Source organism: Cupressus sempervirens, chromosome 11 (genome assembly GCF_028749045.1).
Source record: "Cupressus sempervirens isolate cs-2001-9-10 chromosome 11, ASM2874904v1, whole genome shotgun sequence".
Lineage (NCBI taxonomy): Eukaryota > Viridiplantae > Streptophyta > Pinopsida > Cupressales > Cupressaceae > Cupressus > Cupressus sempervirens.
The window spans coordinates 7809105-7953283 of NC_143128.1; the positions used below are offsets into that span (position 1 = coordinate 7809105).

The 144179-nt window shown below is 36.5% G+C and overlaps 1 protein-coding gene across 5 annotated transcripts; it reads right to left on the reverse strand.

Annotated features, from left to right (window-relative positions):
* Positions 1-21952: 21952 nt before the first annotated feature.
* Positions 21953-74169, reverse strand: LOC149527960 (uncharacterized). 5 transcript variants are annotated; one of them, XM_089811909.1, is made up of 7 exons: positions 74092-74169; positions 72281-72423; positions 55891-56030; positions 51440-51510; positions 49392-49604; positions 22727-22937; positions 21953-22485 (listed from the first exon to the last, which is right to left on the reverse strand). In XM_089811909.1, exons 2-7 carry the CDS (start codon positions 72325-72327, stop codon positions 22265-22267), a joined length of 903 nt encoding a protein of 300 aa, XP_089668035.1. In that variant the 5' UTR covers positions 72328-72423; positions 74092-74169; the 3' UTR covers positions 21953-22264. The 5 variants fall into 5 exon arrangements, with proteins under 5 accessions (XP_089668035.1, XP_089668034.1, XP_089668036.1 ...); XM_089811908.1 differs by having other exon boundaries at positions 72281-74012; XM_089811910.1 differs by lacking the exon at positions 74092-74169 and adding an exon at positions 72552-74005.
* Between the last annotated feature and the right edge of the window lie 70010 nt (positions 74170-144179).

Genomic DNA, 144179 nt, shown 5'->3' on the forward strand with positions numbered 1-144179 from the left:
AAATGATAAGGACATAAGATGCGAACTAGATGCCCCGAGCAATAAGTATTTAATGATGTAATCATCCTGCCCCCTCGGGAGTGAAATCGAAAGATGATACACCAGAAATATGATTTGAAGCAGTATATCATGAGATGTAGAAGAAATTTGAGATTCAACAGAATCTAGAAGAGATCAGAATGATCTAAAGAAGATTCAGGGTTGATTTGAAATAATTGCGAAGTCGCAAAGACCAAGTTTGACCAGAAGTTGACCAGATGTAGCCACAATTGACTTGAGTTGACTATTTTCAAAATGAATTTTGAAAATATGGAGAATGTAAAGTTGAAAGGATTCCAAGAATCAAAAAGTATCAGAAAGATTTGGGTTGCACAAGCATTCGATTGTGTTGGTCTCTAAAATTTTAAAATGCATTTTTGAGGCTCTTAGGTGTGTTAGATTTTGAATGTGATCTCGAAAATGGATCCAGAACGGTCCAATTAGCTAGGGGTGTGATTTTTGTGCAAATTTGAGCACTTTGAAAAATTTGGTCAACATCTATATAAGGGCTTGAGGGGTCATTTTCAATTCATTTGTGCTTTTGTCTTGTAGTGATTTTGAGCTCTGATAGAGACATGGCAGTGAACATGAGATATCATCATTTTGAGCACTGCAGACGACACAGTCGGCTAGCAAACTATGGACCACCGGTGAGTCGTTGATTTCTCATCTTCGTACTATTATTTCCACGTATTTTGAGGTCATTTATTGCACGTTGTAGCATGTTTTAGGATTGTTTAATCTTTCTTCACACAAAGATTCAGGGTTGTCTGTTTCTTCGCACGTGGCATGAGGATCTTCACGTGGGAGGCATTTGGTTTCGTGCGAAGAAAGAGATTCTTCGTGCGAGGCGATTCAATTTTTGCACGAAATCCTCTTTTCTCGCGTGGACATTGCTTTCTTTGCGCGAGCAATTCTTTTTTTATGCGAATGCATGATTCTTCGTGTGAAGAAAGAATGTCTTCACGCGAAACTGGTAGAATTTTGCACGAGATTTCATGAATCTCGTGTGAAATTCCATGATAGTTTTGACTTTTGCACTTAAAAATTGGATTTTAGTTCATTTTGATGCTTCGTTTTGACTTGATACTGATCGTTTGTTTGTCATTTTTTTGTTTGTGTATGCAAGAGATCTTTGGAGATGTGTCATTTAGATCACACTATCTGGCATATGGAGAGCTATTACGGAGTCTTGATGACGTAGATCGAGCACACATTTCCTGATTGGGGTTGTCCTCTCTATGCTGAATTCTAGCCATGATGGTGAATCACGGCTTACTCACAGCTTTGGTGGAGCATTTCCATTCGAAAACGAACTCCTTCCACTTGCCGATGGGCGAGATGACCATCACCTCGGAGGACATCTGGAGGATCTTGCAGATTCCCTTTCACGGTGCTTGAGTCATTTATGATACAGTGCCCCGAGTAGGGACAAAGGCATTATCAGTTGTGTTCAGGAGAGAGCTACCGAGGGGTAGGGCCATTAACTAGGATGAGCTCATGCACACATATGGACCGACACACAGGCTGGCATCTATGCTAGCTATATTCCTGAGCTATTTCTTATGTCTTGACAGACGACATAATGGTTTGGAGTGTGAGTGGGGTGCCATGCTCCGCAGGATGGTTGAGGCACCCGAGATTTGGGTGGGGTTAGTGCATGCTAGCTCACCTTTTTCATGAGATGCACGAGGTCATCTTCCATGAGAAGAAGACCATGGCAGTGGAAGTTTATGTTTTGTAGATTTGGGCCTCGGAGCATCTTCCCGTATGTAGGCCAATTTTTGAGGATGCTCGGGAGCCTATGGAGCCCTACATATGCAGATATCAAGGGCATATTACCCAAGCCCACCTGGGTAAGACTAAGCACTGGTGGACACATCTTGATGACCTGGTGTCTGTTGTATGGTGACCTTGGAGAGAGATAGAGGATTGGGATGATGCCCCCAGAGAGCTGCCATGGATGTTTAGTTCTTGACCTCTAGTGGGCAGGACGACATTCGTGATCAAGAGATTTGTTATTTCACGAGTATGGCGGCAATATGGCTGTCTCGAGGACATTTCTTGTGAGTATTGTGCCTATTCTAGGGTGCAAAAGGATATTGAGCGGGGAGGGCCTCCACGGATGGATCTAGGGCGTTCCATGATAGATATCCATAGTCTAACTGTTGTACAGTGGGACTACTTGCCAGAGGTAGTAGATGCAGGGATGACACATGCATATCAGGAATTTTTATCAGCCATCCATTCCCACGCTTCACAGATCCAATAGGGATGGCAGGGCAAGCACAAAGACAGGTGCCCCAGCAGCAACAGGCACAGCCATAGCTGCCAAGTCAGCCACAGATTCTACCATAGGTCTAACATCAGGTACAACAGATGCCTATTCCCCCATGTTAGATGGGATCAGACCCAGGTGCTGGGGGCAGCGGGATAGGGCACAGTAGATGGTGAAGGCAAAGGACAGAGGAGCAGGCCCCTCAGCCAGAGGTGCCACAGCAGTAGGTGCCTCCACACCCATAGGTACCTCCACAGAAGCAGGCACTAGAGATGGTAGGTGAGGACATGCCAAATCAGCTGGCAAGTGGTGTGTAGGACGTGGTGTGGAGGTACCGAGAGTGGGTTCATGTGACCTCCTGATAGTTGGGAGAGTTGCAAATTGCAGTAGCAGTTAGGGATGTGCAACTAGTGGAGAGACAACAGGAGACAGATCGTCAGAGGGAGCGCGCGGAGAAATTTTATGGCTCGCGCGAAGAAGTTTCTGTCTCGTGCGAAGGTCAGTGACAACAACTTAATTTCATGCGAAGAAGTCCATAGGATCGTGCAAAGATGCACAACAACAATTTAATTTTGTGCTAGAAGAAATTGATTTCGCGCAAGGAGAATATAATTTCACGCGAGACCAAAATGATTTCGCGCGAAAAGGTAGACCAGTTTTACAACAGTGACTGATTTTGACAAATTTTTTGATTGTTTCAGTAACCAGGCAAATAAATAGGCACGTAGAACATCAAGCAAGTGATTTCAAGCACGTCTAAAAACAATGAGCAAGGGAAAAAGCAACCTTGCGCATGAATAATCAAGTGACTTAGTTTGTGCTAATCCCTAGGAGAGCTATTTGTGTATGTTTTCAAAAGGTTTTGCAATCACGCATACATCCCTAGAAAATAAAAGTTGGCCTCTCTAAGGTTTTTAGTAATGGCTTGACTCTGCAATTTTTATGACTCACAGGGGTGACCTCCAATCCCTACGCACCGAGGTTTTGACACAATCCAAGAATTTAATCTTCAAGAGCTGCTAGGGAGATCTAACAACCCACAATGAACCATACCCGTGGAGATTTCTTCCATAAGGACATTTATATAGCGGTTCTCACTACCATGGTGAAAATGGCTATTATCGCTTAAGGTTCCATCAATGCAGTTTTCCCTATAGAGGGATTGTCTGCTATGGTTAACCCTCTCTAAAGGTGATCGATTCACAATAGTATACCACAAGGGGACTTAGCTTCCAGATTCAAGGTTTTGACACCTTTTCACCTTTAGCCCAATCAAAATAGACAGATTAATCCAACACGCTAAACCAAGATTATCTCTTAAAGATCTATGATATCATCTCCCAGTGATCTATCAACCTCTCCGGAGAAAGGATGCCTTAATCAATAAGTTGAAGATTCATCTATCTGTGAGATGCTTGAAGTATCCTCCCCACCTACAAGGAATCTGTCTTAGAGAGGAGTTTCACTAGGAACCCACTCCCTCAAGATCCACAAATAGTGTTCATGGGGGCTTAATTACTATGTGTGTACAGATGTCAATTTTTGAAAGCAAATCTATCCAAAAGCAATCAAAGAGCACAAGGTGGTACACTTAACACTTTAACTAATGTGAGGTGAGTCCAAAGATGTGGAACATTTAACCCCTCATACAAGCTAACACGAGTCCACAACTCAGAAACTAGTGAGTTCTAGAAAGCACAAAAGGGTTGCCTAGTGGAGCCTTTAACGCTTCTGTCCTGTAGACCCCTCCCCTTTAACGTGGTGTTGATCTTGCAACCATAGGGTGGAACGAGGGGCCGATGGATTAACGAGTCCAATAACCCAAGATAGCTATCTAAATCTATCACTAGTACCTAAGCCTGCTAAATGAATACTAATGGAGATCACACCCTAGCATCAAATTATGCATGTGTTGTAAAATAAAAATATGGAAAGAAACACACACAAGCTCGACATGAGAGATGTTTGTTTTAGATTCAAATGAAGTGTTATCAGCTGAGGAAGGTTACCTGGTGATTCTTGCAATGCGCTTAGTAGATTTTACCTATTTTTAGTGACTTTATCACACTTGTCCAATTGTCCTGCAAATCGCTGTTATGCTGTTCCAAAAAAATCAGAAAACACAGAAACACTAGAAACCATGAACAGTCAGCAGAAAAACCAGAAAACATGAAAATCAATGCAAAAAATTGCCTCTGTCAGCAGAGTTTCGCGCAAAATTCCTGACAGTCCACGTGAAGAAGTTTTATGGCTCGCACAAAATTATATTTGGCTCGCATGAAGAAACAAGTTTCGCACGAAGTTTCGTGCGCCGAAGAACTTTCTCGCGCGATATAGAAAGAATCTTCGCACGAAGATTCTAGATCCTCATGCAAAAATGAACAGTCTCACACAAAGATTCTTGAATCTATAAGGAATAGTACGAACAAAGAACACAAAAATGATTTTAAAAATGCAGAAAGAGGCTAGAAAAATTGATTTTCGAGCCCCACGGTGGGCGCCAAAAATGTATGCGTGAATATGTGACCTCTGCTAACACACACACTTCAACACAATCATTGTATGCGGATTCATCGTGGAATGAACATTGGATTGTTCATCCGAAAATCAGCCTATAAAGCAACCTGTTGCCTTCTATCTAAAGGGAATTGCTTGTTAGATATCCTTAGATTTTGAGGTGTTAAGCAACTAGACCCTCTAAGAACGAAGGATTTAAAAGAAAATTAATCTATATGATTATGCAGATTAATCTAGAATGAGAAATGCATTCTAATCTAAGAACAAGTAAAGGAAACTAGATTAATCATATGCATATTATGCTAAATGAAATTAAGCTAGAAAATGAATATCTTATGAAAGTAAGGAGCTCAAATGAATGCACAATCCAACAACAATTCGACGCAAATTCTCATTCAACCTCCTCCCAAAATGAAGAGATGAGGGTCTCTTAAATAGACTTTCCTGGAATCCATCAACGGTTGAGATCGATTTCAATCAACAGTTAGGATTAAAGGTGAAGTTCAATCATAAAGGAAGATTCCCAAATTAAAGGGAGTTAACTGATTTAATTCCTTTTTGATCAACAGTGAACTGGAAATTTCCTTTTTTGAATTGAAGAAGGATTTTGGAGAGATATTTAATTTAATAAAATGAGATATGCTCTCATAAATACCTTTTTCATTTAATTAAATAATTCTATTTAATTAATTAGAGACACTTTTCTTATTCAATTAAATAACTTCATTTAATTAATTAGGAATGGCTTCCCATTTAATTAAATAATCTCGTTTAATTAATTAAAATAGGCACATTTATTAAATTAAATAAATTTAATTCCATAGTACATTAGCCTTAGAATATAATATAATTTAATTAAAGTATAAATACTTAATAATTAAATTAAATATTAATCAATAGGTTTAATGTGACTAATATGAGTAGATACTATAGGAATTAAATAATAAGCATGATGAATGCAGATTTAGGTTTTCTGCATCTGACAATTAAGTCAAGTAGCGAGTAGTAGAATAAGAATTTGCCTAGTGACATAGGACTTTAGGATTGGTCAAAAATAGACCAGAATTGGTATCATGGCAATGAGCCAATTTTGGGGTATTACACCTTCAACTCCAAATAAGATCCCACCTCCTGATACTCTTGTTGATTCTACTCATCCATTTCAAGCCATAGATGCTCCTGATTCGGTGTAGCAAGATATACCATGTCTTCCTACTTCAACTTCATGGGATGACTTCCTCCTAGACATTGCAGGGTTGTTCATGGAGTCTCACATTGAATATGTGAGAGATATCATAGATGATATCAATCTTCTCTTTGTTGAGGAGACTTCTTCACTCGTTGCAAGGGCACACTTTGACCCTCAACCACTTGATTATTCTGACATGCTTGTGGATTCTTTACAATAGATGGAGAAGGAATCTTTCACTTATGAGGAGACATTTCAGTCTTTGGAGATTGTGTTCCAGTTTCCTTAGACATCATATCTTCTGAGGATTCTTCCTACTAGTTGGGGAGCATTCTCTACTATACCTATGGCACCATTTCTTCCTACAAGGAGGAACATTATTCAGCTTTCATGGTGTAGCTTCTTGAGTCATCAAGGAGCTTCTATCATGGGTGTAGCTACATCATTGAGGGGAGGCCACATTGGTTCTCTTCCTCCATCTTCCTATACAGATGCTTCATTGTCTTTGGAGCTTGATTCAACATCTTACATGGAAATGCTTCCTTGTTTGCCACCTTCTTGTGGGCATTCACCGAATTGGCTTGTGGCATCTACATTCATCAAGGACTTGTCAACATATGAGTAGACTTTAGAGGCAACATCCACAACATACTACATCTAGATTCCTCTTCGATCTTCCTATCCATAGTGGGAAGCCTACTTGCACCTATATTTGGTGTATCTTCTTCCTAGAGGGAGAAATGTTGTTTGTAGGCACTGGATTCTCTTTTGTCTTCAAGTACTTATCATCTGGAGATCCTTCACTAAGGGGGGGATTTCATTGAGGGATTCTCTATTGTATATGCATGATGTATGTCATAATGGGGGGGTCTTGATTACTCCATCCATTCATGCATCTTTCTTTATTGTACATATCTCTCTTTTTGGAGGAGAGTTTTTCCCATGAGTTTTTCCCTCTTTCTCCATTTTCAAAGAGATTTCATTGCATTTAAGCATTACATTTGTACTTGGGTACCTAACATGGCCTTGTAGCCGAGACCCATTATGCATTTCATAATAGCTTTTGTAAGCTTAAGTGCATTCCCCTAAGTTGCACTTAAGGGAGGGTGTTAGTGTAAATAATTATTATTTACACTTTACTTAAGTTTACTTAGGGTAAATGCATTATTTTATTATTTATTATGTTAGACACCTAAGAGTTTGCGTACTCATATGAGTTGTCATGTTAACAACACAGGAGTAAGCAACTCTAATTTAACACATGGTGTCTACAACATAGGTGTTAGCATCTAATTTAAGCACATGGTATCTACAACATCTCTACATGAGAGACACCTTGTCGTACTTATCCTCTCATTGATGCACGTATATTCATGCAAAATGGAGGATGTGTGCTTAGTTGTCATGCTTATCTCCTAGTTCATTCTAGAGACATTCCTAGATGCATCTTAGAGGCACCTCTAGTGTACTATACAACAATTAGTCAAATCAATTTAATATCATATGGTTATTCTAATCATACTCTATTGGTCTATTTTGTGCTACTTATTGTGCTTCTCGGTCTTAGGTGAATTTTTCCCTAAGGAAAATTCTTACATGGGATCAGAGCTATACCAAATTCTTACAATCTTGTGCAACATTCAAGCACAAAACATGTTTCTATTATGTATAATTTCTTGAGGGATAAAGTCAATGAAAAAGAATTAAGATCAGAGTGTGTATCTACCAAGGAAAAAATTGCTGACATATTTATAAAGCCTTTACTGAATGTTGCATTTGAGTATCTTAGAGATAAGATTGGGGTCATAGCCCCTCCTAATCAGAGCTAGATATATTAGATTTGGCATCTATCTAGTACATTGTTAGAATACTATTCATTGGATTATGTATTGGTGACTACTCCTCTTTGGGAGAAGTCTTATCTTTTGTTGTTTGGTGTTGCAAATTTTGGTATCATCATTTTTTTAGGTAAGTCAAATTCTTTTTAATGTCTTTGGCCCTTTTCCGTCGATGTAAAATGGAGAGAAATTGTGAAAGAATAATTAGGATATACCATTTTGAGAGTTTTTGAAGTTATATATTTAGAGTGATGAGATGGATAAATTCATATTAAAGCATTGATCCATTTTTCACTTCACATGTTGCCATCATTGCCAAAGGGAGAGATTGTTGAGCATGTAAGAGTTTGTTGATTAGGCCTTGATTATGTGTTCTGACATTAGCATTTTTTCATTGATGTCAACATATTTTTGTTGTTGCAAATAATATTTTTTGTTCACTAAGCTCAAATTATTTCAATTGTTCTGATGTTTTATTGAGGATATTTTTCTGCTATTATGATTGGTGTTTTAGATATGTCTATAATTGATTCTAGTCGACCTATAGAGCTTCACATGATAGGTTGAGTGACCTATGATTTGATTTATCAATTGATTGTATTTTTGTATTCCTATGTCTAGTGGTTAAGATTTTTCTTCGGTATCGATTGAATTGATTATTTCAGTTGATACAAAGTTAATGGTACAATTGGAACTTATAATTGTTGCCTCAACTATTGTTATTCATGATTCAAAATTAAACAAACTATCTTTTTTATATGTCAAAGTTTGGTGTGAACTATTATTATTGATCAATACAAAGATGAGTTTTGATTTTGAGTTTGAGATGAAGCGAAGTCTCAAGATGCTACTTGGACTACTGGTGTTCTTAGATCTTGTTAACCATGTTGGTGGTTTACATTGGTCATGGTGATCATGTGCGGTGATTTTCTAGCGTGTTGGTGTTTCTTCATTCAGGTCCTAGCTGACTTGGTGAAGTAATATGTTGTAATTCTTAGCATGATTTTGGTGATGCTTTTGTATTCTCGAGGTTGATGTTTCAGGTCTTATCTAAGTCTTGGTCTAATTGATTTGGATCACTTTGGACTTTGAGCCAGATGTTTATATCATTTGTTCTTATAGGTCTTGATCAACCTTATTCTTAATTCATTGTAATGCACGTAATGAGAAATCATATTTGTAATTGAAATTGTATCATGAGATAGAGGAGAAAAGAACTATTGTAAGTATCCTACAATTGTGGTGGAAATCACATTTCATTACAACTATATTGGCATTGCAGATGTTGTTAGTCAATTCAATTGTATTGCATAATTAGTCTATCTTTGTGAATTGTAATAAGAGATTGATCGGTGAACCCGAATGAGGAAAAAATTGTGAGATCATATTGTGAGTAGTGTTCTCTAGGAAGTGGCCTACAAATGCATACCATTGCCCTTTTTTTTCTCATTTTCTCTTAATTGGGGTAGTACTTTTAATATAGAACATTCATTTTGTGTGTTTGATTCCCACCAGGGTTTACCCTTAACTAGGTTTCCTCAAGAAAAAATATGGTGTTAGGTGTTTTGTGTTGTCGATTTCACATTATTGCTTATCTTTCAGATTGGTAATTGGTTCAAATGGTTGAAGTTTCAATTGTTAGTGTACAAGTGATTCACCCTCCCCCCCGCTCTCAGTTGTGCTTGCCTCCTTCTAGGACTAAAAAATGCATCCAATATGTTTAATATAATTCAAAATCAATGTGCACAAACATTATTTTGCAAAGTACAATTAGCGGGAGTCAAACCAAATTATTTTTGTTCTTACAACTATCACTTCCACATGTGCTAGCACTATTGTACCTTTGCAACAATGATAGCAAGGGAGCAACGATGTTTGCAATATACATACTTTACTAATTTCATTGAACTATATTCTTGAAGTTACATTGGTGATGACTACTTCTCTAGTGTCATGCCCAAAATTTACAGGGAAAAAAAAACACTACAATTTTTTTTTGAAAGATAACCTAGGAATTCTTATAAGAAACTATACATTGTCAATCTAGTTGTCAAAAGATTAGTAGTTCAGGGTAACTAACATGTATGATTATAGGGTTACAAACATACTTATAATCCCTAACCAAAGCTGTCCTTACTAGGTTGGTTGAAAGTTCATCTCAAAGTGACATTGGAAACTAGGGGAGTAGTTTATTGATGCAACATCATAATTAGATGGAAAGAAACTCAACTTCTTGTCAACTCTCAATGTTCGTAATGCATAATACTACATTATACAACTTGCACACTATTGATTCTCCTAGTTTATATGTCATAATTGTCTTCCAATTAAATGGTGCATATGTATTTTCATTTATCTTAAATACAATTTATAAGTAATCTCTAGACACAAAGTTGAAGGGCATCGAGTATAACTAAAAGCTAATTATATCCATTACACACTCTACATATGATATAATATGAGTCAATTATATTTGTAAAATGTGCAAATACTATACATCGTTGAGTAAATTATTTTAATGGATATTTTGTACATCTTTATCAATAATGACATATAGATATATGCATGCTTCTTCATCAAATACATTTCTTGCATATCGTAAATGCAATTAGCATAAGATAAAATTTATATATGAGTATGTTACATGTTACATTCAGAAACTCACCATACACAAAGTAAAAAAAAATTAACAAAAAAAATAAATTAAATTTTTTTAAAAAAAATTTAAAAATAAAATAAAAATATTATATATATATATATATATATATATATATCTAAAATCTTATAGTAATTATATTACTTAGTGTGAAACTAACCAACACATAATAAATGCATAGTCTTACATAAATCATGAATATCATCTAATAATGGTATTTATGTATTTAATAAGTATAACTATACAACATGAGCTACCCTCTTCTAAACCCCACACTACACCCTTACACATCCTATTTTGAATTTATGTTCCTAAATACAAGACAAATTAAGTGAGTAAATTTATACATACAGAATATATATTGCTTTTAAGATAACATTTCTCTTATGTGTAACGTATTATATTAAACTTATGATATGTATCATTATTGTATAAATCAATTGGTATTAACCTATCCACCAATTAAAACAACTATACTACAACTATATGTGTTTGCTAATTATAAAAATAAAGCTAACCTATACTTATTTCTTTATCACAAAGAGTCTACTAACTATTAACTAATACCACCCTCTAAATTATATTACATTAACCTAATTGCTAACTCCGATCACTAATAAATAAACTTACACTATGAACTGACCCTAATCCCCAAACCCCTACCAATTTTAATATGTAACCCTAACCCGTGTGCCTAGTACGTGGGGGAGGGTGATGTGTCGAGGAGTAGTCCTGACACAAAGGCCATTCACACATCGATCCATCTACTTTTTAATTGTTTGTGGGCGTGTGTGTGTGTGTGTGTGTGTGTGTACACACACACACACACACACACACACACACACACACACACACACACACACACAATTTATTTACCTCCCTTTTTCAAAAGACATAAGGTGATGGTTTATATGGCACTAGCTAATTTCAGATTCACGAAAACATAATGAAATTTTCTCAAAAATCATGTTGTTTTCGATCACAAAATATACAGATCATGAAGATCAAATGCTGAAAATTTAAAAAAAATCATTTTATTTTCATTTTTTTGAGATTTAGTCAATGGTGCAATTTGTAGGGAGGATAGTTGTGTCCAGTTTATATGGTGGTTCTACATGTTTTAAGATATTATATTTTTTTTTGAATGATTTTAACATTTTTACACAAGCCCTAGTCACAAGTTCTTTTGAGTTAGCCTCTTTTTCAAACTTGTTAATATTTGGTTTGATACCCCTTATGACCAATATTATTTTTAATTGAATTTTAATTTAGAAGATTTAGAGGCATATTCTTTATGAATATTTTATTGGATTGTATTAGCTGAGACTTATTTTCTCATCTCCCATACAAAAACTATAGAGTTAGATATACATCTACAACTTGTTTCCTCATATGAAGTTTTTACCATGTTATATATTTCTTCTTCTTCCTCCATACAACTATGATATTGTGAATATTAGTAAGGTAGTGGCATGAAGCTACTTTAATATTTCAATGTAGGTATCCACTTAAATGAAGTTATTTTAAATCATTTGAAATAATATACTTACCTCAAGCAATGCAATGAAATATGATCAATGGAACTAATGAATTCCTCATTCTTGTCAAACATGAGACTTAAATGATATTTCTCATTGAATTAATGCATAGTAAAATCCCTTTATATGGTCATTTTTTTGAGAAAACATGATCTAGAATTGGCCCTTGATTCAAATGAGCAAAATGCAGCAATACATGTACATTCCTCAAGTTTCCAAAAGAAATGGCTATCCTTGAAATGAATTCTTTCTCTACTCAACTATGATACAATAATCTTTCCATTTTCATTACATATAATTGCATAACATAGAATTTTACAATGCAATTACATATGATCATATCCCTAATCTCTTCATTCCCTTCATGGAACCAATCTTCACATGATTTACATAAGATAAAAATCTCACTTTTACAATGCAACACACAAAAGACACAAGTGGAGAGTTCAATATTTACAATACATTATACAATGACATGGAGAAATATTTCATCCTTTCAAATACATTACAAATGACATATCCCTTCATTGTTTCACCAACACATGGGTGACACCAAACTTTTTCCTTGGATCCAATGAGCACAAAACCTGCAAATATATCAAATAAAAACAACAAAACATTTCTATAAGGCCACCCACCGAGCTAGGGGAAACAAGGCTCAAACAAGATACGACATACAATCTTGCACATGCTTCAACATCACAATGCAACACTTGAACAATCCCAACCCAAGGTTTTCACAATGGTTCACAAATGAAACCATGAACATAGGGAGAAGGTGTGCTTTTCAAGAGGAGACTTGCCATATCAAACAATATCTGCAATAAGAAATTTCCATGCCCTTTTGAGGCTTTCATAATCCTCCTCCTCTTCACAATAAATTCCCAAACACACTACCATCAACTATAGCTTTCTTGGAACACATACTCCATAAACTTCTTCTCTCCACCATACTTCCCTTATCACTCCCAAAGCAAGATATGAATGATTATGGCATACAATGGAACCCATACTCCAAGGTTCTCAACTACAACAAGAACCATGGAGGCTCACCTCCCATCCTAGGCCTCTATGAGGCCACCCACCGAGCTAGGGGAAACAAGGCTCAAACAAGATACAATGTACAATCTTGCAAATGCATTAACATCACAATGCAACACTTGAACAATCCCAAGCCAAGGTTTTCACAATGGTTCACAAATGAAACCATGAACATTAGTAGAAGGTGTGCTTTTCAAGAGGAGACTTGCCTTATCAAACAATATCTACAATAAGAAATTTACATGCCCTTTTGAGGCTTTCATAATCATCCTTCTCTTCACAATAAATTCCCAAAGATACTAGCATCAACTATAGCTTTCTTGGAACACATACTCCATAAACTTCTTCTCTCCACCATACTTCCCTTATCACTCCCAAAGCAAGATATGAATGATTATGGCATACAATGGAGCCCATACTCTAAGGTTCTCAACTACATTGTCAAGCCCAACTAAGCCCTTCACCTTGAACTTCTCTTCCCTTCCCAAAGGGTGAGTGAAGTCCTCACACCCATAAGGAACATACATAAGAAAATGGAAAACAAAGAGAAGATCAAATGCAACAAACACATTTTCATCTCAACAGAACAATATCACAATCTTCCCACAACATGAATCACCGTTCCAACATTTACATGAATGCTACCTCATAACAGAAGTATCAAAGGAATAAACTCCATGAGCAAGATGAACCAACCTTAGTCCAAGCAAAAAGGCAATGAGAGTTGTTGAAGAGCTCCTTTCCTTCCCTTGGCTTCCAAAACCCTAAGAGTCTCTAAAGTTAGAGTGTGGGTAGAGAACTCACTAGTTTGTCACAAGCCCTCTAAAAAGGCTCACCCACTATCCCACCATCACACTTCTGGAAAAAACATCAAGCCCACTATCTAAGTGAAAGCGCCAAGAAAAATCATGGGGCAACTCCACTCTCGAAATTGTTAAAGAATGTATTGTTTAAAGGGTCTCCCAAGCTAGCTAGGCACTTAAATGTTTAAATTTAGACCCTTTACATGTTATAATATCATGTGGGTGACTTATTTTCACAAAAATAACACTTTGGTACCACATTTAGGCCCTCTAAAATCCCTATCAAGTTTGAATTCGAGTTTCAACATGATGGTAACCCATCCTAACACTCTCCCAAGTGGGTTTACTTAAGTATAAAATGAGGGTTTGATTTAGGTTAAGTGACCTCATGACCAAAACCCTAAGTGATATATCATCTACACATGAACAATTACAAGTGTCAATTGACACATTAAAACAAATTTCATATCACCATGCCATGTCCCTAATTACTTATGCATTTAAATTTATTACACACATGCAACTCACATTTACAAAATAAACACATAACAAAGAGGCTTTGAATCTTCCAAAGATTCGCCTTGGCTATATTGTGTTCACATATGTTTAAACCTTGTTTCCCCATTTAAATTGCATTGTTTAATTTCCTCCAGACTAAACTCGAGCATTAGTAGTCTAATGAAAATAATATAGAAATACATGTATATATGTGCATGAAAAATTAATATTGCATAACTCACGTTAACTAGCATACTCACTTATCACAATTAACTTTCCTTTCTAATTATTTTCATATGAAATATTTAAAACACTAAAATATTAAAATATACATATCACAATAATCTTTGCTTAACATAGTCAAACTAACATTCTAAATAACATCATAAGCCATTTTCTATCGTAGTCGTAAAATACTAAATCTATAACTGTTAAATCATCAAACATGTAAAATAGGTCCTAGTACATATCATGAGCGAAAACCATCAAATGTAAATGTCACAGTTAGAGGAATAATGTAAATCACTAGTATCTTTTCTATTTGATTAAGTATTGTGAAATTGCTAACAGTGTCTCATTATCATTATGAGATAACACATCATAAGGTGTATGTCCTTAAAATCGATTATGATAGGTAATCAAGATACTTGCATAATTATGTCAACTTAGATCCAAATCAATCATCAAATACAACCATTACATCCTAAGCCTTGATTCAATAAGGTCTTGACATATCAACCTAATATGATAGTAACATATCACTTTACGTCCTTAACTTTTTAGTTTTCTATCATATCCATAACATTTAAGGTTTATAATAAGTCACTGGAGAGGGGCCTCACATCTAGGTCAAAGATCAAGATACCAATTTACACATTAGATGACACGATGATTACAAGTTCAAAAGAAGTAGATGAAGATAGATAAGGACCTCAAAAAATCCTAAGTTGAAAGTCATAAGTTGCCTATTTGTACAAGTGATTTATGTCACTCATTCCAAACTAAAGTTACCTTTAGGGTTAAGTTTTGTATAAGGTAAATCCTAACTTGTCTTCATAAAGTTAGTTATCAAAAGAACCACTCATATAGTTACTTGAAGTGATCATGTAGGTAGTAATCCTAAGTGGTTACCCAAACTAGTTATCCTAATTGGTTACAAGTTGGTTATTCTAAGTAGTTACAATTTGGCTATCAAGGAAATCCTATAACTTCAAGGCTTTTGCAATGCACAGGGGGGGTTTTCGCTAAGGGGAAATTATGGAGAAATTTCAAGAGAGAATTTTGGATTTACACTATGTACAAAAGTGTTTTTGAACTTGTATATTTTCAAAGAAATAATGAAGAATGCATTTAGTCATAGGTCTTAAATGTGTTCACTAGTTATTATTACTAATTTTTTGTATGCCAAATTGGAAATCTCTTATGTATTGATGGAAGCCAATGTTTTTTCCAAACTCTATAATTCATTAGACTGAATTCATTCATTTTCTGGTATCTTAATATGAATGTTTTGGAATAGACCATCTCTTTGTATGTCAAGGTTTCTTATCTGTATTTTTCCATCATCACATTTTGTGCTTAAACTCCCTTTGTAATAATAATGCATTCTAAATCTTAAATGGTATTCATATGTCTACTATTGGGATTTCAATTATCTATTTATTTTAGTTTTTCTATGTCTCCTCTTTGTACTTCCAGTTGAGAAGTACACAAAAACTACAAATAATCATATCATACAAGGGAGATGCCCCTTTCAAATACAAAGGAAGATTGCAATTTGATTGTGTGATCTGACAACTAGTCTTGCTCCCACCTTAGCTTCCTCTAGGGACACCTTAGGTCTCCCACTTGACCTAATAGGGTTGCTAATCATCCTAATCTCCTTAGGAACCTAACCATGAGGTCCTAGGCCATTCAACTAATGCACACCAATTGGTAAGGTTAACAACTCTTCAACACTCCAATCAACTCCAATTGCTCAAATGACTCCTCAATGGCTGAATGGTCATCTAGGAAGGAATTTGGGCTTCCTTCAAGATCCACAATCACAATCAAACTTGAAACCCTAATCGAGTTCCAAAAATCAAGCAAGAATTCACACAAATGCTTGTAATAGGGCTACAAGCAATTAGCCCTTATAATGAAGGAAATCAAAGATAACTTGCAAAAGTCCTTAACAAGGGGTTTAAAAAACCAATGACCAAGGCACCCTTTTCAGAGAACTTAGAGATTTTGGTGGTCTAGGGTTCCCAAACTGTCTGTATAGTACGACCACAAAATATGCCTAAAAACAAGGGTTTTCAAGGTTTAACAGGTTGTCTGCAAGGAAACAAGCTTTGTCCACCGTAGTACTTCCACCAGTGCCTTCCATTGAGATTGGAGCTTCATTACACACCCAACTAACATTGACCAAGCTTTGATTGAAGTATCAAGAACATTTGATCTCTCTAAGACCTCTACATTTGACTGTGATCACTAGCCATGCATCTCTGGCTTGCCTAGGGCATCACCATAGAAATGTTTGTTTTGCTTTCCAAGGGCCCTCCTTTGTTGTATAGTATGTACAAGGAGTCATCTCCCAAATCCTAAGAGGCCATATAGATCCTACGGTGGGAGAGGGAGTTATGACTCCATTTTGCTCAATCACTTGGTTTAGAACAATAGGATAACAAAAAACAAAATAATTTATACAAACAACTAAAAATATACAAAACCACAAACCAGAACTATACAAAATCACACATTAAACTCCTCTATCACTTCAAGTAATAACAATTCCCAAGATAATCCATTAAAATGCCAAAATCTTAAAAAGCATAAAATTGTGATAATGAACTGGTTGTTCAGTCTATACACATAGAATCTTCACAAACTTCCAACCCTTCAACAAGGTCGAGGATGACCTTATAAATGCATCCTAAGTCACTCCCTAACTGTTTCAAACAGTTATAAGACTCTAATTGCAAAGTTTCTCAAAAGCAACAAAAAGTTGTCAATGTTGTAAATGACAACATTGACAACTTTTGAGCAACTTTTACATCTTTTGGAGTTTGACCTTCAAACTTGATCCAATGGTTATTAAACTTTGCCAAAGGCCTTAAGTGGATGAAATACAAGTAAGAAAATCCTTGAATCCTCATTTTGGCAATCCTACCCTATTAATAAAAAAGATGCTCCATTTGGCCTCATTGAGCAACTATGAGCAACTTACCCTAAACAACTTCAACTTAGGACTACACTAGCCCTAATATTCACATAGTGGTGTGGCTAGCACCACTACAAGCCAAAATACCCTAGGAGCCCTAGGTTTTTCACAAGCCTACCTAGGTGCCCCTGCACCACTGTGACCTTATTGTAATCTCTCGAACTATTGACACAATTTGACTACTCACATGGAAAAAAAGATCAAATTTGAAGAAGCATTAACAATGACAACTCTATTTACCAACAAGTTTATAAGTGTAGAGTAGCAAACCAAGTTTCTATAGAGGGTTAAGATATAAGAGGACAATACGAAAAGGGATAAATGAATTGGTCATCTTAATAATTCCACTTAATGATGTTCAATAACATGATATTTTCATAAATGTGAAGATTGGTAAATATGCTCAAGTGAATAATGTTAGGTGGGAAAGAATTACAGATCCAATGTTGGGCCAATTTACCATGGGTGTTCTGTAGGCTCTTGAAGAACATCCACAAACCAATAAGGTAAAGTATGGGCGTTCAAGAAGCACTAAGTTAGAGATTAGGCAAAATGAAAGAATATGTAACAATGACTCAAGTGAACCAAAGAAAGGCCCAATATTCTCATATCCACATAGGAGTTGGTACCTACTAGGTTCACATTGTCATGATTCTTGGGTACCAACGTCAGGGTTGATTTCTTACATAATCCATAACAAGCTTTTGATGCATTTTTAAGCCCCAAAAAAAAAGACCAATAATAGAAAGCTTCAAGGGTCAAAGGTTTCTTTAGTTTCAAGCAATACTATCCACAAGATATCTAGAACAATTCTAGTAACATAACCACAATTACATAAGTCGCTATTGGAATTTCCATGTGAAGCACCTAATAGATAACATAATCAATACATAAAACCATCAAATACTAATTTCAAAACTATGAGCTAATACTGCCAAAAACATGGTACACAAATCCCAAGATGAACCTAAAGGTTATAAAACTTGAAAAATATTTCCAATAACCACAAAATCATCATAATCCACTCACTCAATTTGGTGCTCTCTTGTAGTTCATTTTATCTCTTTTGAGATATATTTTATTATGGCATAACTCGGTTGACAAGTGTAACTCCCCTGCATAACTCTTTTGTGATATAGATGTCATTACATTTTTTGTGTAGGAGGCCTGATTTTCAAAGGCCAGAACTCTTGATCCACAAAGTCAATATTGCTCCATTTTTAAAACTTCAAACCTTGAATAGGTCAAAGGATTACAAAGTATTTGGTCTAGATGAGGTCCATTTCGACATTTTTGAGGGCCAAAAATGACATCTAGAGCCTTTATGTGTCTTATAAACCATTTTTTTCTTCTACTTATTTTTAGCATTATAATGGAAGGTTTAAGACGTATTTAGTAATATTATAACCTTAAAATTAAAACTTGTCTTTTGAGGTTCCTTTTTATTAAAAAAGAAATACTAGTGTCTAGTTGAATCCAAAATAAACTCTAAAGAGCCCAAAGGTAGAGCGTTGCCACTTTTTGCATTTCTTTTGTTTAGGTTAATATATGAACATTTTTTAAAACAAATTAGCCATTACTTATACATTATTTTAGAGTATGTGACAAATCTTTGAAATATACATTTGATGTTAGTTAGACTTCTTTAAAGGTAGGTGACCATTGAAGCTTTCTATTATCCTATATTAAATATTTTATTACATATAAAGTTATTACTTTATTCAAAACAATAAATTGAAACATATTTTATTTACATCTAAAGTTTTACAATAATAACTATGTTCCCGAAAGATGAATACATGAGACTTATAGTATCAAGTTAAGTTTTTTTAATAAATGAAATAGTTCACATGTCAACAAAAAATATTGAAAGTTTATATTCTCAAAACATAATACAAACTTCGACCATGTGAACTTTTGCAGGGTGATCTTGTATCCTCCAACCCCTTTTTTGTGAATTGTAATCTTAGTATATTATTTATTAATAGAAAAGGACTATTCATTAAAATAAAAAAAATAAAAAATAAACATAATACAAACAATAAATATTCAATATATGCCCAACATATTAATTATCAATAAAATATTTATAATATAAACATATTTGCACTTGTTGACTTCATGGTAAAGCTAGATATCATTTAGAGTTGGTGAGATAAAAGTCCTCATCATTAAAGTTTCGAACATTAATAGCTAGATATCAATTAGCTATCGGTAACTTAGTGCAAATGACATCAATATTCAAGTCCTCTCTACTAGTAAGGGCAACAAATTTGACTCTATAATTGTTTGCAAATTCCATGTTTGTAATAAAAACATTGCTTCAAAATTTGGACTAATTAAATATTTTAATTAACCAATGTGGTAATAGATGAAAATTTCCTTTGTTTCTTGTATGCTCACATATTTGAGCATATTGCAATGTATGACCTAGTCCTTCACTTTGTTAGGCCATAGGGTCGTGTTTAATTATTTTACCTAGTTTGATTGGTGTGGCCTAATTGGTGATCAGTGTGACCTTTGTCATGTGCTTTTGTCTTTTGTTTCCATCACTAAGAAAAGAGTTTACTAAGAAGGATAATGGGGCCTATTGTAAGATGGGTACTCTCAATTTCTTTGAGAGAAATCAAACCATCGTCTTCTTGAACAATAATCAAACCAATTAGGAGTTGTATAAAGCCAATAAACACATTGAGTAAAGATGCAATTCTGTTGCAACTGATATAATTAAAGTTAAAGATAAGAAAGTGATAATCTATTATCCTAATGAAATAGGAGATGTGTCTAAAAACATGTTCACAATTGCTCAAGTTGACACTTTAGGTATGTGAGCCAACAAGATAATGTTCACGAAGATGGAGATTTTGAGATATGTGGACTAAGTTGCACCATGTAGTGTAATCAAAAGACATGGAGATTTGAAATTTGGCATATGGGGACCAAGTTACACCATGCTAATGTTCCATAGGGATGCGTCAAGCTCGAAAAGCATGAAGTTTCCAAGCCGGGGTTATTTTGGGAATAGGGTGATACCTCCAAAACATTTATCAACCGCACCTCCATCTCTACAACATTTCTCAATCAACCCATAGATGTTTTCCGAACTTTCCGCGTAGCAATAGATGTTGGAGGTCACTTGAATACTACGAAGACTCCCAAACATCCCTTGACTAGGAAAGGGGCTCATAGATTAATATGATTATGAAATAAAAAATTGAAAGTACTGAAAATTCTCATTGCAATGTGTATATTTGATATTTTTAATTTTGACATTTGTTATTTGGATACTACTGCTAGACTCTAATTGTTTTGTTATATATATTACACTTTTGAAAACTAATTTATCAAGTACTAATACTATATTATTATGTGAACACCACATCCCCGACTTTCCCAAACTTAGGCTCCTAGTAGCCTACTCCCTAGAAGACGTTCCCTATTCCCTAAAGGAAACGTCCTTCAACCTAGTGGACCACTGCACTATGTTATACAATCTAAAGACATTAAGCCTTAAACTTTGAAATTTAGGGACTAGGTTGCGTCATGTAATAAAATCCATAGACATTTTGATTTAAATATAGGGCCTAGGTTGCACCACACATTACAATCTGAAAAATAAAGTTCACCATGTGACAGTCTAAGTAGGGAATGTTGAGAATGATGATTAGTTTGAACCAAAAGGAACTATAGTGGTCTAGTGGATTTAAAGGTATATGTCAAATATATAGAAAATGGATCAAACTAAGCACCACAACCATGCATATTCTGCACACAAAAAATTGAGCAACTTGATTGATCCCTAGGCTCTATCTTAGAAATATTTCACAATATATTGTCTACAAGATGGAGGATCTAGAGGATTATCCATTTATATCTGGAAAACAGAAAATATTGTATAAATTATCGAGTCCCGAGTTTTGTCTTAGAAATAAATTTTAAATTATATTGTCTAGAATGGTGCACTCAATGCAATGAAGTTGCTTTTGATGTGTTGATATTACGTTTCGAGATCTCAAACCTCCATCTCTTTATTTGGTTATGCAACTCCAACTCCCTTCTACAATAGATGTCACACCTGTAGCTACCTAATTGGTCAAAATTGTTGAGGACTTCCCACTTTCATTCTTTTTATTCACATGCCATCTACGCAGAGCAGACCTGAACAAGAACGGAACCTTGTTGGACATGAAACTCCAGCAAACTCGGCAGTGAATTATGGTTCCACTGGCCTAGGATACTTCTTTTTAAATTATTTTAATTGATGCAATACGATCCTCTAGTTACAAAATAATTCAGACATTAGAAAAGCAACCATCATCAAATGAAGGCAATGAAAGGTAAGGAAGGAGCTACTGGAAAACTATAAGAACCGTTTATTTAAAATGTAATGGAACCAGTTGATATCATTTCACATTAATTTGTTTAGTCAAAATATGCCCACCCTTCCTTACAGACCACCTGTTCGGACAAATTCAAACTGAATTTGACACAAATCCCTGCCTTTTGACTTTTTTGGGTAAAATTTTCTCAATCATCTCACTCGTCCAGAAACATTTGAAGGATCTATAAATCTCATCATTCATTTTTTATTTAGACAAAATACATCTAGCATGTCATGGGGAAACTTCAATACAATTACAAATAACACAGTTAAGATGCAGATTAAGGCTTTGGGACAGCACTAGGCACAGATTGGTTTGGCTTTTTATTTCTCAATTCTAGTAAACCCTTGTCCTTTAGTTTGGGATCAAACCAGAACTTCTCATTACAATTACGCTCTTTGTATATGACATCAAGTTCTTTTTCTATTCTTCTAGCCACGTTCTTCAAAATTTTGGCCTGTTGACTACCAGGATCAGTTTCCAACTTCAGTTTCTCTTCTTCTGCAACATAGGCACAAGAAAACAACAATTTCATCCAATCTAATGCTCTTTATTTATCCCTGAAAATACTTACTACATTTAGTACAGCTTAAAATAGAAAATGGCCATAGCTTTATCTTTTCCATGAAATTACAAACAGTCGTCAGTTATAAAACATGAGACGCTGAAATTCGATAGAGATCTAATGCAAGGCCAGAACAGGAATACCAGAATAGACCAACATAAAGAAACACATTAATACCTGTCATCATAGGTTTGCAGTCAAGAGGATTTTCCCAAATTTTTTGTTGAGGACCATTGTCATTTCCACTGGGTATCAAACCATTCTCTTCAATCCACTTTTCTTTAATACACTCCAAAAGAGCACGATTGGGCTTGTTCACATGTTGAATTTTTACAAAAAAGCACTTTAATGGTACACGTGCGAAATGAAGCTTCATGCTCAAGTATACCTATATTTCAAAACAATTGCTTGGTTAAATAGCAATAGGTAAAAAACGGTCACTATTTTCTTAATAAAAGAATCATGTGATTGTTACACAGCAAATAAGTATATGCACACAGCAATATTGCAAAGAACTGTTTAGAGAAAACAGTGCTCTATCTGAAAAATAGTTCTGTGATAAACTTGCAAAGGAAGTAAACACACAAAAGGAAATATTATTGCCTTTACTCTGCCTCCATTTCCCATTCTTAGATTGTTCCATTTGTACCCATTCCTACCTTTTCCTCTTTGTTTTTTTTCTTTTATTTTGTAACTGGTATAATTTTTCATCCCTCTTATTGCTTTACTTCCCTCTATAATTTCCACCATTTTCTTTTTTCCACTACCTTTTCCTTTCATTTCTTGCCTTATTATTTTACATTGATTATCATTTTTTCTCATCCTCTTTTACTATTACTTGTCATCTTCTTAATCAGAGTAAGTAGATTCCCACAATCTATGAAAAAAATTGCTATTATTTCTGGATTCGGTTGTCTAACTTTTTCTGCACAATGTTTCGGATCACACTTTGTGATCCATTATGTTGATGAGTAAAACAGAGCAAGCATAATGTTACTCCTTATTTTCTGTTTTACTCATCCTGATGATGGATCACGGAGTGTGATCCGAAATGTTGATGCAAAAAATGTTCCACAATTGAATCCAGAAATAATAGCAATTGAGCTTCTTACTCGTGCCTTCTTTCTTGTGACCTATTTTGACCCATCTTTTCCTCTTCTTTTGTACTTGCCTTTTTTCATCACGTCACGGACTTTCTTTAACCTATCTTTCAACATTTCTTTAAACTATCTTTCAACATTTCTCTGGTCTCCTCCCATCCCTTTTTCTCTCCTTTGTTACATCATCATTAACTTATTATTATTGTTGAATTTATTTTTTGTTATTATAATTATTTTTTATCATCATCATAATTTTATTATTTATCTATTGTTTACCATCTTTTATTACTGTCATGTTCATGTTGAATTTTTTTTAAAAAAATGAGAAAAAAATCAAGAAAGCATATTTTATCTCATTTTTAGAAAGAAAAGAGCTTTTATCTTTGAAAGAAAATTACTAATTTCTTCAAAGGAATCAAGTTGACTATTTCTATATTGAAGAAAGAAATAAAACTGTTTTTTGCTATATTGGTGGTAGTTACCTTTAGAAGGTTTTCTAGTATATATCTATGTTGTCTATAAAGGCAAAATGGGGTAATCGTAAATTGTGAGTTTACAAATTGCAAGAGCAATTATAATAGCAGCAGCTGCGAAGTCTATAATTTTTTTCACTGCACAAGAAGAATACCCGTAACTTGCCCCGTGGATGTTTTCTTGATATTTTGGAAGGTTTTACCACATGAATCAGTCTCTAATGTTATTCTATTATATTCCATTTTATTCTCTTCATTATTTCTTTGCAACTAATTTGTTCCACAATATTTTATCGTTTGGGAATATGCTTCCGCCTCCGCAACAAGTGGTATTACAGAGATTATTTTTTTAGTAGCTATATCAGAATTTGGTGTTGATATTGCAGCATCAAATGGCAAAGGTTTCAAATGTAGAGTTCGAGGTGGAGAAATTTAATGCAAGGAATAGATTTGAGCTATGGAAGCTTATGATGCATGATTATTTAGTGCAACAAGGATTGCACAAGGCATCAGTAGGAAAGTTAAGAAACACATAGATATCTCTCATGAGGATTGGGAAGATCCGGTATTGGTTCTTTTTCTTTCCAATATTGGAGAGAAAACAATAGCAAAATGAGAAGATTTTCATGTTGGATGGGTATTGACATCCCAGTGACATGGAGGATTATGGATTACACTATGGAGTTCTTATGCTAGGTTCATGGTTTCACTCCTTTGTTACACGAAGGCAATGAATGATTAAGTGTTGGTTGCATGACAGGTTTTGCATTTTCGCTGTTTAAAAAAGTTGTGCATATTTGTCAATTTAGACGATAAGAGTAAGTAGATTCCGCAATCCATGAAATCAAGAGGATGTTTTGGTGTCAAGAGCCATGGTGCACTATTGATTGTGTACCAGAGCTTTTTTATAACAAATGTTTACTCCCTAAAGGAGGTGTTTATTTACTAATACTGAATAAACAAAATTATTCACAAAGTAGCACAAAGAACATAATAATTAAAACACAAAAGTTACATAAATAACAATAGCAAAATGATAGACTTTATTTCCATGTAATGTCATAACAACAGTAATCCATTCTTGGTGCCATCCGGTTATATATAAAGTGCTGGATGGTTGATTGAGTATACCAATCGTTGTCAACCTCCTACAAATACCCAAGAACCATCAGTATATTGCCATTCTTAATTAGAACATAAAACATAAGTATTTTTCTCACCTAATAAACTACGACTAACATCATCCCCCACTCCCCCCCCCCCCCCGGAAAAAAAAATAAAAAACTCATGTTTGAGATAACTATAAATATATTGGTTGATGTGTACAAAAGAAAAATATATTTACTGCGAAGAAGAGTAAGGGGAAGCCCTTGGAGTAGTAGAGGATGTGGGATTCAGAAGTTGTTGAAGAAGAAGCCTGAGATCTTGTTCTACTATCATATGCTTCTCTCGTGCTACTTTCAGGAGTCTCAGTGCATCCATCAAATCCTTCCTACTGCTCTCCAGTTTCTGTGAGGTGGCCGCTAGTTATTGCTCATCCCTTGCACGAGCTATCATTCTTATGACAACTCATTCTCCAACTCCCCCACTCTCACCTCCAAGGCTGCCTCTCATTCTAATGCCAAAGTGTGCTCCTCTTCTACCTTCTGTGTTGCCCATGTCATCTGATGTAGCTGAAGGAATGTGTTTCAGATGGTCTACTCTATGCAGTAGAGAGTACTCATCATTCTTGCCTATCCTGCAAGAATGTGAAGCTTACCCCAAGCTTCTAACATCTCTAGAGTCTTAGTCTGCAACCATCCATGGGTTGTGAGATGTTCTATGAACTCTCTAATATTCCTCTCTAAGGAGTCTCTTTGCCACCATGGTGATTGGGCCCATGTCCAACTCCCAAAAGAGGTCTGCCACGTCTCATGTGGCAACTTCCATAGCCTCCAGCTCAGCTATAAATCACTGTGCAGATGCTCTAAATCCATAAATGGAAGCATACCCCCTTAGATGTCTCTAGTGTGCCCCCAATAGCCATTGTCACTTCTTTCTCCGGAAGGGGGTGGTCCTATGCTCAATGCTTCCTCCTACCTAGACCACCTCTGGCTTTGCATGTGGTGGTAATGGCACCTTCTCTCTCTCTCTCTCTCTCTCTCTCTCTCTCTCTCTCTCTCCTGATCAACTTGTTGTCCCATTAATTATGTAGGTGAAGATGGTGATGTAGACACCTAAAAACCTTTAGAAAATAAAGTATTTTTATTTTCTGAAAAAGTCCTGATGACATCATCATTTATTAATTAATTAATTATTTAATTAATTAATTAATTTTTATGCCATTAAATCCCTTTATCTTAATTAAAAATATTTAATTAAGGAATCCCTCCCAAAAATGTTTAAATCTTATTTAAACATTATTTTCTTATTTATTAATGATTTAATTAATAAATTGACCAAAAATCCTAAAATAAATAAAAAATTTATTTTTTGCCCAAAACTTGGCCAATTTTCTTATGACCAATAACCTCTTCCAAAATCTTCTAATCTTTCTTTAATTTCGATTAAAGGCTAATCTCATCATTTCCTACCCCTAACCCCAACTCAAAATATTTAATTAAAATTAAATATTAATCCTCATGTTTATTAAAAAAGTTTTAATAAATATCTCCTCAACCCAAACCCTTGAAATAAATAAAACTTTATTTATTTCCTAAAAATCTAATTTATCCTCACCCTAAGAAATTCTAGACTCTTCTAGAAAGTCTTCATCCTCATCCTAGGAAATTCTAGACTATTCTAGAAAGTCTTTATCCTCATCCAAAATCTAGACTCTTCTAGAAGATGTCTTTAAACCTAATCCTAATCCCCTCCTAACCTTGTCACATTCCCTAAACATGGGTTAAAACTTACTAACCCAAGCCAAAGTTAACAAATATCTCTTCCTTCACCCACCCTCATTAAATGCCATCCACTTGCCTATCCTTAAGCTAATCCTAAACCATCCTAATCCATCCTCTAATCATTTGCACAAGCCTAAGCAAGCTTAGAACCTTCCTAATCAAGCCCAAGTCAAAATTGCTCTCATCACCCTCAAAATATCTCAACCATAAAACTTTATGAAGTCCACTAGGTCATAAATGACTCTTACAAGCCCTTTTATTGCTCTTACAAGTCATTATGAGGGTCTTTATGAAGATTTTATCTCTTGAGCCTCCTTTGTTGACTCATCCTTGCCCTTTCCTCCATCCTCTCACCATGTGACATGTGTCACTCCTTGATTGGCTATAAGGAAGCACAATCCATGTGCTCTCCTCTCATGCAATCTGAGCCTTTCATAAGCTTTTTCCCATCTTTGCATCTTAGCCCTCAATCCCTCAAGCCTCTTGCCTATAAATTGGATCCTTCCCTTTTACAAAATAACACAATCCATGAAGTAAAGTTATAATGCTATTTTGAGAGCCAAATCCATACTAAAGCCATCTATCCACACCAAAAATCCACAATCATCCATTGAAGCCTTTGGAAGCATATTGAGCATACATCCTATCCATTTAGATAAAGCTACTCAACAAGAGAGCTTCTTATTGAGAGAGTCCATTAATGGCTCATATTCTCAATTGAGAGTTCATCTTAGTCTATCTTGAAGTTTATGAATTTTGTTTAGTTTGTAGAAGCTTTATTTAAATTTGGTTTCTATTAGCATACTAACATTACTCATATACATTTTGGCACGCCCGGTGGGACCCCGCATGGGTCATCTTCATTAGCTTTTTTAGTCAAGTTTTGTATGTTATTTGCTGATTTTGGCTAATTTTTCTTGTCTTTGTGATTGGTAGGATTGTATAAATTGGTTTTGTAGGTCCACATGAGCATGAAGAAGACAAAGGAACTCATAGTCTATCTCATAGTATTTGCAGATTTTTCAAGCTTATAGGTGGACAAAGCACTTGAAATTCTTCTTCCTCTTTTTGTCTATATTCTTCTTATTCCATCTACTTCTTCTTCTTCTTCTTGTGGGAGATCTTGGCCATTTTTTTTAAGGAAGCAAAATCATACACATTTCTTTTTAGTGCTTAAAATGAACCCCCAAATCATACTTAAATCCATTGAAAAATTAAAAATTTGCAAAAAAGAAAAAATCTTTTAACAAGTGAAACTAAACCAATCTAATCATTTGCATCCTTGCAACATCAAGGTTTTAGATGCATTCATGCAAAATTAGGAACACTTCATTTTTGAGAATTTAAAAAGAACTTCAAGTTTCCATTTCAAAAGGTTCAAAATCAACACTAAGTGCACACTAAAATCTAAATCAAACTCAAAGCATCAATCAAGGATAAAATGAACCTCATTTGCAAATATGTTAAAGTTCTTTTAAAAATCTCATGAAAACTAAGAGTCCTAAATGGTTGCCAAATTTGTCCTAAAAAGCTTTGTTATTTGTTCCAAACAAATGTCTTGTTGCAAAATCTTGAATTTTTCTTAGGTTTTTCATGCATCAAAACAATCTAGGAATATCATTTTTGGGCTTAAAACATGCAAACTAGAACACAAAATCTTGAATGAAAAGCAAAGTCCAAAGAGTCATTTTCACTTTTGAGTCCAAAAATAATCTTGAATGATCTAAGGTTAAAACAAAGCACTTCAAAGTTCTTAAAACAACACACAAAATCTCAATCTTGAATGCTCAAAAGAAAACACTTGAATGTTTAACCACTTTTCTTTGAATGCATGTTGCTAAAATCACTCTTGAATGCCATGGATTAAAATCAAATTTTCCTTGAATGCACCTTAATCTCGCTCACTTTATTTGGGCATAAAAATTGGACAAATCTTGACGTGGAGGGCCTCCGGGCGCGCGCTTGAAATCGAATCTCACACACCTTTGTTTTGGGTTTAAAATAAACTCACACTCAATCTTGAATGCCTTAAAGAAAAATCAATCGATACTTGACGTGGAGGGCCTCCGGGCGCACGGGTTTACCTTCTTGTTGACCCTAACTCTTCTTCTTGTTCGCATTCTTCGATCAATTTTATTTTTGTCGACGCTTCAAAGTTGGAATAAACATTGTATCTTAAACATGAGTGCTTGCAAAGTCTAGATCAGAAAACTTAAGCATCAGTTGGTAAAAGAACAAGCATGCTTTTTAGCCCAAGATCATCCAAGTCTTCTCTCCCCTTGTTGTCTTTCGAGGCCATCTTGGGTGCATAAGATTAGGATCCAAAATCTTGTCTTAGCCTTTTAGGAGGCCTGCTTGGGGATTTCATCACCCCTTGGGACGACCTCAACTCCAGCGTTCCGGCGGAGTATAAAGATCGAGAGGTGAATCCAAAGACACCTCTCTTGGGATCAAAATTTTGTCACTCGGGCTAAGCCTCAAGGAACTTTATACCCTTGAGAAGTGAAAGAGGAGAAGTGGGTTACCAATCCTCTCGGCTGTGTGACATCTTTTTGGTCTCATCTACGGATTTGGGCCTCACGTACCTTGGGTATATCGAGGACTCCCTAGCTAAACCAAATTTCATCCTTGTAGAAAGCTTCCTAGGATGTTGGTGTGTTTGACGTGCTTGCTCAAAACTTTTGTCTGCTTATTTGTTCATAGCTTTTGAATGAATGTTTGCCAACTTTGGTCAAAATCCCAAAAAAACAAAAATCTCCCAACTCAAGGCATACTTAGCGTAGTCACTGCCTCATCAGAAAATCATCCAAGCTCCCTTGCTGCAACCGAATCTATCTAGTTCCTTGCTTTAGAACAATCCCAAATCCAAAGTCTGTCCAAATCATCCCCCCCAGCCAGCTTGCAACCCAATCCAAAATCATCCAAGCCTTTAAAGAGTTGTTGTTACTCTGCCAGAGTTTGCTATCCAATCAATCCTACCAATCAACCAATCTCACCAAGGTTATCCCTTTGACAGAGCATTGTCTAGGGTAATCTAGCTTTGTCACTTGCATCCCTCATCACCTTGAGCTAAAGGTTGGGATCCACAAGTGGTCAATCTCGTGTCATGCCCATAGGATCATTAGTCTATCCTTAAGTTGACACAATCTCCACCAATCCAGCGCATAGGAAAGCAAAACTCTCACTTTTTGACAACATGCCCTTGAAGTCTTCCATCCACAGGAAAGCCAAAAATCTCCATCCAATCCTCCTTAGGTCTGTCATACAGCTTTGACTCTCCCTAGGAAATCTTTCATCAGCCAATCCAAAATCTGTACTTAACCCAAATCCAACCATGAGCTTCCGTGTTCATCCATACGCAAGACCCCATCCCCATCAAACTCATCATCTGTAATGATCCCATTTTAGCAGTTGACCAAGTGTGTGTGCGTTAGCCTTGTTCTACATGGTCCTGAGGGCTAATGAAGGGTTTAATGGGATTTTGGAGTGTTTTGGCCAAGTCATTTCCAGTTTGGGCCAAAACAACGTTGATTTACTCAATTTCAGGCATACTTACTATTTTTAGTAAGCCGGCAGGACACAGTGCAGGTCAATTTTGGTGATTGGATTCGATACTCCTCGGTGAGAGCTTTCCGATGAGCTATCACTCGCATTATTCGGAGTCCGATTGCTAATACATTTTAATGCTTGAAGTTTTATTAAAGTAACGTCTAATTTAATTGTAAAATATTAAAGTGTTACTTTAATATTTATTTTATGGTGATGTGTACCCAAGGGAGACATAAGGGGTATTTTAATATATGTTTTATATTACACATCTTTTATCCCACATTGCCCATATGAGTTGAGCGGACCCGTGGGAATAGAATAAAAAGAAGCATCTGTGGCTTCATTAGGCAGGTTGAATATGAGAAGAAATTGGTATGTGAGTTGCAGCTCAGTTCTTGGCATTTGAGGACGTCTATCCTCTCTTGTAACATTCTAGACGTCATTCCCTTGGGGTTTGGCCTTTGGAATTCTTTGTTTTTGGCTTCATTATCAGGCAGTTTAATTGCATTTCCGGCTACAGGCAGATTTGGTATTTTGCTCATATCTTCTTCACTACTTGTCCGACGCTTATGCCGCTTTGAGGGAATGGTATTACGAAGGTAGTGGACTGATTGAAGGACAAAGTATTGTAGCAGCAAGTTCGTAAGCATGGGCTGGAGTATTATGACAATATTGCTGAAGTAATTAGTGAGTTGATAAATCTGCCATGTATTTGGTTTTATGAATTCTGAAAATAACATTTTATTAGCAGCAGTTCATTTCCACTTTGCATATTATTGTAGTTCCTTTCTTGTTTATGTTGTATGATACCAATTCCATGCATAAAACACAACAAACAAATAAACGTTTGATTTCCGGAGTTATAAGGGGTTTTAAGAAGTTGAATGCAAACTGTTTGACATAATTCCTTTCAGCAATTTGGTTTAGTCTTTTGGGACACCCAGGGGTGCCCATTACAGTGGTATCAGAGCTATAAGTCCTGCCATCCTGTGGAGATCATATTGATAGCTAGATAAAGATGTATATTAGTCCAGATCAAGATGTGATGTTCAGACAGTTATTAGGTACATTAGAGAAGGGGCAACATATGCAACAAGAGCAGAATAGGCGAATGGATATGATGTTGCAGCTTATGGCTAGACAGATGGGCATCAACATTGATGATTTGTATGTTGCTCCAGAGCAAAAGGTAGTCGATTTCTCAGGTGGGATTGAGACACGTATAGAGCCAGCCAGCTATGATGTTGGTGATATGGGTGCTTTAGCGGAATCAGTAGAAACATGTGTGCAAAGTCAGGAGACCACATATGAAGCTTTGTCGGGAGATGGTGTTGAAGTAATAGTGGGATTAGGAGAACATGAGGATACTGTCATATCAGTAGCCACTTCTGTGTCAGTTGAACCATCCAATGAGGAGTTTAATGGTATAAATGCAGTGGTTGATGTATTCTCTAATGAAGCCACACATGTTGATGATTATGAGTTTTCATCAACTACAAATTTAGTTCAGTTTTCTGTTGCAGCAGTTAATGTTGTTTTTATGTCCATATATTTTGATGCAACAACACCTATTGTTGATATAGTTAGCATGAGTACATATGATTCACCTGCAGTTACATCTTTTTCAATGCATGATGGTGATAATATGCATTCCAGTCCAATATATATTATGTGGATAGATACCGGGAAGAAGACGTTTCATAGATCTTCTATGGAGTTTCCTTATGGTGACATTCTAACTTCATCAGCTCGAGTTTTGAATGCTAGGCTACAGGGGTTGGTCCTGATGATGCAGGTTTGCAGTTGGTTTAACTTCCATATGGATATCACACATTACTTCAATTGGGATCCAGGTGGAGGTTGGCATTCATTATGTTACTTAATTGCTTGAGGACAAGCAATTTCAAGGAGGGCGGATTTGTAATGATCCCATTTTAGCAGTTGACCAAGTGTGTGTGCGTTAGCCTTGTTCTACATGGTCCTGAGGGCTAATGAAGGGTTTAATGGGATCTTGGAGTGTTTTGGCCAAGTCATTTCCAGTTTGGGCCAAAACAACGTTGATTTACTCAGTTTCAGGCATACTTACTATTTTTAGTAAGCCGGCAGGACACAGTGCAGGTCAATTTTGGTGATTGGATTCGATACTCCTCGGTGAGAGCTTTCCGATGAGCTATCACTCGCATTATTCAGAGTCCGATTGCTAATACATTTTAATGCCTGAAGTTTTATTAAAGTAACGTCTAATTTAATTGTAAAATATTAAAGTGTTACTTTAATATTTATTTTATGGTGATGTGTACCCAAGGGAGACATAAGGGGTATTTTAATATATGTTTTATATTACACATCTTTTATCCCACATTGCCCATATGAGTTGAGCGGACCCGTGGGAATAGAATAAAAGGAAGCATCTGTGGCTTCATTAGGCAGGTTGAATATGAGAAGAAATTGGTATGTGAGTTGCAGCTCAGTTCTTGGCATTTGAGGACGTCTATCCTCTCTTGTAACATTCTAGACGTCATTCCCTTGGGGTTTGGCCTTTGGAATTCTTTGTTTTTGGCTTCATTATCAGGCAGTTTAGTTGCATTTCCGGCTACAGGCAGATTTGGTATTTTGCTCATATCTTCTTCACTACTTGTCCGACGCTTATGCCGCTTTGAGGGAATGGTATTACGAAGGTAGTGGACTGATTGAAGGACAAAGTATTGTAGCAGCAAGTTCGTAAGCATGGGCTGGAGTATTATGACAATATTGCTGAAGTAATTAGTGAGTTGATAAATCTGCCATGTATTTGGTTTTATGAATTCTGAAAATAACATTTTATTAGCAGCAGTTCATTTCCACTTTGCATATTATTATAGTTCCTTTCTTGTTTATGTTGTATGATACCAATTCCATGCATAAAACACAACAAACAAATAAACGTTTGATTTCCGGAGTTATAAGGGGTTTTAAGAAGTTGAATGCAAACTGTTTGACATAATTCCTTTCAGCAATTTGGTTTAGTCTTTTGGGACACCCAGGGGTGCCCATTACATCATCAAAGCATGAAGTACCAATCCTATCATGATGTGTTTGGTCGCATTGTCCTTGCTCCCGCCACCTCCTATTCCAATGATAATGAAAATCTTGTTCACTATGACGGGTATATTGAAATCCTTAGAAACATTCCTCCAAGCATCCCCCAAAATCCAAGAGTGATTCCAAACTATCTAGTCATGCCATCAGATATTCCAGCTTCCCCTCCATCACCCCATCAACCAAGCTTCCAATCTTCTACTCCCATCACACTAGCTATTCCTATCAATCCACCTCCACCTTCGACACATGAGTCTCCAAGGAATCTCCTAGAGGAAATACAAGAAAAGTTGCCTCCAACAGTCGATAAGCCATGTCATCTAATCCAACCATGTGAAGTAGTCAGTGATGAAGCTTCCCCATCTATAATATCACCTCCATCTCCCATAGCTATCATCCCCATACCATCCATCAAATTGCTTAAAATCCTTCCACTTCCCGCAAGCATCAAAATCCCACCACCTGTCAAATCCCTCCAAATACTATCCACATCGCCTCCAAGCATTTTCCAAATCTCTCGTAATGACCCTTATGCATCCATCTTCTACTCACCCATCTCCACTATTGAATCTCCCATCTATCCATCCGCTGCCTTTAAAGAATCCATCCCTTCACCTCCTATCGCACCATCCATTCCAAACCAGTCCTATCAAGATCCTGCCCAAAAGCATGTTGACATCCCCCAAAGCATAAATGAAGATATCATCGTACCATGTCTTCCATCCATAGTGCAGTCACCATCTCCTCCATCTCCAAAACCTCGAGCCATATCTCCTCCACTACAAGATATCTTGTCATCCCACCAGCTACATCAAGATCCTATCCTTCCATCTCCCCCGCTCCATGCTTCCATCTTACCACCTATCCAAGCTATTCCACCATCTATAATCTACCCTCTTGGTTCACTTACATTCATCCACAGTGGCCCTCTCTCAGCAGAAGAATTAAGAACAGTATCTCCCCATTGCAATACACTTAATAAATCACTTCTACCATTTTCTGCAAGCAAAAAGTTTCCTCAGCTTGTTCAAATGCTCAATCGATGGCATTATCAAGGTCAAGGTTTAGGACCACAAGAGCAAGGAATCAGAGAGCCTATTATTGCACAAAAAAATCTAGGATTTCATGGTCTTGGATATGTATCCAAAGGCTCACCATCTAAAGGTGTTGGTACACCACACCCCCAAACCAAGCCTATCTCCAAGCCCACCATGCCAGCCTCCCATCACTCCTTCAAGAAATCTTATTTCATCCCCCCTCCACCATCTTTGAAACCCAAAACAACCTACCATATCCCCCCTTCATCCACTAAATCCATTTTGGGTCCCTATGTCCCAAAATCTACCATCCTCCATCCTCCTATCAGCCATCATAAAAATCCTATTCCATCCATTTCTATGCAAGATCAACAAAGGCACATATCAGGGCACATCATCCATCATCATCCCCCTACATGCTCTTTCATATCATCTCCATCTCACAAAGCTTCTCCTAACCATCTTCCCAAAGCTTACCACAACAATGTGAATGCCAACTTCAAAATGCATAAAGCTAAAAATCCACATCCTAGTCAATCATATGTCTATTCTAAAAGACATACTCCAAAAAGGCAAAATCCAATCAAAGAATGCAAAACAATGCAAAAGCCTATGAAAAGAAAATCCAAAACCATGTGGATCCCCAAGAAAAAAGTTGAAACCCAATGCATAATGGCATCCACCATTGCTAATCCCCCATCTAATGACTCATGTCCCCCATCTCCTGACTCCATCTTGGGTGCCTATATCCCCAAGCACGCTTCCACAAATCCTCCATCACGCCTGCATCTACCATCTATCCCCCATATGCTCTTTTCACACTCGTCCCAACATGTGCCAATGTTGCTCTTGCAAGCATCCCCATCTCATGCTCCTTTCCAACCTTTTCATCCCTCCATCTCCTACCATCAATCCCATCTAATCCAATCTATTGCATAAATCACACATCCGGTGTACCAACAACTAGCACCAAAATTGAACATTCCAATAGCCAGTGAAAAATCCCAAAAAAGCCAAAATAGCTGAAGAAAGCCAAAATCATTCCGGCTAAGTCCAAAAGTCAAAAAGTCAAAAAAGAAAAGAAAAATAAAGCGTCCACTAGTGAAAACTTGACAATTCAAGCGCCTTGGACAAGTACCATGATGAAAACTTGGCAAACAAGCGTCATGCGTAATCCCGCCATCCCCAGCTTAGCCTATCACCCTCATGCTTTTGGTCATCTCTTGACATCCAACTCCATCTTCCAATCTATCCACCTATCCTCCATCCTCCAGCTTCCATCTCACACCATCCACTAATCTTATGCAGCTTCAGCCAATCATCTCAGCTATCATCCATCTCCCTAGCCCCTTCAGCTTTTTCCATCCTAGCTTCAATCCTATCACATCCATCATAAGACCTCCTTCCGCATGTTATCTTCTGATTGGGGGCACTATATTCCTTGGAGATCTTGTCTTGTCCATACTCCCTTGTCATTGGTATCTAGCTCTAGGCTATCCTCATGCAAACCCAATGTCATCTCTTTATATCCATCATAATCCTAGCTATCTACCATCCTATCCAGCCATCTCATCGTGCTACTCTAGCTATCCTTGGTCACAAAATCTCTCATCATCATTGGATGCATCCTGCCAAATCCATATCTTTCTCTATCACCCCACCCTTAGCTTTCACATCTTGCACAATATCGAACCATCCCGCTATCCTATCATCCTAAGCTTTTTCCTGCTTGTAACTATCTTGGTCAGCTTCAGCTTGTAAATATCTTGGTCTGTCAGCTTGTACATCCTCTTTAGCTTAGTACCATTGCATCTATCCAACATTCATGTCAGTTCATCCTTGATCAGCATCTTGCACCCATCACACATCTTGGTTAGCTATTCCAACGCATCCATTAGCTAGATTTCCTATCACCAAAGTGTTATCTTTCTTAGTTCAGCTTGCCAGACGCATCACTCATCCAAATCCACCAGCTTCGGTGCTCTCCGATAGGTCCTTGCAGGATATAGCTTTCCTCATGTCTGATCTTGGTCCGTTAGTACCTTGCCCTACCCATCTCGTTGGCAAACGGCTCTCTTTTGGATTTTCACTTTCTTTTGATTTGGGATCTTCCCTTTTGGGTCTTGAAGTATCTTTTCCAAGCAATCTCCTTGTTCCCTCCTCAAGGTTGCCATGATCTTCCATATCATGGTATGCTGCGAATGGGGCAATTAGAGCGTAAGGTCTTAATCAGGTCTTTCATTTGTTTTTCTTTTCTGCTTGTGGGTTCTCCAATGTCGTTTCCACGCTGCTTCCTCTAGGATTCATGTGTGATGTTGGGGCAATCCTTGCATGTTTGTTTTGAGTTAGTTTGTCAATCCTTTGGACGGTTGGTGAAAAGGCCTTGATGTTCTTGGTAACCTTGGCAATTAACCAACAGTCCTATAGCAAATCTAGTGCTCAACTACATGGTGGTACTTCTCTTTGAAGTATCACCCCGCTCAAAAAGCTTCAACGGGTTTCCTTCATCTCCATTATCCCCCATCCATATCCAGCATCCGTCTCTCCTACCCCAGCTGATGCATCAATATCTCTTTGAATCACTCATCACTCTTAGCTTTAGGGATCCACAATCCTAGTCTTAGGGATCCACCAATCCAAATCAACCCACCAAGCCTAATCTTTCGAGATCCACAATCCTAGTCCTAGGGATCTCCAAAACCCATCTTCCGCCAATCTAACTCTTTGAAATCCTGTTGCATCAGCTTTATAATCCCCTCATCCATCTCCCTATCCTGGATTCCTTTCTATAGCGCTCTGCTCCTTCATCCTCCACCTTCCCTAAGGTCTTAAGCTTGCTTCCTCTTGTGCATCTGATTCTCCTTTATCATTCTCCCATAGTGAGAGTTTGAGCTAATTCAGCCCCTTCTCTTTGCCAATCTGAGTCTCCTTGCTCATCTCGGATTCTTGTACTTTTCAAGAAGCCATCGAACCTCACTTTCTCTCCTCGCTACCTTCTTGAGGGGGCATCTCACAGTCCATTCTCTCCTCTTCTGCTCTAGCCTTGGGCATCTTATTTTCTTATCTTTGATGCCATGCCACTTGCGGCATCACATCAAAGAGGGGCAAAATGTAGACACCTAAAAACCTTTAGAAAATAAAGTATTTTTATTTTCTGAAAAAGTCCTGATGACATCATCATTTATTAATTAATTAATTATTTAATTAATTAATTAATTTTTATGCTATTAAATCTCTTTATCTTAATTAAAAATATTTAATTAAGGAATCCCTCCCAAAAATGTTTAAATCTTATTTAAACATTATTTTCTTATTTATTAATGATTTAATTAATAAATTGACCAAAAATCCTAAAATAAATAAAAAAATTATTTTTTGCCCAAAACTTGGCCAATTTCCTTATGACCAATAACCTCTTCCAAAATCTTCTAATCCTTCTTTAATTTCGATTAAAGGCTAATCTCATCATTTCCTACCCCTAACCCCAACTCAAAATATTTAATTAAAATTAAATATTAATCCTCATGTTTATTAAAAAAGTTTTAATAAATATCTCCTCAACCCAAACCCTTGAAATAAATAAAACTTTATTTATTTCCTAAAAATCTAATTTATCCTCACCCTAAGAAATTCTAGACTCTTCTAGAAAGTCTTCATCCTCATCCTAGGAAATTCTAGACTATTCTAGAAAGTCTTTATCCTCATCCAAAATCTAGACTCTTCTAGAAGATGTCTTTAAACCTAATCCTAATCCCCTCCTAACCTTGTCACATTCCCTAAACATGGGTTAAAACTTACTAACCCAAGCCAAAGTTAACAAATATCTCTTCCTTCACCCACCCTCATTAAATGCCATCCACTTGCCTATCCTTAAGCTAATCCTAAACCATCCTAATCCATCCTCTAATCATTTGCACAAGCCTAAGCAAGCTTAGAACCTTCCTAATCAAGCCCAAGTCGAAATTGCTCTCATCACCCTCAAAATATCTCAACCATAAAACTTTATGAAGTCCACTAGGTCATAAATGACTCTTACAAGCCCTTTTATTGCTCTTACAAGTCATTATGAGGGTCTTTATGAAGATTTTATCTCTTGAGCCTCCTTTGTTGACTCATCCTTGCCCTTTCCTCCATCCTCTCACCATGTGACATGTGTCACTCCTTGATTGGCTATAAGGAAGCACAATCCATGTGCTCTCCTCTCATGCAATCTGAGCCTTCCATAAGCTTTTTCCCATCCTTGCATCTTAGCCCTCAATCCCTCAAGCCTCTTGCCTATAAATTGGATCCTTCCCCTTTACAAAATAACACAATCCATGAAGTAAAGTTATAATGCTATTTTGAGAGCCAAATCCATACTAAAGCCATCTATCCACACCAAAAATCCACAATCATCCATTGAAGCCTTTGGAAGCATATTGAGCATACATCCTATCCATTTAGATAAAGCTACTCAACAAGAGAGCTTCTTATTGAGAGAGTCCATTAATGGCTCATATTCTCAATTGAGAGTTCATCTTAGTCTATCTTGAAGTTTATGAATTTTGTTTAGTTTGTAGAAGCTTTATTTAAATTTGGTTTCTATTAGCATACTAACATTACTCATATACAGGTGAAATATAGCCAACCCCCATCTAAAATTTTGTCAAAGGAATAACTGTTGCAGCCTCTACATCAATGTTTCCCCATTCTTGATCTAGCTGAACTCATACTCCTTCCTCTGTGCCTATCCCTTCGGTCATTGCCATCTGAGGGGTTGAAATTGCCTTGTGCACCATAGGGGCCGGATCCTGTACTAAAGTTGTGAGTATGGTAGTCGAGGTGACTACTCCAAACAGAGGTGCAGTTGTGAAAACTAATGCAATAGGGGTCAATCGTTCAATACCTCATAAATTTGAGATGTGAATAGTGCGAGGCCCCAATTTTTGTGTCTTAGGTCTACCACTCTTGTCTGTAGTACCTTGCTTGTTCCCTCTATTGGAACTAAGTCTATGGGTGAAAGATGAGGTGGACTGAGTACAATTTTGGGTATTGCAGATTGCTTGGCAACCTACTTAGGATCATCAATAGGGATCTTTCTACGGCACACGGTACTGGTAGAGCTAGCCCCTCTCGAACTTCCACCTGCACTAGTACAAGCCCCTTGACTGGTACAGCCTCCTTCTGTATGGTCATCTCTTGTACATACTCCTCTCTGTATACAGATGCTACATCTTCTCGTATGGATTTCACTTCTAGTACAAGTCCTAGTGAAGGTGCCTCCTATACTAGTACAAATTCCACTGGTACTCTGTCCTCAAATCCAACCCCTATCTCCTATACTTCATTCTCTTCCCCACCTATGGCCTCCTTCCCTTGTACAACCCTATATGCCATCTATGCCCTGACGGTTATGGTCCTCATGGCACACTTCCATGTGGAACCCTTCTCCCTCCAAACTCTCACTCTTAGAGGAGGAATGTTTGTGCTTTCTCACCTACCGTTTCATCCTCTTCCTCATCATTGTCATCATTTCCTTCATCTTCCTCTTTGGTACTCACTATGACTTCTTGTCTGGCCCTTTTCCATAGGAGTTCCAAACTACCTACCATGAGCGAATCCAAATGGAGCCAATAATACATGGCCAACTTGTAGGGCTCCACATGGCTTGTTGGTACAAATTGCCTTGTGCTCTAGTGATACCTTGTTGCGTAGAGCCTCAAAGAATAAGGCAATTGCATGATGCAACATGTAAAATGTTTTGTGCTTCAACTAAAAGAAGTCCTTGATATGTGCATATAATGTCTTCCCCCAATCGTACACTCTACCACTTTTGAGGCCATTTATCAATTTCAGCATCCAAATAGCAATGTCAAATGGTCTGCTCACTCCTATAAGCCTACTTTTTACTAAATCTGCTATACAATTCCATTCTAGGTAGGTTATGAATGACTTCTTGAACTCTATATTGTTTCTACTGCGTCAAATATTTTCCCATTGCATTTCTAAGAGGGCTAGCCTACAAATCAATTTTAGTAATTGTACCATCCTAAAAAGTAAGCACCCTCAATTATGTGCTCATTTTAGCCCCATTTTAGTGTATATGAATTTCCACATTGATTTCACATTCTCCTAAGTGCTAATTGAACCTTTTATTAATTTAAAATAATATTTGAATTAATTTATTTTAGCACCTAAAGTGGGGTGGACCTTTATTAATTTAAATTTATATCTGAATTAATTTAAATTAATAATTAAATTAATATTATGCGTCCTCCTTTATTCTTCCATCAGCTTGCGATGATCTTGGTCGATTGTGTCATTATGGTCACCTTTAATTGTAGCATAGCTTGAAGAAGGTCAACACCTGTACAGGCTAAGTTACCAATGCGTCTGGAAAAAGGGAAGATGCTGGTGCGGATTCGTTTGGATGCTCGGAGGCGTTAGGATGTGGCATGGATGCTGGCAAGAATCTTGATTCCCTCTTGCGGATCCACACAGGATGCTTGGGAGAGCATCCACAAAGAATCCAAAGAGTATCCAGGTGCATCCCATGAGCATCCAACCATTTTGAGTGCCCAGTCACCTGAGTGACTTATTAAAACATGTGTTTAATAAGTTTTTTTAATTATATTTTTTCTCCTATTTGCCTCAAAACCCTAAAACAGCACTAAAAGAGGCCATTCATTGCGCATTCTTCCCATTTTGTTTGCAGCTGAGCTCTCTTCTCATTTGGTCTCCATCGTGGCACTTTGAAAGCAAGGTCATTAGTTTCGAAGAGGATCATTCGTAGGTTGTCTATTGAGCTTCCATAAAGGACAATTAAGCATCTAAGGTAAGCATTTGATCCATTTCATGAGCTTTTTTAGTGATTTTTTTTGAGATGTTCATGAATTTTTCAAGTTTCGGAAGAATGTTTTCAAGATTTTATATATATATTTTTTTAAAGAAATGAAGGAACAAGTTTAGCCATCTTTTTAAAGTATTTTTGTATTGTATATTTGCATTTGTATGTTTCATGTTCATAGTTTATTTAAACATTTCTAAGTTAGTTTTTTCTATTTTCTTATTAGATTCATAGTTTTGTTGTGCAAGAATGGCCACTACTGGTAGTCAAAGTTAAGTAGCAAGGCAAGCTGAATGAAGTGATAACTTCAATATTGATGTGGCATCTCCATTATGGAGACACACCACAAGATTATCACAAGTTTCAAGAGGTGGGTCATACATTTGGAAATGCAATGTATATCACAGTAAACCATTCAACAACTCATACTCTTGGGTCAAAGCTCATTTTATGGGCCATAGTGGTAAAGGAATAGCATTGTGTAAGGGAAGCAAAGATGGAAAAAGGTTGAGCGATGTATAGTTAGCCAGATTTATAAAAGAACAAGAGGTTGCTGATTGTTTAGTAAGCAAATCAAAAACAAGTTTGTACAAACCCTCATCTACAAAGAGCAAAGTGAATGTGCCCACTGATCATGTTGCATCCTCCAAACATCCATTCTTGGAAGTGGGAGAGGAAGATGAAGAAGTAGAAGTTATTACCTGCAAAAGAGGTCCGTTGGATCAAGCATTTAAAATGGAGGCAAGAGAGATTGATGATGAAGCAATTGCACATTGCCTTTATGCCAAAGGTCTTCTTTTCAATTTGGTAAGATCGCCATATTGGAAGGAAATAGTTGCAGCCATCCTTAGAGTGCTAGTTGATTACATTATCCCCGGGTTTCAAAAGGTACATACTACTCTTTTGCAAAAAGAAAAGATTTATATAGACAAAGCTCTTCAACCAATTAGGAGATATTGGAAAACTTTCAGCGTAACTATTGTGTCTGATGGATGGAAAGACACAAGAAACTGACCATTGATAAATGTGATTGCAATGTCCCCAAAGAGGCAATGTTTTTGAGGGCTATTAATTGTGAAGGACAAGTTAAGGATTCACAATTCATTTCTAGAGTTCTCATTGAGGCAATAGAGATGGTGGGTAGTGGTGGTCATAGATAATGCCAAGAATTGTAGGGCTGCAGGGGCTTTGGTTGAGTTTCGATACAACCATATTTTTTGGACACCATGCACCGTACACTCTCTCCACTTGGTCATGCAACAAATTGGCACCCAAATAGATTGGGTGAAGCAAATATACCAAGAGGGAGAGAAGATAAAAATGTTAGTGACAAACCCCCACATGTCACAATCTATTTTCAGATCATTCTCCAAGTTGGAGTTGTTGAAGGTAAATTTAAAATTGTGATTACTTAGTTTCATTTATTTATTTATTTTGAATAAGTTCTATATTCATGTTCAATTATTAAATTATTTCTTGTTTATAACTTCATTTTATATTTGATGTCATATTCTCAACTTGCTTAGGTTGCTAATACTAGATTTGCATCTCATAATGTTGTTATGAAACGACTCCTCAAGGTGAAATCAGCGTTGGGCCAAATGATTATTTGTAACCAATGTGCTATATGGAAGGCTTCAAATTCAAAGAGAACCTTGAAGGTTAGGGGTATGATCTTGGATGAGCATTGGTGGGCTCGTGTGCAATTTGCATTGGATTCCACCGAGCCTATCATTACTATGCTTCGCTTTTCTAATACAAATGCACCTTGCTTGGGGGATGTGTATGATGGCATGGACACCATGGTAGAAAAGGTAAAGTTTTTCATACAAGCACATGAGATTAACCCCACAAAATGTGAAGCCTTGTGCAAAAAGGTGGAGAAAATCATTCATCATCGTTGGGAGAAGATGACTACCCCATTGCACCTCCTTGCATATGCCTTACCTCCAAGGTACTATAGCTAGAAAATACTTGTTATGCCGGATAGAATTGCACCATATGCAGATGAAGAAGTTGCTACTGGGTGCTACACTACATTTGCAAGACTCTTCCCAAATGATGAAATGCACAAAAAGGTGAGGCTAGAATTTAGCTTATTTGCTTCAAGATAGAAACTTACTCCATATGCAATAAAGGACCAAAATGACATGGGAGCTATCACATGGTGGTACATGTATGGTCAACCATTCAAGCATCTACAACCTCTTGCAATCAAGATACTCTCACAAGCAAGTTTTTGTTTAGTTACTTATTTAGCAATTGTATTCTACACTTTAGTGTTTAACATTCTCTAATTTGCTTTTCATTTGTATGTTTAATTTTATGAACACTATCCAGGTTGCAAGCTCTTTAGCTGATGAACGGAATTGGAGTACATACTCCTATATCCATTTAGAGAAGCACAACAGGTTGGGCTCAAAGAAAGCTGAGGACTTGGTTTATATACATACCAACTTGCATCTTTTGTCACGTAAGGAGGATGGATACAAGGATGGGATGTAGCTCCTGAATGTGCAAACTTGGATGCAACACTTCAAGATCTTACTGTGATTATAGATGATGATGTTGATAACATAGCACGTACATCTAGCACAATTGGAACCATGTTTGGTTCAAATGAACTTGCAAGTGATGCAGTAGAAGGAGATGATGAGAATGTGGATTTTATAAAGAATCCTTATGGTTCTGATTGACTGAATTTGATTTGTGAATCTTGAGCGTCGACTCTTGATTGATCAACATTGAACCATGAACTATGTTTTGATTTTGTAATTCAAAATGCATTGGAATCTTGAACTTGAGTAATTTACTAATTAGACCCATTACTAATTACTGTTATTTCAATTTGATTATACTAATTGCTACAGAATGGTTTATTTTTGTATATTTCTTGTATTTATTTGCATACATAAATTATAGTGTGTATATATATATATATATATATATATATATATATATATATATATATATATATATATATATTAAAAAATATAAAAATATATATTAATGTATGGATGCACCCAAACGCATCCAAAATCCCTAAAAAATAAAATCTGTGCATCAACATCCTGCACCTGCACCCGCACCCGCATCAGAACCAACATCGATAACTTAGTGTACAGGTGTACTGGCTTGCAATATCTATCTCATCAAAGTTTTCTTCGACTTTGATTGTAGTGGAGTATTATTATCACCATGTGAGGTCCTTATCTCCTCCATCGCTCGTTCAATGTCAGCCTTGGCTTCTGAAAGTCACTCCTCTGTAAGGTGGTCGGAGTATGCTACCTTCTTGCTTTGAAGTCTGATGATTGTCAGTACATCCTCCTTTGTGTTTTTTATCTCCATCATATTCGCTCCTTTTTGTTTTGGGCAATTTCATCATGGTTTCCAAAACCACACCACTTGCACAATAAACTCTTATTTTTCTAATCGCTCTAGCAATCTAATGCAAAGTGACCCCACTCACTACATTGTTGACACTGTATGATACAACATCCTCTTGAGTTGTATTGTATTTGATTCTATCATTGATTTCCATAACTGCCTCACAATCCATTTCATTGTTTTGATAAAGTAGGATCTCTTTATGTGAAAAATACTTGTGTGCTCCTAGTCTTCAAATTATATGGACACTCTTTTATTGAATGACCCATCACCTGACAAATCTCGTTAAAAATCATTTCAGGACAATTACCTTTCATGTGCCCTTTAATTTTGCACTTGGTACACCATAGTTCATTACTTTCTTTATTGGTTCCTTTCTCAACCTTCAATTCTTTCATCATTTTCATCATGTCTCATTGTAGGGCTTGGATTACTGTTAATTCATCATTGCTACTAGCCTCAATGCCATTGTCATCATGCGTCTTCAACTTCCCTCAAGTGGATGTCTTGTTTTCATTCTTGGTGTCCATCAGTGGATTGTAAGCATTGGCGTATGCAACTCAACAAACCACTTTCATCTTCTTGTATGAGGAGGGAATCAACCCCTCAATGAGCCACCTCTCCTTCAATTCGTTGGCCAACTGATCTCCAACTTTCCCAACTATTCCTTGAGACTACAATTGCAAGCTTGTACACTCTCCTTCTTCCCTTGCTTGGCACTATAAATTTCAGTGACAATCTCATTGTCGTCTTGCAACAATTTAAACTCAGCCTTGAATGCCCTCCTAAGTACATCCCAAGAGGCTATGGATGCAATGCCTAGTTATGTGAACTAGTTGATGGTTGTACCATGTAGCATTGTTGGTAACGCTCTTAGTCTACTTTCCCACCCAAAAAGGCCAAGTTTTGGAAACGGGGACATCCAGGGGACGAGGGGACGGGTATGGGACATCCCTCTCCCATCCCTCTTTTCTGAAAATTCTCAAGAAATGTCCAAGAAACTTGGGGACTTCGGATTTTTTTGGGAATGTCTGTATGTCCTGGGGACGGTTGGGGATGCCTTGGAAGTCCCCAAAATGGCTAGGCATCCCCGATTTTATAGACAACATCAACACTTAAAAAATATGTTCATTTAAAAAAAAATTTAAAGTGTGTCCCTCCTTCCAAGTTCACCCTAACGTGCTTATTACTGTTTGGTAGTTAATTCTTGCTATTTGGAGCCCTCTAATTAATATTTGACAACATTGTGTTAAGAATCATGGAATTAATATGCTGTTATAGTCACGCTACACATTCAAAATTATAAAGCAGACTGCTTGCAAGGTGCTGGAAAAGTCTGAAAAGTGCATTATAGACGTAGGACATTCATCCTTATGTCATTTTCTAGCAATACATCAATGCTATGGTCTTGGGTTGATCAGAGTCCTTTGTGAAAGATGTGGTAAATATTGGAAGTTGCATCAAGATACCATCTTATTGTAACAAACCTATGTCATGATCAGAACTGTATAGAGGACTTTTTTGTATTAATATCAGTCAACTTACAATGAATTGGAAGTGTAGTTTTAGAATTAAATGATCGTAGTGTGTTTCAATTTGAAAGGTGGGTTATTGTTCTTGTTGCTATTGAAAATGAAATCTAAATTATGTTTTTGGGTATATTTCAATTTTTTATGTTATTATTTTAATATTACATACACATTGACAATAATTTCAAATTATGAATGCATTATAGCATAATGAGCATTGAGTTTGATTATTGAAATGTTGTATGTTAAGGTTCTATGACGTTTAAATGGCATGGTTTATCCATGTCATGATATGAATCTAATGTATATATGCAAATTTCCCTATATATATATATAGCCAGCCCCGTTTGTACCCCCCCCCCCCCCCCCCCCCCCCTCAAATCGGCAAAAAAATTTGCCATCCTAGAATGTCGTCCCTCTGTCCCCTACCGTCCCTATCCCGGAAACTTGGGGGAACATAGCTCTTAGCCAATAGACCTTGTCAACCTGACTGGTTGCTACCCAAATAGTCTTGCACATCTAATAACTTGTGGGGTCTTCTAACCCTTTTTCCATGAACTTCATCAATTATTGTCAATCCACATTTGGACTTGTCAAAGGAGTCACCATCTTTCTCTACTACTTTCTCCCTTGTGCGTCAGACCTACGTGAACTATTTCAACTCCTAGATTCTAGTGCTTTCCCTACACCCTTGGCCACATTTGTGTCCTCTACACATCCACCTCTAGCATTCCTAACACATCGGATACCTTAGGCTCTAACTCGTACTCCTTTCATCCAAGGGTTCAGTTCGGATCTGCCAATCCTAGGTTCCCCTCAGATGGAAAGATTCTCAAAGCAGTGGAGTATGTCCATCATTTCAATATTTCCTTCTATGTCAGGTTATGGTAAGTCTTTGGCCATTTATTCTAATCTTCTTCTTTGTTCTCTTTGTTCTACAATTCTTAAAGATTGCCTAATCACTTGGTCTTAACCACCCTGAGGCCACTTCTCACCTTTTTTGTGATTCAAGGGCATGAATCACGCAATGTTGACACGATATCTTTTAAGGCAATGGTGCAAAAATGTTACCACCTAGTAAATTAAGAACATGGAAAAATAATATAGATGGCAGTGCCTATCAGATATAGAAGTAAAATATATCTTTATTTGCTGCACCAGAATGCAAACCCTGACACTAGTTATAGTAGGGATAGTGCCGATCTGGCCTAATTGCCTATCTATAGATATGGCCGTTCCCACCCGTGAAATCAGCAGGACTTTCTGCCTCATAAACTTGCTGTAGAGAAGAAGACCACAGATGGTTTTCCAAGGATTACGATTCATCCAATGATAACCTCTTGCTTCCTTACAGTACACAACATATTTAAAGGACCAAATGGTTGCCAAGAGGAACACAACCATCAAACAATCGACACTTACAACCACCCGAGAGTAACAACCAATGGGCAATTAATACATTGATTGATAACCAATATTATCAAATATAACAATTGGGATTGTACGCCGATTACAACCGGGCCTTATACTTATGCTAAAAAATCAGATCAAACTCCAGTTGTGAATGTTGATTCCAACAAGGATATTGAGGATGTAGAAAATTCATTGAAATGCATTGGATCCCTAGGCAAGTTCCACACCTTTTTGCACAATCTGAATTGCCACATGAGCATTTATCTATGGAATTGAAGAAATTAATTAAGAATCAAGTTGATTTGTTGCCATGTGCAGAGGGTTTCTTCATCAGTAGCTGCAAATGAGAAAACCACAATGCAATTTTGTATCCTATCCCTCAGCTCTAGGACAAATATTACTCATGGACCTTGATATTATCTATTTTGATCCCAAAAATGACTATTTCACCACAATCTCAGTATTAGTCTGGCTCCTTTATCTTCTACAACAATTTTTGAATTGACCTAGATTGCAGGTGATCATTGACTTGCTTGCTAAATTTATGTATGCTTCTGAAGACACCAAAGATTTTCTCCATACTATCTTTGACTAAGTATTATGTCAAACTGGATTTAAAAAAAAGGTCTTCCAGAGACAATTTTGCTGAAAAAATGGCTGGAGTAGGGCTCAAGTGCTGCACTATGAAAATATTCAGTATTCCTTTTTGGTATCAAAAGTATTTTGAACATGGGTAATTTGCTGCTGATTGTTCAAGAGGTCTGCTTGCGACTCCAACAGTGCAGAAAGAAAAAAGGAAACTTAGCTGAATGAAGGTGAGATTAGTCATTTTCAATTCATCCTTTAGAATCTTAAGGTGTTCAATTGTGACTTCTTCCCTGTTGCACCCAGGCTATTCTGATGAGAGTTCAACGTCACATCCTAAGGTCCCTTCCAGCAATGCTCCACAGATTTTGGTAAACAGTAAAGATAACTTGCACTCATGTTATGGAGGCTGTAATATCTGATCAAGCACCCACTACAGAGACTAATTTGACTGTCAGTCAGGTGAGAGAAGTTTACAATCTTCACACAAGATTGGTCTTTGCATCCATTTAAAATGGAGATGTTTGAGAAAGGAAACACTCAAACTAGTTTCCTTAACATTCATGGTCATGGGAATCTGCACTAGTTTTTTGACTTTATGACTTTCTATGGCAGTTTTTGTAATGTATCATGTAAAGTTCTGCCATGGCATTATGGTTTTTATTTTATATTTCTGTAGTCCGTATGGTGTAGGCTCTACCTCGCAATTCATCTATCAAAAAAAGGAAAATGAGCAAGTGTGGTTTGATCAGATTGGCCGTTCTTAAAGTATGGTGGAAATTTAAAAAAATCAACAATGTTCAAATATCATTTTTTTAAAGATGAACATATCTGGAAAAGAAATATTGATTGAATAAACTATAAGCTACATCTACTAAAGCAAAGGTTTCTGTAAATGACATATGGCAAAAGATAAAATATTTGCAGATATAAAAATATCATCCTCTAGACTAAGAGAGCTTGAACAGTCAATATTGCACCTGTCTTGAGATTCCAACATATTGCAATGTTCTGTTTTGGTCAAAAATTGCATACACGCTAGCCTTTGCATCAGATGCACTTTTGTCTACAATCAAACCTTCATCATCCAAATAGGAAATAAGTTCCAACTCCTTTAAAGAACAAAAATTTGTTGGTCCCTGCAAATTTTCTCTTTGTGATGCCACTATTCGTCTTTTATATTCTTCATGAACCTACAAAAGGTGAAAGTGCAGAAACAATGTAGTCTACTTAAGGAAAAACGTATATCCCTTGAACCAATACAATCTTTCCAAACTTCTATTCAATTTGAACCTTAGGGATATCTTACGAATATAAAAAATACACAATCATATGAACCTTTGTTTACAACATGTTTGACTAAAGAAAGCTCTTTTCCTTGGGTCGTCAAATTCATTTTTTCTTAATCCTTTCTAAATGTAAGTGATAGTAAGGTTTGATCTTGTTCATCTTGAGGATAATTCTGACTTGATATCTAATACTTGAAAAAACAAAATAATTGGTTTCAATCAAACAGGGAAATCAATTGCTTGAAAATATATGAAAGTACTGTAATAGATCCAAGATATTAAAGGTATACAAGAGAACATCAATTAGGAAGGCTACTACTTATGTAGAGGTTATGCTTCCATAAAACTGTCTTGCAACTGTTCAAGAAAAAATAAAAATGACTGCTGACCAGTGAGGGTTAGTACAAGCATGAAGATTAGAAATATTCATAAAACATTATCATGCAATCCAGTGGATCTGAAACAGAGAAATCATATGAAGGTCCTCAAAGCTTATACAAGCTGTTAATCCAGATTGATGGACTAATAGTTAGTCATATTTGTTTCCCTTCTCCAATTTGGATTATGAAGTGTTGGCTCTGTGTATCTTTTACTTCCAGAACCATAAAATTAATATTATGGGGCAAGCGCCCAGAATAGCATGTCTATGAGGTAACCACCCAAGAGAAAAGGAATAACATGGAAATATTCTAAGTGTTACCATAAGGCCACAACTAGGGCTTTTTGTTCTGATTGATAAAGGTTTTGAGGAAGACAGTTATTAAGAGTCGAGACAATTTTAAGACTAGAGTGAAAGTGTAACTAATTAACAATTTTGGTAATCCCCTTTCTACTGCTAAATAATGTGATGTTAATTTCAAATGGCATCCTAAGAGCCCATGAGATTCATACTGACTGGTAAAAACATTAAGTGTAGTAATGAAACTAGCACACTCAATTATTCAAGGACAGTACCTTCTCGTATTTACAAATCTACATTTGCAAATATAGCCATGTAATAATAGCATTTTAATGAATTCTACAGCACGACAAACCTATAGACAACCTCAAAATAAAGACTGCTCATGGAAAAGGAATACAATCCGGTCAAGAATTGTAGCTATAAGAAACAGTTAGAAAACAATCTCCCTCTTTTATACTGCACTTTATCAATTTCAAGTTTATGCAATTCTGTTCACGATAGGCTTTCTCCTTGAGAAGAAGAGGCTAGTAGAGACTGCAATGATCCGTAGGACAGTCACTTTTTAAGATGGACGTTTCTTATTCAAGTGAAAACAAATAAAAATTTATATTTTCTTTGATATAATTGTGTTTTATTTTGAGATTGTCTATAGGTTGCTGTGCCGAAGAATTCATTAAAATGCTATTACACGGTTATATTTGGAAATGAAGGAATATGCAGCCAGGAAGGCATTGTCCTTGAATATTTGAATGTGCTAATTCCAAGTCATACTTGTCACAAGACCAACATGAATTGTTCATGGTTGGAACAAGAGATCTGATATGAACTTTTTACGAAGGGTAACCTCTTAGGTAAGCTTATTTCAGTTTTTTGTGTGATGAATTCATGTTCATACATCTGATACAAAGAAAGAATCATGAAAAATGGGTATCCAGGAAATAAACTAAACAAATTGCAAATTAATTTAACCATACATTTTCTCTGATTTACCATAGAAGAAATGCAAAGGCAAAGATGGAGAAAGCTTAACGAAACATTGAAATATTCTATAGTTTACCTTCTGACTCTGAATACGCATTCTCTGTGCATTTTCATCAACAGCAGCAAGCTTTTCTTTCCATTTGGGTTCTGCAGAGAGGTCAAAATCATCGGATAGTTTTACATACCAATGCATCTTTTATGTAAGACAGTTTTCGTTCTAGCTATAATCAGAAACAATTCTTAGTTTGTTTTTCTTTCTTCTTTTACTGTCATTTCCAACTCTTTACAATCACAAGCCTGAGCATTTTTGTTTCCAGACATAATTTTAACATAGTCATGCTTCATCTATTATAACTTAATTTGGAGGAACAAATAAACAAGCTTATGAAGAGGGCCTGAAGAACATTCTTACTGACAGTGAAGAGAAAATGAAGACTATCATTCAAAAGTTTAAGAATGTGCCTGGTCGAATGGAAAAGAAAGAAAAGAATCAGGAAGCTGGCCAGATTGTCCTGGAAAGGGAGGCTGATGCTGCTTCTAAGGACGGCCCAGGTAAACACACGCAAGCAAGCTTGAGGAAGAAAATTCCTGTTTCTGCCAAGGCCATTCAAACTGTGAAGGATACCGTGGAGGATGTTACTATCATAAAGAAGCAGGTGGCTAAAGCTCTCAAGGAGCTGGCCTAGCCTCCTGTTTGCTCCTGCTTCTGTGTCCTGTTTTGTCTTTTTGTTTCTAGTTGCTGGGTATGGATGTTGGGTTATGTGTTGCCAGTTGTTGGTTGGGTCTGTTGGTTCTGTCTGTGCCAGCAGTGTATTATCTTGGAGAACTTTATGAAATATCTTTTACAATGCTTTGTAAGGTGTTTCAGAGTCCCCATTAAAATCTGTTTTTACTTAATCCAAAACAAGCTTTGTTCATGTTTTCCTTTTTCTAGTTATGAACATAAAGAAAACTGTAATTATACAGAACTAATGAGTATGCCACAGATATAGTTAGCTTCTATTGCCCATAATGAATTAAATGATATAATTTTAGTTCCATAGTGAACTATCAAGCATTAGCTGCATTATCTCTTTTCAGTATATAACAATAATCACCAATTATTAAAAATGCCATTTCTTTTTTAACCGTTCCTTTATGTTCTTGTTAGAATAGTTTGTTAAAGAATTAGCAAATGAAACTCAATGGAGTTCAATAAAGAGGAGCGGTATTTGGTTAGGTTTTAACTATAAATATAAGACCCTTCTTGACTGGTAGTTCCTTGTTATTCAGATTGGGATATCATCAGAACATGTATAAGGTCACATAATTTTATTTGTCATCATGTTAACCCTAAGATACAACAATTCATTCTTGTTAACATTATATAAGGATCTGATTTACCCAGTACATTTGTATCCTTAAACTTGTTGAAACCAAGAATGATATACTCTATACCAGAAAAATAAAGCTTAATAGAAGCAGAGAACCCTCAATGAACCTAACACATCACAAAAACAGGAAATCTCAAGTAACAAAACTCAAATGAAAGGCACATACCTAAGATAACTTTGTCGAGGAATTCATTATGAAGCACTACCGCTTAAGGATAAGCCATTTAAAGAATAACTATTTTCATGTAAACAAGAGATCAAGAAATGTATTTTCTTCAAAATAAACATTAAAATCTTTACTCAAATGAGAGAAAATTAATATCTATTAATTTCTCATAAACAAGAACAGTTGAGATCTTGGCAAGCAATAAGTTTAAGAAAACCAATAATTCAAAAATATGATGACATAAAGTAGGATTTCATTTTGAAAATGTTTGATTGAATGGGATTCAGATAATTCCTCCACTTTAAAGTGGAGACCATCTTTTCACACACTTTTGCAAGGCTTAGTATGAATGGTACCCCATAATCCTGTCCATCTACATAGACCCAACAAAAGGGGCATGCATTAGCTCTTTACCTCCATTTTACCATTGCATGGGCTTTTGGATATATGATAAAGGCAGCTAGAGTCCAGCAGCAAATATGACACATCTACGGGTGTCAATTCTTCAATGTTGACTATGCTAACTACTTGACTTTGACTTCTGAGCTTACTGAGTAGTTAGTTCACAGCACATTTATTGTTTGGATGGTTTCACACTTTGTCAAGACAGGAGGAGTTTTTCATATTGTGCATGATGACCCTCCGACATGACAAAACCAGAGATGGAAACTCATTAAATCACATTGGCCTATCCATTGTTTTTGTTTTCTTTTTCCCATGCAGCTGACTATGGCTAAGTAATAACATTGAGTGATGGAAATGTCTGAAAAGAAGCTATCAACATGAAATAAGATTGTTCTTTTCATTTTTACGAGTGTAGTTACCAAGTGATGGGATGGGTATTAGGGAGCCACTTCCAAAAAAGGTTGGAGAGATACTTAGAAAAAAAAAAAAATATAAAATATATAATTACAACAAAGGCATTCCCTCTGCAGGAGGAGCGAAGCTAACAAAAACACGTCACACTGCCTCAATTCCCCTTACATTAGACAAGACATGATTTCTGGATGGCAATGTGCAACGTTCTCAAGAATTAAACTGCCAAATAGAAAAAGCAATTAAGTTCATATTCTCTCTATATTGCATTTATTTTTATCGAATAAAAGGAATCCATGGCAAAAAAGTGAAAACTATAATTGGTTTTAGCAAAAGAAAACAGTGTTTTGTATTCTTTATGGTGTTGTAAGGGGTCCCGTCCCACATTCCTTATACACCCTAAAATCAAATTTCCTAGCAAAAAAAATAGAACAAGAGTTGCAAAACTCTTGGCTACCTCCATTGTTGCTTACTATTCAGTTTAAACATTTACCAGTTATAGGGAATGGGATTTGAGGGGTGGGGACGCCTCCCCTTGTGAACCTGATACAAACTTAAAGCCATGAACTTTAAGCCTCAGTAACCATTGAAAACTTAAAGCTTGGCTGCATGAGTTGAAGCTCAAGGGTGAGGAAATTTAATAGAGCATACAACAGTGTCAAGGTATGTGATTTTGCCTATCCCAGGCATATGATATGCAATAAAATAAATAACTAAATGTAAGAAATAAAATAATGCACAAACAAAATTGTATGGCAAGCACCTACAAATAGGTGCTTCAATTGTGCATAAGAAAACTACTCATAGAGTTGAAGTTCTAATTGAACTTTATAATATTTCATATGCAAAAGTTTCTTCCTTATATTATACCTTAAGAAATAAGATTTTGGTATGCCTATTTATCTGCTCAAGTAGTCATTGAAATGTCTTTTTTTCTTATTTGTTATTCTACTTTTATAAGCTAAACAATGAAAATCGTCACTGGAAGCTTTTTCTTGTGGTAAGTATTAAGTTGGTCATCATAAATTTAAATGCAATTACCATGTTTGGCTCATGACATCTAGTGTATGTGTAGATGGAGTGAAATTAAGTATTTTAACCGTCAACAGAAAGACTTTGAATTGTAAGTCATAGTGGAAAGGATCTTGTAGCTTCGTTTGGATTTCTTACTTTTGATTTACCAAGTTTTTTGTTATATTTCAAACAATCATAGCTTTAAGAGTACTTGGCACTTGCACTGCTCAATTTTTACCGTTAGCTGAACAATGTAAGCATGAAAATTGTTGTAGGGTTCACTTTTAGTCGAAAATCATAAAACCCTTCACCTTGATTAGAGGTGCATGTTAGGCTTTACTAAAGTGAAAATTAAAAATGACACTTCTTTTGTTCCTTGTACATAAATTATTGAAAAAAAATAACATCCATACAAATTTTAAATAGCAAGTACATATTAAATTAGGGTTTTAGGTTTGAAGGGAGCTTCCCCATTGAACTTACAGTTTTATTCTACAACTCATCTAATTCAAATTGTAATGCACCAAAATATGCAAATTAAAATGCACACACACAAGTAAAGAAATGAAGAGACAATAATATAAAACATTAATGTACGGGATGGGTATGCAGTCCACATTCCTACAATGGAATATACTTCTAATGTATCAAGGTATAGCTATCAAGGCACGTACCACTTTTTGCATTGTGTGCAGAGAGGAGACAAGCAACCTTATCTTGTAAAAATGTTCAACAGCTAAAATATTTTGAGGTCTGGTCACACGCTGAATTTGGTTTTGTTTTTTAATGCCCCTCTCTCTTGGCATGGGCCACTTCTATGGGAATCTTGAAAAGTCAGGGACACTTGTAAAACTCTATTTTATAGAATCTGGTGTACAGTGATTTGAAGGACGGCATGCAAAGTTATTTCTCCACAAGATGTATCCTAGTCAGTTTGAGGAAGTTTCAATTTTTTGGACAGGAATTAATTTGATTGTGGACTGTGCATTCAAATGATTTCTTTCCTTGCCTATGGAGATAAAAAAATTCCTTGTAATCTAGCGGATTAGCTGATGTAAATCAATAGTTCTCAGGATTAATATAAAATGCTTATCTGGCCATAAGAAAAGGATTTTGAAAATTTAGTTTTAAAACTGTAAGTACAGAATTACTTCTTGCCTGTGGATATGCTATTTTGCAGGCTGTCATTAGTTGCTTGACATTTTACTTGAAGTTTCGAAAAAGGTATATCACAATGTGAGACCAAGTGAGGCCTAATTGAGAGTTCCTGAAAAGTTGAGCATACAACCAACCGTGGCCTGCATGAAACATCATATAAAGCAAAGAAACAATTATAACTATGAAGCAACATGTGAAGAGAGAATTCAAAATTCACATTCCATGATTAACTACTATGGTAGGGTTGAGAAGTAAAACTATCTTTGAGTATGCTATGTATCATAAAACAGTCAAGCACAAAATAATAGAGACCTTTTCTATTTTAAATTTTTTATAGTGCACATTCCTTAAGATAAAAGATACTTCAATCCATGACATTCAAAAGGAATGGGTGCTCAGTAGTTCTATTTGCTCTTTCACTTTTAAAAAATGTTGTTCTCTAGATGGGATAAACAATAACCCAAACTAGTAGTATTGTGCATCCTATTCTTAACCATTTGAAAATGTAGTCATCAAGTTATAGAAAATCTAGTGCCATTATTCCATATGCATAATTATAAATACTAAAAGATATTGTTCTCGGGATAAAATAAAAATTCCAAGATGGACTTGAATTCAAATGTGTACCATTACTCCATATCATTCACATAAGCCACAATGATTTTGAATTGGAATCGTATTAGAATGAAAATCCTATTAGTCAAAATGTCTGTTAACATACTTAAATTTTATATAGCAGTTTTGAATATAAAGAAATAAATCTCAACAAATATGTTTGGAGAAATATTCTAGAGCCATCATACAAATAGTATCAAGCCATTATAGCACTTTTCAAAAAAATCCCCAAGGATAAAACAAAATCCTTAATTGTAACAAATAACATGATTGGTAAATGAATCAATAATAAACCAATTAAATTTAATTACTTAATCAATACAGAGTGCATTGTTTTCCCCAAAAGCTGATGTGTAATGTTGCCAAAATAATTAAATGACTCAACCAAATTGATTGATTAAGTGGTCCCAAATTAATAATAATATCTTTGGGAACCTTTTAATTGATCATTTCCATTATAAAATAAAAAGTAATAAACTATTGTCAGCCTTCTTGTAACCCTTCGGGAAACTTCCTTGAGCCCTTTATAAGGCCGTGGTGGCACTGTAGGAGAACAACATGCCCAGTGATGCTGACATTTCCTCAATGGGCTGAACAACATGAAGAACAAGGGCCTACTTTCTTGGAGACACAAGATCAGTTCTGTCACATTTGGAGCAAAACTACCCTTCAAGGATTATGTGGATTTGCAAATGAGATATTCTAAGAGACATGGTCGTCACAATAATGACATCAATCTAAAGATCAACAAGTTGAACCTCTCTACTTCTGATGGCTCTGGAAAAACATCAGCACAAGCGTGGGTATAGAAACAAACACCTACTTCCAACTCAACCCGATGCTCAAAGATAAGGCAATCAAATTTGCAGTGCTTCACTTGGAGGGAGTTGCTCACAAATGTTAGCACCATGGAATGGCCACCATAGGCCACAATCAAGTCATGTTATATGCCATTTTCATAGAGAGACTCATAGACCACTTTGACAGGAAGGATCCAAAGCTCAACTTCAAAGAATTGACACAACTAAAGAAAACAAGCCCGGTAGACAATTACATCACAAAATTTTAGAGACTGTCAGTGTGGACAATATTAGCTCTCAAGCCCATGGAATAAGTGAAGGCCATAAAATTTTCTACTATGCACCTTGAAGGAGTAGCATACGATTGGTGGCACCACAGATTGGTTTCTGAGGATCGTGCTATGATCCATTCCTACGAAGAATTTGTGATGAGGCTATTACTCGCTTCAGTAGAAAAGATATTTAGGTATGTTACCAAGATTTGGCTCAATTGAAACAAGTAGGACAATTGGACAACAGCATCAATGAATTCCAGCAGATTATAGTAATGGTTCCCAATATATCACAAAAGAGAATCACTATGCTCTTCATAGAAGGTTTAATGGACAAGCTGAAAGCATTGGTTAAGGTTCATAGGCCAAACACTTTAGATGATGCTATTGGATTAGCATTGGATTTGGACGTCATGCCTTCCAATCAGCCACCTAAAAAACATTTCAGCCCTTGGAAAACTGAAAGAAAGGTTTTAATCAGCCAAATAACAGTCCTAATAAGCTGATCAAGAGTCTAGAAATGAGTTGAGGATAAAATTATGCTTCTCTTGCAAGGAACCATGGGAGCCTAGTCACCGTTATCTTGACAAAAGCATAATACATCTAATTGAGGTCTAATCTGAAGAAGATGACTAGGATTTGTTTGAGGCCAGCAATGATGAGGATATTGCACTAGAAGACCAGTGTCAACAGATAGAATTGGAGGTTACAACAGAAAAAGAAACTCCATGTGTTGCGACCTTATCAAGCATTCCTTGTAGCCATCCCTTTGAGCTGAAAGGTAATCTTAATGGGCAGCGAATGGCATGTTTAGTTGATAGTGGAGCCACACATAATTTCATCAATGAAGGCCTAGTGTTGAGACGTGGACTTCAAGATAAGGAGTTCTCTGGTTTTAGTGTCACTGTTGCCGATGGATTTACTATGCAATGTAACAGAGCAATGTCACAATTTGGCATCTAGTTGGGGTAGCATACATTGGCCAATGATTTCTATGTGGTAGGACTCCAGAATATTGATGCAGTGTTGGGGGTTTAGTGCTTGCAATTCCTTGGGCGTAATGTTCAAGACTTTAACCAAATACAACTTGAATTTTTGGCTAACAGTAAGAAGATTGTTCTCAAAGCCATGTCAAATGGTGATCAACATACAGTTTCAGCAAGAAGGATGTAGGCTATACTCAGGCATGATGATGTGGACTGGGCAACATCAATTTTTGTATCCATCAAATCTTCTTCCAGCAGTCAAACACATTATCCACCTAATATCTAGACGATGTTGGATAAGCATAGTACAATGTTTGGAGATATCCCTCCTGGTCATCCAACAAATTGGGGGTTTTCTTGTGTGATTTTCACACCATCACCCCATTGCAAATGGGAACCCCCTCTTTTGCTTTGGAAGATAGGAGTCTTTGTCTTAGGCAGTTTTGGTTGGCACCATTTTTTTCAAGTCTCCAAGTCTTGGATGAGTTTGAACAATTTCAGCTTGTTGGGAAGCAATTTCTGCCTGGGGTTTGTGCAAGCATTTTGATGCCACTTAAAGGAAATTTCATAGCCTAAGTCCAAGTGGTGTTGAATTTTATTCCAGGAGATAAGGATTTACGTGTTTGACGAAGTTTATGAGAGAACTAGGGCTTGGGGAAATTCTGCATCTTCGGAATTTTCCCTCTTGGGGAAATTTCGCATCTTTGGAAATTTCCCCACCTCTTCATTCTCCCAAAAATCTCAAGACTCCCCCTTTGGGTAAAATGAAGTGAAAACGCTTTAGGAGGCCTTTATTTAGTGGTAAATTGAGCATTGCAATATTACAACAATGAGGGGAAGAAATTGGTAATTTTCCAAAGGAAATTTTTCTCTTGGAAAATTTCCCCACATTGAATCTCCCAAGTTTTACCACCCCCTAAGGCAGTAGAAGGTCGATTTATGGCATGAGGCCAACACCATGAACAAGAGTAGAGAAAGGAATTGCCAACAAACATTCAAATGAACAAATTCAAAGAACACCATGTCTTGGGGAAATTTTGCATCTTCAAAAATTTCCCTCATGGGGAAATTTTGCATTTTTGGAAATTTCCCCAGTGAACTATCATCCTTCGTTAATTGCCAAAACCATCCTACCTCTCCTCAATTAAATTGTATAAAAATTATATTGAGAGAGAAAGTGATGAAAATTAGAAATAAAAGATGAAAATAATAATGATAAATAGTTTTGGATTGTGATGAGATAAAACTTTGCCTCAAGTTTGCAAAATGGTTGGTTTTAAATTGGGATGAATTTTGTTTATTATCGATGTGATTTTACTTTCATATTTTTTTCACAAGTTTAATGCTTTTCTCCTTTGTTTTGCAAGGCAAATTCAAGAAGAAGAAGCTAGAGGGCAAGGCGATAATCAAGGCATCAAGACTTCAAGCGAATACAACAAGGAGATAGCTTAATCCCGACTACTCAAGTGAGAAGGAAGGATTCAAGTTCAAGCTATCAACCCACAAACTCAAGTCAGAATCAAGAGTAAATTTAGGAAAGCAATGAGGATCCAGCTACATGAGGACATATCCAAGGAAAATCAAGGGAGATCAAGTTCATAGGTTTACAAAGCTACAAGCAATTGAAGTCAATTCCAAAGGAAGATCAGATGGCAATTGGTTGTCTCCTCGAATTAGAAAATTTCAATTTCAAGTCGAGTGAATCAAGCAAAAGTAGAGCAAGGAATCGCCAACAAACGTTCAAACAAGGAAATTTTAAGAAAACCATGTCTTGGGGAAATTTTGCATCTTCAGAAATTTCCTTCTCAGGGAAATTTCCCCGGCCAATTATCATCATTTGTTAATTGCCAAAACCATCCTAACTCTCCTCAATTAAATTAGAAAAAAAAATTGAGAAAGAAAGTGACGAAAATTAGAAATAAAAGATGAAAATAATAATAATAAATGGTTTTGGATTGTGATGAGATAAAACTTTGCCTCCGGTTTGCAAAATGGTTGGTTTTAAGTTGGGATGAATTTTGTTTATTATCGATGAAACAATCAGATTTTTTTCACAAGTTTAATGCTTTTCTCCTTTGTTTTGCAAGGAAAATTCAAGAAGAAGAAGATAGCGCGCAAGGCGATGGTCAAGGCATCAAGGCTTCAAGCGGATACAACAAGGAGATAGCTTAATCCTGAGGACTGAAGTGAGAAGGAAGGATTCATTTTCAAGCTATCAACCCACAAACTCAAGTCGGAATCAAGAGGAAACTTAGGAAAGCAAAGAGGATCCAGCTACATGAGGACATATCCAAGGAAAATCAAGGGAGATCAAGTTCATAGATTCACAAAGATACAAGCAATTCAAGTCAATTCCATGAGGAAATTCCGAAGGATGATGAGATGGCAATTGGTTGTCTCCTCCAATAAGAAAATTTCAATTTTAGGCAGTGTGAATCAAATCATGCTAAGTGTCCTATTTTCTCATTGGTTGGAAGAACCATTGTAATTTTCTTATTGGCCCATGAATTGGTGCCTTCATGTAATTGGTTGTAAGTTTGGCAACCCTAATCAGGGTTTGTGGGGTGAAATCTCAGCCCTTAATCTTCAATCAATCTTGGCCCTTCATTGTAATTGAGCAACTATAAAAGGCCAAGGCCTTCTCATTTGTAATTCATTAAATGAGATTAAGGGGAGCTTATAAGATTAGCTTAGAGATTGAAGGTAGTAGACAGCTAGGAGATTAGATTAGGCTAGTCAAGGGAGAGACTTGACTAAATTGTTGCTATAATGCTTGTCAAAGTATTTGATAATTCATTGTTGGTTCTTTATGGTGGATTACTTAATATTGCTTTTTAGTATTGCATGGTTTCCTCAATCTTTCACTTGGAGTAGATTTTTTTTCATGTTGAAGTGGTTTAGTTGAATGGAAGTTGTTGTGGATGTCTACTTTGATGGAGTTGTTGCCATTGATGTTAGAGAAACAAAGAAGAAGTTGTCATTCATGACAAAGATTGATGCATTAACAAAATAGCCTACTCATTATAATCACACCTATGTAGCATGCCTAAATAGAGACAAAGATCTCAAAAACAAATATGAAGCAAGTTGTACCAAGCATATACACTAGAGTTGAAAAGAGAGAAAGCCGTAAGATGGTATACGGCAGAAATTATGTATGCAGCAATGAAGGGAAAATGAAATGATTGGGCAGGAATACCTACGACATAGCACTCTAAGACTTACACGAGCACCAAAATGATAACATATATTAAAAAATTATTATATTTTGTTCATGTCATTTGAACAGAATGAAATATATATATAAACAGAGATACAGAAGACTGCAAATGAAAGGAAGTGTAGACAGTTCTAATGAAACAGAGAACGAAATTTTCTTAACCATATTCGATAGTGGAGAAAGAAATTTTTTTAATCAGAAATAATTATCAAATGCATCAGCCATTGGAAGATACAAATGACTGGATGTCTTCAGCAGGATTATTGCAAAGAAGAACATTTATGCCAAACATAGATACGGCAGAAATCATTTGTAAAGGCGGTACTATTGATATGCAAATTAATGGGCAAAGATGTCTTACGATGGAAGTTTAGAAGATGAGTCAGCATATAAAAAGACAAAGTCCGATAAATTTGAGAAGCCCGATAAGATGGCAGAAGAACTCTTTCTCATTTGCGGCAGGAGAAAGCCATGATAATGGAGCCATCGTGACAGATTCGTAAAAATCCAGATATAATGGTGATATGTACTCACTCTAAAAATACGACAAGAATAATTTGCAACGGTAAATCTGCAGAGTCGTTGACAAAGGAATACGGACATACTAAGACTGTCTGAAGATGTATAATCAGCCAGACAACATAGGAAGCCCGTAGTCAAGAAGTCGAGACATAGAAGATTGGCAGATGATCCCACGGTGGTGACAAAGCAAATACTTATCGCAACACGTTAACATCTGTTGCAAGAGTTGGGTTATGCGCATGATGATCGGGTGAAGAGTGTTTGAATGTGGAAGAAACAATCAAAATCATCCAAATCATATTTGATCAATGCTCAACGACAACATAGAATCTGTGAGTAAACAAATGGTTGACTCAGTGGCATATCATGGTTGAATCAATGGTAATCAATAACAAGACCTTTGTATTTGTGACGGGCAAAATAAATATTAAGGCAGGAATTCTTGTAACAGAAAAGAGCGTCCACAAAAGCCATCAGGATGATCTATATAAACATTGGAATATAAAATAATATTTTGAGTGTTTATGCAGTAAAAGATTTAAATTAATATAAAATGCGTAAAGTGCCATAAAATACAACTAAGATATAAATCAAGTTATGATTATAATAAAATTATTTCCAAGTCAAGAGGTATGATTTTAATTTAATAGAAAAATGCAATACTTCATATTAAAAAGACACAACTGTTAATGAGAAAGATATAAAAAGGCAGAGAAAATCATTCTAAATTCAAGTCAGCAGTAAGAGAAAAGGGAAGTAAAGGAATAAAATAAGAAATCTATATTCAGAATTTTTACTCTGATGTTTATTTATCAGAATATAAATGAAGAGGAATATAGAAGATGAGTTTATATTTGCAGAATCAAAGGCTGACACAAAAGAAAAATTATATTTTCAGATTGGAGAACATATTATACCCATCACCAGGTTGAGCAAGCACCCATGTAAAGGTGGAATTTCAGAGTTCATATCGGAAGTGGGAGTAGGTGCTTCCAATGGGTCGGAGTCTGCAAACTGTGGGAGTTGGAGCTTCCAGTGGATAGGTGCTCGCATAATGAGGTTGGAGCCTCTTGTATGTTGGAGCCTATAAACATATTGTAAAAGATTCAAAGTTATATAAAAGCATTTAAATTGCCGTGGTTTTCTCCAAGAATTGGGTTTCCACGAAAAATTGTGTTATTGTGTTCAAGTGCATGATTGTTGATTTCAGTATCTAAAATAATTATTCGGATAAAGATTTTAAAATTGGCAAAAATTGTTAATATACTGATTCACCACCCCCCAACCCCCCTCTCAGTATATTCGAGTGCTCTTCATATTTGTATGACTTGATCAAATCTGGGCCACTAGCCTCTTGCCGATGGTAAGGGAACCTTGTGTGGTAAGCTGATGAAAACAATTAACTTCAATTGATGTTCAATCTTTGGTTTGCATCCAAATGATGGGATTGGAGAGAGTATATCAATGTGAAAATCATTTGTGTATTCCTTAGAAGCTTGCACTAGGTGGGTGGAGCTACTGGTGAGATTGCATCTAGTAGACTCCAAGTCCATCCATAATTCCTTGCATTCATAGTTATAAGTAGAAGTAGAAATTGAAGTTAGAAGCTTAGGTTCGAATTGACGTGAAAATTGGAAAATTAGAAGCTATATTTTCATTGCACATTGTAGAGCCAAATCTTAGAAGTGCAAGAGTTGATATTCATTGAATGAATAGTGTAAGTCCCTTTGTGATAACCAACATATCACATCATAAAACTAAGTGAAGTCCACAACTAAGAAGGAACCTTGAAGTTATTTCATTATTTTACTTTGCAAACTTAGCATGAGAGATGACCTTATATGAAGAGAAGGTTGAGCGTTTGGTGTTTCTCCTTCAAACATCAAGTATTTGATTATGCATGTTGCAGTGGAAAAAAACTCACATCAACAGTTTTGAACATATTATTGAACTTGAAGATTTGAACATGTTATTAAAAATGAAGAAGCTGCAAAACCAGTTATCATCTCACCCTATAGGCACCCATGCCACTTCATGGAGGAGATTTAATAAACCATCAAGAACTTAGAGAGATGGATCACATTAGTTGTAGTTCCAAACTTCTTTTGTAGTTTTGGGTATCATAGAGTCACAATCACTATTTGCAAAAGCTTCAAAATGTGAATTTGGAATGACTGAAGTTCTTTAACTTAGGATATGTGATTAAGTTAATGGTGTAAAGGTGCATCAGAAAAATATACAAGCAATTCTGAATTGGCTGCCACCAAAGAACATCTTGGAGTTGCGGGGCTTTTTGGGTTTGTGCTCTTACTATAAGAGGTTTCTCATAGTTGCCTTCATCATTAATAAACCTCACCATGAAAGGTGCTTTTCATTGGTCTAAGGAAGTGCAAACGGTGTTTAACAAGCTCAAGGAAGTCATGAACTTGTGGCCAGTGTTAGCATTGCCGACTTTTACACAGCCTTTTATCTTAGAGTGTGATGCATCAGGTTAGGAAGTTGGTGCATTTCTAATGCAAAATTGACATCCGATTGCATTTGAGAGTATGGAGTTGAAAAATACCGAGAGGATGTATTCTACCCATGGCAGAGAGATGCTAGCAAATATCCATGTGCTAGCTAAATTCAGACACTATTTGGTAGGGAGTAAGTCTGTGGTGAGGACTAATCATAACAGTCTTAGGCAGAAAGATCTTAATGATCAGCAACAAAAGCAGGTTAGTAAGATTCAGTCATATGACCTTGATGTGGAATATATCAAAGGAAAGAATAATATCATCGTTGATGCTCTTTCCAAAGGACCTGCCCTTTGCTCCCTTACTGAGATTTCAGCTGATTGGAAATCTCAATTGCTGTCTGAATACACCAAAAACACCTTTGCTTGTGATTTAATTGACAGTAGAGTGCATGATAATAGATATTTTGTAATAAATGATGTGTTTTTTACAATAGCAGAATCCATCTTGTACCAAGGTCTAATCTGATATTTAAAATTTTGAAACCAATGCCTGATACTCCTTTGGCACGAAACCCTGGTTTTTTAGAACATACTAACAGTTATGTACAAGATTTACTTGGAAGGGTTTGAAAGATGATGTTTTGCAGTACATCCGAGAATGCCTATCTTGTCAACAAAATAAAGCCGAGCACTCTTATCCTACAGGTCTTCTACAACCATTGCCAACACCAGAACAAAAAAGGGAAGTTATATCCATGGATTTTATCACAGGGCTGCCTTGGGTCTAAGGAAAGGATTGCATTTTTGTAGTTGTTGATAGGCTCACAAAATATGCCCAATTCTTTTCTATTTCCATAGATTACTCTACAGATCAAGTAGCAGAGTTATTTTTCAAAGAAATTTTTGGGCTGCATGGACTCTCCAAAATGATTGTCAGTGATCATGATAGAAAATTCTTAAGCATGTTTTGGCAGGAGTTGCTTCGATTAGGGGGAGCAGAATTGAATCCAAGTACAAGCTACCATCCTCAAACCGATGGTCAAATGGATATACTGAATAAATGGATTGAGGGAACTCTGCAAAACTATGTTTGGGGAGAGCAACATACTTGGATCAGATGGTTGTATCTAGGTGAGTATTGTTGCAATACCACCTATCACATGTCAATTGCTATGTCTCCATTCTGAACTTTATACAATTATGATGCATAGTCATTCGTTGATTTGGCCTTCAATGATAGTAAGGTTCTACAAGCCAAGGAGACTATGCAAACCGATCAAGATATTCTCAAGGCATTGAAGAAAAATATGCGACATGCACAAAACCATTAGAAAATTTATGCCGATAGGCACAAAATTGAGAGCTCTTTTGACAGTCTTCCTACATCCACAACCATAATGACAATCTTCTTAAACAAAAGTGGAGCAGAAAAACTTAAGCCGCATTTTTACGGACCTTGCAAAGTAGTAATGTGAATTGGTGAAGTGGCTTATGAATTGGAACTTTTGGATAACAATAAAATTCACAATGTTTTCTATGTTTCATGTCTCAAGAAGGCATTGGAACAACAGGTTGAAGTGCCTCAAGAACTTTCCTCCTCTTGATGAAGAAGGAAAAATTGGTGTTGTTCCCAAGGGTATTGCAGATTGGAGAGAAAAGAAACTTAGAAATAAAGTATTCAGCAAATATTTGATCAAATGGAAAGATCTACCAGTTAAGGATGCAACTTGGGAAGGGAAGAAATTTTGCAGCCTCCTAACTTGAGATAGCTAGTAGACCAGCAATCTTGTGAAGGGAAGACAGTAATATCCCTCACCTAGCCATGTGCAAAAGTGTTGTAATGTTGTCTTATGATTTCTGATCCCGCAAGCCTAAGAATTTTGTTCACAACAGGGATTTTTTGATGTTCTAACCATGTGACGAGTTCCTATTTTGTAGTCGTTGTTAGGGGCCACTTTTTAAGTCATGACTGAAAGTGTATAGGTTGAGATATTTTTTTCCTTTCGCCATGTATTGAAGTGTTACGGATTATGCCAATTACAAGGAAAATTGGCAAGATGAGACCGAGGAACGGATTTAGAAACATCTTTTTGTTTTGGCCATCCACTTGTGAAAGTAAATTACGCTGTTTCTTTTTGCTGTTTGTTGTTTTTTGGTCTTGGCCTGATGTCTTTCAATCCACATCTACATCATGTGTTGTCCAAACAGCCTCATCATGTCTGACCACCACGAGGAACTACACACTAACACATGATTGTTCGTGCACAATGTTTGGTCTTGACCAAACATTGGAGTGGACGACAAACCTACTACTCGGATGCCGAGCTTCATGTGGCATTGGATATGGACAAGTTGGTTTTTGCAGATATCTCACATAGTATATCCCCACATAGAGGTTTTGACTACATCATTGAGTTGGAGGAGGGTGCCAAGCTTGTTATCACTACGCCCTATTGTCATCCCAAAAAGTTCAAAGAAGAGTTAGAGAAGACGATCCAGGAGCTCCTTGACAAAGGATAAATCAAACCCAGCTCCAATCCCTTTGCGTCATTAGTAGTGTTAGCAAAGAAGAAGGATGAAACCCTTCAAATGTGTGTCGACTACCATGCATTGAACAAGAAAACCATCAAGAATAGATACCTCATTCCTAGGATCGATGAGTTGTTGGATGAACTACATGATGTAGTCTACTTCTCCAAAATCGATCTTCACTCCAGAATACCACTATATCCACGAGGGAGCAAGATGTCCAAAAGAAAGCATTTTGTTGCCACTATAGACACTATGAGTTCTTGGTCATGTCATTTGGGTTGACCGATGCACCAAGCACCTTCCAATCCTACATGAATCACATCTTTAACAATCAGTTATGTATGTTTTTGTTGGTGCTCTTTGGCGAGATACTTATATACAAAAAGACATGGGAGGATCATCCAAGGCATTTAGACAAGGCATTAGGAATCATGGAGTCACACTTGCTATCTAATAAAGATCTATACTTGGGTCATACCATCTATGCTCGAGGGGTTTAGGTGCATCAAGAGAAAATTCAGTCAATTTTTTATTGGCCCACACCCAAATTACTCACCTAGTTGCGTGGATTCTTTGGACAGTGCAGTTACTCTAGAAGATCTGTGAAAGGGTTTCACAGCTAGGAGCACCACAGATAGACTTGACAAAGAGAGGAGCTTTACATTGGGATGAGTATGCACAAAACGCCTGTGATAGATTGAAGGAAGTCATGAGTATGTATCTAGTCCTAGCATTACTAGACTTTACTTAACCCTTCACTTTGGAGTATAATGCGTCAAGAGAAGGCACTGGAGCAATGTTAATGCAAGATTGTCACCCCATCGCATTCGACAGTCAAAAAATCCTGGAGGTCACTCAATCTATTATAAAGAGATGCTCACTATTATGCACACATCACATTGGCCAAGTTTTGGCAATACCTTGTTGGAGTTCCATGGAGTTTCTAGGATGGGGACGTTTTAGGGGCTGGGGATGTATTTCCATTACGGGGATGGGTCAAAGCCAAAATTTAGGGGACGAGACCTCAGGGGACAGCGATTAAAAACATGGGGGATTTTTTATATAGAGAGATAGAATTCAAGTATGTATATCATAACATTGATAAATCATTCACCAGAGACATTTTAGAAGATCAATACATGGAAAATTATCGAATGACAAATACCAAGTACCTCCATTATAACAATATCACATACATATGTAGCAAAAATTAAAATGCCTAAAGGCTCGAAGTATCATGCATGAAATCAGAATGGAATAAAGAGAAGTCCAACTAAAATAGTAAGTAGTAAATACTAATGGCAATCTTTCCTCATTGTTGTTGCTCTATGTTTTTCTTCTTCCTCTTAGCAAGTACGTCAAATCTTAAAATGAGTAGAAGAGTTAGTGTTTTAGTGTTTTAATGGATCAAATATGGTTTGCATATTTTTATTATGTCTTTAAGACAACTACAACCTGCACAAAAAGCAAAAATTTAGTGGTTTGCCTTTACTCGACTAGCTGGAAAAAAAGGGGACGGCTAGTAGTTTTGGGGACAGCTGGAGGGGACAGCCAAAAGTTTCGGGGACAGTTGGGGGACGGCTTTGCCGTCCCGATACTGCTAGCCATCCCCAAGTTCCTTACTCAAAAATGTGTCCGTTTCAAGAACATTTCCGAATTTGGCAAAAAGGGGATGGCAAAAATCCATCCCCGTTTCGTCCTCGGGACGGGTACGAGCCCAAAATCATGGGGGACGTGTCCCTATGGAACACTAAAAATTTGTTTTGCAGATAGACAACAACAATCTAAGATATTTCCTAGAGTAGGACTTAAACGAGCAACAATTGAAATGGGTGAGCAAAATCTAGGCTTATGATTTTGACACTGAGTTTGTGAAGGGGAAGAATAAGTGGTGGCAGATGCACTATCAAGGAGACCTTCCATATGCTCAATGTCACAGATTTTAGCAAATTGGAAGGCCCATTTGTTGGTCGAGTACTCCAAGAACACCTTTGCATGCCAATTGATGGATGGAAAAATACAAGATGACAAGTACAAGGTAGTTGATGATATCATCTAGTACAAGGACAAAATCTATTTGATATCCCAATCAAAGATGAAGGAGAATATTTTGAGGGATATTCATGATTCACCCTTGGCAAGGCACCCATCAAAGATGATGTCCTACAATACGTGAGTGAATGTGCCACTTTCCAATATAGTACTGTATTTTGCCTATGGGGTTACTTCAGCCTTCGCCAATACTTGGTCTCAAATTTAAAAGCATCTCAATGGACTTCATCACTAGACTTCGCAGAGTGCAAAAAAAAGGATTACATTTATGTCATGGTGAACTGTTTGACCAAATATACCCATTTCTTTGCCATTTCCACCAAATTCCAGGCAACTTAGATGGCAGAGTGTTCTTCCAAGAGGTGTTCCACTTACATGACCTTCCTTGAAACATAGTCAGTGATAAGGATAGCCATTTCCTACGCACTTTCTGGATGGAACTTTTTCGCTTGGCAAGTATGGAGTTGTCACCGAGTACAAGCTATCACCTATTGACAGATGGTCAGACAAAGACTGTGAAGAAGTGGTTGGAGGGATATATTAAGAAACTATGTTGTAGCACAACAGAACGTATGTTGGCTTCATTTAGGAGAGCATTGTTACAACACCACCTACCATATGTCAATAGGTATGTCACCATTTAAGACAGTATATGATTATGAAGCTTTCTCATTTGTGGATCTCACATTAGGCGACAATCGTGCATTAAGAGCTAAGGACTGGTTGCAAGAGAGCTTGGCTATCCTTCATAATCTCAAAGGCACACTCGCTCATAATCAATAGAAAATGTATGCCATGTTGGACTAATTGCCAACATTCCCCTTTGGGGTTTGTGACATGGCTTAACCACCTCCTGTGTTCTATAAGTCTAGTGGTTGTATCGAGCATTGAAAGGTCGATCTTTTGGTGCAATGACAACCCTAGCTTGTAACAAGTGGTATCAGAGCTTGGTCACAAGTTCGAATCTCCTCGGGTAATGCCGAGGCGGGGATTGTTGGACTAACTGCCAATGTTCCCCTTCAGGATTCGTGACATGGCTTAACCGCCTCCTATGTTCTATAAGTCTAGTGGTTGTATCGGGCATTGACACGTCGATCTTTTGGTGCAATGACAACCCTAGCTTGTAACATGCCAATAGCCACAGGGTTGAGCAAAGTTTTGAAGTAGGAGATTCGGTCTACCTTCGACTACATCCATACAGATAGGCTTCCTTGAAGAAAAGTGGTGTCAAGAAGCTAAAGCCTCACTTGTATAGACCATACAAAGTGGTAGGAAGAGTGGGAGAAGTTGCCTACAAGTTGGAGTTTCTAGAAGGAAGCTGAATTCATGTCTTTCACATTTCATGCCTCAAGAAGGAAGTTGGTTAGCGTGTCATGGTTTCCACAGAATTCCCACATATTTGCGAAGAGGAAAAACTTGCATCAAAGCCTGCAAATATCATCAATGCCAAAGAGAGGAAGTTGAGGTCACACGCCATCAAGGAGTACCTAATCTGCTGGAAGGATCCGTTGATCGAAGATGCTACATGGGATGTGAGGAGCATCCGATTTTGCAACTGCTTGAGGGCAAGTAATTCTTGGGCTGGAAGGACTGTAACGTTCCCAAATATTTCAATGTTTAATTAAATTAATTGATTAGGTGGTACCAAATTTAATAATATCCTAAGGATCCTTTAATTTATTAATTTAATTATAAAATAAAATTGTTGTCCTATTTGTAAACCCTTCGAGAAACTTCCTAGAGCCCTTTTAAAAGGTCATGTGTGGCATTGTAGGTAACCACACTGGAGTTTTATATTTCTTATGCATTTGCAAATTTCAATTGGAGTTCAAGACTGTCTGCTGTTTCAGAGGTACAAGATCCTCCCTAATCTGGCACTTCACAATTTTGATGGGAGTCACTCCTCACCATATTTTGCTTCTCTGTATGCCCTTTGCAAAATTTGGTATATTTGAACATACTTTCTGTTTATTCTTAATCATTCCTACTTTAGCGATTACTGCCTTATAACAGTGGTTCGATCTTAAATTAATAATATCTTCTTGCAATGATCCAAAGATTCTATCTTCCGGAAGTCCAGTATAAGGGTTATAAAGGGAGCGGAAGGGTGTTGTAGGGTCTGGGTAGGTGTTTTATGGTACAGTGGAAGTGTGTGGAAGTGTCACTAGCCAAGTGTCAAAGGTGTCGAAGGGTAATTACCGTCAGATACATTGCTATCAAGTACATTACCCTCAGATACATTACGATCATGTTGGTATCGTACTGGTTGGCCACACAAGGGAAGAACATACAGGTGAGTGCAGAAATTGTACGGCTGTGAGGAGTGCTTGCTGTATCACAAGTGGTATTAAACACTCCTAAGGAGAGTACCATATATAAGTTCTGTATGGACAGCCCAACTGTACGGAGGATATTTATCTCAGTAAATTACAAAAGTCCATGCTCTAGTCAAGGAAAACATTAATTGATGGATCCAAGTTACAGCAGAAGAGGAACGTGCTATCTTCTTTGCATTGATAAGAATGACCCTTGGTCCATTTCTAGCCAAAGAGGAGGTCTATTGCTGTAGCGAAATTGCATTGTCTGTTTCAAAAACTAACTCTATTTGAGTATATCAAGTCTAATATGCTCTGCAATTTGGGCAACAGCTTCCCTTGGCCATCAATGCCCTGGACTGAGTCATTTTCTCCCAACAAACTGTCACAGTTTAAGCAATCTAAAATGCTTATTTTCCATCGGTAGATAAATACTGTCTGAAACGTCATGAATTGTAATTTCCTTAATGTTGTTTTCTAGTTTCATCAATGTTCTCATCCTGACAATGTTGGAGGCTTCAATGTCTCATAAGTATGCATGCAGAGTAAATAAAAGCATCATAAAAAAGAAGATTGCAACTGCAAACACAAGGCAGTCATATCATCTATGCTACATACCCAAAATAAGGACTTAAGCCAATGCATGCACCCTTCAATTTTTCCATCTTTGCAGGAAGTAGAAGGAAGCTAAAAGTGCCCCAGCATAAATTCAACGATGCTGAATCTGAATTCAAACTCGACAGGCAAAGAGAATCGGCAACCTGAAACAATCATCATCAAAGACACAGAACCTCAGAATTAAATAGACAATCTAAATATAAAATCAAATCTGTCACTCTTTGGGAAACACCTACAGGCTACACTTAATTATGAACTCTATTCTCCTCACCTTGAAATATCTTATCTTTTTGTATATGATTGAAATGGCCTTATCTTAGAGCTTATAATCGTATGTGTGTGAAAGGACAAGTCCACAGCCATTTAGATTATGTAATAAAATCTGCTTACATTTTATCATTGCTCTACCACTTGCAAGAAACGTCTCTTTTTTCCACTAATTGTTTTTCATTATGTATCCTAATCCTGGAATCATCTTGGAATCTAACAAAATCTTTCCTAGATCTCTTGTTGACTTTCAAGTTGGAGTTTTATTTTTTGCGGCTCAACTCAAAGGCACCAACTATTAACAAATCCTTCTCCCCCTACCTCCTGACTGAGAATGAATTGAAAGGGTTTCTTATTAGAAGATTCTAATTTTACTTGTGGGACTATAAGTTATAACAAAGGGTAAATCATCATTAGATTGAACATATTTTCTGCTTTCCACATTGGGACAGAATTTTGAGTGTAACCCGTGTTCAAATCTCCCCAGTGCAATAAGATGACACATAGATCCAGTAAGCATGCCAAGGTTGTAGCATAAAAATCGAAGGGTATATTTCATCTCAGCCCATGTCACAAGTATTTGGAACTACGACCAAGAGTTTAGGTAGATGATTGCTGAAAATGTTGTCCCGAAATGATACACAATGAATTTAGCAAATTCAAAGATACATAACTATTACCAACAAAAAAGAGGGACAGACATTTTCTTAATCATGCATCTCTTAGCAGAGTTAAAACTTTGGTCTGATTTCTCTGAGGCTGAACCATTGAAGCTGGCCCTCCTTCCTTCCAAGAAGTTAACTAGTCTGTCAAATCAGTTTTCAACTTTCCTATCAAGAAAGGGCAGCACAAATAACTGTACCTCTTTACAGCTTAGATCAGAAAACTACTGTGTGGACTAACATTGAGTTCCTATTTTGACTATGTCGGTACAACCTGCCGATATATTCATATAGACACGCAGATTTATAAATGGATACATTTTCTAGCACAAGTCTAGGGGACTGAAACTAATGACTTCGACAAACCCACAAACACGCATGAAATCAAGAAAGGGCAGCACAAATAACTGTACCTCTTTACAGCTTAGATCAGAAAACTACTGTGTGGACTAACATTGAGTTCCTATTTTGACTATGTCGGTACAACCTGCCGATATATTCATATAGACACGCAGATTTATAAATGGATACATTTTCTAGCACAAGTCTAGGGGACTGAAACTAATGACTTCGACAAACCCACAAACACGCATGAAATAAACCATGCCAAATGCCTAAACCAATTTTTAAAAAATTAATATTCGTGTAAATTGCTCGGAAAATTAATGTATATGTGAAAATTGGGAGATCTGCAATAGAGAAGAGCTTCCATTTAAGAAATTTAAATTGGCTCAGCAACTGCAGAGTCGGATAACGTAGATGAAAGGCGCATGCTTGTAATAGCCACTTCATATTTGAGGATTCTGCATAGAATTTTTCGTTACTCATAAGACCAGAAATTTTTTCCAATTGAATTAAAAGCTTGTTGCAGAATAGTGTTACCAGTGAGTGTTCAAGCTATCGTGAAAATTATGTCGCCGCGAGCTTTACCGAAAAACATCTGCGTCACTGGTTGCTCCTATCCATTGAGAAAAGATATGGAAGATAAATAAAATATCAACTGACCAATAAGTTAGGCACAAATATCTAAATAAATTATTTATCTCACGTCCCAACAGCAATTGTATATCAAAAGAGGTCGAATACTTAAGCCCGTGGCTATACGGCCACAAAAATGCACCTCCTTTACATTGTTTTTTCCAACTTTTCAAAAAAAAATTCTAAGTCCTTTCCTTCGTAAGGAAGTGCATTTTCGTGGCTACTAAGGATCATATTATGATTGAATGAATGAATGACCTCTTCCTCTTCCTCCAAATCGGTCAGTCTACGGGACTCTTTTTATATTCTTTTAATGTCAGCAAGCTTTAGGTTTAATCATAGAGGAAACTCCATAGTTAAGCGAGGGTGTAGTAGTACCCTCTTTTCATATTCTTTTAATGTCAATTTTTTTTGGGTTTAACCATAGAGGAAACTCCATAGTTAAGCGAGCTCAGAGTGGAGAAGTACCTTCAGCAAGTCCCATGCTTCACCCCTGTGAGCATCACCTAGACCCAATGAGTGCTAAGTGTTCCATTTATTCTCGTGAGAGATGGATTCATGTTGAATCACTATTCATGAAACAAGGGTCAATGAGTTTGACTCAAAATCACATAGTTAAATCCTGATAGCAATATCACAAGTGAGCCTGTTTGTTATGAATATGCTTTAAGAAGCTCGTTGTTTTATGTAGTCTTATCTCCTTAAAAATAAAAAATTGGTATAATTGACCCGAAGTGCACACTCAAAGATGAAGTGGCACTCTGTTTTAACACATCCTTTACTAGAGTAAATGCATTTTCTTTCTTCTCAATCCTCCTTGGGCATCGTCCACCTCCCCCTCTGACACCGTAAATGATAGAATCACATTCCTAAATGCGCAACTAATGGTATTTTTATCATAAATGATTTGAAATTTAATTTGAATTGATAAGTTTGGTATAATCCACATGTTGGGAGGAATTGTTCTAACAATGTCTAAAGTTTTGTTAAACTCTAAAATTAAGGCATAATATGATTTTCATTTATAGTGTATAAATGAATTAGATGTTATTTGTCCTTTAAATTTATTATAATTAAAAAAAGTGTTCCACGATGCATAACCACATGATTGACTTGAACTCATGTAACTTGATGTAATGCCTTGCCCGTAGATCCTTGGAATAAGGATTCAATTCAAGGCAAAATATTTTTTTTTTTACAAGTATGAATGCACATGGCAACATCATACAAGGATCACAAAGATCACAACGGAAGACTTCACCAACAATCCCAACAATCAACGAATCTCCAAATGCTACAACCGAAGAACGAAAATTCAAGACGACTTCAAAACACAAAATCTTTGATTTGTCGAATCATGGAACCACTAGCATTCCAAATAGGTACTCAAAAGTCCACATTGCATTCTCCAAAAAGCAGCGGAGATGCCCCTTGTTTTTCATGCGAGACTTGATTTGTTAAAGGGAGAGCTGTTGAAATCAAGCTTCCTCTTTTTTTCTTATAATTGTGTAGGGGTTGTTGTGCATTTTGGAGCATTTCTTGAAAGAGAACGATGAGTGAATCCAAATAACATTTAGCAATTTCACTCTAGAGATTTTGTCAATGCTAATTGCTTCTTTTTGTAATGTGAATACGTGTGGTTTGTGTATAGTAATAACCCATGCCATGGAGAGTGGTACTTTTCTAAAACTTTCCAGTGATACATGAACTTTTGTTACAATTTTAGTGTAATCTTGGTACCGTGGTTGTCAATTGTAACTATTAATACTTGTTACAACATACATTGGAACACCTAATAGGAGCATACCTTGACTTAGATTTTCTTACTACATTGAAACATGGAAAATAATTGAAAATTGCATTTAATAATTTATTAATTAGATTTATTTTTATCTCCAAAATTCATTTTTTGACAAACTACTTAAATATAAAAGTTTTATATTAAATGTTCATAATGCTAATTTAAGCTACATTAACATATTTCAAATGTTATAAATTTATTGTTGTAATTAATAATTATTTTTATATTTGCCAAAGATGCAAATGAGTTATAAACAATTTAGTATTTATATTTTTTCTTATTTAAATTCAATGTAACATAAAAAACAAGTGACACAAAGTGTCAAAGTTCCTTCTAATAGTGTAGCATTTAGATATTCAAAAATATATAAAGATTTGTGATTTGAACGGGGAAAATTCTTATCCTAGACTGCAGTATTATGGAGGGGCGTTCTTAGGAAAAAAAAAATTTAGACAAGTCGTACATCATTGTTATTGAAATTATTCTCTCATCTTCAATTTTTTTTGTTGAGTTTATGTCTTAAATAGTTGGATTGTGATAATTTTGCATGACAAATGTGTAAATATGTAAGGCTTGTTTTGAGCAAGTCTTTAAAAAATCATATTATTATTGCAATAAGTAACACATCAATTCTAACATCATTAATTGAATTTTTTAAACAACTAAATGCTTAAGTAAAATTTAAAAATAACTTAAATGTGAAATTTATGTAAGAGCATTTAGTGTAAACTTGACATATGATCGATATACTTTTATTAAAGTAATTGATTATTATTAATATAATTTATTTTCTATTAATTAAAAATTGTCAAGTTAAATAATATGTCAATAAATTATATTTAATTTTAATATTGTTAAAATGCAAAAGTAAAAACAACATTTTAAAAACTTACCTAAATCAATTATATAAAGATAAAGTTGTTAAACTAATGAATGACATAAAGTTGTCATTAATGAAATGACATACTTTCATATGTTGTGAGAAAATCTAATTAACACCTCGTAATTATAAAAAGATAAATTTGTCATTAATAGATAATATAAAGTGTCATTAATAACATGACATGATATATATATATATATTAGAAAACTGATTTTTATCCCTACCAAAATTAGCCTAGGCTAGAAGTAATAAAAAAATAGGAATTATAAAATCTTTTAAAATAAAGATAAGATGTAAACATTTGAAATTTTATTTAAGTTTTTAAATTCTATCATCTAATTGGAAAAGTAGATTGAATGGATGCAATAATATCATGTCTTTTGAGAGTTGCTTTTGGGTACTAACAAGAGACGCAATGCGTCAAAGTTCTTGCCAATAATTGGAAAAGAAGGAAATAGAGATTTATAAATAGAAATAGAGGATAGAAAAGATAACTAAAAGAGAGAATGATATGTTATTATAAGGAAGGGAATTTAAAAATATTAATAATTATATTATTTTAAGAAATATATAAATAACAATAGAAATTATATTATATGAATGAACTACTCATATCTACCAATTCAACTATAAGTTAAATATTTAATTTTAAAAAAATGTTGATTACTTAATTCAAATTACCAAAATATCTTAGTGTGAGGGGTAGTATTAGTTTGACAATTTGTAAAATGGTATAAAAAAAAATTAGAGCAAGATTGTAAAATAGGAGCTAGTAAAACATAGTGTAAACTTAAAGAAATAATATTTTACGATTGGCAAAAATAAACATCAATGTAAAATTAATAAATTTATTTAAAATAAGAAAATATAAAATATTTTAACTTTAAATTTGAAGTTGGTGAGAAAAATAAATTGTGATAACTAATATTGAATACATTCATTTTTGCTCAAAGTGGTGTGAGGTGGAAGATAAAAATATTACTTTTTCGAAAATCTAATGAACCTATCACAAGTGTGGAAAAGATAAAGTTGCAATTAATGCATTCATTAATACATGATAGAGTTGTTAGAAAATATTTGTATTTTTGTTGGAGAAAATTGAATTTTCTCATTGCCACAAATAGAATGGTCCAATAGAGTGAATGAAAAATGTGATTTATAAAATAATGAAAAATTAGAAAAAGATATAAACATTTGAAGTTTCTTTTAATCTTTTAAATCCTATGAGTTGATTGGTCAGTTGAACTGAAGAACTGAATTGAATGAAAGCAATAGGAACTAACTAAAATAATAATAATAACAAGAGCTCTAGTGGAGCTAGAGTCCTTGCCTTAGGAAGGGAGGAGAATAATGAGAGGGGGTAATATGAGGACTTTTAATCTCAACACGAAATTGAAGGTTAATGATGTCTGACAAAAATCATAAATTTCTATATAAAAAAATTTGAAATATAGCTTATCAGTACAAGTTTAATTATAGGATACCAATTCAAGAGAAAAAGGCTAATTTTAAATAATAAATTTATTAACTATAGAAAATTGAAGATTGTACTTATATGAACGTTAAAATATTTTAAAGAATGTAAAAGATGTATTTAACTTAATAGATTCAAGAATTTATAGTTTTGTATTCTTTTAAATTTTGTTGATTATTTTATTTTTAATACTATAGATGCTGTTTTACTATTTTCAAATTAACATAAGAACTAATTATATTTAAAATTGATTACATACCTTATATTTAAAATCCTTATTAATTTTACATGTTACTTTAAAATATGTTTTAATTTTACAACTATTTTAATTTTTTAAATTGACATAATAATTTAATTAATTATGTCTAAAATTGATTACTAATTTTATATATTAATGAAACAATAATAATTTTTCAAAACAAAATCTTTTACAAGTTAGCAACATTCATTAGAAAATGAATATTTATATGACTATTTATTTAGTTTAATGGTAAGCAACCAAATTTCTACCCTTTGTCTTTTCATATATCAAAGATGTTTCACCTACTTGAGTGATCATCATATTTAACCTCCACCAGTTTACAAATATAATATAGAAAACCGAGATTGTATATTGATTAGCGTAATAAGGATGCTCTCAGTTGGCATCATTGATCTTATCTTGCAAGAGACTCTATAAGGCGAGAAGTTGAATGGTGAAAGCACCGACGACAAGGGTTCTACGAGGGATCCAAGTGGCTTGCTTATGGAAAGAGCTCTTCAAGTTCAGTAACACAAACTCCAGTTACATTGAAACCCTCGCTCGACATGAGATGTTCTAGATAAACATTAAAGATATATTTTTAAACATTTAATACATCCTTTTTTTTGCCTATTTTTTATTCCAAAAATTATGATTTTCCCCAGGAAAAGAGTCATGAGCCAATCACAAATAAGATCTTTGTATGTTGAAAATGAATTTAAAAATATTTTGTCAGAAACCTTAGCATAAGCGAAAATGGATCTCTAGAAAAATTAATGGAAAGTGACCACAGGGAACATTAGTTCCCTACCTTATAAGGTAGGGACTATTAGAGTAAATAATTATTTATTCTTCTACTTAAGTTTACTTAGGTTAATGCATTTATTCATTAGGTGTAGTCTAGGAGTTGTTGACAACATGAGAGTTTGTTCCTATCTAAGTCATACTTATCTCCTCACCTTGATCGATGATATTCCACCTTTTGTGGATGTATGCTTAGTTGTCAACCTTATCTTCTAGCACTTTCCAGCTTGTTCTACAAGCTTCCTAGAGGCCTTAATATTCGGTCTCTCTCATTGTAAATTCATATCATATTGTACAAAAATTTACTTTTTATCTGAGAATACAATTTTCTTATTTTTAGACCAAACCCTTGCCTCTTCTTGTCTTTTTCTTCTATGTTACAGGTTTTGTATGTGCAGGTAATTAGAGGGTTTGTGGATTTGATTTGTGTATTTGCTAAAATCCAACATAGTATCAGAGCTAGATCTGTTGTAGCTTGTTCAACATTTGGAGAAAAAGGAGACAAAGGGTTTGACATAATAGATTTGACATTTTTTGGAGGTGCAACAGTGGTGATTCAAAAAAAATAACTACAGAGGTGATTTTCAAACAACGATATCTCCCTCATATGAACTTGTTTTTTTCAGCATTTTTTTTTGTTTTGGGGTAGAATTTCGTGATCTACACATTGATGCAGGAAGTTTGACATCTCTATTCCTGAATTTTTCTGCAACTCGAAAATCCCATTTTTTGCACCTTCAAAGGCTTCATTTGGGCTCATATGGACACATATTTCAATGCTATTTTTAAAAAAAGTGCATGATTTATTGTCTACTTTCCAGATCTAGAATCCGTTTGGAGTAATATTGAGCTCTTAGTTTTGGTGTTGAAGTAGAGGCTTTAGTTTCCTCCCTCTCTGCATCCGAAATCTAGGTTCTTTTCTCTTTTTTTGTGCTTTCTATAGTGTTTCTTTGGTATTTGAGGGATATCTTTATACATTGTGGGGGGAGCATTTTCTTTTCTGTAATTCACTTCAAAATAAGACCCTTTTGCTTCGGTCTTCTTCTCTCAATGTCGAATCCTTCTGTGACCTAGCTCACACTGCATAACTATCACACTTGGAAAGCACAAATGACTAGGCTTCTCATGTCAAAAGGCTTATAGTCATGTCTAGATGAAAACCAACCTGTTTTGCAGCGCCCTTTTGAGGTTTTTCAGCATAGAACCAAAATGGATGAAGCCATGGGATTGATTGCACTGAACATATATGATAGTCTACTATTTCACTCGGATGGTTTGACCACTCCTCGGGCTATTTGGATCAAGTTTCATAACTTGTTTGGCACAGTGAATGAGTTTTGGGCATGCAGCTTGATGCAGAGTTAACTTCTTTGACACCTGACAACTTTCCCACCATTGAGAACTTCTTCATGAAGTTCAAATCTCTATGTAGACTTTTGTAGGGATGTGGGAAAAAAGAAGAAGATAATGAGTGTATCTTTTTGATATTCTCAAAGTTGCAAGGACAATATCAAATCTTTTCTTCCACTTTCTACTCCACTATGGATGCCTTGGGTAATAGACATCAAATGCCATCTTTTGAGACATTTTGTGATTGGTTGACACGGGAATAGTCCAAGATCACTCATATGGATTCACTTTCAGGTTCATAGTCATAGGTAATGCTTGCCAAGGATACACAGGAGCAAAAGCCAAAGCAAATATCAGATTCCTCTTCTAGTGGTTCATCATCTTCTTATAAGAAGAAGGAGAAAAAGAAGACTAAGACTCCTACCTATTCCTATTTTCAGAAAGGATCTTATGATGAGGCACATTGTTTTTAGAAGAGATTTGATGGCTATGAGAAACAGATTGCTAATTTGCAAGCTCTCCTTCAAAAGAGCACTGTTTCCTCTCCATCCTCTTCTACCTCACAGGGCTCTACCTTTTAGTCTTCTTCCACATCTTTGACATCTACACTGAATCTTGGAAAGGGTCATGCATTATAGGCATCCTTTGCATCCCCTCCATAGGTCCCTTGGATGCTGGATTCAGGTGCTTCTCACCATATGACATCTTCTCAAGGTGTCTTCTCTACTCTTGAGGCATCTCCCATTCCTCATATTCTCATGGGAAATAACACTGCCCTACCAATTTGTGAGAAAGGTTTAGTTTGCATCCAGGATGGTATATTCAATGATGTATTGTATGTTCCATCTCTATCGACAAACCTTCTCTCGATTTCTCAGATTACACGTGGTGGATGAGGGAAGATAGTTGAGTTCACTACTAATTCGATCTTCATTCAGGATCGTGCAATAGGAGGTCTTATTGCTATAGGGGTAGTTGATCCTTCCACTCATCTCTACACCTTCTCGTACTTTGGTCCACTATCTTCGTTGTCGGAGCACACTAGTGCTCTTTCGTAGAAGCATCATGTGGTGTAGTCAAGATACTTGAACCTTTGTATTGTTCCTGAGATCCCTATTTTGACTACCACACCACATCTAGTTGAGGTCTTTTCTCTTTAGTAGGATTCTTCTTCTGCTCTGCTTGATCCTCCAGCTCCATTCATCGAGCCTCTAGGTGCACAGATTCTATAGTGGACATTCATGAGAGTATTATCACACCTACCTTGGTGATTCCCTTTTAGGATCCTCATATTTTCTCCTTTGAGCATCAGCTAGGCCTTCTAGTTTTCCCTCTCATTCAGGGGTTCCCTTGTTTACTTCGCATTGGAGTTTCATTGGTTTGATTTTTTCTCCAGGGGCTCCATTATTCTGGGGGGGCTTTGGCATCTTTTCTATCTCTCATGGGGGGGCTAGTTGTACTTATGGTTTTGAGAGAGTCTCTTGAAACATTTTCAGTGGAAGTTGTCTTTGGGGGGTCTTGTTGAGGTCTTCCTTCCTTGCTTTTTTTAGCATGTTTGTACTTACCTCTTTGTGGGGGAGGGTTTTTCACATGAGGTTTTTGCTCTTTCCTTTTTTTCAGAGGTTGTATTTCTTTGCATTATACACGGGTACCTAACATGGCCTAGTTACTCAAACCCATTATGCTTTCATCTTAGTTTTTGTGAGCTTAAGGCATTCCCCTAAGTTGCACTTAAAGGGGGGTGTTAGAGTAAATAATTATTTATTAATTATTTATTCTTTTACTTAAGTTTACTTAGGTTAATATATTTATTCATTAGTTGTAGTCTAGGAGTTGTTGACAACACGGGAGTTTGTTCCTATCTAAGTCATACTTGTCTCCTCACCTTGATCAAGGATATTCCACCTTTTGTGGATGTATGCTTAGTTGTCAACCTTATCTTCTAGCACTTTCTAGCTTGTTCTACAAGCTTCCTAGAGGCCTTAATATTCGGTCTCTCTCATTGTAAATTCATATCATATTGTACAACAATTTACTTTTTATCTGAGAATACAATTTTCTTATTTTCAAACCAAACCCTTGCCTCTTCTTGTCTTTTTCTTCTCCATGATAGGTTTTCTACGTGCAGGTGATTCGAGGGCTTGTGGATTTGATTTGCATATTTTCTCAAATCCAACAAGGACTAATAATAATATACACTTTTCAAAATTTAATCATTAGATATAATTATAAGTCTTAATATTACATTTCTAAATAAAAACTTTCAAAATATATAACTTTTCAACATTTTAAATGTGTAGTTGTGACCCCCCACACATATTAAACTATTATAGACTAATATATTATAATAAATCTATTTTCAACTTCATTAATTTATTAACATTAAATTCATAATGTACCTATTATAAACTTTTGAATTTCACTACATTTGTTAGTCTTTTTAAAACTATATGTATCCTATCCATTGCCATTCATTATATGATTTATCAGGTAAGATACATTGTGAACATTTCTATGTTTTTAATGACCGTAAATACATATTTCTTATCCATTTTCAAATTTTATGAATTTGTGTGGAATGCTATTGACTTTTCTATCTTCTTTAGCCTTTGTGTGTTGTTCTTGGACACTATTGATTTAGTGAGCCAAGTTGGCAAGCATCACCAAGAGATGGAAGTGGAAAAGATTGCAAACTTCTCGAGAGAGGTGTGTATATAAAAGTGGATTGGGAGCATTGAATTGATACCTATGTATTAAAATGCACACCAATGTACAAGCACATTAACTCCAATTATCAATGGTTGAATGTTAATGCATGCGTTGTGGGTTCTCCATTCTCTTAAACTAGGGCCAAATTTGAAATTCCAGTGGCCTCCTTTCAAGCTCATTATTTTTTTTTTTAATTTTTAATTTTTTTTGACTAAACGAGCACCATATTTGGATTTTCCCTAATTTGGATACGGCCATTCAGCATCATACATATGAATTAAATAAATTGGATAACAAAAACTCATATCGTCTTCTACCCCATCATTGCTATGGATCCTAGAACTTCAATTTTATAGCATTAAACACACAATCATGTAGTTTGAAATATAAGTGAGATTTATTAGTCCCTGCCACCTATAGGCGAGGACTAATGTTCTCACCATATTTTTACATTAAACCATTATCGGGAATTGGATAAAGCGAAAAACAATCCTGCAAAATTACACACTCTTTAGCATTTTATATTCAATATTATTTTTATGATTAAATTTGCAGTGTGCTTATTGGTCACTATCCATTTAGCCAGTAGTCTTTTATTTTTTCATGCTATAAAATTCTCAAAAAAATATTGCAATGGCTAGGGTAGGATTCGACGTGTTCATAGCACATTGTATGTGTCTTTCACATGCTTCCTTGGCATTGGTGTTCTCCACTTGTGTTTCTTTATTTTTGTGGCTTTGGCATGGTATCTTGAGATTGATGCTATAAACTTGATTTCTTATTATTGCATGTAACTCTCCTTTTACAATGTACTGAATTATTTTAGTTTACGACTTCAGATCAGGAGGTATAGTTTTCCTCTTCAACAAGATTTATTTTATTTTCTTTTCTTTCCTCTATTTATAGTAGATGGAAATCATAATTTGTCCTAATAGCTTAATAGCTATGATTTTTTCTCCAAATCAGTATCTTCAAAGATGTTTGGTTTTTTTTGTAGAGCATGCACTAGAAGATGCACAAGTTTTATAGGATTTGGGATACTAAAAATGGAAACAACATTTTCTTCAAACATTTTAGAGCACCCTTTTGAAGAATATCCTATTTCTATCTCTGATTGGAATTTTCTTTGTTTGGAATCTAAAAACTCCTCTACATTTTCACAAAGTCATTTCCCTTGCAAATTGTTGATTGCCAAAATAGTAAGACCTCATCTCATTCAATTCCCAAATGGATAATCATCTCATTGTACGCTTTTGTTGTGAGGGCTTACACAACTCTTTTTAAAATGGAGATTTCATGCTATAGATGGCATCAAATGGGTTGTTTCCTTTCTATGCATGTTTCCCCTCTTCTCTAACTAGTTTTCATTACATTTCATTCATCTTAGCCTCGCTATTTATCTTGTTTTCTCCCTCTATCAATGTCAAACATTAAAATGTCAAAAATTACATCTATAACCCAAGTTAATTTGCAAGGATAATGGTGATGATATCAATGGTATTTTGTGCACAGCAGGCAACTCATGACATTTTATGCATGCTTTTTCCAGCGAGATTTTTTCCCAAATCAATATTTGTTATTATGTCTGGCTTGTTATTTTTGGTCTGTAGGTGTGATTTTCTTTTAATTAAGCTCGACCACTTCATCTTATGCTATTTTGGATATTGTTTAGCCATATGAAATATGATATGCTTTTGCATTTAAGCGTTTGTTTCAATATGATAAATTTATTTCAAAAACCCTTGGCTTCGATTCTTAAGATTTTGTTAAATATTTATTATTTTTGGATATGTTATTTTGAATATCATAAAAGTAAACTTTGACCAAAAAAATTGATAACGGATCTCTTGTCTAATGGTTTTTATCATAGTGGCATTATTTTGTATCATTCTAAAAAACAAACACTTTTTCTAAATATGTTTTTCGGAGCTAATTTCTTTCCTTTTAAAATGGATCACATTATTATGATCTTTATCTAGTGGCATTTTCATACTTCTTACTCACATTTATGTGAAAATGATGATTGACATAAATTATTGAGAGGCCTAAATAATCTAGCATTTTTAGAAAGTAATTACTCTTGATGTAGATAAACCTCTATTTCCTATAAGGCAGTTTAGACTTAGGGTTGTAGGTGAATTCCATGAAGTCTTCAGTTAAACTCATATTCTATGGTTATTGTTCATAGATTAATGATTTCAATTCATCTTCCTGGTCAAATATTTGACATTTCCTTGCCTTTGTCATGCCATCTAGTATATGCTAGCTAAATCTTATATTTATTTTTCTAAATTCTGGAAAAAGTAATAATTTTACTAGTTATGGTGCAAAAAACTACTTAATCAATTTGTTCTCAGCTTCAACATACCAAAGCATTCTACAAACACACCTTCTACGAAAAAAACCCCAAGGCACGGACTAGAGCTGCATGTAGCCCTTATTTATTTAAGTTGATTAAAAATTGAATAAATGAAAGCACTTGATTTCATGAGCTAAGGAACCTGTCATGTTAGGTTAGAATGAGTATGCCTACCACATCTCTACATCCCTTTCTTTTTTTTTTGTCTTTCAGTTTTGCACTAGCTAATTTCTAAACAAAAATATACCAAAGACAAAAAAAAAGTCAAACATTTTTGTTTTGAGATTCACAAAAACATCACAAAATATGTAGATCATGAAGACCAAATGCTGAGATTTGAGAAAAAATCACTATTAAAAAAAATAAAATTATTTGATCAATAGTACATTATGTAGGGAGGATAGCAACATCCCCCAACATTTGATTGGGGTACCTGTCGCACGATTTTTTTCATTGTCATTGTCGGTAACCAACTTTTTTTAACTGGTGTGAGGAATTGAAAGTTGTCCATAGGTTTTGCCAATAGACTTAGCCTATCAGATGATAATTTTCATTTTTAAGGTGAGTATGGTGGTTCTAATGATTAAGTAATTATATATTGTCTAGTGTGGATGAGCAATGAATAACTGATATGATCTATATTTTTTAAAGGATTGCTTATTATTATGATAATTCTTTAATTATTTGGTTGGAAGAGTTGCTAGATTCAATGTGTAGTTTGTGAAACATTTGAAGACTTAATTACAAGTTGGGATTTGAAAATATGCATCACACAATGAGATCGGTAAGTTTTGGAATCATTAATCAAGTCAGACATTTTATACGCAATGGAAATTGTTTTAAATCGATTGTTTTTTTATTTTGTTTTTTTAATCGATAAATGGTCGAAGCCTAGATTAATTTATTATTATTTATTAGAATTAATTATTATTATATATGTTAAACGAAGGTAGATTCAAATTCAAGACCTCCCACATGAGAGGCTCGCAAGTTACTGTTGAATTGTAGGCTTTTGCTTGTTTTAAATCAATTGTTGCAAGGAGTAATCAATTGTGAATTACAAAGTGAAATTGTCTTACATCTAAGTTTAATATTTAATGATACTATGCAAGGAGAAGGATATCCATTAAAAATAGAGTGCACATCACTAAATTAGAATGTTACATACATTACACAAGAGTTAGTAATCAAAATTTAAAAATGGATAATTAGACTTCCCCCACTTAGGTTAGTCTTGGTCACAACACACCAAGAAATCTACAAAGCATGTCTAGATTAAAAACTTCAAGGGACAACACAATAGATGACCCAAGTGAACAATAATATCATTATAGTGGAAGTAACAACAATCATCAAATGGACCATATGTACCAATTATGTCATGCATATATTCCTCTATACCATAATAAGAGAAAGAACAATTACAATACAAATATTAGCAATAGATTGTGTTCAATTTTAGAAGAATATTCAAATGATTCTCATATCTTTTTCCAATTCCTTCCATTCTAGCTTACCATGTGGACAATCCTTGTAATGTCATATGTGAATGATAATATGTTGCCTACAGATTATTATTAATAAGGTGCACTTGGCCATTCATGGAAAATACTAAGGCTGATAACATGTGAAAATGTACAACTATGTTAATACAAAATCACTCGTGTTGAATATGGACCCTTTTATAGATATGTGAATTTAGTGTGAGTAATGCTCAATAGGATTCATTAATTATGGATTGAGAGAAAATATAAATGATAAATAAAATAAAATGATCGAAGTCCAATTGGGTGATATTGTAAATTAGAAAGTTGTAAACTATTCGAGCAAGCTAAAAGTATGGTCAGTGACAAATTTCTAAACTTCACCAGAAAATAGAGAGTTTGCATTGTAATTGAAGTCGACAATTTAAAAGTAAATGTGTTAATATACTTAAGGTCCTAGATTATTGACAAGGGGGAAGGGAGAATGAATAATCCACTAACTTCAAACTTTAACCACAACTTCACAAAATTGATTAACCAATATCTAACATCTATTCATTCATCCATTTGTTCCATGTTAACTTATGAAACTTGTCAATGAAATATCAAACAAAACATCATCACAATGACACAATAACACCAAGATTTATGTTGTAGAAACCCTTAGTCATAAGGAAACTCGTGACAAGAATTGACACCCACAAGTATTTAAATGCACTCTTCTTTAATACACCATACTAAAGGTTTGGCCCTATTAGGAGCTTACAATAATGCCCAGTTAGAAACAAACCCTATATAAAGTCACTTGGTTAAGAGATTTACCTTAGACTTGTTAAGAACATTGCCCTGTTAGGAGTAACTTTATTTACAGATGTTCTAACTCAAATTAATGAACAATCAAATTACATGAATTAACTTCAAATCCTGTTAAAGATCATGCTCACCCTATTAAAAGTGACCTTGTTAGAGGATTTTGACTTGACAATCCATTAAGATTAACAAAATAGAATGATTTGGAAATATCACCTCAGTACTTCTTGACCATATCCTTTTTAGTTATATATATATATATATATAAACCACTATATCCTATAAGTCCACATTAAATATATATTTAACTAAAAACTAATGGTGTCATATGCTATGCTATTATGAGATATATTACCCTCGAGGATTGGTTCCAAGTACTCTATTATTACCATTTCCTCATTCTTTATCACTTCAAAAACTTGGACCATATTTCCTTCCAATTTCTTTTGTTGCATTCTATGGAAGATTGTATCTATAAGGCTAGGAGGAAACAAGAGGAGGGTAAAACCTTCTACCTCTTTTATTAGGGGCTCTGATGCAGGAGCATCCAGAGGTATAAGGGCAATCCTGTGTCACCCAAAAAATGTACTTGGACTTAGTTTCTAGTTCATGTCTTTACATTTTTGGATACCCATTTGGCTCAAATAAAGGTTCCAACTCTCATAGTTCAACTATCAGTGTGTTTGAAAATCTCAAAAAAATAGGAGCATGCAATTTGGCCATCATTTTGGTGACCTAGAAGGTGTGAATTGGCCAGATGAATGTAATTGTGATTTAGAGCATTCCAGAAAAAGAATCAGGTCAAAAGGCCCCACGGTTTGAAAGTTATTGCAGTTTTTTGGGTTTTGGAGACCTCCTAAGAATGCTTCAAAGTCAGGTTTGGGGCATTAAATGACCTCGAAAAGGGTCTAAAAATGGGGGATGAGTGAGGCTTGTCCATAGGGCTATAGAGTGCTTCGAGAGCTTTTCGAAAATGTAAACGGTTCGTCAATCGGAGCTACGGTTCAAAAGTTATGCCTCCTGGAAGTTCGGTTACCGTTTCTGGATTCTTCTAGATTTGCACCGACTTCTAATGCAGCTTCCGAAACCTTCTATTTTGTCGGTGGATGCCTACTAGCACTTTCTAGAATGTAATCCTAGTCCTTAACCCTCCGGGGTCTATTTAAGGAGATTTCTGGCATTGTAAAAGGCAGTTCGGAGTGGAGTTTGAGAGGAGGTGCTAAAAGGAGAAATATTCTCCAGATTTATGCTATTGTAAGCCCTTAGGGCATGTTTTGAAGTTTATTTTCTCTGTACTATTTGTACTAGCTTATTTTCTCAGTTAATATAATTTTCCCTTTCTGTTGGTTCCATTCTGTTCTTGGGTTGTGCCCCCCGTCAGGCTCATGAACAAACTGTATATCCACCATCTTGCCCAAAACTCACTGCTCCTAGTCAACCCTCTGGCCTCTGTCACCCCCCAAGTCTCTTTGGATTCTAGCCATGGTCCTAGCCATAAAATATTTAAGAAAACCCTAGCCTTGAGGTTAAAATTAGCCTCATTGAGTCCAATATAGACACAAGGAAGAGTAAGTAGAGTGCTAGGAGAAGCAACGAATGCCTCAAGTTGGTAAAATTTAAGGACCCCCCCCCCCACCCCACCCCACAAGTACAATTCCAACTTTGAATCTACCAAAAGTGATGTCAAACCTACCAAAAAGAAGAGACTCACGTAGGACACGAAGCATGTCCCCAACCGCCTTAGCCCCTCTCATATTTTTGACACCCTCAAAGCTACCCCGGCTAGAGGGGGGGCTAGGGTGTGGACATCACCTCCCAGAAGGAAAGAAACTCCTAAAGATGGGGGAAAAAAAGGCAAGCATAACCATAGATAGAGCCACAACAAGGCTAGATTGGATAGGCTTGAGTAGTAGATGAGGGATCTGGTATAAAATCACATTAGTATTTGCCATAAATTTGACACTTTGGTAGAATTCTCCACCAAATTCGTGCATTCTGCAACCACCGCCCTTTACTTTTTGCATGTGAATAAAGATGAGAAGGACCTAGACAAGGAGAGTGAGACAACCTGATCCATTTATGGGTTCCTAGCAGAGGACTAGTTGAAGACAATCCTAGACAAATTGGTCAAGGTGGAGGGGGAGGACATGAATAAGGATGGGCCTAAGGAGAATAAGGATGAGGATCCTAGATAGAAGAAGGATAGCTAGCCTTGCGTCTAGTTTCTTTTTCTTTTTCTTTTTATGTTGTTGGTTACTATGAATTGGTTACCTTATGAGGTTTTACATTATATGCTTATGTCAATACGTGGGACTGATAGCAGTGATTTGTTTAAGTGTTGTTGGTTTTATTTTTTCTTTTTTTTCTTTTTGCTAGTTTCAAGACTGATGGTATTATTAATTCGGCTATGGAAATTATATGTTTTTTGAAGTTTAAAGTTAGTATCAATTAGATGACTGGGAGTTAACCTTTGGCTAACTTTTTAGCCTTTGTGTACTTCGAGATCATCCCTCAATCTTTTTGGCTGCTATATAATACTTCAAAAACTAAAAACTAATGAGTTTTTGAAATTTAATTATTAGTATCATTTTCTTATTGTAACTTAGTATTATTATTATAAACTTTCAAATTCTTTTTCAAACTTTAAATATACTATATAATTATTAACATAACATGATAAGATTTACATTACTTTGATTTTAAGCTAAAAGATGGATGGAAATTTACACAAAATAAAAAGAAGTACAAAGCAAGAAGGGCCAACCCCCAAGAGAGAACACAGTAGTATGTCATTGATTATCTTTTTCCAATAGTTGATCTGACATAGGAGACAATTCTAAACATAGTTGCATCTAAGCATAATATTCCAAACCTACCATAACCTAAGAATTTTCCTAATAATTAAAATGAAAGCTAACTAGAACTTTCACCAAAAGGATATCAAGGTGTGATGGCTATAAACATTAAATAATTAGTTAGATGTTAACAATAAAATTGATTGTTGCTATTATTCAGTAAACACATAGAAAATGTTGTAAATCGGTAAATGCAGAGTGTGATTTACTTTTAACTAATCTTAAAACATTAACAGTGATTAATTTGCAAGCATAAGAGAAATAACATGAACACATGAGACACAAAGATTTAACTTGGAAACTCAATATGGGAAAAACCACCAATGTAACTAGTAACTGTTTTCACTCTTCTAAAGTGAGCCTTGTTAGGAGCCAACCCAGTTAAAGGTTACAAAACACATTGTTAGGTGTGACCTTGTTAGAGGATTTAATCACCTTATAAGAAGTGGCCTTGCAAGAGGTCTTAAAAAAATTCAATGGAATTGTCACCTTGGTAGAGGATTTACAACTAGTTAAACCAACTCTGTTAAGAGATTTTAGATCACTATTACAATGGTTAGAGAGTAACAATGAAATGATCTGATTGCGATGCAACTGAATTGTTGATTACAGATCTCTATTTTGCTTCATACTTGATCCTTCTTGATTGAATAACACTTTTTTGCTCCACAAGGATACCTGCTTATCCTTCAAGTTTGCCCTTACTCTTTCTTTTTCAATTCAATCAGCATACTCACACACACACACACACAAAAATCTCAACTTGACCTTTCATTTATACCATCCAGATTGTCAAGTTGGATCAATTACAAATTAAAATAGCCAAGAATCATTACCATAGTTGGCTAGAAACAATACTTAAAATAATTAAGCTTCTTATGTCAAAACGACAAAATCCTTCATTGATCGACCCCGCTTGGTAAGTACTAGTTTTGAGACGATTTCCTGTGTTAACCAATAGAAGCTTGGTTAACGCTATGTGTAGAACAAGAATTAGTATGCAAAGAACATTAACAAATAAAGTAAACATTCACAAACCAAAAACTAAATTCACATATATTCTTAGACAAAGAAAGCAAACAAAAAGTGCAAACCTCACAAGAGAAAACACTCCATGCTTTCTTGATTCTGTAGATGTGTCCTTTTGCTATGGATGTATGCTCAAGATGCTCAAAAGCTACTTCAATGGAGATGGGTAATGGCAAATTGGTAGCTTTGTGAGCTCTCAATTTGGCATTATAAGGGTATGGTTGATGGCTTTGGTTCTCAAAATAGCATGGTAACTTTAGCTCAAAGATTGTTGATGAAATGGCTTGGGATGGGATTCAATTTATAGGCTAAGGGGTAGAGGGATGGAGGGCTTAGATGGAAGGATGGATGAAGGCTTAAGGAGGGCTAGGATGCACTCAAAGGAGAGCACATGGATTGTGCTTATTTAGCACCAATGGGAAGGTGACACTTGTCACAAGGAGGATGAGTGTGAGAGGGTAGGGTAAAGGGTTGGTTAAAGGCATGATGAGTGGGGTTGAGTATGTAAGAGGGATGTAAGAGGAATGAGTGTGGAAGAGGGAAGAGTGTGGAAGATGGGTGTAAGAGTCATGAGTGGGCTTGTAAGAGTCTTTATGTTTTGTAAGAGCACTCATGACTTAGTGGTTGGGTTTTTTGAGGGGAGACTTTGGTTTGGATTAGGAAAGTCTTAAACTTGTTCAAGGAATGTGACAACATTAGGGGATGGATTAGGCTTGGGTTTAGGATTAGATTAGGGATGTTAGAGATGTGCAAGTGGATGGCATTAATGAGGGTGGGTGAGTTAGTGGCTAAGCTTGGTTAGTATGGGTGGATGGGGTGGATTAGGCTAAATGGAGGATTATAGATAGGTTAGGGGTTTTTGAATTTGAGGATTTCATTTATCAAATAGATTTATTTAATAAATGGGGATTTTTGGAATTAGATAGGAGAAAAGGATTTAATTGATAAATAATAGATTATTTGATTTATCAATTAGGACTATAGATGATTAATTAAATTAATCAACTAGGGATGGAAAAAAAATAAGAATTTAATTAATGATTCCTTTAGAGATGGCTAAATTAGATTACCAAAGCAGTGTAATCAAATTTAGGTGTCTACATTTTGCCCCTCTTTGACATAGTGTTGAAACAACACTATTTCAAAGAAGTTTGAATGAAGACGACACGAGGAAGATGTTTTAGCAACAAGGTTGCCCCAGTCTTGGATAAGAAGAGGAGAGACTAGACTTAGATGATGCCCCCTCAAGAAGGCGACGGGGAGAGAAATAAGGTTCGACGACTTCTTGAAAAGTACAAGAAATTGAGACGAGCTGAGACGCAGGTTGGCGAAGAGAAGGGGCTGAATTAGCTCAAACTCTCACTACGGGAGAATGATAAAGAGAAATCAAAGGCACAATAGTAAAGCAAGCTTAAGACTTTCTAGGATTGGGGGGGGGGGGGGGCGGAGGAGGAGCGGAGCGCTATAAAAGGAATCCATGGTAGGGAGATGGATGATAGAATGATAAAGCTGATGCAACAAGATTTCAAAGAGTCAGATTGGCGGAAGATGGGTTTCGGAGATCCCTAGGACTAGGAATTTGGATCTCGAAAGATGAGGCTTGGTGGATTGATTTGGATTGGTGGATCCCTAAGACTAGGATTGTGGATCCCTAAAGCTAAGCGTGAGGAGTGATTCAAAGAGATACTGATGCATAAGCTGGGGTAGGAGCGACAGATGTAGGATGTGGATGGGGGATAATGGAGATGAAGGGAATCCATTGAAGCTTTTTGAGTGGGGGGATACTTCAAAGAGAAGTACCACCATGTAGTTGAGCACTAGATTTGCTATAGGACTGTTGGTTAATTGCCAAGGTTACCAAGAACATCAAGGCCTTTTCACCAACCGTCCAGAGGACTGACGAACTGACTCAAAAAAAACACACAAGGATTGCCCCAGTATCACACATGAATCCCAGAGGAAGCAGCATTGAAACGACACTAGGTAACCCACAAGCAGAAAAAGAAAACAAGCAAAAGAACTGATCAAGACCTTACGCTCTAATTGCCCCATTCGCAGCATACCATGATATGGAAGATCGTGGCAACCTTGAGGAGGGAACAAGGAGATTGCTTGGAAAAGATATTTCAAGACCCAAAAGGGAAGATCCCAAATCAAAAGAAAGTGAAAATCCAAAAGAGAACTGTTTGCCAACGAGATGGGTAGGACGAGGTACTAACGGACCAAGATCAGACATGAGGAAAGCTATATCCTGCAAGAATCTATCAGAGAGCACCTAAGCTGATGGATCTGGATGAGTGATGCGTCTGGCAAGCTGAACTAAGAAGGATAACACTTTGGTGACAGGAGATCTAGCTAAAGGATGCATTGGAATATCTAACCAAGGTGTGCGATGTGTGCAAGATGTTGGCCAAGGATGAACTAACACGAAAGCCGGATAGATACAATGATACTAAGCTAAAGAGGATGTACAAGCTGACAGACCAAGATATGTTACAAATGTACAAGTTTGTTCATGTTTTGGTTTTTTGTGAGATGGAAATGTTTGTGAAGGATGGGATGTCTATAATAGTTGATAGGTGGATAGGTAGATGGTTTGTGAAAAGCTTAAGGAAAATGGGATTATGTGTGTGCATGTGATAGGATACAGGCTAGGATACAAGATTATTTACAAGCTGGAATATGGTACAAGCTTTGGACAAGATTCGAATATATACAAGGTATGGTACAAGATTTACAAGGTATAATACAAGCTTTGGTACAAGATTTACAAGCTATACAGGAGGTATTGACAAGCTCCATCAGATTTTGGATATTTGATTGGAACACCAAGGGAACAAGCAGGTGTTTTATGGGATGGTGGGTGGATGGATGAGGGATAGGATAGTGATAGATAATGGATTAGTCTTTAGCACACAAGGCGCCTGAATTACCAGGTTTTCACCAAGGTACCTATCCAAGGCGCTTGAATTGCCAAGTTTTCACCATTGGACGCTTATTTCTCTTTACTATTTTTTTTTGTATTTTTTCAAAAGCTGGGTATACCAAGGATCTTCAAGCATAGAACTTCTTGAGATGAATGATGTTAGTGGGATCATCGAAGAGTTCTCCTTTTGGTGTAGATAATTGATAGGCTCCGGAGCCAAAGGAGGCAGTAACCACATAGGGACCAAGCCATGTAGGTTCAAACTTTCCTTTCTTTTCTCGATCTGCTTGGACTTTCATATTTTCTTTGAGGACCATATCACCTGGCTGAAAGTATTGTGGGAGCACCTTCTTATTGAAATTCCTTTTGAGACGAGTTTGATAGACTGTGAGATGGTCATAGGCTTGTTGTCTCTTCTCGTCTAAGAGATCTAGTTGGGTGAGTCGAGCTACTTTGTATTCTTCATCTGAGATTTGCCCTCGCAAAGATATGCGTAGTGAGGGAAGTTCAACTTCTATAGGTAATACCACTTCGGCACCATAGACTAGGGAGTATGGAGTTGTGCCTGTGGATGTACGGAAGGAAGTTCGATAGGCCCATAGAGCCGAATTTATTTGAAGGTGCCAATCACGGCCGGAATCATTGACAACTTTCTTTAGGATTTTGAGGAGGGTTTTATTAGTTGCCTCTACCTGGCCGTTACCTTGTGGGAAATATGGGCTAGAAAAGCGGTGATGGATGCGGAGGGAAGTGCATAATTCTTCCATGTTGAGATTTTCAAAGTTACCTCCGTGGTCAGTGAAGATGGTGGATGGGATGCCGAAGCGGCAAACAATGTGGTACAAGATGAACTTGGAGACCTGAACTCCTGTAGCTGAGACTAGGGGGACTGCTTCCACCCACTTAGTGAAATAGTCTGTAGCTGTTATTATCCATTTATGTCCATCAGATGAGAGAGGTGTGATAGTTCCAACTAGATCAAGGCCCCAACAAGCAAAAGGCCAAGGTGGTGCAATAGGCTGTAGATCTTGTGCTGGAGCGTGCACAAGATTTGCATGCTGCTGACATGGGAGACACTTTCTGACAAAGTCACAAGAGTCTTCTTCAATGGTAGGCCAATAGTAGCATGCTCTAAGGATTTGTCGTGCTAGGACAATACCACTCGTGTGGGCACCGCAAAGTCCGAAATGTACTTCTTTTAATGCCATCGCGGCCTCATTTTCATCTAAACATCGAGAGAGAGTATTGTGATAACCTCGGTGATATAGGGTATTGGCTATGATAACATAGCGGGATGATTTTTGAATAAGGTTCTGGCGTTGGGTGCGTGTGAGGTGAGGGGATATGATACCATCGTTAAGGTAAGCATGAATTTCATGGTACCAAGGGGATTGGGGACCAACCAACGTACAAACACGGTTTGAATCCTCATTCGCATAAGCGGGTGTGAGGAGCTGCTCAACTAAAAATTCATACTGCGTAGCTTCTTGGGGAATTTCCAAGAGCGAGCCAATAGTGGCCATGGCATCTGCTGCCTTATTCTGCATTCGAGGCACTTGTGTAAACTGAAGCTTTGTAAAATGCTGGGTCAACTGATCAACTAGCTCTTTGTAGGGTAATAGCTTTTCATCTTTGGTTTGATATTCATTTAAGACTTGTTTGATGATGAGCTAGGAATCGCCAAAGATTTCTAACTCAGTGATATTCCATTCTACAGCTATCTTTAATCCTACTACAAGAGCTTCATATTCTGCTATATTGTTGGTGCTAGGGAGTTGTAGCTCGAAGGCTTTTGGAATGTAATCTCCTTGAGGTGTAACTAATAATATTCCTGCCCCTGATCCATGAGAGGTGTATGAGCCATCAAAATAAAGCTTCCATGGGGGTTGTTCTTCAATTAGGCAGATATGCTCATCTGGAAATTCTGTGAGCAAAGGATATGCATCTACTAGAGGTGCATTAGCTAGGTGATCTGCTATAGCTTGCCCTTTGATTGCCTTTCTGTCCACATACTGGATGTCAAACTCACTTAGTAGCATAACCCATTTGGCCAAACGGCCTGTAAGCGCTGTTCTGGAGAGCATATACTTGAGAGGGTCAATCTTGGAGACTAGTTGGATGGTATGACTTAGCATGTAGTGGCGAAGCTTTTGAGTTGAGAAAAAAACTGCCAAACAAGCTTTTTCCATAGGAGTGTAATTGAGTTCATAACCAACTAGGGTTCTACTGATATAGTAGATGGCTCTCTCTCTGCTATAATCATCATGTTGTGCTAGAAGTGCCCCTAGAGCAGTAGGTGTTGCTGATATATACAAGATCAAGGGACGACCAAGAACTGGTGGAACCAAGATAGGGGGATTGGTGAGATACTGCTTGAGCTGATCGAAGCTGCGCTGACATAAAAGATCCCACTTGAAGTTCTCATTCTTCTTTAGCAAGTGTGAAAACGGTGTACACTTATCTGCAAGTTGGGAGATGAAGCGCCGGATAGATTGAAGTTTTCCCTGAAGAGAGCGAAGCTGTCGCAATGTCTGGGGAGGAAGCATGTTTAAGATAGCCTTGACCTTTTTGGGGTCGATCTCTATACCTCGTTTAGAAACTATGAAGCCTAGAAGCTTGCCAGATGTGACCCCAAAGACACACTTCTTGGGATTTAGCATGAGATGATATTGGGCCAACCTATCAAAGACTTTCTCCAGGTCAGCAAGATGATCCATGAAGGTGTGAGATTTGACTAGGATATCGTCCACATAATCCTCCAAAATGCTATGGATAAGATCATATAAAATGGCTGTCATAGCTCTTTGATAGGTAGCCCCAGCATTCTTTAGGCCAAAAGGCATCATGGTGTAGCAAAAGGTTCCCCAAGGGGTAGTGAATGCTGTCTTATGCTGGTCCTCTTCTGCAATCTTGATCTGATTATACCCGAAAAATCCATCCATAAGGGACAAAATTTCATGTCCAGCTGTAAGATCTACAATCATATCTATGTTGGGCAAGGGAAAATCATCCTTTGGACAAGCTTTGTTAAGATCTCTAAAATCAGTACAGATTCTGATGTCACCAGAAGGCTTAGTGACAGGGACCATGTTGGAGATCCATTCTGAGTAGTCGATAGGTCGGATAACCTTAGCAGCTAACATTCTTTCTAGTTCAGCTTTGACTAGTAATGCCACCTTGGGGTGCATTTTTCTGAGCTTTTGTCTGACGGGCTTGATCTTTGGATCGACTGCAAGATGATGAACTACAAGCTTTGGATCAAGTCCTGGCATGTCCTGATATGACCATGCAAATCAGCCAATGTTCTATCGTAAAACCTCAAAGAGGAGGTCAGCTTGGTCTTGTGATAGGGATGCAGCAATGTGAACAATTCTAGGGATCTCTGAAGAACCAATGTTGACTTCTCTAGTATCCTCTATTAGAATAGAAGACACCTCTGGTCGATTATCTTGAGGAGGCAATACTAAATCCTCATGTTCTGCTTGTGGCTCTGGATTTTCTTGCTGAGGGGTTCTCTTCGCTGCCTTAGCTAGTCCCAGATTTACCTTAGTTCCAGTTTTGGGTGTATCGAAACTAGGTTGGGGATTTTCTCCAAAATACCCCTTGGGATCTAGCTTGTAGATGTAGGCAGAATCTGGCTTTGTCTTCTTATTGTTAGAGTAAATAATTAATTATTAATTATTTATTCTATTACTTAAGCTTACTTAGGTTAATGCATATTTAGTATTTAATGCATGTAGTGGTTGTTGTTGACAACTCGGGAGTTTTCTCCTTTTTTAGCATATTCCACTTTTTGAGGATATGTGCTGAGTTGTCATTTTTGTCCTCTACCTCCTTCCAGCTTGTTCTACAAGCTTCCATGAGGCCTTTTAAACGGTCTCTCTCTCATTGTAAATCAATTCATTCACATAGCAATTTCATTCTCCTATTGTGAAATATTTTCTCTTGCATTGTTTGCTTCATGCTCTTGCTCTTTCGATTTCTCTTCAGCAAGCTATTTGCATGTAGGTGATCTTGGCGACTGCAGAGTTGGATTTCATCAACTCCTACATGGTATCAGAGCCTCCCTGCTGCTTCTTGTTTGAAGGATTTTTGAAGCCGTGATTTGAAGTCACAAACCCTAGTTTGTTTGTGCAATTTTTTTTCAAATCAGGGGTAGAGTGAATTTTTGAAGCACTTTCAGCCCAAACGGACATCACCATTGGATCCAGAAGGCCATTTACAATCAAAATTCATATAAAACTTTCCGTTTTTGGAGATAGAGCTCCAGAAGGCAAATTTTTTTTACATCAGGAGCTGCCGTACGGACTGTACGGACGATTTGCGATTTTAAAAAATTAAAAAAAAGCTTTTTTAAGGCGCTCCGCCAGGACACCACCGGTGGGCCAACCCGACACCGCCAGCGCTCCGCCACCAGCGGAGCATCCGCTGTCATCCGCCTGTTTTCGGCCGCCGCAGCGCCTCCGACAGGCCGCTCTGCCAGCGGCTCCCGCCGCGGTGCCACCCTAAACACCCGCCGCCCGGGCACAGCTGCCTTCGCCACCGCAGACAGCGGCGCCGCCGGGTTCTCCTCCCGGGCGCCACTGCCACCGGCGGTTTTCATCGCTTCGCCGCCCTGCGGCCTACCCAACCACATAGCGACACGTGGCGCTGTCTGATTCCACTCATTGACCGCCACGTGGCTGCTGGCTGAGATTTGCTGACGTCATATTCTGGTCGGCTGACGTCACTTTCTCAGTGTGTGACATCACCTTGCCATGACGGATTTTTTTTTGCCGGCGACAGGTTTGTGACGGGCATACGGCCGTCAAATTTATGCCAGTGTCTGTAATTTTTCAGCAAGTGCTTTTTTGGAGCAGCAGTCGGTCTTTTGGCTATAACTTGAGCATACGGAGGTCTTTTTCCAAACCGAAAGAAGCGTCGGAAAGCTGACTCAGAGACGGACACATTGGTGCTAGTTTTGTACAATTTTGAGTTCATTTGAGGTTCCATTTTTGGTGTCAAAGTAGAGGCTTTTATTTCCTCTTATTCTGCATCAACAAATCCAGGTTCCTTTCCAGTTTTTTGCTTTCCTTAGTTGTTTTTTTGTGGTATTTGGGAGATATTTTTGTACGATTGTGGGGGGGTGTCTTTCTTTTCTGTAATTTACTTCAGTTAAGACCCTTCTACCTCCGTCTTCTTCTTTCTCTCAATGGCGGATCCATCTATATCCCGTCTCACACCACACAACTACCACACGTGGAAGGCACAAATGACTAGACTTCTCATGTCAAGGGGTTTATGGTCATGTTTGGATGAGAATCAACCTGTTCTTACACGAGCTTTTGAAGTTCTTCAGCATAGGAACAAAAGGGATGAGGCCATGGGGCTTATTGCACTCAACATTTCAGACAGCTTGTTGTTTCACTTGGATGGTTTGACTACTCCACGGGCTTATTGGCTGAGATTTCAGACTTTGTTTGGACAAGTGAATGAGTTTCGGGCACTTCAGCTAGATGCAGAATTGACTTCTTTGACACCTGATAACTTTCCCACCATTGAGGACTTCTTGATGAAGTTCAAATCTCTACGTACACTTTTGCAGGGATGTGGGAAGAACAAAACAGATGATGAGTGTATCTTTTTGATACTCTCAAAGTTAAAGGGACAGTATCAGATCTTCTCTTCCACTTTCTACTCCACTATGGATGCCTTGGGAGATAGACATAGGATGCCTTCATTTGAGATATTTTGTAATCGGTTAACCCGTGAATAGTCGAAGATTACTCAAATGGATTCACTTTCAAGTTCTCAGTCACAGGCATTACTTTCCAAGGATACACAGGACCAGAAGTTGAAGCAGATATCAGATCCCTCTTCTACTAGTTCATCATCTTCTAACAAGAAGGAGAAAAAGAAGACCGCAACTCCTACTTGTTCCTATTGTGGGAAAGGATCTCATGATGAGGCACGTTGTTTTCAGAAGAGATGTGATGGCTATGAGAAACAGATTGCTGATTTGCACGCTCTCCTTCAAAAGAGCACTATTTCCTCTCCATCCTCTTCTACCTCACAAAGGGTCTTCTTTTCAGGCTTCCTCCACCTCTTCAACATCTACATCAGATCTTGGAAAGGGTCATGCATTTCAGGCTTCCATTGCATCTCCTTCACAAGTTCCTTGGATACTGGATTTAGGTGCTTCTCACCATATGACATCTTCTCAAGGTGTCTTCTCCACTCTTGAGGCTTCTCCTATTCCTCACATTCTCATGGGGAATAACACTGCCTTACCAGTCTGTGGGAAAGGTTCAGTTCACATCCAAGATGGTATATTCAATGATGTATTGTATGTTCCATCTTTGTCTGCTAACCTTCTCTCGATTTCTCAGATTACACGCAGTGGATCAGGGAAGACAGTTGAGTTCACTATTGATTCAGTCTTCATTCAAGATCGTGCTACAGGAGAACTTATTGCTACAGGGGCAGTTGATCCTTCCACTCGTCTCTACTCTTTCTCACACTTTGGTCCACAATCTCCATTGTTGGAGCACACTACTTCACTTTCGCAAGAGCATTGTGTGGTGCAGTCAAGACACTTGAACCTTTGTATTGTTCTTGAGATCCCTATTTTGACTGCCACACCACAACCAATTGAGGGCTTTTCCTCTCTACAAGATTCTCCTTCCACTCCATCTGATTTTCCAACTTCTTTTATTGAGACTCCAGGTACACTTTTTGTAGCTACTTCAGTGGACATTCATGACAATGTCATCACACCTGCCTTGGGGATTCCCGTTTCGTTTCCTCATACATTCTCTTCTGGACATCAGCTAGGCTTTCCAATTGCTCCTCTCACGCAGGGATTTCCTTGTTACATGCCTTTGTTCCTTCCGAATTGGAGTTTCATTGGTTCGATCATTTCTACAGGAGCTCCATCATTATGGGGGGGGGCTTGGTGTCTATTCTCATGGGGGGGCTGGTTGTACTTATGGTTTTGAGAGAGTCTCTTGAAACATTTCTGGCGGAAGTTGTCCTTGGGGGGATTGGTTGAGGCCTTCCTTCCTTCACTTCATGTTTTTTTAGCATGTTGTTTTTTACCTCTTTTTGGAGAAGGGTTTTTCCCACAGGGTTTTCCCTCTTTCTCCGTTTTACAGAGGTTGCATTGTACATGGGTACCTAAAATGGCCTCGTTGCCAGGACCCATTTTGCATTTCATCTTAGTTTTGTGAGCTTAAGGCATTTCCCTAAGTTGCACTTAAGGGGGGGTGTTAGAGTAAATAATTAATTATTAATTATTTATTCTATTACTTAAGCTTACTTAGGTTAATGCATATTTAGTATTTAATGCATGTAGTGGTTGTTGTTGACAACTCGGGAGTTTTCTCCTTTTTTAGCATATTCCACTTTTTGAGGATATGTGCTGAGTTGTCATTTTTGTCCTCTACCTCCTTCCAGCTTGTTCTACAAGCTTCCATGAGGCCTTTTAAACGGTCTCTCTCTCATTGTAAATCAATTCATTCACATAGCAATTTCATTCTCCTATTGTGAAATATTTTCTCTTGCATTGTTTGCTTCATGCTCTTGCTCTTTCGGTTTCTCTTCAGCAAGCTATTTGCATGTAGGTGATCTTGGCGACTGCGGAGTTGGATTTCATCAACTCCTACACTTATGAGGAGTTTTGGCTCCCATGAATCTTAGAAGTGCTTCCTCTGATGCGAACTCATCAATATGTATGACACTTGGTTGGTCCCAATCTATGAGTTGTGGATGAGTAAGTGGTAGGTCAATGAGATGGATGGATAGTTCTCGGAGAACAGAGTCTCCTAGGAAGATTTGGTTTGGGATATCGTCGTAGGCTCTCTTTTCAACTTCCTCAGGAATGTCTTCGATTTCGACAAGGTCGCGGTGGATGTTTGAAAAAGTGTGACCGTTCTCGTTGGTGCCCCCAGTTGTGGGTATGCCAAAGCCAAGACCTAACTTCGTTTCCCAATTATGTGCTTCGATGGGACATTGCATGCCCCTTTCTTCTGGTCCTAGTCCAGATCATTGATAGTTCCATTTTTCAATGATGAGCTTATGTTGTTGGGGATACTTCTGGCTGAAGTGATCAAGGCGTGCTTGATTTCTTGGAGGGGCATCCTTATGTAACCAATTGTTGATATCTGGAGTGAGCTCCTCATGAAGAGGCATTTTTGAGGATACAAAGGTGGTTGGGCCAAACCATTTGTATCGAGGAGGTGGAATCTCCTTAGCTTTGTGATATGTTGGCTGTCCATGGGTATGTGGATCAAGTGGGATTGCTCCGACAGCAAATGCATCTGATAGACTATATTCTCCATAGCCTTTGTTGTTGATCTTTACAGTAGATAGGGTGGAGGCGAGGATGGTTTCTGCGTCATTACAAGTGTGGGATGAGCTGGCGATGGCTATGCCGATGTCTATTCCAGGGCAATGGTTTGTATATGAGGCTTCAACCGCATTGCAGTAAGCAAAGGGTTCTGGATCGGCGTGGATGGTTACCTCAGTGCCCTGATGCGAAAATTTGATGCACTGATGGTAGGTGGATGGAACGGCCTTCATAGCATGAATCCATGGGCGACCGAGGAGGATGTTAAATGGTAGGTTTAGATCAACAACATGGAAAACTATCTCTTGGATGACCGGCCCAACCTTAATTGGTAGCAAAATAGTCCCTTCTGTGGTCCTTTCCAAGTTGTCATAAGCTTTGATGGTGATAACCTCACTGATCATATCTGCCTCAGTATACCCAGCTTGTTTTATAAATTTTAGGGTGCAAATGTTCAAGGCTGATCCATTATCTATCATTACTCTTTTCACGGCAAAATTGGATACCATGATGGCTATGCGAAGCGGAAGGGTGTGATCTGGCTCAACCATGGGTATGTCGGTGGGTTTGAAAGACAGGGCACATGAGGATGAAAGGTGTCCAACAAGATTACGAAAATTAGTAGCATTGATATCAGAAGGGACACGGGATTCTATGAGAGCACTGTCAAGGATGTCTTTGTACACAGGACTAGTGCGGAGAAGGTCTAAAATGGATATTTGGGCTGGCATGTTCCCAAGGTGTTCCAAGATATTGTACTGGCTTTTTGATGGAGCTGATGGTGCTGATGAAACTGGTGGGCCTGCAATGTTAAATCGCGCTCTTTGAGTGGTGACCGCACACTCATTGTCTGGTCCTCGGATATTGATAACATTGACAGAAGGCTCTTTCTCAGATATACAACCTATAAGGCTACCATAGTCTATATAGGATGAAGTGTGGTCATTGTTCTTCCCATGCTGTTGGTTTGGCTGGCGGTTGTTGGTGTTGTTTTGGATAGGTGCTTTTCCAGTATTTTGGTTGTTGTGTGGAGGAAAAGCATTTTGATAAATCTGTAAGCTTGCATTGGGAGAGGTTTGGGCACCAACAATGATTTCCTTCCGATCAATGAGGTCCTGCACATAGTCTTTCAGTTTCATGCATCTAAGGGTGGTGTGACCGTTTACCCTATGGAACTTGCAATACTCATTGTCCTTGTACCATGCAGCTTTGGATTGGCTTGGATCAATTTGCTGGGTAGGTGGAAATTTGATGAGGTTTTCCTTAGCCAATTTCTCAAAAATAACATCCAATGGCTCACTAAGGGGTGTATAGTTTCTAGGTGCAGGTTGGAATCTGGGCTTTTGCCCTGCAGCTACATTGATGGCATTAGCTTGATTGTTAGACCCTTGAAAGTTGGGTCTTGTATTGTGGTTTTGATAGCTTTGGTTATTTCGTTGTTGGTAATTGATAGGTTGTTGGTCGTTTGTTTGATATGGTGGGTTAGACTGGTTTTGAGAAGGACCAACGATATTCACATGTCTGGTGTCAGTAACCCCATCTGTTGCAACATGCTTGTTTTTGTTCCAATACCTAGACTTGTCATTGGAATGTGATTGATTTTGGTTGGCCTCTTTGTAAATCTTTACCACGCCATCTTTGATGAGTCCTTGCTCAAGAATCATTCATTTCTCTTTGATATCCTTATAGGTCTACAAACAGTTCATGGTCATGTGGTGAGCCAAGCTGGGATGTGCATTATCAATAAACATTTTCACCACATGGCATTCTGGCAAGGTGCAGGATATGCGGGTGGTAAGGGTTTGCCATCTTTGCAGGTATTCGGCAAGGCTTTCTCCACCTTTTTGCTTGGTGTGGACAAGATCAACTATTGATAGCTTTGTTTCAACAAGATGGGCATATTGGGCTACAAATGCCTCAGATAATTCAGCAAAGTTTTTAATTGTGCCATAGGGGATTCTATAAAACCATTCAAGAGCTGGTCCAGCCAAGCTTTTGGGAAAAAGGCGCAAGAGGAAGACATCATTGTATTCCACGTCCTGGAAATGCATGTAAAATTCTTTGATATGTGTGACAGAGTCTCCTTTTCCTCTGAATTTGTCAAATTTAGGTATCTCAAAGTGTTTGGGAAATGGTGTCGTGGTAATGGCTCTGTCAAATGGGTAAGGACACACATTCTCAAACTTGAATGTCTTTGGATCATTCCCTTCTTGGATGGCTTTCAGAGCTGTCTTCATTTGCTCCCACTCTGAATTGATAGGTGATGGTTGGGGTGCCCCCAATGTAGGAGTGCCTTGAGGTAGGTATGTGCTGGATGGGGCCACTGAATATGGATGGTTGTGAGGGATTTGCTGATAGGGATTGTACATTGTTTGGGCAGCTACATGGTGGATGACGGGTTGTTGAGGGGGAGGTGGCGCATATTGTTGCATGTGCTACGAGGCTTGCTGTTGATATGGGATTTGAGGTTGGGATTGAGGAACATAAGCTGGCTGTGGGATAAATGGATTGCTTTGTGGAGGTAAGGTATAAGATGGTTGTGAGGCTTGGGGAAAGGATCGGAGGGCTTGTGGGGTTTGACCAATATATGTGGGTTGTGCCCCCATTTGGGATGGTATCTGCAAATAATTGGTGGTTGGCTGGGGTGGTGGATTACCTCCTAGAAGTGGCATTGAAAAGTAGTTGGTAATTGGAGGTAATGGATTAGTTGGTGGTGGAGGTGGTGGGAATTGAAAGCTTGGGAATGGAACTGATGAGGTTTGATAGCTTGTTGGCTGGATTTGGAAGCATGGTAGAGTGGTGGCGGGAGTTGGGGTCATTTGGCAGCTTGGTAGAAAATTGGTAGTAGCTTGTGGGATTTGATAGCTTTGTGGAGTGAGGGTAGTAGCTTGTAGATTTGTGGCTAATGGTATTGAGCTACCAAGACCTAACAAAAATGATGGGATTGTGTTCTGGGCTGCAGTGAACAAGCTGGGGGTGATGAAAGGTTGATTACTTGGCCCCATGGGTGACATCCTTGTTGTATATTGTTGAGGTTGGCCAAAGATGCTAGCACTGATTTGGAAGATGGGTGGATTTGGAAGGCTGGGTTGGGGAGCAGCAGCAGCAATAGTGAAGGGGGTGAATGGTGAGCTGTTTTGAGTAAAGGGGGTTTGGAGTGGAGAGGTATGAACCAAGGATGGACTGGTGGTGGCTGGGTTGGCTTGCGGCATGGAGATTTCAACTTGGGTGGATGATGGTATGTTTGGGTCTGTTGGGTCATATGGATTGGCTGGAGGCTCTTCTTTTGGAATATATTGAGGATAATTTGGATCATAAGAGCCTATGGGTGGTGGCAGCTGCCCAAACAACGGGTGAGATGGATCTAATAATGGAGGGGGTCTTCCAAAGTCAAAGGTTCCTACATTGTCCCTTCGAAAATTAGCCATGATTGTCTCTTTATTTTTGTCTATAATGGCGTTTACCAATACTGCATTTCCTGGTTGGTTCATGAAAGCTTCAATGTCAGTAGGTGATGGCATAGCTGGCTTTGGGCTGAAGGATGGCTGAGTGCTCAAGGGGGGTGAGGCTGTTCGATCCAAATGATAGGGCTCCATTGTTTATTTCTTCTTGGCTAAGCGAGTGACGAGTGGCATGAAAAATGCTCCTAGGGATGAGATGCAATAATGTTGATGGATGCAAAAGGGGGAAGGCTTTTCTATGCAAATGATTTCCTAGGTCAAGGCAAAGCTATATGACAAAACCTAAGGAGGATTGGGTTGGGGATTCTAACTTCAAAGATATGTTGTCAAAGCACAAAAGGTCTGCTTTCCTATGTGCAAGCTTGGTGGTGATTGTGTCAACTTAAGGATAGACTGATGATCCTTTAGGAAGAACACGAGATTGACCACTTGCGGATCCCAACCTTTAGCTCAAGGTGATGAGGGATAACAAGTGACAAAGCTAGATTACCCTAGACAAAGCTCTGTCAAAGGGATAACCTTGGTGAGATTGGTGGATTTGGAAGATTTTAGGAATGGCAAACTTTTAGCAAGGTGACAACAATTTTGAAAGCTTAGATGTGCAGATTTTCGATTACTGGCTAGATGGTATGATTCTAAATGAGATGGATGAGCTAATAATGCTTAAGGGGATAACCTAAGATGGCTGGCTTTTCTACAAAGATGACTCTAAAGTGAAGCTTATCCAAGAAGATGTGGAGAAACAAGGGTGTCTAATCATAGAAATCATGCCTAGTTGGTAAGGCATAAGCAGGATTAACTCCTGGATGTTGGCTAAATTTGATGGTGCGCTCTAACCAGGCCCCTTGAAGTGCTTCGTCGGTAGCTTTGTCCTCTGCTTTGTGGAGTTTGGCAATTCGTGGGCTTGGTGTTATTTCTTTTCTCTTGGCCGAAAGTTCTTGGTATGCTAGAGATGGCTTGAGTTTGACCTTGTGAAACTTTTGTTTGGGTTTGGGTTGTTCCGACATAAATTCCTGAATTTGCTTGGCTTTGGGAGATTCTGGTTGTTTTGCTTCAACTTGTTCAATCTTCTAAAATAGGCAGTGACTACGCTAAGTGTGTCCTAAGCTACGATTTACCAAGTTTGGCAAACATTCATTCAACAAGTAAAATAAAAACAAGCAATAGATAGGAACACCCAGATAGAAGTTTGTGGTTCTCAGAATGTGATACTTGCACCAAGGAGTGTGTATGTTCTACAAATGTTTCGATCAGTCACTCCAAACACATTAACATCCTAGATGGTTTTCTGCAAGGCTGACAATTGGTTTAGCTAGGGAGTCCTCGATATACGCAAAGTACATGAGGCCCAAATCTGTAGATGAGACCAAAAGGATGTCACACAGCCGAGAGGAGCAGTAACCCGCTTCTCCTCTTTCACTTCTCAAGGGTATAAAGTTCCTTGAGGCTTAGCCCGAATGACAAAATCTTGATCCCAAGAGAGGTGTCTTTCGATTCACCTCCTGATTCTTATACTCCATCGGAACGCTGGAGTTGAGGTCGTCCAAGGGGTGATGAAAACCCCAAGCAGGCCTCCTAAAAAGAAACAAGGTTTTGGATCCTAATCTTATGCACCCAAGATGGCCTCGAAAGACGATAAGGGGAGAGAAGACTTGGATGACCTTGGGCTAAAAAACACGCTTGTTCTTTTACCAACTGACTCTTATGTGTGCTAATCTAGACTTTGCAAGCACTCATGTTTAAGAGACAATGTTCAATTCCAACTTGAAGTGCCAACAAAAGTAAATCGATCGAAGAATGCAAACAATAAGAAGAGTTAGGGTCAACAAAAGAAAACTCACGCGCCCGGGGGCCCTCCACGTCAAGTATCGATTAATTTTCTTTAAGGCATTCAAGATTGAGTGTGAGTTTGTTTTAAGCCCAAAACAAAAGTGTGTGAGATTCGATTTCAAGCGCGCGCCCGGAGGCTCTCCACGTCAGTTGTTGTTCAATTTTAGTGCCCAAACTTGAAGTGTGATCGATTTAATCTAGAGTTTTGGCCATTTAAGAATTTTGATAAAGTTAAAGCAAACGTTCAAAGACCAAGTGAGTGAGTTAGATTGTGGAACATTTAACACCTTTTTCAAGTAGACCCATCCCCATAAATGGCGCTGAGATTGCAACCAATGGTTAATATTTGATGGGTGATTAGAAAAGAGGTGAGTCCAAGGAACTACTCAAATTGATTTTTGTAAATTTGTATTTTAACTTAACAAAGTTTCTTAAATGTCCAAAAATCAAACTTTACCTAGATTGCATGTGGAAAAGAGATTTGTTTTGTTCAATTTTAGAAGCTCCAAATGAAGTGTTTGATATTGCAATGGTTAATTGATCCTTGGCATTCAAGATTGGATTTTTTGTTTTAAGCATGCATTCCAAGGAAAGTTGATTTTAATCCATGACATTCAAGAGTGTGTTTTGAGTAACATTCATTCAATGGAAAATGTGTTTAACCATTCAAGTTCATTTTTTTAGCAACATGCATTCAAAGACAAATGTTTAAACATTCAAGTTCATTTTTTAGCAACATGAAAACCTGCAAGAAACATGGTTAGTGGTTCCATATGTGCTCCAACCTGCAATGAGACAAAAAAAAAGCAATTTAGTTAGTTAGCCAAAATCTTCAAAAATGAGAGCTTAACTATGGGAAATTTTTTTTAAACTCTTTTTGTTGTTTTTTCTACGCGTAAAAATGCTTAAAATGGTCTAAATCCTACGGAACCACTAAAAGTCAAATTTTGATTTATACTCTTTTTTTTAAATTTTTTTATTTTTTAAGCTACAAAGTGCAGAAATAAAGATTTTCAAACAAAAATGCAACATAAGCAGGCAGAGACGACAGTCTATCAAGCGGAGACGCCACAATACGAAGACGCTGAAATACAGAGACGCTAGTATTCGAAGACAACAGAATAGATTTGCGGCACAGAAAATAGGTGACAAGTAGAGACGCCGATTTGCGCAGATGCGGATTTTCGCATACGATGATTTTCGCAGATGTGGATTTTTGCAGATGTCGATTTGTGCAGACGCGGATTTTCGCAGACGTCGATTTTCGCAGACGTGGATTTTTGCAGACAGAACAGGTTGCAGACGCCAAAACTGCCCCAAAAAAGCTGAAAAACGTGATTTTTTTTTTTATAGATGGTATTTCTTCTTCCTAAGTGCGTTCTTTAACCTGCAAAAACAAGAAAAACACCCTCACAACACACTCAAACAACAAGAAACATTAGATGGTTAGAAAAATGACATATAGAGAAAAATAGATGACTAAATGACCCATAGTGGGGTCCCACCGGGCGTGCCAAAATGTAGAACAAGAATTAGTATGCAAAGAACATTAACAAATAAAGTAAACATTCACAAACCAAAAACTAAATTCACATATATGCTTAGACAAAGAAAGCAAACAAAAAGTGCAAACCTCACAAGAGAAAACACTCCATGCTTTCTTGATTCTGTAGATGTGTCCTTTTGCTGTGGATGTATGCTCAAGATACTCAAAAGCTGCTTCAATGGAGATGGGTAATGGCAAATTGGTAGCTTTGTGAGCTCTCAATTTGGCATTATAAGGGTATGGTTGATGGCTTTGGTTCTCAAAATAGCATGGTAACTTTAGCTCAAAGATTGTTGATGAAATGGCTTGGGATGGGATTCAATTTATAGGCTAAGGGGTAGAGGGATGGAGGGCTTAGATGGAAGGATGGATGAAGGCTTAAGGAGGGCTAGGATGCACTCAAAGGAGAGCACATGGATTGTGCTTATTTAGCACCAATGGGAAGGTGACACTTGTCACAAGGAGGATGAGTGTGAGAGGGTAGGGTAAAGGGTTGGTTAAAGGCATGATGAGTGGGGTTGAGTATGTAAGAGGGATGTAAGAGGAATGAGTGTGGAAGAGGGAAGAGTGTGGAAGATGGGTGTAAGAGTCATGAGTGGGCTTGTAAGAGTCTTTATGTTTTGTAAGAGAACTCATGACTTAGTGGTTGGGTTTTTTGAGGGGAGACTTTGGTTTGGATTAGGAAAGTCTTAAACTTGTTTAAGGAATGTGACAACATTAGGGGATGGATTAGGCTTGGGTTTAGGATTAGATTAGGGATGTTAGAGATGTGCAAGTGGATGGCATTAATGAGGGTGGGTGAGTTAGTGGCTAAGCTTGGTTAGTATGGGTGGATGGGGTGGATTAGGCTAAATGGAGGATTAGAGATAGGTTAGGGGTTTTTGAATTTGAGCATTTCATTTATCAAATAGATTTATTTAATAAATGGAGATTTTTGGAATTAGATAAGAGAAAAGGATTTAATTGATAAATAACAGATTATTTGATTTATCAATTAGGACTATAGATGATTAATTAAATTAATCAACTAGGGATGGCAAAAAAATAAGAATTTAATTAATGATGCCTTTAGAGATGGCTAAATTAGATTACCAAAGCAGTGTAATCAAATTTAGGTGTCTACACTGTGAACTTGCAAAATCCTTTGGAAACCTAGTAAGCTTGGTGAACACTAACTCTATCAAACTTTCCTTTGCTAACCATGTGAACTTGAGTAACACTGTTTCTTGCCTAAATTCCTTCGACACCCAAGTGAGCTCAGTAGACACTGTCTTCACAAAGTAATCTTCAAGAATGCTTGGTAAACAAGGAAATCTATCTTGCTAACCAAGTGAGATTGGTAAGCACTAACTAACAACTGATATGACATTTGTGTAACATCAAAGACAACACACAATTAGACAATTGTATCCAATACACCTGACCCATTGGGTGAAGTGATCCCTTCTCCATTTGATGTGCTACACCCATATTTCTTTTACCATGTCTTATTCATCTATTCTATGATGTGTTCAACATTCACCTTGCCTTTGACTTTATCAGATTCACAACTTGGTGCTTTTTAATTTGTTGGACAACACCTACTGATATGACCAATTTTTAAATAGTTGAAACATGTGGTTTGACTTGAACCTCCTTTGGTAGTTTCCTCAAAAGTGTGTCCTAATGCAATTTTTAGGAACATGTCCATATTCTTGACAATAATGACAACTATATTTTGTATTATAATCCCATTTATAAGAGTTTACATTGTTTCTTACCTTTTCTTGTCTGTTTGATGACCACATGAATTTGGATCTGCATTCAAAAGGTTTGTGTCCATATTTCTTACAGTTGTAGCAATATCCTTCAAATCTTTGTGTATGCATGGTCTTGGTTCTACATTCATGTGCTTGATGACCTTTCTTGTTATACTTATGAAAATGAGTTATGTTTTTGGGCTTAACATTCTAATTTGTAGTCCTTTTCCTACACACATTAGCAGTATGTCCTTTCTTACCACAATTATGACAAGTAGGTTTGGAGTTCTTACTGTTGTTGTTCCTTTCTTCTGCACTTTTGGATGATTCTCCTTCTTTAGTACTTGTATATACTATTAGAATAAATTATTATTATTTATGCTTTTACTTAAGTTTACTTAGGTTAAATGCATTAGTCACCTAGGAGTTAGCATACTTTTACGTGTTGACTTGTTGACAACACAAAAGTTTGTGTACATGTTGTCAACACCTCATCATACTTATCCTTTCACCTATTTCGTGGACATATGCTTAGTTTTCATGCTTATCTCCTAGCATCTTCTAGCTTGTTCTAGAAGCTTCTTACATGCCTTTATATTTAGGCTCTCCTATTGTAATTTCATAGAGCATATTGTACAACAATTCATTTTTCATTATTGCAATATATTTTCTCACTTTGTTGAGTTGCTTCAAGCTCTTGTTCCTTCTTCAATTTCTCTTCAATAGGTTATTTGCATGCAAGTGATCTTGGTGCACTATGAAGTTGGCTTTGATCAACTTCTACATGGTATTAGAACCTCCCTACTGCTTCCTGGTTGAAGGATTTTTCAAGCCACCATTCGAAGACACAAACCTTAGTTTGTTTGTGATTTTTTTCTTCAATCAAGAGGAAAACTAAATTTTTAGGGCACTTTGGGCCTAAAAAAATGCTGACATTGAGTTTAGAAGGTCTATTATAGTCAAGATCCATATAAAATTTGTCCATTTTGGACAAAGTTGCTCCGAGAGGTAAATTTTTTTTATCTGGAGGCCGTATGGATTCACATTGCAATTTTTTAAAAAATAAAAATAAAAAAGCGGCCATGGTGGCTACTTAGCCTAGCGGCCACTACTTTGCCACCCCGGTGTCACCACCACACCTCCCACACTTAGCTCGAGGTCTGCCACAGTGGGCCATGCTGCCGCGATGATGCTAGGCCCTGACCGCCGCCGACGGGCCTCCAACCAACCACCATAGCTAGCAGAACCATCAATTTTAGTAGCTTTGTTGCCACCTCTGCCAGCAACAACTACCCCTACGTCCACCTTCCTACCACTTCACTGTAGCTGACACATAGACCAGTTTGCACATGCCATGTGGCACAGGTAACACATCGACACCTACCACGTGGTCGTGCCCAATTAGTAGGTTATACTGCCATGTGGATACCACGTGGCATTGCCATGTGGTAGTCTTTTTTGCTACGACAACCCCCTGGCGATTAAATTTAAACTCGTGAAATGTTGACATCAGCATGATGTCAACACTATATCAACACACTTCCAAACTCTCCAAGTCCCTTTTTGACTTGCTCATCGTTTTTTGTCCATAACTTGAGCATATAGAGGTATTTTTCCAATCCGAAAGAAGCACCAAAAACCTAGTTTCAAGAAGGAGACATTGTTGTAGTTATTTTTCAGTTTTGATGCAATTTTTTGCCTATTTTTGTAGTCAAATTTAGATATTCTATTTTTCACTCCGGTGAGATTATCTTGTATGTCCCATCTCCATTTTTTGAAAATGTTATATTTTTGGAAAGCGGTTCTATCATCTTTTCAGTAATGCTATCATTTCCTTTAGATTATACCCCATGCTCTTTCTATCATATTTTTATCATTTTTTCTCTATGGTGGATATCTTGGATGTTCTACGTTCAAGGATCATTTTCATGGCATGGGATCTTTTGTTTTGAGTTGTACTATCCTTTGTATCAACTTTTTTCCCTTTCTAATAATTGTTGATATCATTTGTAAGTATCTTTATGCAAACACACTGAGATAAAGTGCCACCCTTGCATTTCAGGTTCATGAATATTGTTTTGAGATAGTTGTAGTCGCACTATTTTGTAAAGTGCCATGGGGGGATAATTGTATGCCACTTTTGTGCCCTCTTCCTTTTTGCCCCATGATGTGTCAGTGACACGTGCCTTTATAGGTGTTTGTACCTCTTACTCTCTCACACTATTCTTGGTTCTTTCTACAAAGGATTTTGGCCCACCTTTTCAATTTCCTATCACCTCACCTCATCTACATTGAGGGGGGGTTATTCTGTTGTTTCTAATGCTTCCTTGGTTCAATGGTTCGATAGAGTGATCTATGTATTTAGTATATGATCCTATATACTAGGTAATTGTAGTGGCTGGCTACCTATACATTTTGGTGAGATGGATCATCTACCATATAGACACTCTTGGTTTGTGCCTTCTATTTCGATGGAGGTTCTTTAGATCAATAGCTTCATTTTGACAGAGTTTGTGGCTTCTTAATGCTTTAGTGATGTTCTTCATGATCTTCTTGTTCCTATTTTTTGGGATATTCCTCTAGTTGGAGGCTTCTTTAGTCCTTCATTAGGTTTTTGGCTATCTCTTTTTGGAGAGGGGTTTTTCCCATTGGGTTTTCTCCTTTATCTCCAGTTTATAGAGATTGCATTGCATTTTATATGCATTTGTTCATGGGTACTTAATATGGCCTTGTTGCTGGGACCCATTCTACATTTCATCTTAGCTATTGTGAGCTTAAGTGCATTCCCTTAAGTTGCACTCAAAGAGGGGTGTTAGAGTAAATAATAATTATTTATGCTTTTACTTAAGTTTACTTAGGTTAAATGTATTAGTCACCTAGGAGTTAGCATACTTTTACCTGTTGACTTGTTGACAACACAAAAGTTTGTGTACATGTTGTCAACACCTTGTCATACTTATCCTTTCACCTACTTGGAGGATAATCCACTTTTCATGGATGTATGCTTAGCTGTCATGCTTATTTCCTAGCATCTTCTAGCTTGTTCTAGAAGCTTCCTAGAGCCCTTTATATTTAGGCTCTCCTATTGTAATTTCATAGAGCATATTGTACAATAATTCATTTTTCATTGTTGTAATATATTTTCTTGCTTTGTTGAGTTGCTTCAAGTTCTTGTTCCTTCCTTCTTCAGTTTCTCTTCAGCAAGTTATTTGCATGCAGGTGATCTTGGCGCACCGTAAACTTGGCTTTTATTAACTTCCACATGTTATCAGAGCCTCCCTATTGCTTCTTGGTTGAAGAATTTTTGAAGTCACTATTCGAAGACACAAACACTAGTTTGTTTGTGATTTTTTTCTTCAATCGGGAGGAAAAGCATTTTTTCGGGGCACTTTGGGCCTAAACAGATGCTACAATTGAGTTCAAAAGGTCCATTACAGTTAGGATCCATATAAAATTTGTCCATTTTGGACAAAGTTGCTCCGAGAAGCAAAAATTTTTATCTGGAGGCCGTAAGGATGCGCATTGTGATTTTAAAAAAAATAGAAATAAAAAAGCAGCCATGGCGGCTACTCAGCCTAGCAGCCACTACTTAGCCACCTCAACACTGCCGCCATGCCTCCCGCACTCAACCTAGGGTCTACCACAGTGGGCCACGTTGCTACAACGATGCTGGGGCCTAGCCACCACCAGCGAGCCTCCAACCAGCCACTGCAGCCAGCAGTAACACTAGTTTTAGCAGCTCTACTGCTCCCTCCACCAGCGATAGCTGCCCCTATAGCCACCTTCCTACCACTCCACTATAGCTAACACATGGAATAGTCTGTACGTGCCACGTGGCCGTGCCCAGTCAGTAGGCCATACTACCACGTTATGCCACGTAGTAGTCTTTAATTTAAACTAGTGAAGTGCTTATGTTAGCATAACATCAACACTATATCAACACACTTGCAAGCTCTCCAGGTCCCTTTTTGACCTACTCACAATTTTTTGGCCATAACTTGAGCATATGGAGGTATTTTTTTGATCCAAAAGAAGCACCAAAAAGCTACTTCTGAGATGGAGACATTGTTGGATTTTTCAGTTTTGATGCAATTTTGTTGCCTATTTTTGTAGTCAAAGTTAGATATTCTATTTTTCACTCTGGAAAACTTATCTTGTGTGTCTCATCTCCATGTTTTGAAAATTTTATAATTTTGGAAAGCTGGTTCTATCATCTTTTCAGAAATGCTATCATTTCCTTTAGATTCTACCCCATGCTCTTTGTATCATGTTTTTAGCATTTTTGCTCTATGGTGGATATCTTGGGTTTTCCAAGTTCAAGGATTGTTTTCATGGCATGGGATCTTTTTTTTTGAGTTGTACTATCTTTTGTATCAACTTTTTTCCCTTTCTAATCATTGTTGATATCATTTGTAAACATCTTTATGCAAATGCACTGAGATAAAGTGCCACTCTTGCATTTTGGGTTCATGAATGTTGTTTTGAGACAGTTGTACTCGCACTATTTTATAAAGTTCCATGGGGGGGATAGTTGTATGCCGCTTTTGTGCCCTCTTCCTTTTTGCCCCATGATGTGTTGGTGACATGTGCCTTTATTGGTGTTTGTATCTCTTACTCTCTCTCATTGTTCTTGGTTCTTTCTTCAAAGGATTTTGGCCCACCTTTTTAGTTTCTTGTCACCTCACCCTATATGCATTAAGGTGGGGGGGGGCGGGGAGGGGGGCAGTTATTTTATTGTTTCTAATGCTTCCTTGGTTTGATAGAGTGATCTATGTATTTAGTGTCTGATCCTATATACTAGGTGATTGTAGTGGCTAGCTACCTATGCATTTCAATAAGATGGATCATCTACCATATAGAAACTCTTGGTTCATGCCTTCTATTTCCATGGAGGTTCTTCAGATCAACAACTTCATTTTGATAGAGTTTGCGGCTTCTTCATGCTTTAGTGATGTTCTTCATGATCTTCTTGTTCCTATTTTCTAGGACATTCCTCTAGTTGGAGGCTTTTTTAGTCATTCATTAGGTTTTCAGCTATCTCATTTTGGAGAGGGCTTTTTCCCATTGGGTTTTCTCCTTTATCTCTAGTTTATAGAGATTGCATTGCATTTCTTGTGCATTTGTTCATGGGTACCTAATATGGCCTTGTTGTCGGGACCCATTCTACATTTCATCTTAGCTATTGTGAGCTTAAGTGCATTCCCCTAAGTTGCACTTAAAGAGGGTTGTTAGAGTAAATAATTATTATTTATGCTTTTACTTAAGTTTACTTATGTTAAATGCATTAGTCACCTAGGAGTTAGCATACTTTTACGTGTTGACTTGTTGACAACACATAAGTTTGTGTACGTGTTGTCAACACCTTTTCATACTTATCCTTTTACCAACTTGGCAGGTAATCCACTTTTCATGGATGTATGCTTAGTTGTCATGCTTATCTCCTAGCATCTTCTAGCTTGTTCTAGAAGCTTCCTAGAGGCCTTTATATTCAAGCTCTCCTATTGTAATTTCATAAAACAGATTGTACAACAATTCATTTTTTATTGTTGCAATATATTTTCTTGCTTTGTTGAGTTACTTCAAGCTCTTGTTCCTTCCTTCTTTGGTTTCGCTTCAGTAGATTATTTGCATGCAGGTGATCTTGGCGCAATGTGAAGTTGGCTTTCATCAACTTCTACATATCCCAGGTCTAGATGTGTCATTATTGGATCTAGGGGATGTCAATAATTGTTCAAAATATTTGATGGCTTCATTTGGTTTGTTGAAACTTTCGACAGATTCTTTTTCTCTCTTTAGATCACTCTGCAGTTGTTCATTCTGCAATTTCAATATAGTTAGCTCAATGTCTTTGGCATTTAACTCATAGTTGGCATTCATCATTTGGCTTAGAGTATCCAATTGTATATTGGAGATCTTGGTTAGATTTTTTTATTTCTCTTCCAGTCTGTTGTTCAAGATTCTTTTGTCTTCTTCAATCATGGCCTTGTCTTCCATAGCTTTCTTCTTTTGTTTAGTTACCTCACATAGCAGCATGGCTTGTGATTCTTTCTCTAACTTGAGATTTCTAATTTCCTCAGCTTGTACTCTATTCTTTTCCATTAGATCTACAATTGCTACATCAAATTCATTAGAGTCACCATTGGCAAATAGCTTAGTAGTGTCAATCTCTTTGTATTGTGTGTCATTTTTTGCAATAGCAATTTCTTTCATTGTCTTCAAGGACTTCTTTAATTCTTCTCTTTCTTCATCCAATTGATGTAGAATGAATTGTATCTCAATTCCTTGATTCTCAATAATCTTTCCCAATTTTTAGACTTCCATTTCAAGATCTTTCCTCAAAGATGCAAAGCTTCTCCTTTAGAGAACAAGGCTCTGATACCAATTGTTGGAATTACAATAGGATAGGTGAAATTCTGGGGGGGGGGGGGGGGGGGGGGTGGCGGCGAGGGCGGGGAGGTGGGGGTTGAATTAGTAGTTTAGACTTGGACCTATAAAAAATTCACCATATACCCATCTCATACATTCAATAGATAAACTGAAATAACATGTAAAGCATATGCATCTAAATCATGTAAACATGCAAGCTTTCACACTCATAACACTAGATATGATTACCCAAAAACCCTCCAAGTGAGAAGGTAAAACTTGGGTAGGGATGACACCCACAAATCTTCACTACTACAACAATAAAGTGTATCTAATGAAGCTTACAATGTTTTGATCATGAAACATGATCTACACTGTGAAAGGTCTGCCCTGTTAAAGGCTTACAAAGATTGTTAGGTCTTACCTTGTTAGAGGATTTCAACACCATGTTAGAAATGTGCTTGGTTAAAGAACTTTTACTTACAACTAAGTAAACACACTATTAAAGGATTTCATATAGTCTGTTAGGACTACTTTGTAAAGAGATTTGACTAAAATCACCTGTTAAAATGTCTCAACATAGATCTTGTAGTTGGCACTTGCTTTCCTGATAACAGATCACCTCTAAACAATGTCTTCTTGATCCTTCTCGATCTTATGTCTCAATGCTATATCCTTTTCTCCATCTTCTAGTCTTCTCTAATTGATTCTATAATTTACTTTCTTTTCATAACTTCTAAGTCACCATGAATGCTCTGTTTGCGCATGTAAACTATCCTCTTCGCTCCTTCAATTCCTTACACACACATCATAAGAGTTTAGGGTTTAGTCCTCCTTAAGAAGAATTTTGTGGCTTAGGGTTAGGTATGAATCTACAACTGAGTTTCATCCATTTTGCCACTTAATCCTTCTCTTTTTTTGATTGGCTGCATGTAATTGCATAGGGAATCCAACTAGAGATTCATCCTTAGCTCCAAAATATCAAAATCTAAGTTTAAGTCGGCTCAAAATCAATTTACATAATTGTTTGTGCCATTATAAAAAAATAGGTCAAAATTGTTTCACTTGGCATCTAAAGTCTCTGATGCTTGATACACACTAATCTTTATACTATGAATCGACACCTGTGTTGCTTGGCATCCACTGTTTACTTGGCTCCTATGTCACTTGGCATCTACTATCTGCTCAGCACTTGAGTGACTCAACACATGAGTGGCTTGACACTTAGTATGAATCATCATGGTCTAATATTTACATGTTGTGCTTGAAATGTACTACTAGTTCATCATGAACTAAGTAAGTAACTTAGGTGTGTTGATACTCACTTGTCAAAACCAATCTGTGATCAACACTTTTTATTATTATTGTGGATGAAGACCCACTTGATTTTCCCCCATTTTCTAAGATAGTAAGTTTTTTTACTCCAACTTACCCCTCTATAGGAGGTAGTAGGTTTCTAAGAGGAACTCTTGGGTGTAGTAAGGTCGATGCTGGATCAAAATCTAAAATGGGGAGACCTCCTGCAAGAATTGCTATGACCAAAGAGACACCACATGAAATTTCTCAAGGGGAACAACTCACCCTAGAAGATACTCAAAGAAAAAAGAGGTGAATGTTATTTCATGGAATGTGAGGGGATGCAATAGACCCAGGAATAAATTTTTCTTGAAGCAAACTATGTTTTGAAAATAAGGTGGATAATATTCTCATATAGGACATCAAAATGAGAAAACTAAATTTTAATAAAGTCATTGATTGTATGGTCGAGGGCTCTATTCTCTTATAGTGAAGCTACGGGCACCTCTTTAGTAATTGCAACATTATGGGATCCTAGCAAAATTATGGGTAAGGAAATATCTTTAAACCCCAATCTCCTAGTTGTGAAATTTATTGATAATGATTGTAGTTGGCTTCTCTTCAACTTTTATGCTCCCAACACTCAAGCTATTAGGTTTCAAGTGTGGGAGGAATTTTCTCAGGGCATAGTCCTACATGGAAGAGGAAATACTATTGGTGTTGGGGATTTCACATGCCTCTTTACCCCTTGGAAAAATTGGGTGGATTAGAGGATTATTAGATAGCATGTATGATCTTGCAAATCTTTTAAATGAAAATGATCTCCTAGATATTGACCTTCAGGGTGCTCCTTTTATTTGGCCCACTAATAGATTAGGTCCTAACCTTATCTAGGCGAGACTTGATAGAGTTATCATATCTATGGGATGGAACATTCTTCCCTCCACCACCCTCTATGTGTTCCCTAGAATGATCTCTGATCACTCCATGCTTCTATTTAGTTGGTCTTGTGGTACATCCTTGGGAAGGGGGACATTTAGAAATGAGATAATTTGGCATTCTCACCCCTGCTTTAGAGACTATGTTACTATCTGGTGGAAGCTACAAGTTGAAGGGACTACCATTTCTAGGATTGTGAGAAAATTAGTCAACATTATAAAGGAAGTTTTGGGATGGAGTAAATCATCTTTTGGAGATATTTATAAATAGAAGATAGATATTAAAGTTAAATTAGATGACCTTCATAGTGCTTTTCCCAGTGGGGACACCTCTGAGACCACCTACTAAGAAGAACAAGAATGGTGTGCCCAATGGAGGTTGGTTTTTGGGAGGGAAGAAATCTACTAGAAACAAAGATCTTGTATTCAATGGTTGACTGGAGGGGATAAGAGCATTACTTTCTTCCATAGACCTTCTAAACATAAGAAAAGAAACACTAACTAAAATATTGGATGAAAAAATTAGGGAGTTGGTGGAGGAAGTTGATTTAGGTAATTGGGTGACCAGTTACTTTCATGACATCTATAATGCCTAGCGCCAAATTAAATATACTAGTGCTAAGGAGACATTACTAAGGGTTATCGCGTTGGTTATTGATGATGAGATGAATCAAGACATAATTAAGAAGGTTAGTGGGGAAGAAGTTTAAAATGTTGTCTTTTATATGGGAGTATTCAAAGCTCCAGAACTAGATGGTTTCCCCTCAAATTTATTTGAAAAGTTCTCAGAGAATTAAATATGACCTAGTTCATGTTGCTATAAATTTCATAAGGAGGGGGTAGATGGTAACATAACTGAATCATATCTCTATTCTTCTTGTTCCCAAAGTTACAGAACCCAGAAGAATGGAAATTTTTAGACCTATCAGTATTTATAACACAATTTACAATATTATCTTTTAGGTGGTGGTGAATCACCTTCAACCTTTACTTGATAGATTCATTAGCCTTTCACAGAGTGGATTTTTTCCTAGAAGAAAGATACTTGATGAGGTGATAATCTCCCATGAAGTGTTGAATTCTATGGAGAAAAGTAGGAATCCTGGTATGGCAATGAAACTTGACATTTCTAAAGCCTTTGATAAGGTTTGGAGTGAGTTCTTATTTGACATTCTTTTCAAATTTGGGTTTGGAGAGAAGTTTGTTCTCCTTATTAAGAAGGTGGTTAATATGGTGCAATTTGATTTGTGTTAATCAATGGCACTCCTTGAAATTTTTTCAAATCCTCCATGGGACTTTGGTAGGGTGACCTCCTATCCCCCTACCTATTTATTATTGTAGCTAAGATTCTTGGTCAAAATTTTATTATGTTAGAAGAGCAAGGAAGGATCAAGAGAATCAAATCAACCTCTACTCTTCCCCTAGAAGCTTTCTAATAGTTTGTTGATTAGACATTCCTCTATGGCTTAACCTCAATCTATAAGGTTAGGGCTTGGAAAGAGCTCTTGAACCAATATGCAAAAGTTTCTACACAACACATAAATTACCAAAAGAGAATAATATATTTCTTTAACACAAAGTAAGGCTTGTAAAGGAAGCTAAACCAAGAGCTCAATTACTAGGTGGCTTCCCTTCTTAACACTTATCTTGGTTTTCCACTTACCATTAAGGAAGTCTCCCCCTAGTTCTGGAACTTTGTGGTGGAGTGTATACAGAGAAAACTTGTAGACTAGAAATGAAAAGTCTTAAGTAATGTGGGCAAGTTACAACTCCTCTCTTCTTCTCTCCAAAGTATTCCTATATGTTTCCTATCTTTGTTTAAAATATCCACCAGATTTAGGGATATAATAGAAAAAATAAAATACAAGTTCTTGTGGTCGGGTACTGAGGAGAATTCAAATATGATCCTAGTCAACTGGGAAAAAGTGTACAAACCCAAATCTAGGGGAGGATTAAAGTTGAGGAGAATTAGAGAGCTCAACAGAGCCCTCATGGCTAAGGTGGGACTAAGGTTGATCCAGAACACTACTGATTGGTGTAAATGATGAGAGCCAAATACTTGAAGGAGAAACCCTTCTCCCAAGAAATCTACAATAATGACCTCCTTATTGGATCTAGAATTTGTTCTAATGTGGCCAAGAGTCAAAAGCTTCTAAGGAAGGGAGTGAGATGGATTGTAGGGGATGGAAAGAATATTATATTTTGGGAAGATAATTGGTTGGGAGATTACCCTCTTAGTCAAACCCTCTTAAGCCCAATAAAACATTTGTGTACCACTCTATATTGGAAAAGACTACATAATTATGAGGATAACAATGGTAAATGGAACAAGTTGTCAATTAGTGCCTAGGATCAAAATATTAATAGGCTCGTGGAGGAGCTATAGGTTATCATTGAGGGAATTTGTATCCCAATCTTCCCCAGAGAAGACAATATTGGTTGGGACTTGATTACTTTCGATGAATTTAGTGCTAAATCAACCTATCCCATTGTTATTGGGCCCAAGGTCAATGAAAATATTTGGAACTCCTATACCCTTCTAAAGATAAAATTCTTTTGGTGGTATGCTATTCATAGCATTATAATCATTATTGACAATCTTGAAAGGAGAGGCTTCCAACTTGCCAATTGGTGTGTTTTATGTAAGAATGAGGAGGAAACCATATGTCACCTCCTCATTCATTGTCCTTATGCTAAGGTAGTCTGGATGGGAATTATTAATAAACTTAGGCTTTCCAGGGTCTTCAATTATGCCTCTAACAATTTATTTCTAATTGGAATTTCCCATTTGACAACCCTCTCCTTAGGACTCTATGGAATGTTATATTCCTCCATATGCTTTCTAGCACCTTTGGAAAGAAAGGAACAATCATATCTTCATAGACATAGACACCCCCCTTGCTTTTACTTTACACATTATGGTGAACCTCATCAAGGAGTGTTGTCATATTTGGAGATGGAAAACCCCTCCTATCGCTCCCTCTTTAGGGATTAGTTTGTGGCTGATAACTGGGGGCTTCTCTCATTAGTCTCCAAGTTCAACAATTCTAAAATCTATTGCTACAAGGAATGCTAAATGAAAATCCCCTCCCACCTCTTGGGTCAAACAAAACTTTGATGGATTGGCTTGGGGTGGTGTTTTTGCTACTGGAGAATCATAAAGGATGATTAGGTAATCTTGTGATGGCGTATATGGGGAGATGTGGGGTGAACTCTAGTAATGTTGCTAAAGCCATGGGCCTTTTCTAAGGGAGTAAAAATGCTTTTTCCATGAGCTTGTTACAAATAGTGGTGTAAGGTGACTCAAAACTCATTATTAAGGTAGCTAGGGGTCACAAGAAAAATAGTAGGAGAGTGGCTATTTTTATCAATGACATTAAGACTTTAACTAGTGGGTTACATGATTTGGCCATAACATATTTATTGAGAAGGCAACTAGGTGGAAGATGCTCTCATTGTGTACGATCATGACATTTTTGGATTTGCAACTATGGAGAAACATGGAAGGCTTTTCAACATCTGTCCAAAATAGTATTTAAGTAGAGAAAAAATTAATTACAATGGGGTCAATACACCTCGACTACACATGGCAATGTTGTAGTGGCCATTTTGGATGACTAGCTTTTGGAAGGGTGAAAGGTACATTTTAAATTTGCATGAAGTTATTAAAGTACCGATAGTCATACATTATATTTATTACTATTTTACTATTTAAAATGCTTCTTAATTTTCAAGGAAGGATACAAATTGATTATGTTAGTAGAAGAAAGACAAGCTTATTTAATAATAATGAGGCATAAGATTATGATGCAAGTTGGCATTATTTCCTTTTGTGGTGGCATACTATATGGAGTAATTACTCCTTGTTGATTGTACTTTTCGTCTATGCAAAAGAAACTCGTAGTCTTAGCTTCATTTCCATTACCTTTTACTTCTTAAGGACTTGTTTTATCTGTAAATAGTAGATGCCAAATTACTTAATTAGTCTCTGGGTTTTTTTCTCTATCAAAGGTGGGATTATAATAGATTTCTTAGAGGAATTGGTTGTGGAATTAGGGGAAAGTGTTGAGATGGGTGGGAGTCATGTACATATTGAGTCAAATCAAATCGAGGATTCCATAAAAAATAATGAAACAAATTGGACTTATCAGAGTGAAGGGGTTTGGTTGCTTTCATGAAATGCATTGAGGAGTATGATGAAAATGTGTCCATAAAATTTGTTAACTCCTAGAACACCTGGTGTTTAACTTTAATGGGATTTCATTTGAGATTAATGAAGATGTAATTGCTAGAGCTAGTGGGCTCTCCCTTCAAGGTAGGAAATAATGTAAACAAAAAAGGGTTTCAGATGAAGCCAACCTGAATAAATTCTTCTACCTTGATGAAGAGTTGGCACGAACATGAGGTGGGTTTAAAAGAGAAGCCCCTATACCAATCACTATCTAGGTCATCTCACCCAATCCATCAATGTCTATTTCTATTCCCCAAATTTTTGTTGAGGCTGACTTGATTGTTGATACCAAGTGCCCCAATCTTTCCCCCTTCTAGATTCTGCAACAAATTAAAATGGAGAAGTATATTAATGTTATTGATTATGATGCTATGGTAGAAGTGGGTAGGAAAAGATACTTGGGGCCTAGGAAGAATTTGAAGCAAGGTAACCCTAAGGAGAAGGAGTGCACCATTATCTTGATTTCTATGGGAAATCAAAAGAGTAGAGGCCCACCAAGAGGCAAAAAATGAAGGCAAACTGTGGAAAATATATGGATGGTGATAAGGATGATATTGTAGGTGAAGGTCTTCATAATGGGGGGTGAATGTAGCCTTATGGATAGCTAATTGAGCCCTATTCCCTCCCATGTCTTTGACACTCTTAAGGGTGAAACCCACACTATCTAGGTTGCCAATACTGGGGGAAACCATGGGGACCTTGATACCATTACTTCCCCTGCCTATCAAAGTGATAAAGGAAAAAAAATATTAAAGGAGATGGGAGTAACTAGAGGTGTCTTTGGGGATTGGTATTCATGGGTGTTCTAAAGATCGGGTTGCAATGGAGGAGACTGTCAAGAAGCTCATGAAGCAACATGATAACTTGAATCATATGTTTGACGAGGTGATCAACTTTACGGTAAAGGTGATGCACTTGATGACCACCACTCTTCATCTCCTCCATGTTGAGAAGGATAGACTTTTTGTCTCTACTAGAGTGGACACCATGACTTCCCTATACTAGTTCCTAGTGGATGATTGGCTTCATGTGCTATTGGAAAAATCTGATAAGGAGAAGAAAGAGAGCTAGCCCGAGCTATGTTTTTATTTCCTTTTTGATGTTGTTAATTTAGTGTGCTCAACCTAGATGGGCTTATTGTTTTTACATAGTTAAACTTAGTTAGTCATGATTATGAACTTTATTATGATTATGTATATATTTTTATTTATAGTATATTAGCGAGCATATGGGCTATAGTAGCTATAGAAATTGGGACACGTTGATGTGGGGTTTTTTGATATTAAGAAAGGGGGTAGGATGAGGTTCTACAAGTGACTTTATGTTGTTTTACAACTTGTTATTCGAGGCCAACCCCCATTTTTGGCTACTTTTTAATATCAAAAAATCAAATTTTCTATTATCTTACAACTTTACTTTGAGCAATCTAAAATGGTAAAATCACATTGTCTATACAGCCGCTATAGTGGGCCTAAAATATGGATGCAATGCCATTCCAAGAAGATTTAAACATAATTACATATTTGTAGATTTTTTTTGAATGATTTGTCCATTTATCTTGAAATGAAGTGTCTAAAAAATACTTTTTACTCTAATCTACTTCCATAGGCTAGTGTATTTTTTACGATACAATTTAAATGAAGCCTTAGTAGAAAAAAGATAAGCTTCAAATTGAATTTTGAAATTAAAATTTTTAAGATTCAAATGAGAAATATAAAATTATGTGATTAAAACTAGTTATTGTGTTAGAATAAGTGAGAAATCCATTTCAAGTGGGTTCATTACTTTGAACACGATATTACAAGTTTAAAGATATATTTTAAATTAAAATTCTCTCTAATAATTAAATCAAGTTAGGTATAAATGCTACATAAAAATATATAATAGAACAATATGATTTATGTTTATTGCATTCACATGTATTTATTTATATTTAAAAGATATATTCATCCATCATAGAGTGTCTAATCAATTGGTCAATAACAACTCATAAATCCGCAACAAATACCACAACAATCTTGCTTCTTGTATGGATCATCCTCTTGTTTACAACAATGACATACTTTTATTTTAGGGATATCTATATCATCATGAGCCAAAATAGTACTGCTTCCATCAATTTCTGGAAAGAAAGCCTTTGTAGATCCTTCTTTTTGCATACTTACTATTTCATTAAAGTCTTCACTATCTGCATCAAGTCACATTCATGAATAAACCTTAAATTTATTTAAAAACTGCTGAAAATATTGCATTCAAAACTATATAAATAATCAAATCATAGATCAATGAAAAAGGTCAAAATTATCTTTTCTAATGAACAGTTAAATTTAACAAAATATCACAATAAATTAGACAAGAACAAGAGAGGTCTTAGATTCCACTGACTCCTTTAATAAATAATAATAAATAATCATAAGAAAAACATTCCAAGATATACAAAAATTAATGAGAAAAAAGACTTCAAATCCATCTAATTCAAACTAATATGAAATTTATCAATTCATAAATTACCTTTGTGAGAGACGGAAGAAGCCTGTGAAAGGACAAAGATGAGACATATTGATGACCACAACAAACAAGAACACCTTTTTTAGTCCACCATCCGCCATTTTTCTTCTCTTAGTTATTTTTTATGCCTCTCTCTGTCTTAAATAACATTATTTTTCTGTTATCTTAATTTTTTTTTTTTTTTTTTCTGTTGAACAATCTAAAAATGGTGGAACCATGTAACCGCTGTAGTAGATCTAGGAAATGGATGAAATACCAGTCATTGAAGATAAAAGAGGATTTTTATAACATGATAGATATTTTAAAAAAAATATTTGTTCATATCTAAGTAAAATAAGAAAATTATATGTTAGGTAATAGATTTCTAGTTTTTCAAAGTCAGAGATAAGATAAGATAAGATAAGATTAATTTATTAATGTTTAATGAGAGATCAACAAGAGTGACTGAAAATTTATAGAACAAGAAATAAAGAATCAGCAGACCATCAAATAGTAGTCGGGAAAGCAAACAGAAGAGAAAAGAAAAGGAAAAACAGATACAAGACGCAGACTAAGAATTCTTTCCAAGTTGGAAGAAGTCCAACACTGAAGTATACAGACCAGATGAGAGAGAGAGTATAATAGCATATAGTTGTCTTTTAAGAGAAGGAAAGCAAAAATTACAATTTTTAACCTGCTAAATGTAGCCTGAATTAATTTTAGAATAACATTTGCTGAATAGAAGAGGCAGAGAACGAATAGAAAACGAAGAAGAGAGGAACAGTAGCAGATATAAGAAAGAGAAGAAACTATGCTCCTTCAGAAAAAAAGAAAAAAGAAAGAAAGACTTCTGTTCATACATTTCACATGATTATTTGTAATACAGAGCTGCTCTGGAATTACATATTTAGGAAAAAAAACAAAACACTTTCCATTATTGTTGAAACCCACTGGCTGTTGCTATGGATATACTTTTCTCCTGCCTTGTTTCTCTTGAGTGGCGCTCGTTGAGCATCATATCAAATGTATTAAAAGAGGGGAAAATAATAATAATAATAAATTGATAAAGTATTTTTATTTTTATTTTGAAGGTATTTTGTCAATTCCCATTCAAGCATGCTTGAAGAAATTGACACAGTTCTTTTTTGAATGGACCTTTTTTTTTCATTAACACAAATTTGTGTGCTATGATATAAATTGTTTAATAATTGCAATTATATATTCTTGATGGTTTTGTGATGAAGTCGAGATATGAGAACTCTCCAAAGGAGATATCGTGACTATTGCATGCACAAGAACAACTTCTCTACTTATATACAGTTTCCCATATAGAAGTTGGCTTATTCGATCACAAATCCTTACATATTGAAAACACATTACTATGTGGGTGAATTAGGATACCTACAAATGCAATACAACCCTTCAATACAACATTAGCATGTTGGATCATAACCATCAAATCATGCAAATACAAGAAAATAAAGTAAAATAAAAGCATCATATTGCTCTCTATTAGACAAAAGTATGATCAAGATCCTTAAAATGCTCTAGAGTTTAGAGCTTAACCAGTTACATTACAATCTTCGAATGAGAGATTCAATTCAATCACAATGCAATTAACATGCACTTAAACAAAAGTGTTTCTTAATTCACTACTCACAATTATTCAAATAAAGAATTTGAACTACAATACCTGGTATGAAACTCACCTTATTGTGATTTAATTAGAAATAATAAAATTTAATAAAAGAGTTTTGCAAGCTAAAAAGTGATCCATTCTATTCAAAATTGGAGTTTATACAAAGTTTGATAGATCTTAAGGGTCACTAGTATCTCTTAAAAATGAAAATGAACAAACTATATATTAATTAATTACAAAATAAACTCTAAAAACTACCAAAAGTATGATGAAATATTAAGAAAATGTTAATCATTCAAAAAATTGATTTTTTAATAAAAACTCGACATTATAGGATTTAAACATCTAGAACATTTTTTTACCAATTTGTATTTGTAGCTTTAAGTAAGTAGAGGAAGAAAAAGGCTTTCAAAGCCCTTGCTAGTAGATTGCAAGCTATTGAAGATGAATTTGAGTGGATTTAAGGTGGATTTCAACTAATTTCGCAAGAAAAATCTCATTTCAAGGTAGGTTTGTTGATATTATTTTTATTATTTTTTAAAGACATTCTATTCTTTTTTGTTGCATGTAAATGAATTCAAATTCATTGCTAAGTAGTTAAAAATGATTTTGAATTATTTGGAGACAATTCAACATAAATTTTGACAAGTTTTTTGAATCTTTGAATAATTTTTTAAGAATATATATATCTATATATTTGAAAAAACAAATCCTAGTAGTTTGTATAGGTATAGTTATTGTTTAACTTTGAATGATGTCTAAAAATATTCTAATTCCAAAATAATTCACATAGTTTCTATTGCTAACTTTGTTTAATTATTTTTCTAAAAAAATCAATTTGTGTTTTAAATTTCTACGTGTAGGGCAGAACTTAACTATTAAATAAGCATGACAGATTCAAAGGAAGTGTGGTGACTAACATGATACCCTTCCAGATATATATGCACTTTGCCTAAAAATGCAAGAAATAAGGCATGAAGGTATGCCTATAAAGCTCCACATGAGCTCGAGAAGGTGATATGTATAAAAGGTGAAAGAGTAATTTATAGAGGCATAAACTGCCACAAACACTACCTTGTAGACATTAGGAAACATGATTCAAATCCATGTGACAAAGGAACTGAAGAAATAAAAAGATTTTATTAATTTCCTACTTGGAGTTGAGGAAGAGAAAAAATCAAATAGGGAGAGGGAGACATTAGCTACGAGGGAACCCATAGTATTGAAACTCAAGGCGATTCTGTTGATGTTGAAGAAGAAGAATCAACACTTGACAATATAGTGGGCTCTCCTTGTGGCCCATGTATCCACAAATAAAGTGCCTCTTTTATTCCTTTTGTTTCCTTTATTACAATACCTATTTCTTCACCACCATCAACATTAGGGATATGCTATGTTTTTTTGCCTAGGAATACACCTAGAGCACAACCATCATTAGAGGCCATTGGATGGAACACAAAGGTGCATGAGAAATTACTATAAGGGGACAAGCTCAAATTTAATCCTATTTGGGAAATAATTAATAGGAGGTAGAAAAATCAACTCCACCAACCCATTCATGCAGCAAGCTACTTCCTCAACCTCATTTTAAAGTACTATGATTCTTCTTCAGATTTTACTTAGACTTCATTTCACTTTGTTTTTTTGGTTGTGTACTAAGATTTGGTTTCACTTTCTTATTGTTTTAAGCATGATGATTCATTTTTAGATCCTAATGTAGAGGTTGTGGAGAGCCTCTTTGTATGCATTGAGAGGATGATTTTTGATGTTGCACAAAGAGACCTTGTTGTGACCAAACAAAAACTCTATGTGGAATCAAAGGGAAAATTTTCTCTACTAAGATAGAAAAGAGAGAAAGAGGCACTAAAACCCTATGAAAATTGCACAAGTTTAAAACATTTGTAATTTTTCTGTTTTAAATTTATGTTGTTTTGTTTTCTCATTCCTTTATAACTTATTGATATTTTATTTTGCAGATGCCTGGTGGTAAAGTTGGGGTGGAAATACCCCCAATCTAAAGCAATTTTCTTTGAGTGTCATGTGTCAGCCTTGTAAATTAGAGGAGCACAATTGGAGCTTATTTGAGTCCATTCACAGAAAGATGAGAAACAAATTGACTCAAAAATGCCTCAATGACCTCTTTAATGTGTAATAGAATCTTAAGTTATGCATAAAAGGAACATGATATAATACTTGGTCCACTTGAATTGGGTGATATAGATCATTATTTTGATTGGATGACATAGGAGCAGGGTCCATTGTTTTTAGAGGATGACAACATTGATTTGGAGAGGAGGTCCATGGGGGAGGAGGGGAGTGAATTAGATTTCACATTGGATGAGAGAGACATTAGCTATGAGGGATGCCGTAGTATTGAAACTCAAGGTGCTCTTATTGATGTTGAAGAAGAATGTAAAGTCTCCATCTTTTTAGTTCTTAGCCTTTACCTTCTCTGAAGGCTAAGTGGAGAAATAAGGAGAAATTGATTAAATTAATTTCTTATAAAGTCATTAAATAAATAAAAATTTAAGGTGACTTTGTATTTAATTAATCTAAATTTCTAGAAGCATAATTAATTATTGTATTACAAAGGGAGAAGCTTCTAGAGAGTGCAATAAAATAATATTTTATTTCCTTCTAGAAGGGTGAAGGAAAAGAATAAATAGAGGTTAGAGCTTCATTGTTAATCATCCAATTATTGTGAATTGCATTTGTTATGAACTTGGGAGAAGAAACTAAGGTTTCTAATTGCAGTTAGCCATTGGAGAATGTCCATTCTTCAGTGTTGCAACCATTTGAGGTGGTGAAATATCCAATGAATTTAGTATTCAAGAGAGCTTCGTTCTAGAGTTTTATTTGTGCTTAAATTGGAGAATATATTTATTGTTGGCTGCTACAGTACACATGAACGATGCCACACTACAACATGTATGCTTGATTCATCTCAATCTTTGGGTATCATCATTATTAGGTTCCTCTTATAGCTATTAGTAGTTAACATTGTAATTTTTTAGGCATATGATTTTGTTGTGATAATTCAGAATTAGATTTTGGATTATTTTTCAAAATGTCAGTTGACTATAGGTATGCATTTCATATCTAATTTCCATGTATATGCATTAAAAATACAAAAAGAACTGCACTTGCATATTAGTTCATTGTAAGAGGTATTACAATATCATTTGCAAACATTGTAAATTTCTTAGAATCATTCAAACTATTGAAAGGAAGCATAGAAGTATTTGATAATATTCCTTGAGCTAAAATCAATTAGTTTGGGCAAGTGATATTACATTTGTATCAGAGCTAAATCCTACCATCCTAAGGGTTTAGCAATCATATGCAGCCACTTGGGGTTGGCTCTCACATATTTTACACTATTAGGCGAGCTTTGTTTGATAGGGAATGAGATTTTGATAGGCAACCACACACCATGGGTGATAGGCAAGAGTGTAGACAATCAATAAACAATAAGAATGAGGATCATGAAACAAGGGAAAATTTCAAAGCAATGGTTATAGGACAAGAGTGAATGACACAAGCTTTGCAGACACTCACCATCATGATTGAGTGCATGAACCCACATGATAGAGAAAATCAAGAACATGGGGATAGCATGAGTGCAGTGGGATCACCTAGAGCTCATAGGACTTTTTCTAGAACAACAAATAGGCCCACACATCCTACCTTTGTTAGAGAGGAACTAGTACAAGAACTAATGGAGGAAGTTGAGGATGAGATATTTACAGATATCCTTATGGCTACAAATGATGAATGGGAATCATTAGTCCCTCAAGTTTAGGAGAGGATGACCTTTGAACACTTTGTCAATCAAAAGAGAGAACAGTACAGGTCACTCAGATAGGATAGGAGGCCAAGGGGTCAAAACAGTGAGTTGAAGAGGGCTATAGGCAAGCTTACTGTGCCTACATTTGATGGGAGTGGTAAGATGAAAGCTCAAGCTTGGATTCATAAGCTTGAAAAATTCTTGGTGCTAAGACCAATGATAGAGATTGAAGCTATCAAATACACCATTGTGCATTTGGAGGGAGTGGCACATGATTGGTGGTACCATGGTATGGTAACAGTTTAGCATAATTAAGTGACAAAGTACTAGGACATTGTGGATAGGTTGGTTGAAAGATTTGACAAGAAAGATCCAGAGATTTACTTCCAAGACTTAGAATAGCTGAAACAAATAATCAACTTGGAGTATTTCATTGGTGAATTTCAGCAGTTGGTAGTCATGGTGGCAAATATTTCAGAGCATAGATTGATAGTTCTTTTCATTGAAGGCCTATCCGAACCACTGAGAGGTTGGATAAAAGTATTTGATCCCATTTCTTTACATGAAGCTATGTAAAAGGCAAGAAGTATGGAATATGCAATCCCAACAAACAAATTTCAGTCCAAAGGAGCATCTTCTAGTAAGGATAACAAACCATTTTATGAAAAACCAGTGATGATTGATTTTTAAAATGATTCTAAAGGTAAAACTTCAACATCTTTTGACAGGGAAACATTAAATGATTTGAGGAAGAAAAAATTATGTTTCTACTATAAGGGACCCTATGATGCAAACTATGGCGGTTCTCTTAAACCAAAAGGCAAGGCTAAAAGAGTTATGTGGGCATAATATGAGGAATCAGAATCAGATAATTCAAACTAACAGTCTAATATAGCGGAAATAGATGGTTAAAAAAAGGAAGACATGACTGAAAACTTGTCTAAAATGGAGTCCAAGGATGGGGAAGGAGATGGACAACTTAGGGAAGCTCATCTCACTAGTATTAAGCATGAAGGATCATTTTGAATGAGAGGAGTACTTGCCGGATAGTGAGTTATAACTTTAGTTGATACCAATGCCACTCATAATTTCATTAATGCTAGGTTGGTGGAGAAGCATGGCATACAAACAGAGGAGTTTGGGGGAATTAGAGTGAGGGTAGTTGATGGTTATGTCCTCAATTATGATCATAAGATCACTAAACTCCCAGTGGAAGATAATACTTATGCCTTTAAGGAAGATTTCTATGTTGTACCTATGGGAGATATAGATATAGTCCTTGGGATGAGTTGGTTGCATGCTATTGGTGAGTTCATTCTTAATCACAAGGAGATGGAGACGAGGTTTAAAGTGAATGGGAAGACATAGATTCTTAAGGCAATTAGGGACAATGATTTCAAAATGGTCTCTTTCTAGAGGATGGCTAGATTGATTTGAAATGATCAAGTAGAGTGTATAGCAAAGTGCATGTTAATGCCATCACAGGAGGGACAACAAAAGATTGAATATCCTCCTGATATTTAGGAGTTTAGAGTTAAACACTCTAAGGTGTTTAGTGATATTCCACTAGGTGGACCACTAGACAGGGGTATTGAGCACATCATTGAGTTAGAAGAGGGGGCCAAGCCCATCATGATTATACCTTACAAGCATCCGAAGAGGTTGAAGGATGAAATTGAAAAAACCATAAAGGAGTTACTTGCTATGGGCCACATTAGACCGAGTAAGTCTCTTTTCACTTCTTCAGTGGTGTTGGTGAAGAAGAAGCATGAGACATTGAGGATGTGTAATGATTACAAGGTGCTTAATAGGAAGACAATTAAAAATAGGTACCCCATTCCCAGGATTGACGAGTTGATCGATGAGATTCATGGAGCTTGCTTCTTCTCAAAGATAGATTTGAGATCAGGTTATCACCATATTAGAATTAGAGAGAAGGACATCAAGAAGACAACTTTTATATGTCAATGTGGCCATTTTGAGTTTGTAGTTATGCCATTTGGGCTAACTAACACACCTGTTACTTTTCAGGCAACAATGAATAGGGTTTTTTCCATCCTTAGTTGAGGAAATCTGTACTTGTCTTCTTCGATGATATCTTGGTGTATAGTAGATCTTGGAAGGAGCACTTGGTTCACCTTGACACAGTTTTGGATATATTGGGCAGAGAGTCCTTATATGCAAAGGAGTTGAAATGTGATTTGGGTATGATAGAGTTGTTGTATTTGGGTCACATCATTAGTGCAGAAGGCATACACATGGATCCTGAAAATATTCATGCCATTATGGAGTGGCCTTCACCAATGAACCTTACACAATTTAGGGGATTTCTAGGATTATGTAGTTTCTATAAGAGGTTTATGGATGGATATTCCAGGCATGCAACACCCTTGACAGATTTGATGAGAAAGAGAGCTTTCTTGTGGCCTCCTAAGGCACAAGAGTGTTTTGAGAAATTTAAGGAGTTGATGACTTCCTGTCTAGTGTTAGAGTTACCAGATTTTAGCAAACCTTTTGAGCTACACTGTGATGCTCTAGAGAGGGCATTGGAACGGTGCTTATGTAGGAGGAGCACCCTATTGCTTATGAAAACATAAAATTGAAAGGGCTAGAGCGGAGCTTCAACATATATGATAAGGAGATTTTAGCCATTATGAATGCTTTGGCTAAATTTAGACAATATTTGGTAGGTAGAAAATTTTGTCTCAAAATTGACCATAATAGCTCCTAAAACACTTTTTGGGGCAACAAGATCTCAATGATAGAAAACAAAAGTGGGTAAGCAAGTTACAGTCCTATGATTTTGATATTACATCTTTTAAGGGGACGCATAATTTAGTTGTTGATGCCTTATCACATATGCCCCATTTGAGTTTATTGACAAATAGATCAGAGGATTAGAGACACTTGATCCTTGCAGAGTATGCAAAGGATGTGTGGACAATCAAATTCATAGATAGGACTATTCAAGACAAAAAATACACCCTTGTGAATGAGCTCATCATTTACAAAGGGTCAATATTTTTGGTCCAAGGCTCAAAAGTGAGGAGGATAGTTTCGAAATCTTTTCGTGATTCACCTATGACAAGACATCCTAGTTTCTACAAGACATATCGATGGATTAGAGGGTGATTCACATGGAAAGGGATCAAAGTAGAGGTACTTTAGTATGTTAGGGAGTGTCCCATCTATCAACAAAATAATTAGGAACAGTCCTATCCAACCGGTTTACTTGAGCCACTTCCGATTCTTGATAGGAAGTGGGAGTGTTTATCTATGGACTTCACCAGAGGACTGCCTAGAGCCCAAGGCAGGGATTTCATATATGTGGTTGTGGATCACCTCACAAAGTTTGGATTATTCTTTGTGGTCACTACTATGCAGGTGGCAAAGTTGTTCTTCAAGGAGATATTCAGATTACATGGCTTACTTGGGAGCATTGTGAGTGATAGAGACAAGAAGTTTATGAGTCACTTTTGGCAAGAACGATTCAAGTTCTGTGTGATAGAGCTCACTTCGAGTACTAGCTACCACCCTTAGAAAAAAATGTTTAGATGGAGATAGTGAATAAATAGGTGGAGAGATATCTCAGAAATTATATAGCAGGACAATAGAAAGCATGGGTAAAGTGTATTTATCTCTGTGAGCATTGCTACAATACCACTTATCACATGTCTATTTAGATGTCACCCTTTATAGCCCTATATGGGTATGAGACACCAAATTTTATGGATATTCTTTTGAGTGACAATAGAGTGCCCAATGTAGGTGATTTGTTATAGGAGAGTCAAGACATTGTTAAGATTCTCAAGGATAATATAACCGAGACACATAATCAACATAAGTAATATGCAGACTAGAAGAGGACTACGTGGACTTTTGAGGTTGGAGATATGGTGTATCTTATGTTTCAGCCTTACCGTCAATCTAATCTCAAGAAAAGTGGTGTCGAGAAACTTAAGCCACAATACTATGGTCCATTCAAAATTATCAAGAAAGTGGGAGAGGTGGCTTATGAGTTAGATTTTCTAGCAGAGAGCAAGGTGTACAACATTTTTCATGTGTGATGACTCAAGAAGGCACTAGGACATCATATTGTCCTTCTATAGTGCTTCCACCCTTGGATGATGAGGGAAAATTGGTATTGGTGCCAGAGACTGTCATTGATTTTAGGAAAAGAAACTTGAGGTGGTGTACTATAAGGGAGTATTTGGTGAAATGGAAGGACTTGCCAATAGAGGATGTGACATGGGAGAATGAGGAGATTTTACAACATCCAGACTTGAAGATCCTTGAGGACAAGAAATTTTAAGGAGTGTGGACTGCAATGTCCCGATCTTTTTAGTTTCTAGCCTTTACCTTCTTCGAAGGCTAAGTGGAGAAATAAGGAGAAATTGATTAAATTAATTTCTTATAAAGTCATTAAATAAATTAAAATTAAAATTGACTTTATATTCAATTACTTTAAATTTCTAGAAGCACAATTAATTATTGTATTACAAAGGGAGAAGCTTCTAGAGAGTGCAATAAAATAATATTTTATTTCCTTCTAGAAGGGTAAAGGAAAAGAATAAATAGAGGTGAGAGCTTCATTGTTAATCATCCAATTATTGTGAATTGCATTTTTTATGAACTTGGGAGAAGAAACTAAGGTTTCTGATTGCAGTTAGCCATTAGAGAACATCCATTCTTTAGTGTTGCAACCATTTGAGGTGGTGAAAGATCCAATAAATTGGTATTTAGGAGAGCTTCATTCTAGAGTTCTATTTGTGCTTAAATTGGAGAATATATTTACTGCTGGTTGCTACAGTATGCATGAACAATGCTGCACTAAACCATGTATGCTTGATTCATCTCCATCTTTGGGTATCGCCATTATTAGGTTCCTCTTGTAGCTATCAGTAGTTAACATTTTGGATTAGTAGCTATTTAGAATAAGATTTTGAATTATTTTTTAAAATGTTAGTTGACTGTAGGTGTGCATTCCAAATCTAATTTCCATGTATATGCATTAAAAATACCAAAAGAACTGTACTTGCATATTAGTTCATTGTAAGAGGTATTACAATATCATTTGCAAAAATTATAAATTTCTTAACATCATTCAAACTATTGAAGGAATCATACAACTATTTGATAACATTCCTTGAGCTAAAATTAGTTAGTTTGGCCAAGGGACATTACAAAGAAGAATCAACACTTGACAATATAGTGGGCTCTCCTTGTGGCCCGTGTATCCACAAATAAAGTGCCTCTTTTATTCCTTTTTTTCCCTTTATTACAATACCTATTTCTTCACCACCATCAACATTAGGGATATGCTATGTTTTTTTGCCTAGGAATACACCTAGAGCACAACCATCATTAGAGGCCATTGGATGGAACACAAAGGTGCATGAGAAATTACTATAAGGGGACAAGCTCAAATTTGGTCCTATTTGGGAAATAATTAATAGGAGGTAGAACAATCAATCCATCAACCCATTCATGCAACGAGCTACTTCCTCAACCTCTTTTTTAGGTACTATGATTCTTCTTCAAATTTTACTTAGACTCATTTCACTTTTTTAAAAAAAGTTATTACCAAGATTTGGTTTCACTTTCTATTTGATTTAAGCATGATGATTCATTTTCAGATCCAAATGTAGAGGTTGTGGAGAGCCTCTTTGTATGCATTGAGAGGATGATTTCTAATGTTGTGCAAAGAGACCTTGTTGTGACTGAACAAGAAATCTATGTGGAATCAAAAATAATTTTTTCTCTACTAAGATAGAAAAGAGAGAAAGAGGCACTGAAGCCCTAGGAAAATTGAAAAGTTTTTAAAACATTTACAATTTTTCCATTTTAAAGTTACATTTTTTTTTCCTCATTCCCTTATAACTTATTAATATTTTTTTTGCAGATTCTTGGTGGTAATGTTGGGGTGGAAATTCCCTCAATCTAAAGTAATTTTCTTTGAGTGTCATGTGTCAACCTTGTAACTTGTCCCATTTGAGCACAATTGGAGCTTATTTGAGTCCATCCACACAAAGGAGAGAACAAACTAATTCAAAAATGCCTCAATGACCTTTTTTTACATGTAATAGAATCTTAAGTTATCCATAAAAGAGGCAGATGATATAGTACCTGGTCCACTTGAATTGGGTGATAGAGATCCTTATTCTGATTGGACAACACAAGAGAAGGGTCCATTGTTTTTAGAGGATGAAATCATTGATTATGAGAGGAGGTCCATGGGGGAGGAATGGAGTGAATTAGATTTCACATTGGATCAAATTGAGGAGGACGATGAGGATTCAGATAAGGAGTCAATACTAGTGCATCCAAGATGGAGAGTGAGTCAAAAGGGATATCGAGAGAAGAGGTACAATCATGCACAGTTCAAGATTATTCTTCTAGGACTAAACCCTCTCCCTTTTATGCTAGTTGAGATGGGAAGAGGAAAATGTGATTGTAATGATGTGTGTGTGTGTGTGTGTGTGTGTACTATGCTTTTTTCTTTTGTGTTCTCATTAATTAACTTATTAAAAGCATCTTCTCATTAAATTTTGCCAAAAAAAATACATTTTTAATTAAATTTAAGTTATTTTTAGGTACTTGAGTTTTTCTTTAAGTTTTTTTTTCAAAAACCTATCAATTTGTTTTTTTTCAACTGAGAGTATTCCATCTAAGTCCCTACCCATGATTGCCAAGGATGGGGATTTAATCATTATTGATGGGGATATAATAGTCTGAGTAAATTATAATGAATTGTTGATATAATACAATTTAATTATTGCATTTGACAATTAATGCATTCAAATTCAAATTAATATCGGTAAATAACACACAAATATCTTTTTGTTAATAATTGAAGTAAAGAAAATAGATGTTATTAAAATTATTAAAAAAAAATATTGTTAGCTTTATTTTTAAACTCAAAAATTATTGATGAGTTGAAAATAAATATGTAGAAATGGAAATTATTTGTAATTATTTTATTAATTAATAACTTATAAATTAAATTACACATTAAATTTTAAAGTTCTTATATTTTTATACTATATTTGTTATAATGTTTAATATACAATAATATTTTAGATTTAAAAATACATATTTAAATTTTTTTTTTTTTAAAAATTCTAAAATTGTTATAAAATTTAATGTATAATAATATTCTAGATTTTAAAAGTAAGATATACATTTTCATCTGAAAACTATGATTGATTTGTTAGTGCAAAATTGTAATTGAGTAGAGGTGAATGCAGTAGTACAAGTACAATAAGGTATTGTGTGTTGTAATATAACTACGAAAACTAAATGATTCGATGCTACAAAGAGTTTTTTTTTTTAAATTTTAATTTTAATTTTTGATAAATGTGTAAGACATAATTTATTAAATTATCTAGAGTTAAAACTACACATGAACAAGTGCAACATAGCGGTTCAAGTACTCGCCTTATAATTATAGTTAATTGATTTTTTTTGATTTTTTTTGAAATAATGGAAATGAATACAAATGGAGATAGTTTAGATAATTATAATTATTTTTTAATAAATTAAATTTAATCTAATTCTAATATTCTCTTCATAAATATTTACATTATATATTCAATAAGTTTAGTGTAGAGTTAGAAAATTGTTGTATAAAATATAAATTGTATTGGACATTATGAAGTGGAACAAATATTTGACATTAAAACTAAAATTCTATATTTAATATTAATAATAATTATAATAATACAACTAATCATATATTTATAGTTTATTATGTCAATACATTAAACATTTACTATGAAAAGTGAATAAAATAAAATTTATAATCAATAAGTTTTTGATATATTAAAAAGAAGCCATAGGGGGGCTAACCTTGAAGTACAATAGGTTGGAGATCAACTGAAGATCATACCATGCCAGTTCAACCTATTCCTTTTCTAGACATCAAAAATAGCTCATCAACCCAAAAAAGTTTGAAGTCCTTACTAATGTAGTATTAATCAAAACAAACATACTACCATAATATTTAAACTGAAAAATAATGTAGCAACATAATCTATGGGTGTTGCTGTGGAACCAACAATGTTTCATCTATACAAATTTTCCTCGCAAGGCACATAGTTCATAAAATACCACTTCATAACAAAAACTAAAATGGGCTAGCTCCCCTCTTTATGCCCTTGGTCCTCCTTAACCGGCTTGTCATCCTTCTCCTTTGCAAGCTTATCCAATAGGGTCGTGAACTAGTCATCTGCTAGGAAGCTATAGAGGGAGCGGGTGGTTTTTCTTTCTATTCCCACCTCCTTCTCCTCATTGTTAACCTATAGAAAATATAGAGTAGTGGCCACCGAATGCATAACCTTTGAAGAAAAATTAACAAGAGTCTCAAATTTGTGGTACAGGGCCTCCTGGTTGTCTGTCAGATCATTCATAGTTTTCTCCACTCTATTCATCCTAGTTTTAATTTTCTCTTTTTCATGGTGAAGACCTTCCATCTTCCCCCACCCCTTTCTACCTCCTTCATGGGGGAGGTGATATCCTCCCCCAAGATCTTTTCTGGGAACAAGTTACCTTCCTCGGTATCAAAAACATGGGATGGGCTAGGGTTATCCTTACTCCCAGAGCTAAGGTGAATCGATTTTATTTTGCTCTTCCTCATAGGTTTAGTTTCTGTTGCCATGGATTCCAAACTCACTTCCTTTTTTTTTTGGGGAGGGGGGGTGTAAATATCTCCATTTGAGCCTCTTTCTATATCTCCTAGTGACTTTGTTATTACACTTAGTATCAGTATCAGAGTTAATAATGCTAATGTCCTTTCTAGTTCTAGTGGATTTCTTGGTAGCTCTATTCAAGGCTGACCTAGGGCTCGGGTTAGTGGAGGCTTGGGGAGTAACAATCGATAGGGGATTAACCAAAAAGGTGGAAGGGTGTGGTGGTTGAGGGCTTGTTGAAATTTGTAAGTCTTGAACATGAAGGCCTAGTGCAGGATATAAAAGGGTTTCCCTTCTTCTCTCTTTTTTTAGACATTAAACACACCATCCTCCATAGAATGCAAAATAAGATGCGAGAAATAGATTAAGTCATGATTTAAGATGAGGAAGTGATAATAATAAAGCACTTGAAAGTGGTCTTCAAGCGTAATGTAGCACATTATGGAATAGCACACAACATCCCAAGGCTTAGGCATGTCCTTTCTAGAGAAGCCACTGTGAATGCACACAGATTCCTTCTTAGGGCAAAATTTTTTTTGCAGACTTGTTTCATCAGAAACTCTACGTTTCTTACACTAGCTTTTACCTTCGAGAGACATGCCATCCACCTTCACTATGAGCTCCTCTATAATTTCAAAGGAAATCCCATTGATGGTCACCTTATGTTAGCCCAGGAGTCTACAAATTGCATGAACACATGCTCGTCAAACCCTTCAATACCCCCCATGAACGACAAGTGACCACCTTTTGACAAATAGACCCACACCGCCTCACTATCTCTGATGTAGTCTTCAATTTTATCGAGCTCAATATCGTTCGAGCTGGCACCCACATTGCCTTGTCAAAACTCAATCACCAAACTCTCAGTTTCCACTGGCATACCCCTGTTGTAAGAAAAAGCTTGAAAACAAAGGATTTTTAAGATTATATCATTGAGAATGAAATCTTTGAAATAATTGATTCCCGTATTATGATCACAAGGCATCACATTTTACAACTTTCACCTAGTCTTTACACATATGAAGGGCACCTTTCCCATCATACTTAATGAATTTCAAATAGACCCACATCTTGTAATATGATCGATAAGGGGATTACCATTATTATCTTTCAATATGCCCATCCTTAGCTACTGTAATCCTCTGACAAGATCTCCCCAGATCATCCTTTTGCCTTCATCATAAATATTATCAGTGGGAATACCACTAAGGGAAATAATTTTAAAACCATTTCTTCCTTTAAATTCATTGCGAAACTTAACCCAAAGAGTGTCACATCCTCTTGGGTTAATGAAACTATGCCACCTATTGTACCTCTTCATACCACACTACAATGACTGCTTTTGCTATCCACAAGACATTGGTTTGATAGTGAGATCTGTTTGATATCATCCTAATTTTTTGTCCCATTAAAGCTATTTCCCATTTTTGCCAAGTCATCTTCCACACTATTGCCTTGTTGATAAATACGGTCCATGTTGACCCTGAGAAGTCTACTCATCAAGGTATGAATTTCCTAAATAATTGATTTAATCTTCTGGTTGCTACTTCCATCTCCCTTAACAACTTTGATAATTAATAAAGAATCCCCCTCGACCATTAAGCTTTCAATTCTTCTAGTTTACACTATCCTCATTCCCCATAGAAGGGCCAAGGCTTCCACTTTGTTATTTGATCCCCTTCCACAATTTATGGAACAAGCCAACACCAATTTTCTTATTTCATCTTGGATAAATCCACATGCCACAATCCTTCCAATAATGGTAGAGCCATCAAAGTTAAGTTTCATCCATGAAGCAGGGGGAGGTTGCCACACCATTTTACATCTAGAATCAATTTTAAACCTATCGAATCTCGCCACCTTCTAGTTGAGGTCTCACAAATTAGCCCATTTAGTATCATAGTCACTTGGGGGGTTGGGGTGGGGGGGGGGGGGGGGTGGGTTTCCAATGCTAGATATTGCTACATTCCTTCAAGAGCTTCATCAGTTGTATCAAAACCACCAACGGGGAGCTAATTTGTCCTGAAAGATATATTTATTCCATTCCTTCCAAGTTTTCTAGCACATGAATGGGGGAGGGGGATGATTTTCCTGAAGGATCTAAGTAACAGATGGTTGGATGGGCCTTTCAAATCCACAAACTTGTGGAGACCCCCATTAAAGCACCATTGAACCTCCCATTTAGATAAAATCTCCCTCCATATTTTCTAAGCATAGAGGCAATGTATGAGAAGGTGTTGGATGGATTGAATAGAATTATAATATAGCACACAACAGTTACCTAGCTGGAAGCCTTTCTTTTGTAGGTTATCGATGGTGAGGATGCTCCCATGCAAGGTTGTCCACCAAAAGCAATTGATCTTTGGCACGATCCAAAGATGCCAAACATGCTTCCAATCCCTCTAAGCATCACCACTCTCAATACAACAGTGTAAGCAAATTATAATCAATAAGTTGTATCTATAAACTATAATTTTTTTTTTTAATTTTAATTTTTTGATAAAATGTGTAAGATATATAATATTTTAAATTAACTAGAGTTAAAACTACACATGAATAAGAACAAAAATAAGAAGGGAATACTTAATTCCAATGTTCAACACTTAAACTACATATAGCAGTAAGAAAACTATTTAGAAGAAGATAACAATAACAAACAATTTTGGAAAGACAATTTTGTCTAGCTAAACTATTTAAGTTCTTTATACCATCTCTACTTTTTTATAAAATGACTATGAAATGTAACATCTAACATCTAAATATAATATGCTATGTTTTTTCATGACAATAAAAAACACCACCAAGACTGAAAATGCCCACATAAAGAAGTTGGAACCTAAATCACATAAAGAGATGATGATCTCAACCTTATTGATTTTCAAACTTAGTGATGAATAATACAAGCCCAAAAAGAGAGGTCTAAAAACATGTACT

Coding starts and splice junctions, on each gene's coding strand:
- LOC149527960 (XM_089811909.1), bottom strand. CDS start 72,327: ATGGAAAAATTGAAGGGTGCATGCATTGGCTTAAGTCCTTATTTTGG. Junction 51,511..55,890: donor GCAAAATAGCATATCCACAG/GCAAGAAGTAAT, acceptor ACCTCTCTGCAG/AACCCAAATGGAAAGAAAAG. Junction 22,938..49,391: donor ATGTTGGAATCTCAAGACAG/GTGCAATATTGA, acceptor TTTGAAATATAG/GTATACTTGAGCATGAAGCT.